Source organism: Sminthopsis crassicaudata, chromosome 1 (genome assembly GCF_048593235.1).
Source record: "Sminthopsis crassicaudata isolate SCR6 chromosome 1, ASM4859323v1, whole genome shotgun sequence".
Taxonomy (NCBI): Eukaryota; Metazoa; Chordata; class Mammalia; order Dasyuromorphia; family Dasyuridae; genus Sminthopsis; species Sminthopsis crassicaudata.
Window position 1 is genome coordinate 671,362,780 of NC_133617.1, and position 138,826 is coordinate 671,501,605.

The 138,826-nt window shown below is 47.7% G+C and overlaps 10 protein-coding genes across 19 annotated transcripts in view; 2 read left to right on the forward strand and 8 right to left on the reverse strand.

Annotated features, from left to right (window-relative positions):
* Positions 1–4,402: 4,402 nt before the first annotated feature.
* SEMA3B (semaphorin 3B) lies at positions 4,403–24,322 on the forward strand. Of its 2 annotated transcripts, none has more exons than XM_074283315.1 (18): positions 4,403–4,580; positions 10,665–10,879; positions 12,166–12,323; positions 13,262–13,324; positions 13,724–13,843; positions 14,004–14,097; positions 14,460–14,579; positions 16,134–16,279; positions 16,549–16,666; positions 16,834–16,903; positions 17,037–17,181; positions 17,576–17,795; positions 19,225–19,316; positions 19,399–19,440; positions 20,139–20,296; positions 20,581–20,636; positions 20,873–21,012; positions 22,858–24,322. In XM_074283315.1, the coding sequence occupies exons 2-18, from the start codon at positions 10,786–10,788 to the stop codon at positions 23,317–23,319; spliced, it is 2,298 nt and encodes a 765-aa protein (XP_074139416.1). In that variant the 5' UTR covers positions 4,403–4,580; positions 10,665–10,785; the 3' UTR covers positions 23,320–24,322. The 2 variants fall into 2 exon arrangements, with proteins under 2 accessions (XP_074139416.1, XP_074139417.1); XM_074283316.1 differs by having other exon boundaries at positions 4,404–4,580; positions 17,040–17,181.
* A 3,941-nt stretch (positions 24,323–28,263) lies between these two features.
* LSMEM2 (leucine rich single-pass membrane protein 2) lies at positions 28,264–31,013 on the forward strand. Its single transcript, XM_074283323.1, has 4 exons — positions 28,264–28,377; positions 29,895–30,005; positions 30,083–30,274; positions 30,696–31,013. The coding sequence occupies exons 1-4, from the start codon at positions 28,356–28,358 to the stop codon at positions 30,827–30,829; spliced, it is 459 nt and encodes a 152-aa protein (XP_074139424.1). The 5' UTR covers positions 28,264–28,355; the 3' UTR covers positions 30,830–31,013.
* Positions 31,014–32,134: 1,121 nt separating this feature from the next.
* On the reverse strand, positions 32,135–44,206 carry IFRD2 (interferon related developmental regulator 2). 2 transcript variants are annotated; one of them, XM_074283317.1, is made up of 12 exons: positions 43,488–44,206; positions 36,985–37,101; positions 36,741–36,825; positions 36,305–36,429; positions 36,001–36,158; positions 35,335–35,385; positions 34,982–35,151; positions 34,364–34,469; positions 34,076–34,213; positions 33,357–33,485; positions 33,167–33,262; positions 32,135–32,926 (listed from the first exon to the last, which is right to left on the reverse strand). In XM_074283317.1, the coding sequence occupies exons 1-12, from the start codon at positions 43,543–43,545 to the stop codon at positions 32,846–32,848; spliced, it is 1,314 nt and encodes a 437-aa protein (XP_074139418.1). In that variant the 5' UTR covers positions 43,546–44,206; the 3' UTR covers positions 32,135–32,845. The 2 variants fall into 2 exon arrangements, with proteins under 2 accessions (XP_074139418.1, XP_074139419.1); XM_074283318.1 differs by having other exon boundaries at positions 43,494–43,726.
* A 5-nt stretch (positions 44,207–44,211) lies between these two features.
* HYAL3 (hyaluronidase 3) lies at positions 44,212–57,751 on the reverse strand. Of its 2 annotated transcripts, none has more exons than XM_074283321.1 (4): positions 57,433–57,751; positions 51,880–52,787; positions 51,646–51,735; positions 44,212–45,237 (listed from the first exon to the last, which is right to left on the reverse strand). In XM_074283321.1, exons 2-4 carry the CDS (start codon positions 52,762–52,764, stop codon positions 44,962–44,964), a joined length of 1,251 nt encoding a protein of 416 aa, XP_074139422.1. In that variant the 5' UTR covers positions 52,765–52,787; positions 57,433–57,751; the 3' UTR covers positions 44,212–44,961. The 2 variants fall into 2 exon arrangements, with proteins under 2 accessions (XP_074139422.1, XP_074139421.1); XM_074283320.1 differs by lacking the exon at positions 57,433–57,751 and adding an exon at positions 56,707–56,816.
* On the reverse strand, positions 53,111–64,325 carry NAA80 (N-alpha-acetyltransferase 80, NatH catalytic subunit). Its single transcript, XM_074283322.1, is given in 3 exon segments — positions 53,111–54,472; positions 54,474–54,599; positions 64,189–64,325. Coding segments are annotated over 2 exon segments (759 nt in total). The 5' UTR covers positions 54,534–54,599; positions 64,189–64,325; the 3' UTR covers positions 53,111–53,773.
* LOC141551567 (hyaluronidase-1-like) lies at positions 59,196–64,321 on the reverse strand. Its single transcript, XM_074283319.1, has 4 exons — positions 64,189–64,321; positions 61,417–62,351; positions 60,681–60,770; positions 59,196–59,992 (listed from the first exon to the last, which is right to left on the reverse strand). The coding sequence occupies exons 2-4, from the start codon at positions 62,320–62,322 to the stop codon at positions 59,675–59,677; spliced, it is 1,314 nt and encodes a 437-aa protein (XP_074139420.1). The 5' UTR covers positions 62,323–62,351; positions 64,189–64,321; the 3' UTR covers positions 59,196–59,674.
* Positions 64,326–65,594: 1,269 nt separating the features above from the next.
* On the reverse strand, positions 65,595–68,424 carry LOC141555693 (hyaluronidase-1-like). The gene is made up of 3 exons (XM_074288780.1): positions 67,454–68,424; positions 67,077–67,166; positions 65,595–66,355 (listed from the first exon to the last, which is right to left on the reverse strand). Exons 1-3 carry the CDS (start codon positions 68,366–68,368, stop codon positions 66,029–66,031), a joined length of 1,332 nt encoding a protein of 443 aa, XP_074144881.1. The 5' UTR covers positions 68,369–68,424; the 3' UTR covers positions 65,595–66,028.
* Positions 68,425–90,434: 22,010 nt separating this feature from the next.
* HYAL2 (hyaluronidase 2) lies at positions 90,435–97,633 on the reverse strand. Of its 5 annotated transcripts, none has more exons than XM_074283330.1 (4): positions 97,353–97,633; positions 93,985–94,959; positions 93,262–93,351; positions 90,435–91,265 (listed from the first exon to the last, which is right to left on the reverse strand). In XM_074283330.1, the coding sequence occupies exons 2-4, from the start codon at positions 94,915–94,917 to the stop codon at positions 90,861–90,863; spliced, it is 1,428 nt and encodes a 475-aa protein (XP_074139431.1). In that variant the 5' UTR covers positions 94,918–94,959; positions 97,353–97,633; the 3' UTR covers positions 90,435–90,860. The 5 variants fall into 5 exon arrangements, with proteins under 5 accessions (XP_074139431.1, XP_074139432.1, XP_074139433.1 ...); XM_074283331.1 differs by having other exon boundaries at positions 93,985–94,962; positions 97,353–97,609; XM_074283332.1 differs by lacking the exon at positions 97,353–97,633 and adding an exon at positions 96,107–96,541 and having other exon boundaries at positions 93,985–94,962.
* Positions 97,634–100,959: 3,326 nt separating this feature from the next.
* On the reverse strand, positions 100,960–109,316 carry TUSC2 (tumor suppressor 2, mitochondrial calcium regulator). Its single transcript, XM_074283340.1, has 3 exons — positions 108,976–109,316; positions 103,408–103,528; positions 100,960–102,699 (listed from the first exon to the last, which is right to left on the reverse strand). Exons 1-3 carry the CDS (start codon positions 109,143–109,145, stop codon positions 102,634–102,636), a joined length of 357 nt encoding a protein of 118 aa, XP_074139441.1. The 5' UTR covers positions 109,146–109,316; the 3' UTR covers positions 100,960–102,633.
* Positions 109,317–112,303: 2,987 nt separating this feature from the next.
* RASSF1 (Ras association domain family member 1) overlaps positions 112,304–138,826 on the reverse strand; it is a 38,298-nt gene continuing 11,775 nt past the window's right edge. The window contains exons 1-5 of one of the 3 annotated variants that reach the window (XM_074283324.1): positions 120,873–121,318; positions 115,007–115,111; positions 114,382–114,679; positions 114,071–114,186; positions 112,304–113,529 (exon numbers count right to left, since the gene is read on the reverse strand). In XM_074283324.1, coding sequence (XP_074139425.1) covers positions 113,383–113,529; positions 114,071–114,186; positions 114,382–114,679; positions 115,007–115,111; positions 120,873–121,025 — 819 coding nt within the window. In that variant the 5' untranslated portion in view covers positions 121,026–121,318 and the 3' untranslated portion in view covers positions 112,304–113,382. Of the gene's footprint in view, positions 113,530–114,070; positions 114,187–114,381; positions 114,680–115,006; positions 115,112–120,260; positions 120,556–120,872; positions 121,319–138,826 lie in introns of those variants that run through there. The other 2 variants (XM_074283326.1, XM_074283325.1) reach the window with 2 other exon arrangements.

The window sequence follows — 138,826 nt, forward strand, 5'->3', positions numbered from 1 at the left end:
AAAGGAGGCTAAGAGCCCAACGTATGGCACTATAGACACCCTCCCATAACACATTGCACATGCAGTGCTAGCTTGGCCCACATTTGGGGTCCTAGAAACTGGGGCTTCACTCATTTCCATGTGTCGGTTGAGGTCATCGTCTGTTCCTCTGGCTCAGCACCAATGCCTGGTCCCCTGGAAAATCCACTTATTTTATTACCCTCCTCCCCATTCTATTCTTCTAACTCTTCTTCCCAGGAACAGGGAATATCCCTCCTCCCGTGTCCTGGGGAATCACAAGGGAGGCATTCCTCTTCCCAGGCCCAGCTATTCATCTCCAAGAGGCCAGACTTTGCCTTTTTCCTCCCCTATAAGAAAAATCCCCTAGCAACAGTTTTCCCCACTTCCCAGCACCCCCTCCCAACCCAGGCTTTCCTTCTTCCCTCCAGACCCTATTGGACAGGAAGTGAAAGGATCATTGAGTTCAAGAGGGAAGGTTGTGGTTAGATGGTGTCTGGCCACTGTGTATGTACGGACATATACTGATGGATACAACCATGTACATATGCCCTCCTTCTCCAGGAAGCCTTCCCCGATTTCTCCACCCCAGTGATTTCTCTGGGACAAGAGCTTTGTACTAATGCTGGCACGTCACATAAATTGTTTAAATTGTTTTGTATTGTACTGTTCTGAGAATTCAGGTTTTACTTTTGTTTCCCCAACAATGGCCAGTTCTGCTGCTGCTGCTGCTCCTCCTTCTGCTGTTACTGCTGCTGCTGCTACTATTACTATTACTTCTGCTGCTGCTTACTGTTAATATTACTATCATTACTAACACTACTGCTGCTGCTATTATTACTACTGCTACTGTTACTACTAATATAACTACTGCTACTACCATTGCTACTATTAATATCATTGCTATTACTGCTACTGTTGCTACTACTACTATTAGTAAAATTACTACTATCATTACTGCTGTGCTACTACTAGCTACTACTATTACTACTAACAACTACTATTGCTGTTACTATTACAACTACTACCATTGCTATTACCACTGCTGTTCCTACTTACTACTACTTTACAATTATTGCTATCACTTTACTATTATTACTACTGCTGCAGTTGCTACTACTTTACTGTTACTTTATTACTATTATTATTACTGCTATAGCTACTACTGATTGATGATGATGATGATGATATCACCAGAGGCTAAACACCAAACAATGATTTTTTTCTTCTGGCCACATGAAAGTCGTGAAGAATTATCTCTCACTGGTGTAGAAGATTTGAAATCTGAATTGATTAAGGAATACCAACATTGATGCAACTAAAGAACCTTAAATTATTTTAGTAATAATAATACCAAGAAGGGAAACAGAATGGGGCAGTGGAAAGGGTACTGAATTCACTATCACAGGATCTGAGTTCAAATTCCAGCTCTGATATTTACTACCAATGTGAACTTGGATCAGATAGCATGAAGAATAGACCACCAGGACAAGAGTCAGAAAGATCTTACTAGCTGGGTGATCTGGAGCAAGTTGCTTTACCTATTTGCCTCAGTTTCCTCATCTGTAAAATAGGGATAATAATAGGACCAACCTCTCAAGGTTATTTTGAGGATCAAATAAGATAATTATAAAATGCTTGTGTCTGGCACAGGCTAAGTGCTATAATTTTGTTGTTCAGTTATTCTATTTGTGTCCAATTCTTCAATGACTCCTTTTGGGGTTTTCTTGACAAAGATAATGGAGTGGTTTGCCATTTCCTTTTCCAGCTCATTTTCCAGATGAGGAAACTGAGATAAACAGGCATACTTGCCCAGGATCACACAGTCAGTGTCTGAGGTAGGATTTGCACTCAGAAAGATGAGTCTTCCTGATTCTAGCCACTGCACACCCAGCCACCCAAGTGCTATTATCATCTCACCTCTATGGACCTCAGTTTCCTCCTCTGTAACATATGCGTGTTGGCACCAGACAGTCCTTAGAGTTTCTTTCAGCAATAGTAATTTCTTTTCATCCTGTCTATGACCTTAACATTCCAGTTCAATTGTCTCCAATAACTAGCCCTGACAGGCTACCATTGTTGGAGGGAGTCCTCACAACAATCCAGGGACTCTACTTTATAGATGAGGAAACTGAGTCTCAGAGAGAAGTGGTGATTTTTCCATGGCTTAATTGATGTCGAAAGCATGACAACATAGCCACACACAGGCATGAACCTGCATAAATATTACCCACAAATTTACAGACAAACACATTCAGATTGACCACCTCCAACAGGCACCACGGAAGTCACAAGGAAATATCTCATCTCCTCCTTCGTCACCCAGTGCCCAGGGTGGGGCTGGAGTTCTGGGGGAGGGAGGGATGGCCGAGATAGTGGGTGGCCTAGGGGAGTTGGGTGAGGTCAGAATCCTGATGTGAGTTCTGGGTACGTGTGTGTATATTAGGGGCAGGGAGGAGTTGATGGGAAACCTTGATCCTGACTTCCTCATGGTGGGATCTAGGGCCTTCATTACCCAAACTCTGAATGATGCTGTCAGCACTCACCTCACCTCTCCTGAGGCACAAAGATACCTGCCCAGACCTGTGTGTGCACGAGCATGTGGCCAGTGCCACAGGCCTATCTGCCCTCTTCCAGTACCAGCTTGCTCCCCTTCTCTGTCCACAAGCTTCCTCTCCTTCCCAGGGAAGAGCCCAGGAGTTTGCTAAGAACACAGACCAATTCCCCCTGGGGAGCTGGTCACCTGGAGAGTCACTGAAAGAGTTGGTCTGAAAGGGAACCCAGCCACGCCAGGCTGTGGAGATTGTCTACCCATGTACAAGTGGCTTAGCACATCTCTCCAGGACTTTAGGCTAGACTACAGGGACTAAGCTGCAAAGGTCAGTCATTGGGAGGAGGTGGTAACCTCTTGGTTTGCTTTCCAGCAGCAAAAATGTGCTGGAGCCAGCTTTGACCAGCTCTGAAGGTCACTGTTAAGTTTTCAGGGTGAGCATTTATACTTGAGAAATCAGCAAGCTCTACAAATCAAGGTTTAATTTATTGTTTTGCATATTTAATATGTATGGGAATGCCTGCCAGCTAGGGGAGGGGGTGGAGGGAAGGAGGGGAAAATTCGAACAGAAGGGAGTACAAGGGATAATGTTGTAAAAAATTGCCCATACATATGGACTGTCAAAAAAAAGTTATAATTATAAAATTAATTTAAAAAATGAAAAAAATAATTTATTGTTTTGTTGAATTCTAGTGTTACAGTGATGAGAAAATCTTAATCAAACAGATCAAACAATTAAGACACAAAGCTGTATGAACTCCGGGAAGTCACTTAACCCTGTTTGCCTCAGTTGCCTCATCTGTAAAATGAACTGGTGAAGGAAATGGCAAACCATTCCAGTATCTTTTGCCAAGAAAACTCCAAATGGGGTCACAAAAAGTTGGACACGACCAAAAGGACTGAACAACAACAAAAACTTAAAAGGGTTTCATGTTACAGTCAGGGCTCTCTCCCAAAGAGCCAGTTGTTTAAAAAAAAAAAAAATTACTATTGTAGCCCTGGAGAGAGAGGGCTCCTCCAGGGAAGGGACCTCCCTCTCCACCTCTACCCAGCTCTCCGCCCACAGGCCCCAAATCTCCCCTGGGGAAGGTTCGATGTCTGTGGGCACGTTAGAGATAAGGAATCAGGGCTTCCAATGATGGGCATACAGTGGGCACACACACTGAGCCTGCATAGTCACAGTTGTTCTCCCTCTGTATTTCTGGGTGACTGCAGATTGTGCTGGGACATTTACTATAGAGTTGAGCACAGGTGCGAGTTTTGTGAAGTTTTGCCGAAGTCATGGCCTATAGTTGTGTGTAGTTGGAGTTGTGTGTTTGTGTGTGTGCGTGCCTTCTTACGGATACCTGTAATTCCATGCATGAATAGTTCTTTGAGATCTAGGACTGGTAGGGACCTGAGAGACTGCAGGTAGGGGCGTGTCCGGAGAGGAGGGGGAAGGGAATTCTGGGAATCACCCAGCACGCCATCGGTCGGTCAGTAGCCGACTTGGGGTTCCAGCCTTCCTCCCCACCGCCCACTTGTGTGCGCGGCTCTAAATGTGTATCCGCGTGGAACTCGTCTGTCCCGCCCTGCTTGGGTCCAAAGATTCAGGGCGATTTAAGTGTCGGCCTGTGCCTGTGTAGCTGTCTGCATACGTGTGCGTGTGCGTGTTCGTGTGTGTGTGCGTGTCCTCTCCACGGCCGCCTTCCCCCGGCACGGGCCGCCTTCCCGGTCCCCTGGCCTCGTGGCTCTGGCCCCGGCCGGAGTTCGCTGGGAGCACCCCCCACACTCCCCCGCCCTAGAGTCGGGCTCGAGGTCCCGCCCTCCCCCCTCCTCCTCTCCCCTCCCTGCTCCCCGCCTCCGGCCGCCTCCTCTGGGCTGCCCTGTCACCGCCACGGACCGACCTACCTCCCGAGGCGCGCACAGGCGCTGGAGCTGGACCGGACCGGAGTGCCAGCCGGAGCCCGAGCAGGGCACTAGCCCGGCTAGGGCCGGGGCTAGAGCTGCGGACCCCGCCCCTCCCCATCGGAGCTTCGGGAAAGGGGGGCAGGTGAGGAGGAACGGGAGCCGGGGGAGCAGGGGTTCTCGAGACCCCTTACTGCCAAGTGGAACCCGGAGCCCCGAGACTGGCAGTGCCCGTAGCCTGAATACCCCGAGTCCGAGCCTCTCCCGCTCGGTCCCGGGACGGGAGGGGGGAGGGGGGCGTCAGGTGGCCGGCCCGCTACTCAGCCTCCGGGGTCCTCCAGGAGAGAGCAGGGCCAACTCGGCTGAGCAGAGGGGAGGGGAGCCACAGGGATCGGAGAAGCCAGGAGAGAGCCGTGGAGTGGGGTGGGGTGGGGGCGCACAAGAGGCTTGTTTACGTCTGCAGGGCTCAGTGACCCGGAGCTCTGAGCACATAGCCTTGCCCCCTCATCTCCACCCCACAGCCACCCTCCTGGAACATCCTTACCTCAGCACGGAGTTTGGGGAAGGAGGGCGGAGAGAGGAGATGAGATGGTAAAGGGTAATGGGGTTGTAAAGGCTGTGACCTGGGGGAAAGGTCATATACGGAGAGAGGAGGGGGTTAAGATGAAGGAAGAAGCCTTTAAGAGGGCTGGATGGAGGAGGGGTTTGTGGGTAGGTGAAGGTTGTGAGCGGAGAGTAGGCTAAGTGCCGGGGAGAGCTATGGGGAGGACCACATTGGGGGATTCTATCGGAGAGAGGGGTGGAGGATATGAAGCAATTATGGGAGAGGGCACCACAGGAAGGGGAGCTACCAAAGGGGCTTGTGAAAGGTTCGGGAAGGAGAGGAGGGAGCCAAGGGAGAAGGAGGCTAGAGGGAAAAAAAAAGAGAAAAAGAATGAGTTAAAAAGGGACTAAAGAAAAGAAAGCTGTGAAATATTCTGAGAGCTAAGGGAGAAAGCAGTGGGGTCTGTGGCTCCTCAGATTATGGGCAGAAGAGGCCTGGAGGGTGCATAGTGGATCACAGGAGCATAGATTTAAAGTTGGAGGGGACCCTGAAAGTTAGTTTAACTCCATTTTAAAAAGAAAAAAAAAAAAAAAGAAAAAGAAACTGAGGCTGGGCAGATACCGGGGTATAGATTTGAACTCAAGCCCTCTGACTCCAGATCATTGGCTGTTTTCACTCCATAATTGGGAGGCTGGCTCAGGGAGGATTGGTGTGAGATGAAAACAGAGCTGCTGCCAGCTTTGAGGGGAGGAGGTTGAGAGGGGTTAGGCCAGAGAGCTGTCACTTTGGGCTTCTGCCTCCCTGGAGTCAAGCCCCAGGCAGAGCTGCCCTGCCCTATCCTGGGTGCCCTGCACCCATGCCATGTTCCAGAGAAGTGCCCAGGCCACAGCCCCACCCGTCTCCAGGGTGACTGTCGGCTGACCCAGCTTTCCTCCCAAGCTCAGGACCGCCCTCCCCAGTCAGCTCCCAGCAGCCTGCCTGTCACCCGATCCAGCCACCCAGGAAACTGCACTTGGTAACTTGGATGCCTGAGCAGCCCTGGCTCCCCAGGCTCACCCTGGCTAATCTTTCCAGCCCCCCCCCCCCACTCAGGAGGCACTGAGGACTGGAGGAGGCAGGCTTGGCCTGGGGCCATCCATATTCCTTCAATCCCCTCCATGCTCCCCACTGCCAAGGAGCCCTCCTGCTCTTTTTGGGGGGATGGGGGAAGGATTGGCCTCAGATTGGGAGAGGGGCCCCAACCTTGGAGGAAGTCACAGCACAGAAAAGTAACCTTAGGAAAGAGCTTAAAATGTCCTGATCTCTGAGGAAACCTGGAACCTTGAGGGGGCTTGGGGGAGGGGGATAGACTGGAAGCTAAGAGCACTAAAAAGCCAAATCCTAGATTTAAGAATTAGCACAGTCCCAAGGGCCCTACTTCAGCTTAGTTAATCCACTTGTACCCTTGACCCAGCTACTGCAAAAAGGCTGAAAGAAACCTGAGTTCTGGTCTCCAACACCATTTTTGTATTTTTAGCCACAGGCCTTGCCTAGTGAAGACCCTTAATAGGGGTTTGTTAAATTGAGTTGAATTGTTAGCTGTGTGACCATGGGCAATTGCCCTCTCTGACCTGTGTGCTTAGCCATTTTTCAGTCATGTCTATTTGTGACCCCATCTGGAATTTCCTTGACAAAAATAATGAAGTTGTTTGCTGTTTCCTTCTCCAGCTCATTTTGCTGATAAGGACACTGAGGCAAACAGGATTGACTTGCCCAGGTTCATGCAGCTAGTCTGAGGCTAGATTTGCTCCTTGACTCCAGGTCCAGCACTCTATCCTCTGTGCCAGGGGTGAGAAATGCCAGGGAGAACCTGGAAAGAATTCTAGACTTGGAGTCAAAACTTTCCATAGGGACGTATTTGAACCCAGACTCTTACTTCTTAGCTGTATGACCAAGTGACTTCTCTGGGCTTCAGTTTCTTTATCTGTAAAGTGGGAGGGAGTTGAGCTAGACCACCTGGCAGGTGCTTTCTAGTGCTTACATTGTTATTCCCAGATGGAATTCTTTCCTGGGTAGACAGAGGGAGCTAGAGAAAAGTGGGCAGATCCTTGGGGCCGGGAGCACATCACTGCACCTGCCTCCAAGAGCTAAGTGAAGATCAGATGAGATAACATCTGTAACGAAGTGCCTGACACATAGTAGGTGCTGCAGAGATGCTTGTTCCCTTCCTCTTCTTCTCCCCCTCCATCTCCTGCCCCCCAGCCCTTTCCAACACTAGGCAGGCAGAGAGGGAAGCCTGGGTCCTAGCAAGAGGCACTCGCTGAGTCAGCCTATTCCGTTCCCAAAAAGCGTCCAGTGTTCTGGATTTCAGACTAGGCCGGGCTGCTCCATCCCTCCCCTCCAAATCCCGACCAAGAGAGCACCTAAGGCCAGGCACAGCCCCTGGCCCAGGGAGGGGAGCCTCTCTGGGGGGTCACACTCATTAGCCCAATGGGTGGAGATTGAATCCAAAAAACATCTACTAAACAACTTCAGGGATAGGACCCCGTCCTGCTCTCAAGGAGCTTACAGTCCAATGAAGGAGGGAAAGAAGGGAGAGAAACAAACACAAAAACTGAGCAAGATGAGAGGGAGCCAGTTGTTGTTTGGCAAAGCATTATGAGACTGAGCAGCGGAGGTTGAGAAAGGCCAGCTGTACGGAGCGAGCGAGAGTCCTTCCTTGAAGGAAGAAAAGGGTTTTCGTTCTCACTGATGTCAGAGTGAGGGTGTGGTGCAAAAGGTGCTGACCTGGGAGTCACAGGTACCTTTATTATCTGTTTACTTGGGCCAATTATTTCACTTCTACCAGCCTCAATTTCCTCATCCACAAAATGGGGAGAGTAGACGGAATGACTTCTGAATTTCCATTTCTAGGTCTTGTGTTATTATGAACGTTCCAAGCATGAGGGATGAGGTTAGAGCAGGACAAGATTGGGGAATGACTGGGGAATGACTAGTGATAAAGGGGAGGGGAGGGGGTAACGTGAGCCAAAGCTGGAAAGGGGGGGCCTTGAACGCTAGGGTAAGGACTTCTGCTTTTCTTTGGCAATGGGGAGCTACTTCACGCGTCACTGTCATGAGCTATTTAGTTTGAGAACAGAGAGAACTAACTCCAAGCAGAGAGTGTTTGCAAAAGTAAAAATGGCAGCTCCTGTGACTGATGATTGACTCTAAGGCGTGAGGGAGCTGGAAGCATCCAAGATGGTGCCAGGGCTTCCAGCCTGAGTTACCGGGTAAATGGTGGAGCCATCCCTAAACACAGGGCAGTTGGGGGATGGAAGTTACCTAGAGCTTTCCTCTGTGTGCCCAGGAAGGACCAGCACCCTGCCCAGAGTGCTTCTCGCTTGGCATTTGCTCTCCACTTTGGCGCTTGCTGCCAAGCAAGGCAGGCCACGGCCAGGGCTACAAAGGAGGAGGCCTCGGCATCTGTGGGCACTGCCCAGCAGTCTCCCCTCCCTGTTAGGCCAAGAAGCTGAGGTACACAGTGGTGCTGTGACGGCCCCAGGCGAATACGAGGAGGGAAATTTGGGGGAGAAACTGCACCTACAGGTGGGAGTCACGCCCCACTTGTCCATAATAAGGGAATAAAATGTGGGGGTGCCCAGTTAGTGAAAGAAGGTGTGGATCTCGATAATGGCCATCTAAAATGGGAAGGAAGGAGCTGAGCCACAAGTCCTTCTGGCTATAGATGCTGTGATGCGGAAAAAAGCAAAGCCTCAAGGTTCACACTCAACAAGTGGCAAAGCCAGGATTGGGACCCAGATCTCTGGACTCCCAGTCCTGGGTTCTTTCTCCCCCACTCTGCTGTCTGGGAAGGATGGCTTGGCAGGGCGGAGGGGGGCAGTTCTTGACTCAAAGGAACAGTTGATAATGTTTCCGGTTTCCCATGTCTCACTGTGGGGTATCACAGAGGGCAGCCCAGGCATCCGGGATGGGGATAGGAGAAGGGATGAAGGACTCCGTGTGGGCGTGGGGGGGTGAAGGTCTCGGTGAAGGGAATAAGGCTCGGGGAAGGCAAGGGCACTCAGTAGGAGGCAAGGGTTCAGCGGGCAGTGAGAGCTCATTGAAGGAAGGATGACTCAATGAGCCCAACACTCAGTAACTCCCTCTCCACACTGTGGATAGGAGAATCTAGTGCTGGGTCTAGAGAGGACACAGAAAGGGCGCACACACACACACACACACACACAAATTACTGCCATCCTATTTCACTTTAATGTCCTAACCCATTATGAGCCTGCTTGGTGACATAAGAGAGTTGCTATTTGGATCCAAGCACTGACCTCCCCCTGTCCTCCTGTCCCTTTTAAAAGGGAGAACAGGCAGGGAGACTCATGGAGGGTCATTGACTCTGGGGGGGAGCATTAGGAGAGTTGGGGCCAACTGAAAGGGAGGTGACGAATACCCCTGCCCGACACTGACATTCTGTTCCAGTTGCTGGCAGGTGCTTGTCTTTTCTTTCTGGAAAATGGGTTTGGTAAAAGTCTTATACATCCCAAGTTCCCCACCTCCCTTTGATGGGGACGTTTGGGCCCAGGATAGCGATGGGCTCCTCAGAAATTCTGGGTGGATCCGGCTTTTCAGACACTCACGGCCACACAGGGCTTACCTTAACACACACGCACACACACTTTACGAGTGTATAGCCATACCCTTAAAGGTACCAGAAGCACAGAATTTTTGACTGAGGAGGTGTCTCAGTGACCTTCTCAATCCCCCAACACGTGGCCCTCCAGCATCCTCTGGAAAACCTCTGGCGTTTGCTTCCCCCCGGAGCCACGGGTCTCCCCTTTGTTCAGTCCTAACAGCTGGGAGATGCTTCCTGACATCATGCCCGAATTTGCCTGGGTTTCCGCCTCCCATCACCGTTGCCCCCGGGGGGTTAAACAGAGCAGATCTAATCCCTCTTCAAATATTTGAAGACAGCTACTATGTCCTTCTGCACTGAGCCTTCTTTTGTCCAAATGGACACCCTCAGTTCCTCTACTAGTCTTTATGTGACAATCAAGGGGAGTCCAGGCCTGTCACCTGGCTGTCACTACCCTCCCCCCGCTCATACGTGATGAACATATGTGGCTCATACAGGGAAAGACGCACATTCTCTCCTCTCCTTGGAGCTAAGTACCATTTGTGGCGGAAGGGCAGGGAAGCCCCTCCAAACTCGGAGGAGCCCTGTAGAGGATGCTAAAGGGTGTCTGGGGGTTAGTCCCAGGATCTCCTCTCCCCCGCCCCACTAACCTGGATGTATGGATGGACTCAGATGCCCGCATCTCTGGGAACGCACAAACATCTACTTACCGGCATTTGTACATGGGAAGATGTTGGTTGTGTGCCCTTTCTGTGTCAGTGTGTGTGTGTGTGTGTGTGTGCGTGTGTGTGTGTGTGTGTGTGCGTGTGTGTGTGTGTGTGTGTGTGCGTGTGTGTGTGTGTGTGTGTGTCCCTCAGAAGAAGGGGCTAAGCCAACAGGAATGTGGCTGTATTTGCCCCAGCGCCCAAACCGGCTGTAATCTGATCCCCTGGGACTCACATGCTCACGCTCTCTTCCTCTCTTCCCTCTTTATTCTCCTTCTCCCTCTCACCCGGTCTTCTCTCTCCTTTGGTTCCTTCCTTTTTCCTTCCCTTCCCTCCCTCCCTCCCTCCCTCCTTGACTCTTTCCTTCTCTTCTAGATCCAGAGGTCAGAGTCCACAGGCCGACTCAGAGAGCTTCTCCTTCCTCCCCACTGTGTTGGTTGCCATCTCTGCTCCCCTGGGACCCTGCCGGGCCAGGGCCTGCCTAACCTCCCTCACCATGCTCCCGGGCCTGGCCCTGTTCTGGGCTCTGGTACTGGGGGTGGATGGGGGTCCGGCCAACAGCCCCCCTCGCCTGCGACTCTCCTTCCAAGGTAGGGAGCACCTGACAGGGATTGAAAGACTGGGCCAGGATATGTGTGTGTGTGTGTGTGTGTGTGTGTGTGTGTGTGTGTGTGTGTGTGTGTGTGTAGCTGCTTAAATGTGTGGCTGCGAGTGTGTATAATTGTGTTTCCAAATGTAAATACAACTGATTATTTCTCTTTGAGTGCAAATAGCACTTGGCATCCAGCTGTTCAGTGCGTGTATGACTGACTAGGAGTGTGAAACGGGGGTGCATGTGCAGGGGAACAACTGCGTGTGGAGCTCTCCGTGTGATACCTGCTACAATACACACAATACGTGTTTCACAGACTGTGTGTGCCCCCGCTGGTGCTTTGGTGGTCACATGCATGTATATGGAGGCTTGGCAGGGTGACTGGCTCCATGGGAAGGGGCAGAGGGTGCCAGCATTTGGGAGGTTTCCCAGTGCTATAGTGGGAGAGGAGGACGCAGGGTCCTCTGCCCAGGCTGGGGGTGTCCCTGGGGACTGAGAGTTCCCTTTGGGTTTATGCTAAAAGAGAACCCTCTTGGGCCCCTTTTTTTGTTGTAGGGCCTCAAATTAACTCTTGCTGGCCTCTGCCCTGCCTCTGAACCCCCTCCCCAGCTATTCCAGGGACAGAGATGGGAGCAGTCAGTCCATGTCTCTCAGATGACTGAAGGGGTGTTCCCTATTCTTCCCAAGATTTCCCACCCACTAGGGCCCTGAGAACTCAGGAGGCAGCCAGTCCTGAGGCAGGGGTCGGGCCACGGGTTGCTAGGCAGCAGGGTCTGGCGGCTAGATTCCCTGGAGGCCTCAGCCCCAGCCTAGGAGTTGTGCTGGGGATCTGTAGTGTCCCCCCCCCATCCCCACCATCACCACATACATACACCCTTGGGAAGAGGGAAGGTGTGGGGAAAACGCTCCTGGCCTTCTCCTTGGAAGAAGGATGGATTCGTGCTCCTCAGGCCAGTCCCTAGAGACTCAGCTCCTGCCCATCAAAGGCCTGGCAGCCAGTTCTGGGCTATTTGATCTTAGAAAGATATTGTGTCATACCCCTTCCCTCTAGGGGATCCAGTGATCCTGTACAGAAAGACCTGTGGGGGGAGAACTGAGGAGGCCATCCAAAAAGCACAGCACTCCCCCATCTAGTCTGGGATCAAAACCCAGCTTCTAGGGTCCAGAGCTATCAGGAAGAAGGAAACCTGACCCCAGGGTGCATCAGCTCCATAGGCCTAAACCCGTGCTCTGTGTATCCCCTACTTTCTTTATCCTCAAATCCTCCCTCATGTTCCCCGGCAGAGCTCAGGGCCCGGCACGGTCTTCGCACCTTCTCTCTGCCTCGCACCTGCTGCTATGAGGCTCTTCTGCTGGACGAGGAGCGTGGGAGGCTATTTGTGGGTGCCCAGAACCACGTGGCCTCCCTCAGCCTGGATAACATCAGCAAACAGGACAAGAAGGTACCCGGAGACATAGTTACGTTCCGAGGAAGTGTCCCCCTCTAGAGATGGGTGACTCCTCCTCTGCCCCTAGAATCAGGGATCCCCTAAGGACACATTCTGCCCAGAGAGATCCCGTCCTTCCTCCTGTTGGCTTCTCCCACCAAGAGATACAACCCCACTGCCGAGACATATCCCTGGAAGAGGGAGTAGGATCACTGGGTTGGATGTGGAAGCAGAGAGCATCTGTTCCAGCCCCTTTCCTTCCTCCCCAAGCGATACAGGACCTGCCCCCCCCCACCTGTTAGCAGGGAGCTTCCCTGTGTTAAGAAAAAAAAGATTTCCTAAAGTCATTTTTTTTTTTCAGAAACCAACCCTCTCTCCCAGAAATGTCCTTCAGGAGAAAGATATTCCTGCTTTCCTTCCATAGATATCCCAATGAAAAAGCACCCCCCTCAGATATACCTACAGGGAGAAAGAGTGTCTCTACCCATAAATATCCCCTCCAAAGATAACATTCGGAGAAACATTCTCACAGAGATGTCTCCCCATCTCCATATCCACTAAGATATAATTTCTTCAGAGATATCCCCCCCAAAAAAGGGGAGATAACTTACCCAGACATAGCACCTCTCCCATACTCCGATCCAGAGAAACACTCCCTCCCCTCCTAATTGACATTCTCTCAGAGGAAACATTCTCTGCAAACATAATAATCCCCCTCTGGGAAACATTTGCCCTGGAGACCCCACCCCCCCAAAAAAAGACTGTCATATCCTGGAATATGCATTCGCTTCCTTCAGCAATACCATCATTCCATTCCATAGTTAGATGCTCTTTCTCTCTCTCAGGTTCTCCCCCGGCCCAGCCCCCAATCCCCAAGTTCTAGCTCTGAGACAAAGGGCACCCTCTGATGACCCTCTCTATTTCTCTTCTTTCCCTCCCCCATCCCTGCTCAGCTGGCCTGGCCGGCGCCTGTGGAGTGGCGAGAAGAATGCAACTGGGCTGGCAAGGATATCAGTGTGAGTGACCAGTTGGCTCGGGCCCTTGGGGGATGAGGAGGGAGAGGAGGAGAAGGGTCTCAATGTCTCCTGGTGTGTCCAAAGAAGGAGACTGAGCTATCAGAAGGAGAGGGCTCTGGTCTGTCTACCTTGGGAGAAGTTTGGGACTCAGCCCCCCTCATCCCTTGGAGTTTAATAGAGTAACAAGTCAGACATGGGCTCAGGGGTGGGCGAGCCCAACGCACTTAGAAGATTTCAAGTCACCTACTCTTTATATGAAGTTTCTCTCTCTGGGTCTCAGTTTCTTCATCTATGAAATTTGAAGAGGCTGAGCTCAGACTTGTCCACTTTGGGGCTTGAGGCTGGAGGAGAGGAAGACCTTGTGCTCAGTATCCTGTCTCTGTCTTGCCTCCTGCCCAGGCTGAGTGCGTGAATTTTGTGAAACTGCTTCATCCTTATAACCGAACTCATCTGTACATCTGTGGGACGGGGGCTTTTCACCCGGTCTGTGGCTTCCTGGAGGTTGGGTACCGGATGGAGGTGAGGATCAGGCGTGGAAAAAGGGAAGGGGGCAAAGGGGTGGAGAACACACTCTGGCCTAGGGGGCAGCTGCTTCCCTTCATCCCGCAATTTGGATGAGGTCCCAAAGTGGGGATAGGGCAGGAGACGCTTCTGAACCGGCTCCCCCCATTCACTCCAGGAGCCAATGCTGAAACTGGATCTGAACAGCCTAGAAGACGGAAAAGGGAAGAGCCCCTATGATCCCAAACACCGGGCAGCCTCGGTGCTTGTGGGTAAGGCTTGAGCTTCTGAGATATCCCAGTATCCCCCTGGAGTACTCCCACTCACTGTGGCTCACACTGGCTAAGGAGGGAAAGAGGAAAAGGGGAAACACTTGGGGCGGGGGGACAAAGCTGGGTTAGGATCCCCTGGATTGTCCGAGGTTAATCCATACATACACTCTGGGCCTCTTGGCAACTTTCATCCCTCCTCATTCCCTGTAGCCTCCCAGAGACCTTCCCTGGGTTTTCTTGTCCCTTGGGAACCCCTCCCCAAACTTCTACAGATGCCCTAGATTGCTCCCATACCTGCCAAGCTTTCCACAAACAATGGTATCCCTTCCTCTGTCTTCCCCTGCCCGCTCTCCCACACTCAGGGCAAGAACTTTACTCTGGAGTGGCCACAGACCTCATGGGCCGAGACTTTACCATCTTCCGGAGCCTTGGCCGGCGCCCCAACCTCCGAACAGAGCAACATGATTCTCGATGGCTCAATGGTGAGATTTTTTTTTAATAAAAATAATATTTTTCTCCAATCACATAACGAGAATTTTCAACATTCAATTTTTTTAAAATGTTGATTTCCAAAATTTTTCCCTCCCTCTTCAAGAAGGCAAACAATTTGATACAGGTTATAGATGTGCAAACATGTAAGACAGGTTATGAAAGAAGAAACGGGACAAAAGTAGAAAAAATCAGTGGGGAGGGTCTTGAGTGATCAGCATGAGAGGGCTCTACAAAGCCGAGTGGATGAAAGGGCCCTAAGGGGCCAAGAGTAAGGAGGTCCAAGTTCAAATCATGGCCCTTCTCCTAGGCCTTAGTTTGCTCATCTGAGAAACGGAGACACTCCCAGTACCTGCCTTTCAGAGTGACTTCGAGGGAGGGCGATGGAGATGAAGGCTGTTGTCATTATTGTGGCACAGTCTGGGGAGTGATCCCTGTCAGTTACCCCGGTGGACTGTTCCCTCCCATCCCCACCTATTCCAAGCCTCCAGCCTCTGTTTTTCTGTTTCTACCCTCCCTATGGCCCGGCTCAGGCCCCGGAGCCCAAGTTCCTCCGTCCCTGTTCTACCTCCAGCCTTCCCCGGGGCCCCAAAACACTCATTTCTCATTGGAAAGAACCCTGGCCTGGGGGGGGGGTAGGAAGCCTGGGATCCAGAGCCAATCTGGCCCTTTTTAAAATAGTTGCTGCCTTCCTTTCCCTGGTCCCTCATCTATAAGATGGGAACAATGATCCCTGCTGTACCTCCCTTAGGACTCTGGGAGGGACCTGGCAAATAGCAAAGTGTTTGAGAAGGGAGGGAGGGCTGGAGGGCACAGAACGTAAGACGCAGGACCGCTGAGTTGGGATAGACTGTAGGACGCAGAGCAGAAGGTGGGGAGATCTTAGATATACCTACAGGGAGAAAGAGTGTCTCTACCCATAAATATCCCCTCCAAAGATAACATTCGGAGAAACATTCTCACAGAGATGTCTCCCCATCTCCATATCCACTAAGTTAGATATAATTTCTTCAGAGATATCCCCCCCAAAAAAGGGGAGATAACTTACTTACCCAGACATAGCACCTCTCCCATACTCCGATCCAGAGAAACACTCCCTCCCCTCCTAATTGACATTCTCTCAGAGGAAACATTCTACCTCCCTGAGATACTGTAATTAACTCTGCTTAAACTGTAAAGAGCTAACTCTAGGTGAGCACCCGTGTTAATGGACGTGCATCTATATTGAGCTCTGTGCTCCCAATCCACAAGCACCCCCCTCAAGATCCCTGGGTCCCTGTTCAGGAAGGGGGAAGAGATCGGGTTGGCAGGGAGGGGGGTAGTTAATGCCAAAATGGAGAGATTAGATCAGCCACGGGCCGAGCCTTGGGCTGCTGCTGCCTCCTAGTGTCCAGCCCTTGCTTTGCAGCCTCCTCTGTTGCAAGGAGAGAAAGGATGGAGTGGGGGGCCGAGATTGCTGGGATGGGGGTAGAGGGGTGGGGATCTCCTGGGAAGAAGAGAGGGCGGAGTCTCCAGGCTGCTTACCGGACCCCTCCCTCGGGGCCCAGAGCCCAAATTTGTGAAGGTTTTCTGGATCCCGGAGAGTGAGAATCCCGACGATGACAAAATCTACTTCTTCTTTCGGGAGGTGGCCGTGGAGGGGAACCCAGGCTTGGGCAGGGTGTCGGTGTCCCGCATTGGCCAGATCTGCAGAGTGAGTGCCTTTTTGCACATGCACACACGTCGCTGCACCCCATTCCTTCACATAAACAAACATACCATACTCGTGCTCACACACAGACATCTAGCCGCCCTCCCCGTGCCCACGGGACTGGGGACAGCCGTCACCCACATTCACAGAGCCGCAGACCATGGACAGGCCTGTTTGGCCGGCCATCTCGCGATGAAGGAGCAAGACTTTGGGTCACGTGGGCCGAGGAGGTTGGGGTACCCGAGACCCGAATTCCCTTTCTGCCCCTGCAGAATGACGTCGGAGGACAACGGAGTTTGGTGAACAAGTGGACTACGTTCCTGAAGGCCCGGCTGGTCTGTTCTGTGCCTGGGATGGATGGGGCGAGCGACACAGTCTTCGATGAGCTTCGTGAGTGCTTGGGCCTGGGGCCAGAGCCGGGCCCAGGGACAGAGCAGATCTAGCTCTAGCTCTGGAACTGGGCTGAGGAGGGGGCTGGTTCTGGCCAGGAGAGGGGCCTGCTGCTCCGGTCCTGGAGTCTGGGGCTCAAGGAGCTCACTGACTCGTGTCTTGAACAGGTGATGTGTTCCTGCTCCCCACAAAGGATCGAAGGAGCCCCCTTCTCTATGCTGTTTTCTCTACCTCCAGGTCAGAGCCTTGGCTGGGCACATGAGAGGGGGAGGAAGCAGGACTAAGTTTGAGGGGCAGCTTGGGTAAGATGGGAGTGTCTCTCTCACACACACACGTACCTAACCTGGATCCTCCGTTGTTCCCCCAACAGCAGTGTGTTCCAAGGCTCGGCCGTCTGTGTGTACAGCATGAATGATGTTCGGCGAGCCTTCTTGGGTCCTTTTGCCCACAAAGAGGGACCCAACTATCAGTGGGTGTCCTACCAGGGCCGCGTACCCTATCCCCGGCCAGGAATGGTATGTCTCACCTCTAGAGGGGCAGACGAAGGGGGAGAGGAGGACAAAGCAAGACAGACCAGATGCTCATCTCCTACCCGCCCCAGCTTTGCATAGCTCTGTTTCCTCTGCTCCCTCCGGCCCTGCTCAGAATGTACCTTCTCCTGGAAACCTGAAGTCTGTCCCTTGGGCAGGGTTTGTTTCTCCCCTCAAATTAAGAGACTCCAGTGGGCAAAGCTGTCTTTTCCCTTGGACCAGGGGCTCCCAAAGGCAGGAGCAGGTCATGCCGTCCCCTTCTGAGCAGGGTCTTCCTGAGATCGGGCTCTTGTTTCCCCTTAGACCAGAGGCTCCCAAAGTGGGGGCGGTTGGTTGCCACAATGCTTCCCTCACCCACACGGCCTTTTTGCCTCCTCAGTGTCCCAGCAAGACCTTCGGCACCTTCGGCTCCACCAAGGATTTCCCAGACGATGTCATCCAGTTCGCCCGAAACCACCCCCTCATGTACAACCCCATCCTGCCTGTGGGTGGGCGCCCCATCTTCCTCAGGACTGGCACCGACTACACCTTCACGCAGATCGTCGCTGACCGCGTGGCTGCGACCGATGGCCATTACGACGTCCTGTTCATTGGCACAGGTCAGAGTTCCTCCCGAATACCGTGCTTCTTGTAGGACCATTGATGCTATAGATCAAAAAAAAAAAAAAAATCTTTGGAATCAAATCCAATTCCTCTACTAAAAAGAGGGGAAAACGAGGGAAAGGGACTGACTGAAGATCTCACAGAGAGGGATTGCTAAATCTGGGATGGAAACTTTGGTGTCTTAGTTCCTGAGGCAGAACTTGTGTCCATTAGAGCAGCTTTAGAATTCTATTCCAGGTATTCAAAGCCTCCCTCTTGTGGTCACACCTGCTCTCTGCAGACTTCTGGCCACCCACATGCCCTTGCCTTTCAGCCAGTGTGGTCCATGCCAGGCTTCTGTCCATCTCCACCCCCAGCCTCCCCTCCCCCGTGCTGCCCTTCCTGACTCCTCCAGGCCACGCTGAAGTGGCACGGGAATAAACATTTCTTAAGCTCCTACTATGTGCCGGCCACTGGGTTAAACACTTTACAAATCGCATCTCAATTTAATCCAAACAACAACTCTGGGAGGGAGGTGCTGTCCTCATACCTATTTTATAGTGGAGAAAACTGAGGCAAACAGGTTATAGTGACGTGCTCAGTCACACAGCTAGTAAGTGGCTGAAGCTGAATTTGAATTCAGATCTTCATGACTACAATGTCAGTACTTAGAGGAGGATGTAACCTGGCACCTTCTTGATATCTCCGTGTGAATGTGTGTGTGTGTCTGTCTGTCTGTCTGTCTGTCTCTCTTCTCTCTGTCTTTCTGCCTCTCTCTTCTCTCTGTATGTGTCTCTGTATCTCTCTTTCTCTCTCTTCTCTGTCTCTCTCAGTCTGTTTCTTTGTGTCTCTTTTTGTCTCTCTTTCCCTTTTCTCTGTCTCTATTTCTGTGTGTCTCTGTCTCTCTCTCACACACACACACACAAATACACACACTGAGAGCTAAAAGTAACTTTAAAATACAAAATTTAAGTGTCAAAGGACTTTGGAGAAAACTTTCTTTTACTGAGCTTCAGTTTCTCACTGTAAATTTGGGGCATAGTAAGGGGAAATTGGGTTTGACAGTCTCATCTCCTGATTCCAAAGATTTGACACAACTGAGACTCAGCTGGATCCACGGGGAGCCCCTTCCCCTCCCCCATTCAACTCAATCCAATCCAGTCCAACTCATCTCCTTTCCATCCAATCACTTTGATTCAGCAATAACTTAGTAAGCAATATGTGAGAGTCAGTCTGGCATAATGGCCAAAGAGGCAGCCTCCATGATCTGGATTCAAGGTCTACCTCTGATACCTATAGTCTGTGTAGCCCTGATCAGCTGCTGCACCCAAGGATGATACGTTGAAGAGAAGCTTGCACTTGTGGAGAGAGAGTTCAGTAGACAAAGATGATGGGATGGGGGCTATCTCTTTCCCCACTTCCAGATTTCCCACCTCTCTCCCACAGACATTGGCACAGTCCTCAAGGTGATCTCAGTACCCAAGGACAGCTGGCAGAGCACCGAGGGACTTCTGCTCGAGGAGCTACAGGTGTTTGAGGTGAGAACACGGTGCCTACCCAACAAAGCCTTGCTTAGCTAGGCCCCCACTCAGCCCTGACCTTAGTATCTTTCCCTTCCAGAATGCTGCGGCCATCACCAACATGCAGATCTCTTCCAAGAGGGTGAGTGTCCGGGGCAGGGAAGAGGCTCCCCCAGAGCTTCCCAGAGGCTGGCCCTTCAGGGCCAGCCTTATTGCTACCATCAGAGAGTCCATGTTTTCCTCTGGGTCTGTTATTGCTAGATTTCCTGGGGTGGTTATCAATAGTACAGAAGGAAGAGAAGGAGGAGGGGGAGTAATTGTGTACTTTAAATTTATTATTCAGTTATTTTTCGATTGTGTACAATTCTTCTTGGCCCCTTTGGGGCTTTCTTGATAAAGGAGCTTGCCATTTCCTTCTCCAGCTCATTTTACAGATGAGACAAACAGGTTAAATGCCTTGCCCCGGTCCCACAACTAAAAAGTGTCTGAGTCTATATTGGAATTCAGGCCTTCCCACCTCCTGGTCTGGTGCTCTAGCCACTGAACCACCAACATGCTCTGTTTTTTATTTCATTTGGAACCCACAAGAGCCTTGCAAAGTATGAAGAGCCAGTATCATCCCCAATTCATAGAAGGGCAAACCAGGGCTTACCAAAATGAAAGGACTTGCTCACGGTGATAGAATCCAGGTCTCCTGACTCCATCCTTCCACTAACTTGCCATGGGAGCTCGGGTCAGCCTCTTCCTCTCCCTGGGCCCGTTTCCCATACAGTTGGGATGGGCTTATGTTGGCGCCGATAATGACGTTCTGTCCCTCTCGTTCCCTTTTCTGAATCCCAGCACCAGCTTTATGTGGCCTCCCAGAGCTCTATCTCCCAGCTGCCCCTGCATCGTTGTGCCGCCTATGGCCGTGCCTGTGCCGAGTGCTGCCTGGCCCGGGATCCCTACTGTGCCTGGGACGGGGCTTCCTGTACCCGCTACCTGCCCAATACCAAGAGGTGTGAGGTCCAGAGGGAAGGGCTGGGAGCTGGGGAGGAGATGAGATGTGAGGGATCGGGGAGATTTGGGCTGGAGGGCTAAGGAGATGGAAATCAAGGGGCTGGTGACCAGAGAACCAGAGACTCTTGACCGCCGGTACCAAGTTGGCGAGGGAGCTGAGGGTGTGGGGAGATAGAAACCAAGGGGCCAGGGGTGTGGGTCCCACTTACCTTCAGTTCTGTAGCAATGGAGGAAGGGGCTTGGAGACAAGTAGAGTCTTATCCAACTTCTGCTTTCACCTTAGGAGGTATCGTCGCCAGGATGTTCGGAATGGGGACCCCAACATACTCTGTTCTGGAGGTGAGTGACCTTTAGGTCAAATTTTCTCCTTCCCCAGTTCCTCAGACCCTAAAGAGAAAAGTCCTTAAGGCCTTCACCATGAATGAGGAAGCTTCTGATAGCGTAGGCCTTGTACTGGACAACTTATCCCCATAGTCAACCTCCCCCCGCCCCCCGCCATGGCCATCCCAATCCAGAACCTCACCAAATTCCCCCGATCCAAGCTGTGGCTGAACCCCTTGTATGCCCTTCGCTAGATCCCCCACGCCAAACATTGGTGGAGAAGAAGCTGTTTGGGGTTGAAGGCAGCAGCATCTTCCTTGAATGTCAGCCCAAGTCCCTGCAGGCTCAGGTTCTCTGGACCTACCAGCGGACAAGTGATAGCCTCCGAAGCCAGGTAAGCATTCCCCCATATTGGCTCTGGTATTATTCTCTTGTGTGATACCCCATCCCTGTCCTGACACACATGAATTTGGACAATTCTCTTTCCCTTTGGGGGCCTGTTTCTCTCTCTTTAAAACTGGGGAGTTGGGCCAGGTGATTTCTAAGGGCCCATTTGATGTAGTCTACAGTGCTAGAAATGTGAGTTGGTATTCTTTACTATCCATATCCTACCCCTACCTGCAGGTGTGCGACAAGATTTTGTTCTGGATCTTCTTCTGTCTCTGCTTTGTTACCTCTCACTGTCTCTGTCTCTGTTCTCATCAGCTTCTCTGAGCTTAATTATCATCTCTATACAGATGATTCAAATCTAGACATCCAGCCCCAGTCGTTCCCCCTGAACTTCAGTCTTCCATCACTGATTGCCTCTTGGACGTATCAAACTGGATGTCTCAAAATCAACATGTCCAAAACAGAACTCACTATAATCTTCCCCTAGAACTCCCCCTTCTTTCAGACTTACCTATTTCTGTAGAATGTACCTTTGTATTTTTATTCTCCAAGCTCATAGCTTTGACATTCTTTTTTCCTCTCTATTAACTCACAAATCTAATCATTTGATAAATTTCTATTGTTTCTAGCTGTACAACAGTTCTGCATCCAACCCTCCTCATAACCACGATCTAGTTTGGGCCCTCCTCACCACTTGCCTAGAAATCTTAATTGCTCCCCTGGCTCTGGTCTCTACAGGTTTTCTCTCTTTCCTTCACACACAAAACTTTTCTTGTTTGGTTACCTTTTTGCTATCTCCCAAATCTGGAACGCTCTCCCCTCTTACTTCTGCTTCCTAGACTCAATCGATGCACAGATAATTATCAAGCACCTACTATGTGTCTTGCTGGGTATATAATTATGAAGAATGAAACAGTCCCTGCTCCCAAGAAACGTACTCTTTCTTCCCCTGGGTGGCTAGGTTGCACAGTGAATAGAGTGCTGGGACTGTAATCAGAGTTCAAACCCAGCCTCAAATACTTAATAACTGTGTGACCCTGAGCAAGTCACTTAACCCCAGTTTCCTAAAATGTGAAATGAGAATAATGCCTCTCAAGGTTGTTGTCAGGATCAAATGAGACAATTATTGCAAAGCATTTAACAAGTTCCTGCCTTGTTCCCATCAAGATAAGAGTACCAACTTCTATATAAAGCCCTTCCTGATTCCCCTTAAACATTAGTGCCTTCCCTTCCTCTCCTGGATTTGTTTTGTACTTATTCTGGATATATTAATAGATGTCCTTGTCTCTCCTGAAGAGAGAGAAGAGATTGCTTCATTTTTTCTATTTCTATCTCCGGCACCTAGCTTAAGAGATATTCCTTGGGGATGATGCAGTAGATTGAAAACTGGCCCTAAGTCAAGAGGACCTGAGTTCAAATGTGACCTCAGACATTTAGCTAGCTGTGGGACCCTAGACAAGTCACTTAACCCAGTTACCACACCAAAATATTTATTTTTTTCATTGATTGACAAAGGACCCTTCCAGGTCTGATATTTTATGTTTTAAGGATTTTTTATCTTCAAGAACCTTTACATTTAGAAACAGTGTGATACAGGAAAATCTCTTAGCCTCTCTGAGCCTCAAGTTCCATATCTGTAAAATGGGGACATACTTCACAGAGTTGTTATGAGGTTCAAATAACCCTATGTAAATCCTAAGAGACCATGTGAATGTTAGCTGTAATCATTACAATGCTGATTGTGACAGTTCCTGGTAAAGATTCTAACATTCCCTCTTGTTTATTTGAAGGGCCTTTCTCTCTCTCTCTCTCTCATTCTACATTCTAAGTTATAACCTCTGATCCCCAGGTGCACTTGGATGACCGGGTGATCCAGACAGACCGAGGCCTGCTCCTCCTCAGCCTAAGCCTACAGGACACCGGACTCTACCATTGCCACGCTACTGAGCATGGCTTCACACAGCCCCTCCGGCGGCTCCTCCTGAGTGTAGTGGCTGCCCACCAAGCCGAGCAGCTGACAAGGGTCGAGCAGGCCCAGGGAATGGGGGCAGGGTCCCCTGCTAGCCAGAAGCTCTGGTACCGAGACTTCCTGCAGTTGGTGGAGGCACCTGGGAGGAGTGGCAGTGGTCCCATGTGCCCCCCATCTTGGAGTAACGCCAAGGAGCCCCATTTGCCTTCAGCCCTGGGGTCTCGGTCAAAGGGACACAAGTGGAAACATCTTGAAGAGAAGAGGAAAGGAAGGAATCGCCGGACCCATCCCCCAGACCCCCCTCGGGCCGATCGGGGACCTCGAAGTGCAGCTCGATGGTGACCCCGCCACCTTTTCCCCAGACATCAGTGGGGATTGAGGGGCCAAGGGACCAAGCTGGATGTCCTGCTTCTTGCCTAATTGGGGTCCTTTTCAACCCCTTGATGTGGAGAAGGGGCCCCAGGAAAGATAGACTGGCCTTTTAATGGGGCAGGGGGTCCCCTTTCAATCTCCCTGCCTTGGGGGCCCAGAGCCGGGGATACAACCACTGATATATTTATTAACAGACCGTAACCAATGAATGTAACCCCAAGAGGGGCCAGGGATGGGATAGGGAGGCCTGCTGGTGGTCTGAGGTTATATGCATCCCCTCCCTTAGTGCCTCTTTTCCTGCTTGTTAAGTCTGGGTCCAGCAGACAGAGCTAGCAGTGCCTGGGGCTTGGGAAGGCTCACTGGCTAATCACCCCAGTGTCCCAGGACTAGACAATCAGTTCCAGGTCATTGGGGGAGGGGGAGTTTGAAAGAATGGGAGATGCACTCCCCAGCCTAGAGAGAGCAAAAACTACCATCTCTTAAGGATTAAGTAAAACATATGGCAAAGTGAGAATTTTCTCCCTGAGTCTAGAGGTCCCCTAGAAAGACAAGAGGAGAGAACAGGCAATTTGGAGCAAATATGGGGCAGGAATGGGGAATGGAGAGAATGCACAAAGTTAATACAACAGGTGATTAGGCAGGAGGGAGTGCTGCCTCTCTGTGCCAGGGACCACAAAGAATTATGGGGATCACACTGTGACTGTGTGTATATGTTTGTGCATCTCTGTGTGTGTACGTATGTACGTGAGAAGGCAGTGGGCTGTAGGGGAGAGAGCCTTGTTCAAAGTTCCAATTCTGCTGCAAATTCACCATGTGATCTGGGGGTTAGTCCCTGTTTCTGTGCCTCAATTTCCTTTCGTGTAAAAATGGACATAATTTCTGCCCTGCCTACCTCACAGGGCTGTTGTGAGGATCGAGGGAACTAACAGATGTGAAAGTACTTTGGAAAGTATAAAGAGCTGTATAAATGCAATATATTATTATTATTATTATATAAGCGTGCATGTGTGTGTGTGTGTGTATAGATAATAGATAATACAGGAAGGGTTCTCATAAATCCAAACACCTGCTCGAGGTGTGAACACACACTACCCCTGGCTTTGGAGATTCGTTGGGGACCTATTCTCAATAGGCTACAAGTCTAATAAGTTGGCCAAATACACTGCGGTTTGTTCTCTCTTTTTCAGAAAAGTAATCAGTAGGTGGTGGTGGTGTTTTGTTCAGCCTTCATTTTTGGAGGCTCGGGGGGCATCTTGAGTATGAATGGATATGAGTGAGACAGAACTATGGAAAGGTCAGTGCCATCACCCAACTGAATCGTCACATATTGTTACGGCTCCTGTATGTGTATGGACGGGGGGTGGATGTATGGCATCTATATGTGTACGGACAAGAGACAGCAGTATGTATGTGGGACTGAAGACCCCAGATCCAGGTGGGAGCTGTGGTTCAGACTTTGCAGCGCCACTCACTTCTGGGAGTGATGAAGGAGACAGCCTGTTAGCCCTAACTCTCACAACTCCATCCTTGGGGTGTGAGAGGGCGTGGGGAATTGGACAAAAGTTGTTGGGGTCTAGTCTAGTCTGATCTTTGGTAGCGGGGCTGGGGTGGAGAGAAAGGGAAGAATTAGGTCCCCCCTCACTTTCAGAGTGGTGAAATCCATTGCCTCGTGTACCTCCAGAGACCCTCCCAAAGCTATCAAGTTGGTCTCTGTCCTGGGAGGGAGGGTGTGTGTTAAAGCAGGTCTTAGGCCTTCCCCTTTTTCCTCCCCCATCGAGGGTGGTCCTGACTTTGGGTAAAGTTATATGTTTGCATGTGCCCACTTCATACATGCTTATGGAAAGCACTTTGCAAACCTTAAAGGACACAGATTAAGCCTGTTATTCTATTAATGTAGAGACGAGTAAACTTACTCTATTAATACAAGTTAGCGCCTTCTCTGCAACTGTATCTCAGAGTCACCTAACCCGTTACTGTTGTCCCGGGTCACATAGCTACTATGTGTCAGAGCCTTCCTGGCGGTAGCACCAGCTCTCTGTCCCCCTTGGGCAGTACTGCCTCTGTGCCCCTTTAAGAGCTTCATGTACTAGTTATTATCATACGACTAGGGGTTCACCTGCACAGGGGTTTGTGGAAGGGGTATTCATCGGCCCCTTCTCTTGTGACATACATGCATGGGTGCAACATACATAGCAAGGTCCTAGGTGTGTCTACATGTGTGTGAGTTCCCATCTGTTTACTCCAGGCCCCCGATTGGTGAGAGTGATATATTCCCCTGAAGCAGTTCTGTTAACTTGTGTTGTCACCACCTGTTTCACTGAGCTGAAGTAAATTACTAGACATAATTATAATATATATTGTACTAATATATATTATAGTGTGTAATAATGTATAGAATAAAAATTTTATATAATATATAATTACATATCATGCATATATTATGTATGTAGATATATTAAATTATATATATATATTATATCTTAAATTATATATCATATATGACATAATATGCAATGCAATCATATATTATTTATATAATAATTTCTTCAAAATTATGGCTTCAAATAGCACACATTCAAATGCCTACCACTTCAGGGGATTCTTTATTTGCATTCATTGGGATTTAGCTGTGATTATGTGGATATGGAAATGTGTTTGTATATATTATGTAAGTCTCTTTATATATAAGACCTAATCCTCCCCAGTGTTTAGGGGACCCAGCCTTTCCCAAAGCTGATGAGGTGGGAATGGGGAGGGGGGGGATACCTCAGAGTAGAAGTTAGGAGACCTGAACTTTGACTGCAGATCTGCCCTTGCCGTCCGTAGGACTAGAAACAATTCCCTTTGGCTCTCTGGGCCCATTTCCCATTCGGCATAACGAAGGTCTTGGGCAAGATTAAGTTGCCTCCAAGCTGCGACATTGCAGGATTTTATGAGAAAAAGCTGTGCAATAATATGTACAAGTGTGGACACATGAATCGACGGCTTTAGTTCTTGGTATGATGTCCCTTTTGCAACCTTGTAAGGCCTTTAAGAAATATTAGCACTGGTTGGCCCAGGTAAATGCACAGCTGTAGTTGTATCTGTGTGAAAAGTGCAGAATGTACACAGTGGCTTGAATGTATGTATGGGTGTGCAAGATTATTGCAATACATCCAACGCTGACGTTTCTACAGGTGTGTGTGCGTGTGTGTGAGCGTGCTGTTCACCTGCATTTGGTATCTCTTCCTTGTCACTAGCTTCTAATGCTCTGCTAATGCTATGATTTATGTCTCTTCCCATAAACCCCTGGTTGGTTCCCAGTTGTGACTCATGGGGGAGCAGGTTATCCAGATAGACATCCAGAGGATGCTGAGCAAGCTCCCCTGGCCTGACTGGGTAGAGGGAGAGGGGAGCGGGAGGACACTGTAGGAATGGGCACAGAAGCTGAAGAGCACATCTCTGGCCATTTAACCTCTCCAGGGCTTCTAGCATATGCTAAATGGAATGGAGAAACTGAGAAAAGGGGCACCCAGTAAGTCTGTGGATGGATTACAGGAGGCCTGTTATTTGAGTGGGAAAAAAATTGATGCCTTCATTTTCACACTAATCTTTGATTTCTTTTCTAGTACAATGTATTTTATTTTATCCATTTAAAAATATTCTAAGAAAGTCCTGTCTCAGATATTTAACACTTAGCTGTGTGACCCTGCCTAAGTCATTTAACCCCAATTGTCTTACTCTCCCAAACTTAATCCCAATTGTTTTATCTTCCCCCCAAAAATTCATTCTGATAAGTTTTAGCAGACAAAGGAGTCTTTAACATAAAAATGGGTTCCGAACTTTGTGTTAAAGACAGAGCAGTCAGGAGGCCCTTACAATCGCTGGATCTATAGAACCAGGAGCCCTCAGTTCAGATTCTGACTCTGCTGCGTGAACAAGTCATAATCTCTTCCAACCTCAGTTTCTGCATTTGTAAAAAATCAGGGGGGTTGGACTAGGCGATTGCTAAAATCTCTTTGAGTTCCATGATTCTATGTATTGAGGCAAGCTACAATCAGTAGTGCAATTGGTAGAGCCCAGATTTAGGATTGAGAAAACCTGGATTCTAATCTTGCCTCAAACACTCTGGATAATGTTCTAACCATTCTCGATTTCAGTTTCCTTGTGTCTAAAATGGGACTAATACTACCTACTTTCCAGGGTTGTCCTGAGAATCAAACGAAACGATAGGTATCTAAGTGCTTTGTAGAAGGATATATAAGTGTTAGCCGTGTGTGGGTACACGAGAATATGTGAATGATGGTGAGGAGCTCGCTCATGGTGAGCTTGGAGGAAGTGCGGCACGGTGGTTCCTGCGAGCTCCCTCTGAGTCGGGTCAGCTGGGAGGCTGGGGGCCAGCTCCTCTTAGAACATTTCTGGGATATCCCAGGACCCTCTGGCTGGGCAAAGAGCAGATCCCCATCCGCCGCCCTTAGCTTGAACTGCACCAAAAATAAACAGGGACATTCAGAAACAATCCCCCCCACCACCACCATCTTGAGCAGGAGCAGAGAAGTAATATGGTGTAACACAGGAATGGGCTTGGACCGAGGCCTGAGTGTGGATCCCAGCTCTGCCACTTCCTAACTAGCTGTGTTAGTTTGGACAAGTGCCTCCCTCCTCTGCTCGTGTGTCCTAGGATGTAAGATGAGGGGCCTATTAGACGACCTCCTGATTCCTTTCCAGCTCTCAATTGGACCATACCAGTCCACACTCCCACGCCAGAATGCTTGGGCCCCATTGCCTTTCCCGGGACTTCTGATTGCTCTCACCCCCTCTACTCCTACCCTACTTAGTCCCGCCTCCTCTAAATATAACCCCCTCTAGGCTGAGCTCAGGACTATTTCTAGACTGGGGAAACGTGCTTTGGGAAGCCAGTGGCCTGGACGGGAGTTGTGAGAGGTGCTGGCTGCTGCCTCTACTCCTCCCCCTTGCCCAGGGCACTACCCATCTGGCTCCAACCCCACTGACCACCACACCTGACCATGCCCGGGGAGGCCCGAGAAGGTAAGATAGGTGGGTGGTGTGTGGGGAGCTGGGCAGGCAGAACTGGACAGGGCAAGACTTGGATCCCAGAGCCTTAGGAGTGGAAGGTACTGGGCTGGGGAGGCTTCCCATGCCCAAATTGAACTGGGAAGTATTCTAATGGATTCTCCTGGCTGAGATCTAAGAAGTGAAGATGGGCTATGAAGATCGGCTGTTTTAGATGGGCCATTTGCTTGGCTCCAGGAACTGGGGGAGAAAGCATAGAGTAGGAGCCCCCCTTTCTTTGTCACTGAGCCCAAGATGACCTTGGCTCTTCCACCAAGCATGGGGCATCCTATCTACCACTGATTTCCCCCAGCCCAACCTTTCTGAAGAGACAGGGACAGCTTTTCCCCAAGACCTCCAGCTTTCTCACCATAATTCCCAATCTGGCCCATCACTCTGGAGAGAAGATAGTCTGGGACATGGCATCTGTGCCCTGCTGTACCTATGTTCTTTCTGCAAAGGGACGATGATTGGGAGACGGGTCATCTGCCTGCCAAGACAGGGCTAGGGTGGGAGGGTTTAAGAATGTAGGCAGCAACCTGGGCAGCTGTATGCTTCTGGGATAGCCATGGGTTCCGGTCCCAGTGGGAGGAAGCTAAGGCTGCAGGATGTGGGCAGAGGCACAAGTCTAGGACAGTAACATAGCTGTGGCTTTGGCTCTCTCTTAAGCTGCTCCAGGTAGGTCAGATCCACGGGGCACAAGGAACCCTGTTGCATCCCCTATGTGGACCCTAACATCTTCATCTGTGTCCTGGGAGCTCCTCATTCCTTCCCATCACTCCTCACTTCCCGGCCTCCCCAGTGACTGTGTCCTTGTGTCTGAGACACAAGGCCTTTAAGACTCCAGAAGCTGCTGTCCAGTCTGAATGATTAGTTTCCTGACTCCTCAAGGGCTGATGCTGAGACTTCCTTTTACAGCACAACCAAGTGCCCCGTCACCTCCAGAGGCCCTTCATGATTAGCTGTCCCTGTCAGTTCCCTCTTCTATGGGGGAGAAGCTGCTCCAAGCCCCAGGAGGGTCTGGTTTCCCTCAGATTGGGAGATGGCAGAGGAAGAGGTCCAGTAGGAACTCCCTGAGTTCAGGAGGGGCTCCCCACACACAAGGAAGTGTCTTCCTTCTTTCCTCAAAATCTCCCATCCGTATACAGGCTGCATAAATGTGACACTCAGTGGTTCTGTCCTAGCCTGACTGGGGATCAGAGTGGGTGCAGGTTGGGGATGAGGGGGGAGGGAGGAAACCAAAACTAATCCTGTGGATTTAAGGGCAGGGCAAGGGGAGGGGGACTGGATCTAGGCGCTGGCTCCAAGAATACGTGTGAAATTCTCTTGGACGCCAATGACCTGGCACTGGTGGATGGAGAGAAGACTGGGCACTGACGGGATGTACACTGACCCAAGGCCTGTGCTGAGGGAAAGAACAATGTCCCCAGGTGGGAGGAGTAGGGGAGTCCTCCTACTTCAGCTGCTCAGCCCAGCACCTCTTCCCCTCACAGATGTCATCCTGCCCATTACGGTGAGCCCGAGCACTGGGACCATTCCACCCAGCCACCTCACTGAGGTCAGCCTACACCCTGTGGAGTCCATCAGTGACCTTCACAATGGAGGTACGAACCACGATTTCTCTCCAAAATGTGGGCAGAGAAAGGGAGTAAAGGTAACGTCACGCCTCTGTCTCCTCCAGCGTCCCTGCATCCCTACCTGTCCGATGACCGGACCTCTCAGCAATGGGAAGAACTCATGGGCATACTGCCCCCATCCCTCTGTGTCCAGGCTGGCTGCAACCCAGCCCAAGGGCGTGGGGCCTTCTTGTTGCTGCTGGCGCTGCTCATCCTCACCTGCCTTGCCCTTGCCATCCTGGCTGTCTACCTGAGCGGTACCAGGGTTAGGGAGCAATGGGGGGAAGGGAGGGTTAAATAGGGTCATTGCTGACACTCCCCTCTCTGTTAACCTACTTGAGAAAAGAGTGCAACGGCAAAGAATCCCAAAGTTCATAAATCTTTTTGGGGGGAGGGGGAGAGAGGAAACTCTTCTGCTCTGCTCAGAGGGCCCCGAGTCCCCCAGCTAGTAAAAATGACAGATGGTTTGAAGCCGAGGTCTCCTGACAGTGAGGCTCTGTTCTTTTGTCAATCCCCGGGCTTCGAGGTTCTACACACCAGCTGGGTGGTTTCAGGAAACCGGATGAGGCTGGGATAATCCAGTTACTCACATGGATGATCCACAGGCCAGGGCAGGGGGGAGAGGGTGACCCTGGAGAAACCCCAGGAGTGTGGGCTTCTCTCTTCCACCTGTCCCAGTGCTGCAGAGCGAGTCCCTGCGGGTCCTGACCCACACACTCCAGGTCCAGGAGGAGACGCTGCTCAAGCTCCGGCTGGCCAGCCTCAACCAGTGGCGACGGCTCAACAGCAGCGAAGCCCGAGGCCTCAGCTGAGCAGGGAGCTGACCTTTGAGGCCTCCCCTGCTCCCAAGCTCTGGCTGGGAACCTCGGCCAGTGCTTGAGGACAGCAGGCGGACGATCCCTGCGGCCTGTAATTATATGCCCCAACCGCAACCTCCCCGTTTATATGTTTCTTTCTACAGTACATTTTTTATATCAATAAATGGTTCAGTCTTCAGCCTGTCCTCACATACCTATGAGCGATCCCAGAGTCCCTCAAACCAACACAGCCAAGAGAGTAAGGCCGGAGGGCTCCCAGCCCCTAGCAGGATTCTCAAGTTGCCTTACAACACAATGATCATGCAAATATTATCATCCGCCTTGGGGAAACTGAGGCACGGTTTGGCTTACCTTTTATTAGTCACTGATCTTGAGGGCTAAGATTTAAAGTCAGTTATGAGGAAATCTCCAACAGGGTAAAACATGAAAGGAAAGGGAGAACTAGAGTGTCTCCTGACTCCCTAGTCCAGGACTTCGGGCGTCACACTAGGCCACTAAGGCTTTGCCCTGTCTAGAAAAGGTGGGGAAGCTGGGGATCAGGGGTCGCTGGGCCCTAGGTAAAGCTCCTCTTAAAGGCCCAAGTAATAGGGACAGCATGTTTCTGGAGTCAATGAAGCATCTGAAAAGGGATCGAGGAGTCAGCCTCCCTGCCCCCCTCACAGCCTCTCTTCCTGTCAACACCTCCTGGCCAGGCCGCCTTCACCACTCCCACTGTCTGCATCCCACAGATAGCGGGAGCTCGTCTCTGTCTGAGGCCATCCCAAAATAGCTGCTCTGCCCTCCCTCCATGGACCAGCCAAGCACTCCGAGTCACCCTATAGAGGCTCAGTCTTGGGGCAGATGGATCCAACCCATTCCCCAGCTCTCCCCCAAGGAGCTGAGGGCTCCTGGAGCGGACCTACTACCTCAGGCCAACCGGCTCTATTACAGCAGGAGACCTGGGAGCTGATGGGGTAAAGACTGAGAAGCAGCCTCATAGGGATACTAGGGCAAGGGAAACCCATACAAATATGGCTCAGGTTTGTGGAGGGGAAAGGGAGATGTTGGAGGTCTGGGGGAGAGAGTATCCCCAGCCCTAAACTTGGGCTGGCCACATCATTCTGAGGTCACCCTGAAAGCACTTTCCCCTGGTAGCCAGGGGCTCATGGGGGAAAAGCAACAATCTGCTCTGCGACCTTCTCCCCTTACACAGTCAGGAACGAAGGCTGGGGAACCACCTCCACTTCTTCCCTCCTGCCCAGGTGGGTACAAAGGGCCAGCTGGGGGTAGGTGCAGAAGAGTACAATTAAGGCAAAAGACTGAAGCCAAGGTATGCTCTCATTTAATTATCTCTAATATTAATCTTCTTATAAAATCAACACATACATACATTCCAGAAAGCCCCCTTCCCTGCTTCCCTCCCCGCTCCAGCATAGCCAAGGTGTGGGAGGGTGGAGGCCATACTGAGTATGTGTTATGGACTAGAGGAGGAAGAGGAGGCCCAGCCTGAGGAGGGCCGCTCCAGGTGACAGGACCCCTCTGGTTACATCATCCAGCTCTCTCCTAGGGAGACGGACTGGTTGTTCAATCCAGGGGGAAGCAGCCAGGAGAGGGAGAGAGGATTTCCCCTCCGTTCCCTCCTCAGTCTGGGGAATCTTCTACACTCTCCTTCCTTGACATCATTGTGACATCAATACCTCATCCCCGAGAACAGTCAGGCACAGAAGGTAATCCATCTTCCCATGGCCCAAATCAAACCCTGGCCCAGCAGGAGAGATGGGAATGAAGGAAGAAGGCTGGAGGAAAGGGGAGCTGAGGGCAGGGGATCGAGGGGAGACCAGGGCAGCCCTGCCCCTGGCAGCCCTCCCACCCTGACACCTTTATTTGGTTTTGTCATTAAAAAAATAAAAGTGGAGGCCCTCAGGGAGCCAGGCCACAAGATGTAAAGTGTTGTGACTTTGTTTTTCTGTATAAAAACAGGGCTGAGAGCAGCCTCCTCACCCAGCCCCAGGACCAGGGGAGGCCTGGCACTCAGAGCACATCAGCGCGCTTATCCCGTACACGACTCCGCGCTTTCGTCCGGGCTTTGAAGGCAGCTGAATTGTAGAGGTGCTGGAAAACAGAGGAAAGGCCTCTTAGGGGCAAGCTGGGGGCACTTTCCATATGAGCCCAAACTTGGCCCAAGAGGGATGAGCATGGCATGTCTCCTGAGAGGGGGAAGTTCTAAGAGGTCCTGCCCCTCCTCCCAACCCACTGGCCCTCTGGTCAACCAGGCCAAACAAAAAGATGGCACAGGTGGGGTGGGAGGTGGAATGAAAATGAGTCAATGGGGAGGTCAGGGCTGCCACAAACCTTCTCAAAGCGGGAAATCTTGCTGGCTTTCATGGCCGCAGCGTCCAGCACTAACACCGGCCCCAAATCAAAGATGTCTCGAAGGAGTTCATTGTTCTGGGAGAACCAAGGGGGCAATGTGAATAATGAAGCGCCAAGCCTTTGGGAGATGGGGGAGGGAGGATGGGGCAGGGAGGGCCCAGGACAGTACCTGAAGATGGTGGAGGACCCCAGAGCCCAAGGTTTCCTTAAATGCTGTATACGTCCGGCGCCGGACCCAGCTGTCCACATACATACATTCCAGTCCAAACTTGATTGTCTCTTCCTGACACTCTCCAGTCTGGAGAACACGACCGAGGGAAAGTCTGTTAATCCCCAGGAAGCAATTCTCAGCCCTTTCTCCATGCTGGTGAAGGAGAGGGGCTGAGGTTGTCCCCACTGAGATCATGGAATAATGGTCTGGTTTATGCTTTCCTCCTCTACTAGGCCGGGAGGCAGAAACCAAGGCTTCCCCAGGCCTTCTCGCTTATAAGAGACAAGCCCAGTGCACCCAGAGGTGCTTAATCCACAGTAACATCCCTCCATGCCAACAGTGAGGGGGGCTGGACACACAAGATGGCCTGAGGAGCCTCCTTGCAGGGGCAGAGAGCACAGAGACCTTGGAGGGCCCACAAGACCCTTGGTATCTCAGGGCAGCAGAACATATGGTGGCAGGGTGATCCAGAGGGAGGAGATAGCGTCGGTGCTTAGTCAACACTGGCTGCTGGTGGACTCAATGATTCAAACCTGGGCAGGTGGAGCTGAATCCAGGCCCCCACGCCAGCCCCTGGTTCTAAAAACCAGAGGGAGGAGGAGAAACGTGGTGTGATGACCATCACCCCTGGCTCCATGCGGGCTCTGTGTGTGCACATGTGTCCTAGGGCTCCCCACCTCAATGAAGTGCAGCACATCCCGGAAGATGGAGCGCTGCTTCCGGCGATCGGCCTTAGCCCGGTACTTGTTGCTGTCTGTGGCCAGGGCTCGGAGGGCACTGCACAGGCTATCGGTGTCCTCATATAGGAAGTCCTCCTGAGGAAGAGTTGGACAGGGAGGCTTGGGCCAGTTCTGCTACCCACCCCATCCCACCTCACACCACAAAGTGGGCCCCATACTCCTCAAATGATCCCAGCCCCCAACCACAGGCCCCAAACTTCCCCTCCCACCCAATGCTCCTGGTACCTCCAGGTCTCGGCCCAACTCAAAGAGCAAGGCGATCGTCTCCCCTGCTGCGATGCGAAGATGAACGCTGTCACTGGAGAGGAGCTGGGGCAGCAGGGGCAGCTGGCTGTGCAAGGGCAGGGGGCACCAGGTGAGTAAACACTAACAGCTTCCCTCACCCCTGGGACAGGCAAAAGCTTCTTCCTTGTTACAGGAACTCAGGGGAAGAGGCAAATGGATGGGTTCTCCTTAACCTCATGGCTCCTCACTACCAGTATCTGGAAATCTCCATCCCTTCTGAGATCCCCCCTTCTCTTTCTGCTAAGCAACTAAAGAAAATGGGAGCTATACCTTGTTCTATTTCCCTGCAGGAGAGCGAATCTAGGCAATATATTTTAATGGAAATAGCACTGTATGTGGCATCAGAAAACCTAGTTTCAAATCTAAAGTTTTCCACTTAAAGCACTACCACCTTTGGCAACTCATTCTATTTACAGTAGAAATTCAGTACTGGGGCAGTACTACCTGTAGACCCAGGCCCAGGAGTATGAGAAGATGAAAGGGATACCATCAAGGACAGGGAGGAGGACAAGAGGGCCTTTCCCCCTTGCTCTCCCTCCTTCCCACTGCCCCACATACCTGTCCAGAACTCTGCTGATGTGGGTGCCAGGGCAGATTGTAAGGAGTAAGGCCCAGGACTGGAGGGCACAGCAATGCAGGGCTTGGAGGGATGCCAGGGCTGAGGAGGACTCCTCCCTACAAGCCCCACTGAAGATGCCCTCAAGGCAAGCTAGACAGGAGATGAGGTCCTGGGGGAAGAGAGAAGGTGGCCAGGTGTCAGGGAGGTGCCTCTGTGGGAAGCCAGCTCCATCACACCTGTCTGAGCCAAAGGTCGGCCAGCCAGTCACACCTGCTGGGGGCACCAAGGAACTAGCCAGGACTGCCCAGATGAGAAGATGCTCTGGGCCCTTGAAGAGGCAGGGCGCACTCACCTCCACGTCGGCAGCAGCGATGTAACAGCACATCCCGAGAGCTGAGGCACACTGCGGGGGAGAGCAGGGCAGGGGTCAGACTCTCTCAATAACCCAGGCCTCAGACCCCTGGCCACAGAGAAGTCACTTCAGCTCTCAGCCTCAGTTTCCTCATCTGTAAAATGAGGGGGTTGTACTCATGGACTCTCTAAAGACTCATGACCCTAGGGATACCAGGGCCCCGTCTGGGCCAATTCTTAACTGCAGCCCCGGGGCCTCAGGGCTTCCTGGGCATCCCCCTTCTGTCCCTATAGATCAGTCAGTGCCTTCCAGGGTGGGCCAGAGGAAAACCAACAGGAATGGCTGAATACATGCTCAGAAGTTCAGAGCATCACTAATCCTCTTTTTCTGTTTTGTGGCTAAGTCCATGAACATTGGGCAGCTCCATCATAATAAAGAGGAATTTTTAAAACGAGCCAGTGGCAAGGGAGGCTGCAGGGCAATCAAGAACCCTGGGCTTCTCTTCCTCTCTGCCGTGCCCTGCTCCCCTAGCCAAGCCCTGGGAGCCTAAGTTTGCTCCCCTAGAAAAGATGGGATTTGGTTAGCTGTCACATAAAGATGACGGTCCCTAAGCTGCACAGGCCCAGAGGAAGGAGGGGAGCCCTGGGGCGAATAGGAGATGCTCACACTGTGCCGTGCTCCAAGGTTGGCAGAGGTATCAGTGAGGATGCTGATGAGCAGGGGCCGCAGGCTCCGGAAGAGCTCCTCTCCTTCCGGCCCCGAACCCATCTGAAGGCACAGGAGGGTTAGCACAGTTGCAGCAAGAGACTGTTCCTCTCCTTTCCCTGCAAAGGAGGTTGTTAACCACCTGAGCGAGAGCCCATGGGCCTCAGGAGAAGGCTTCCCCCCTCACCCCTGGGCTGGCTTTACTCAGAGGCAAGAGAAGCTGAGACAGGGTTGGGATGGGAGGGGCCAGAAGACCAAGTCAAACCTTTCTTAAGGCACTTTTCAAGGGAGTCGGTAAGGGTGAGGCGCCGCTCCAGCAGAAAGTCCAGGAGCACCCGGGAGGAGAATGCCAGGCGCAGGCTCTCCAAAGCACCCTGTCTGATCTTGGCACTGGAGGAGAATGAGACTGAAGGTCGGACACAGGTGCATCACCCTCGAGGCTCTGGGGACCACCCAGACTGAAGGACACAGAGCCACCCAGAAGCCTGAGTCGGGCCCCAAGGGTGTCGCTGGGGATGTACAAAGACTGGGGCGCTGAACACAAGTATGGAAGCCAACCTCCAACCAAGAGAGCACCGGGGCATCCAGCCACTAAGGCTGAGACCCTCCTGTGGAGATGATGGGGCCACCATCTCGGCTCCCAAACTGAAAAGGGGCAGGAGAGGGAGTGCCATCGTCCTCCTCTCCACACAGACAAGTACCTCTTGTCAGCCACATCATCGATGCGCTCCTTGAGCTTCTCCTCCAGCTCCTCTTGCTGGGCCTGTTCATCGACTACTTCGTTGCCTGCAGACCCCACCCCAGGAACCTATCAGTTCCCCTCATGGCCCCAGGCCCTCAGAAAGGCTGGGGAGAGGGGGAAACATTGCATCTCTCCCACCCTGTGTTGAGAGACCTCTGGACCACCCAAAAAGCACCCACGGCCCTCCTCCATCAGCCCCTTACCTAGGCTCTCCTCAGCAATGCTAGCCCCCTCACTTGTACTGCTGTAATGACTCAACACTTCACTCGTCGCTTCATCATCACTGGAGGGAGAGTCGGCCTGGGTGCTGCTCCGAGCTCCTGGGAAGAGGCAAAATGGGGGAGATCAGCCCGGGGCTCTCGGATTGAGAGCTGTAAGAAGACCCATGTGGTTCAAACCCCTCATTTTACAGATGAGCAAACTGAGGCCCAGAGAGGGGAATCCCATGCCCCAAACTGCACACAAGCTCCTCTACCAACTGCACTTCAGATCTGCCTGTTTCCACAACCAGTTCATTCAGGATCTAGGATGCTGTGATAGGAAAGGCTCTTGTGGGGCTCTGAATTTTACCCTTCCTAACATCCTCCAATCAATGGGGTGATGCCCAAAGAGAACTCTCCAGCTTCATTGGGACAGAGGAAAGCCAGTGGAACAAAAGCTGTTTCGAGTCTCAAACACAACCAGAGTCGCAGCGGCTAAGCAGGAGGGAACCCAATGCTATTCAATGTCACTATGGGTCCTTCCAAAAAACCAGAGAGACCCCCAAAAACCATGGCTCAGGGATGGATATCTCATGAAGAGCATTTCTGGAATCTGAGGCCATTAATGGCTGAGAACTGGTGGCAAGTGGGAGAAATCAAGTCCTGTTCAAAGGAACACCTCAGCCCTTAGTCTTGGTTAGAATACCTACATTTTTAAAATTTGGCAAAGTCCTACTCTAATGCAGCTCATGGTGAAATTTATGAAACTTGTTACTCCAAGAGAAGGTACAAGGTCAACATATAAATGGGAAAAAGAGGAAGTGATATCGATTTAATGAAACAGATCCACAGTAGACTAGTGGGGGAATTCCGACGTTGGGGAGAGGGCTCTAACTGACATCATGGAAGGATGCCTTGTGGCCTGTCTTAGGGAAGTATATCCTTATTTTCTTAAAAGAGTCCCAATATACTGTTCACTATTATTTCTCCTTCTATGTGAACTCTCAGTGCCCAGTGCCTGTCCCACCAGAGTGTCATGGAGGTAGATGCTTCCTTCTCTGGGACAAGCACCAAAAGCTCATACATCAAAAGGTAGGGATTCCTCCTGATCACTGTCTTTGAAGCCGGCCTTCTCTAATACCTAGCTTCTTAAAACTGTGGTTCATGACCCCATATGGGATTGTGTAACTGAATGGGAGGGTCATGAAATTATAACTTATTATCAATAAATGTCTGATTTGCATGCCTGTTTTAAATACTTATATACTGAGAGTCATGTAAACATTTCACAGATGAAAAAGGATCTCAAATGGAAAAAATTTAAGAAGCCCTGCTAAGGGACAACCATTCACTTGGTATTTAAGAGTGATGGGAGAAAAGGGGCAGGTTGTCTACAATGTCTCAAAACGGTCACCGTGCTAAGGGCCACAAAAGTACTATGCTCCACTCCTGATCTCCATAGCATAGATCTGCCTTCTGCTCAATATGCAACTTTCACCTTCAGTCCCTTTCCTTGTCACCTGAAAAAGGAAACTGAAGCTCTGAGCAGAAACAGAAAGGGCAGAGTAGCAATGGGAGGGCCCTTGGAACATATGAGATAATTGTGTGTAAAATGCTTTGAAAACCTCCCAGTGTCATATGAATGTCAGCTAAGGGCTTCAATGGACTAACCATTCTTTGTTGGAAGTGACAGAAGCCCACATCCAGGATGAAGGGTTCAGCTAGCCCTAACTGCCCCAAGGCCCCAGTCTGGGCTCCAGAACCTAATGTGGTCACACCCATTTCCTTCCCTAGGAGGGGGAGCAAAGCCCGGCAAAGATCCAGGGAGGAGGAACGCCCCAGCATGGGTGGAAGGCCAGCCTCGCCAGCTCAGAGGAGGAAGCGAGGCCTGTTTGCCAGCCCCCCTTGCCTGCGTGATTCTGGAGAACTGTGGTCATTGGGGCATGTTCAGGCCCAGCCCGGCCAGGGTAATGACTCCTTCGTTCTGCCACCCTTTCTCTGCAGCAGCTCCTGAGTCCCAGTCCCCTCTGCCCACCTTTCAGACACCCCCCCACAGGTTTAGTTTTCAGGTGTTCTCAGAGCCCTGATGCCTCTGGGGGTATGCTCTGAAGCTGGGGTAGGGGCAGGCTGACATAGTGAACAATCACACCGGATCCCCAGAGTCGGCCACCTGACATTCCCACCTAGACACATCCGTTGGATGTGGAGCTGGGTGGTACTTGCTGCCATCTTCCAGTATACCACAGCTTCCTTAAAGCCCCATGGGGCCAATGGACCTGTCCTGTACATAGTGGGTGTGACCTACAAGTTCAGGGCTGAGCAAACATTCTCTGATGTCAGTCAACAGAATGAACAAGGCCTGGAAGACCTCCCTGAGTCCCAGAGAGCCCAGCATATCCACTCCTGCCCAGAGGATGCTCCAGCCCAAGGGGCCTCTCCTGAGGGGTGTTCAGGCCCCCCCACCTCCAGGACAGCTCCAGGAGACAATCCTCTTAGAGTTCTCTCTGGGAGCTCTGCTGGCCAGCTGCCATTCGGTCTCCCCACGGCGCTCACCAGTGGAAGGTGAGAAGACTCCCAGCTCTGTCTGTGTAAGCTGAGAGGAGTCTTAGAAAGGAGGAGGCCAGCCTCACCCCAAAGTGACACCCTGAACGACAATTGCATCTCCCCTTCCTTGAGAAGTTTGAATCCCGGCTCTGGGGATTTGGGGAGTCAACAGGAGGAGATGATCAGGCCATGAATCAAAGCAAAGAAAAGCCCCGTGCCAAGGACGAGGGACTCCAGAACCAGCACCTTCCTCCTAGTATGGAGATATTTCCAGAGTCCTGTGACTCCCTGTGTGGCCCTCCCCGTCCAGAGCCTGTTTCCCCGCGAGAGGTTAGCCGCTTTATGATGCAGTCCCCAGGGTCTGGACCTCACCTCAGGGAAGTGAAGTGCTGGGCGGTACCTGGACTGCCAAGAGCTCTAATTATCACATTTCACAGGCTTTCCAGCAAACACGATAAGGTGGGCCGGCGCCTCGCTGGCTCTAACATAGCCTAGGAGTAAAGAAGCAAAGCTTCCAGGACCTGCTCCCAGACACCTGCCACCAAAGCTCCCACTTTCCTCTTCTATCAACCAGGGATCTGCTTCCTGGGCCCCACCCTGAAAGGATTAGGGATCCTTGAAGGCCAGGGAGCCAACACTGTACTCCAGAGGCAGACCTGGTCTAGCAAGTTTCCCGGCAAGCAGGAAGGGGCTTGAATAAGAAAGAAAACTCAATTCAAAAGATCAGAGTTCAAGACTACTTTTTGCCATTTGCCAGCTGTGTAATCATAACGAAAGGAGGCTCCAGCACTCACTAGCTGCCATGTGACTTCCTCTCTCTAAACCTCAGTTTCCTCATTTGTAGAATGGGAATAACCCCTCACTCCCCATGGCTGCACTGAACCTTTGTAAACCTTTTAAGGTTTTGTTATGAAAAGGTCAAGTGCTGAGGGCAAAAGTGACCTGGGTAGGAATGACTGAAAAAAAAAAAGGCAGGGGCTGTTAGAGGAGAGTCTGGCCTCCAAGGCCAGTTCGGACATCTCCTGAGACACTCCCTGCAAGGCCCTTCCTTCACAGAGATGCCCAATGGGGAGGAAAAAGTAGGTAGACAAAGCTAATGCTACCACCTGGGCGTCCTGCCTCCCAGGCCACGTGCCTCCTCTGCACCGGGCCCAGGAAAAAGGCTGAAGTTCGGCATCCACGTGGCTCCGTTTTCCATGGGCATGTGCCCAGAAACCCAGAACTGAGAAGCTACACGATACCTCTGGAGAGGAGGAGGGGCGGACAGAAAAGGAGAGAGCGGGGGGAGGGCTACGTCCTCCCCTGCCCCTTCCCAGAAGTCCTCTGACCAGTGACTCCAAGGAAGATTCGGGGTCCCGGGTGGCCTCCCTCAGTTCTCATTCCTGGGCAGTCCTGGCTAATTCCTCTCTATTCCTCCCAAGAGCCCGAGCCTCCAACCCCTTCTGAGATCCTCCCTCCTCTCACACACCCGTACCACCAGGCAGTCACCCACCTTTACTCAGCCTCTCATGCTTGCCCAGAGGACCCCAAGACCTCAATGACCCCTCCCTCGGACTCTCCCCAACTCCCTCCCCCAGATTCCGCACGCTGCACAGCCCTCCGCTCCTTCAAACCCCATTTCTTCAGCTGTGAGTGGGGACCCCATATGGGAGCTTATAACTGAAAGTGGGGGTGTGAAATCATGTTTATTATCAGCAAATGTTTGATTTGTAAATCTACTTTACATGCTTATATACCCCGGGGTCCCGTAAACATTTTTTAGGTGAAAAAGAGTCAACATTTTTTAGGTGAAAAAGAGTAGTTCGTTAAGAAGCTCTGGTCCAGACACTCCCTCCCCCAAGCCCTCTTACATCACCTCTGAACATGCAGAGATCTGGACCCCAAACAGAGCACCCCGGCCCTGCCCTTCCCATACTGTGCCCTGTCCTCCAGAGCCCCCAACCCCCCCCCGTCCCTGTCCTCCAGAGCCCCCAAAACCCTCCCCCCCCACCCTGCCCTCGCCATACTGCGCCCTGTCCTCCAGAGCCCCCAAACCCTCCCCCTGGCCCTGTCCTCCAGAGCCCCCAACCCCCCCCCCGGCCCTGTCCTCCAGAGCCCCCAAAACCCCCCCCGGCCCTGCCCTCGCCATACTGTACCCCTGTCCTCCAGAGCCCCCGAAACCCCCCCCTGTCCCTGTCCTCCAGAGCCCCCAAACACCCCCCCGGCCCTGCCCTCGCCATACTGCACCCCTGTCCTCCAGAGCCCCCGAACCCCCCCCGTCCCTGTCCTCCAGAGCCCCCAAAACCCTCCCCCCCGCCCTGCCCTCGCCATACTGCGCCCTGTCCTCCAGAGCCCCCAAAACCCTCCCCCCCGGCCCTGCCCTCACCATACTGCGCCCTGTCCTCCAGAGCCCCCGAACCCCCCCCCGTCCCTGTCCTCCAGAGCCCCCAAAACCCTCCCCCCCCGCCCTGCCCTCGCCATACTGCGCCCTGTCCTCCAGAGCCCCCAAAACCCTCCCCCCCGGCCCTGCCCTCGCCATACTGCGCCCTGTCCTCCAGAGCCCCCAAACCCTCCCCCCGGCCCTGTCCTCCAGAGCCCCCAACCCCCCCCCCGGCCCTGTCCTCCAGAGCCCCCAACCCCCCCCCCGGCCCTGTCCTCCAGAGCCCCCAAAACCCCCCCCGGCCCTGCCCTCGCCATACTGTACCCCTGTCCTCCAGAGCCCCCGAAACCCCCCCTGTCCCTGTCCTCCAGAGCCCCCAAAACCCCCCCCCGGCCCTGCCCTCGCCATACTGTGGCCCTGTCCTCCAGAGCCCCCAAAACCCCCCCTGTCCCTGTCCTCCAGAGCCCCCAACCCCCCCCCCGGCCCTGTCCTCCAGAGCCCCCAAACCCCCCCCCCGGCCCTGCCCTCGCCATACTGTACCCCTGTCCTCCAGAGCCCCCGAAACCCCCCCTGTCCCTGTCCTCCAGAGCCCCCAACCCCCCCCCCGGCCCTGTCCTCCAGAGCCCCCAAAACCCCCCCCCGGCCCTGCCCTCGCCATACTGTACCCCTGTCCTCCAGAGCCCCCGAAACCCCCCCTGTCCCTGTCCTCCAGAGCCCCCAACCCCCCCCCCCCGGCCCTGTCCTCCAGAGCCCCCAAAACCCTCCCCCCCCGCCCTGCCCTCGCCATACTGCGCCCTGTCCTCCAGAGCCCCCAAAACCCTCCCCCCCGGCCCTGCCCTCGCCATACTGCGCCCTGTCCTCCAGAGCCCCCAACCCCCCCCCCCCCGGCCCTGTCCTCCAGAGCCCCCGAAACCCCCCCTGTCCCTGTCCTCCAGAGCCCCCAACCCCCCCCCCCGGCCCTGCCCTCGCCATACTGCGCCCTGTCCTCCAGAGCCCCCAAAACCCCCCCTGTCCCTGTCCTCCAGAGCCCCCAACCCCCCCCCCGGCCCTGTCCTCCAGAGCCCCCAAACCCCCCCCCCGGCCCTGCCCTCGCCATACTGTACCCCTGTCCTCCAGAGCCCCCGAAACCCCCCCTGTCCCTGTCCTCCAGAGCCCCCAACCCCCCCCCCGGCCCTGTCCTCCAGAGCCCCCAAACCTCCCCCCCCCCCCCGGCCCTGCTCTCACCATACTGTGGCCCTGTCCTCCAGAGCCCCCAACCCCCCCCCCCCGGCCCTGCCCTACAGAGCCCCCAAAACCTTCCCCCCGCCCCTGTCCTCCAGAGCCCTCCAAACCCTCCTCCCGGCCCTGTCCTCCAGAGCTCCCCAAACTCCCGAAGTCCTCACCATATTGTGCCCCTCCTCAGCCCTTCGGAGCCCCCCAGTGCCTCATCCCCTCACCCCGCTCAAGCCCCCGAATTCCTCAGCCCACTCCTCATTCAGTTCCCTGCTCCTTTCGTTAAATTATGCACCCTGAGACCCCTCCCCCGCGACCCTTCCCCAAGCCCCGCCCATCATCAGCCCCGCCCCCCAGATCCCAGGCTCCGCCCCCGGACCCTCGCACTCACCCCCACCTCGGCGCTGTCCTCCCCTCCGGAGCGCGTGTCCCTTGCGGGCGCGGGGCATGCCGGGCCGGGGAAGCGGCGCGCGGGAGCGCGGGGGCGCGGGGTCAGAGCCGGCGGGGACTCGCGTCGGAATTGGCGCTCCTGGGCGCCAGCGCCAGCGCGCGCCGCGAAAAGACAAGCAGAGGCCGGGGGCAGCACGCCACGCGCGCCACCATCTTCGCTCGACTCCCCCGGCTGGTCCCACCCCTTTCGCCGTCCCGCCCGAACCGCTAGGGCCGCTGGGACAGCGAGTCCCCCAGGATCCCCGCCCCGGAGATTCCTACAGGCCTCCGGGGAGCCCCGAACCACAAGCTCCACAGGCGTCCGCGCGAGGCTCCGCCTGTCCCGCGCAGCGGCGGGGCATGTCGGGAAGTGGAGTCCCGCCCCGGGAGAGAGGGGAGGCCTCCGGCGGCCCGCACACTAAAGGGACCACAATGCCCCGGTCCCAGCGCTGTTAACTCTTTCACTGCTGGATGACGGGAGCGCACGTGTCTAAGTTGGCTAATCCTCAGTAATAACTCTGTCCGCAGCGCCTTAAAGTTTGTAAAGTGGTTTCCATGACAATCCTATGAATTAGATTCATATTCTTTTGAGAAAGGAGACAGAGAGACACAAACACTGACTAGTAGAACGTCAGAGCTAGAAAATGACGCTTGGGCAGGGGACAAAATCGGCCAGCACACGTGCAGAGCGGAGAAAGAAAACGGTTTATGGGCCGTGAAACGGAAGTCACCGGGACAGAACCGCCTCCCGAATCCCAGGGACCACTTCCCAGGTCGCGGGCCTTGAACCCAGGGGGCAAAGTTCAAGGACTCAAGGTCACAGGAAGCTCTCTAGGATGCAGCCGCCCTGGGAGAGAAGCCAGTGGACAGGCCCATTTTAAACCCTGACCCAAACAATACACTGTTTTTTAGGATTTAAAAACTGGAAGGAAGGGGGCAGCTAGGTGGCGCAGTGGATAGAGCACCAGCCCTGAATTCAGGAGGACCCGAGTTCAAATTTGACCTCAGACACTTAACACTTCCTAGCTGTGTGACCCTGGGTAAGTCACTAAACCCCAGCCTCAGGGGGGGAAAAAAAAACTGGAAGGAACCTTGTGGTCCTTTGGTTCCATCCTCTCATTTTGCAGCCCAGCAGGGGGGGGGGGGAGAAATTCGATTGGAATCGGAGGGCCTGGGTTCAAATATCGCTGAAAACCGGATGTGACTAAGCTCTGTCCCCCTCTGAGCCTCGGTCTCCTCATCTGTACAACTAGGATCTTTATTTCTGAGGTCTGCACCAGTTCTAACTTCCTTCTCTTAAAAAAGACCAGGAACAGGAGGGGGGGGCAGGCAGGAGAAGGCCACCTCAACAATGGGGCGGGGGAGGGGCCGGGAACAACTTAGAGGCGCTCCGAAGGCGAAGACCGATACTGGAGGAGTCCCTCCGGGACAGGGCTTCACTTTGCGCCAGCTCCGGGACGTTTGCAGGCAGAGCCTTTCCAGCCGGGGTAACAGAGACACCGGAAGTGGTTCCATTTGGCGGCGGCCTCCCCGACGGCTCCCAGCGTCGGCTCCCAGTGTAAGAAGACGTCATCGTTGCTGGGGTCCCGTCGCGCACAGCGCCCGCGGCCGTGACATAACTGCTGGCTGCAGACCTCGGCAGCCCTAGTCACGTTGCTTAAGTAGGGGCCCAAGATGGAGGACAGATAGCGCTGGAGAAGCCCGCACTGCTCCTGAGGATGGGAGACAAAGAAAAACCCTTCATCCCTCGGAGAAAAGGGAAGGAAGGGGACATGGGAACAGGAAGGGATAACGATAAGCTTCGGAGAGGATGTGGGAATACCGGGGCACTGATGCATTGTTAGTGGAGTTGTGAACTGATCCAGCCCTTCTGGGGAGTGATCTGGAGCCGCGCCCGCGCATACCCTCGGATCTGGCAGTCTCTGCGGGGTCTGCTTCCCGAGGGGGGAAAGGTGCAGAAGTGTTTGTGGCGGCCAGGAACTGGAGAGGAGTGGGTGCCCCCTGTTGGGGAGTGGCTGAGTACATTGTGGTATAGGCATGTTATGGAGTAGTACTGTTCTACAAGAAGCTATGGGGGGTCTGCACACATATATTGTGGCTGAGATAGACTTTAACATGTATGGGAGTGCCTGCCATCTAGGGGAGGGAGGGAGGGGGGAGGGGAAAAGTCGGAACAGAAGGGAGTGCAAGGGACGATAATGTGAAAAATTACCCATGCATATGTACTGTCAAAAAAGTTATAATAAAAAAATTAAATTAAATTAAAGGCTGGATAAGAACTGAGGCAAAAAGAATTGATGGCCTTGTTTGATGAGATCAAGAATAAAGCCATTCCTTCCATGAACTGAGGCTAAGTGAAGTGAGCAGAAACAAGATGTTGTGATGATCAACTATGATGTAGCTGGCTCTTTTTGCCAATGTGTGACTCAAGACGATTCTATAGACTTGTGGTAGAAAGCGCCAGAGAGAAAACGATAGAGGTGGAAGGTGAATCAAATCATAGTATTCTTTTTACCTTTTGTTGATGTTTATTTGCTTGTGTGTTTTTTTTTCTTTTTCATCTTTTTTTTCCCCATTTTCATCTGATTTTTCTTGCACAACATGACAAATGTAAAAACATATTTAGAAGAATTGCACATATTTAACCTAAGTGAGATTGCTTGTTATCTTGGGGAGTGGGGAAGGAAAGAAGAGAAGAAAAATTTGGAGCACAAGAATTTGCAAAGATGAATGTTGAAAACTATCTTTGCATATATTTGGAAAAATAAAATGCTATTTAAAAAAAAAAAAAAGCAATGGGGGCAGCGAGGTGGCGCAGTGGATAGAGCACCAGCCCCTAAATCAGGAGGACCTGAGTTCAAATCTGGTCTCAGACACAACACTTCCTAGCTGTGTGACCCTGGGCAAGTCACTTAATCCCAACTGCCTCAACAACAACAACAAAAAAGAAATGATCAGCAGGATGATTTCAGAAAGGCCTGGAAAGACTTACATGAACTGATTTTAAGTGAAGTGAACAGAACCAAGAATGAACTACATACAGCAACAACAAGATTATGATCAATTGTGATAGACTTGGCTCTTTCAACAGTAAGGTGATTCAGGCCAGTTCCAATAGTCTTGTGATGGAGAGAGCCATCTGCACCAGAGAGAGAGATTATGGGTACCAAATGTGAATCACAACGTAGTATTTTCACTTGTTTCTTTGCTTGTTTTTTTCTTCTCATTTTTTCCCCTTTTGATCTGATTTTTCTTATGCAGCAAGATAAATATGGAAATATGTTTAGAAGTTTAAATATGTTTGCACATGTTTAAACTATATTGGATGATTTGCTGCCTAGGGAAGGGGGTGGGGAGAGGAAGGGAGAAAACATTTGGAACACAAGGTTTTGCAAGAGTGAATGTTGAAAACTATCTTAGCATATATTTTGAAAAAAAAAAAAAAAGAAGAAAAGGGAGACATCATCCCAAACAGAATTGAGTCTCTGGATGCTTGGTCCTAGGACCAACTTGGCCTTCTTCTTTTAAACCCTTCATTCATGATCAGATAATACTCCTTCCTAGTCTTACAATGGGAGGAAACAATAAAACATCAATTATTGGAATGAATCTTAAAGTGATCACCTAATTCAATTGTTGTGTTAATATAGAACAGGAGAAAATCAGGGATTATAAAGGGAAGTGCATTAGCCAGTGTTACCCAGTTATTAGTAGGAGACCTAGATTTCCTCAGGAGTATGGTACAGAAAAAAGAGAATGGGCTTTGGAATTAAAGACCAAGTTAAAATTCCAGTTCTCCCACTCAGAACCTCAGTAACATTCAGCAGTCACCACTTTCAGACTTTCACTTCCTTAGCTATAAATTGAAGGAATTAACCTAGAGGGCTTCAAACAAAAATTGCTTCCAGCTCTAAATCTAAGCTTCCACTGATACTGCGAGAAAGAAGCCGAACCAAGAGCACATTGTACACGGTAACTGCAACAGAACATGGTACACAGTAACAGAACATGGTACATGGTAACTGCAACAGAACATGGTACACAGTAACAGAACATGGTACACGGTAACTGCAACAGAACATGGTACACAGGAACAGAACATGGTACACGGTAACTGCAACAGAACATGGTACACAGTAATAGTAACAGAACATGGTACACAGTAACAGTAACAGAACATGGTACACAGTAACAGTAACAGAACATGGTACACAGTAATAGTAACAGAACATGGTACACAGTAACAGAACATGGTACATGGTAACAGTAACAGAACATGGTACACAGTAACAGAACATGATACACGGTAACAGGAACAGAACATGGTACACAGTAACTGCAACAGAACATGGTACACAGTAACAGAACATGGTACACGGTAACAGAGCATGGTACATGGTAACTGCAACAGAACATGGTACACAGTAACAGGAACAGAACATGGTACACAGTAACAGAACATGGTACACGGTAACTGCAACAGAACATGGTACACAGTAATAGTAACAGAACATGGTATACGGTAACAGTAACAGAACATGGTACACAGTAATAGTAACAGAACATGGTACACGGTAACAGTAACAGAACATGGTACACAGTAACAGAACATGATACACGGTAACTGCAACAGAACATGGTACACGGTAACAGAACATGGTACATGGTAACTGCAACAGAACATGGTACACAGTAACAGGAACAGAACATGGTACACAGTAACAGAACATGGTACACAGTAACAGTAACAGAACATGGTACACGGTAACTGCAACAGAACATGGTACACAGTAATAGTAACAGAACATGGTACACAGTAACAGAACATGGTACACAGTAACAGTAACAGAACATGGTACACGGTAACAGTAACAGAACATGGTACACAGTAATAGTAACAGAACATGGTACACGGTAACAGTAACAGAACATGATACACGGTAACTGCAACAGAACATGGTACACGGTAACTGCAACAGAATATGGTACACGGTAACTGCAACAGAACATGGTACACAGTAACAGAACATGGTACACAGTAACAGGAACAGAACATGGTACGCAGTAACAGAACATGGTACACAGTAACAACATGGTACACAGTAACAGAACATGGTACACAGTAACAGAACATGGTACATGGTAACTGCAACAGAACATGGTACACAGTAACAGAACATGGTACACGGTAACTGCAACAGAACATGGTACACAGGAACAGAACATGGTACACGGTAACTGCAACAGAACATGGTACACAGTAACAGTAACAGAACATGGTACACAGTAATAGTAACAGAACATGGTACACAGTAACAGAACATGGTACATGGTAACAGTAACAGAACATGGTACACAGTAACAGAACATGATACACGGTAACAGGAACAGAACATGGTACACAGTAACTGCAACAGAACATGGTACACAGTAACAGAACATGGTACACGGTAACAGAGCATGGTACATGGTAACTGCAACAGAACATGGTACACAGTAACAGGAACAGAACATGGTACACAGTAACAGAACATGGTACACGGTAACTGCAACAGAACATGGTACACAGTAATAGTAACAGAACATGGTATACGGTAACAGTAACAGAACATGGTACACAGTAATAGTAACAGAACATGGTACACGGTAACAGTAACAGAACATGGTACACAGTAATAGAACATGATACACGGTAACAGGAACAGAACATGGTACACAGTAACTACAACAGAACATGGTACACGGTAACTGCAACAGAACATGGTACACGGTAACAGAACATGGTACATGGTAACTGCAACAGAACATGGTACACAGTAACAGGAACAGAACATGGTACACAGTAACAGAACATGGTACACAGTAACAGTAACAGAACATGGTACACGGTAACTGCAACAGAACATGGTACACAGTAATAGTAACAGAACATGGTATACGGTAACAGTAACAGAACATGGTACACGGTAACAGTAACAGAACATGGTACACAGTAATAGTAACAGAACATGGTACACGGTAACAGTAACAGAACATGATACACGGTAACTGCAACAGAACATGGTACACGGTAACTGCAACAGAATATGGTACACGGTAACTGCAACAGAACATGGTACACAGTAACAGAACATGGTACACAGTAACAGGAACAGAACATGGTACGCAGTAACAGAACATGGTACACAGTAACAACATGGTACACAGTAACAGAACATGGTACACGGTAACTGCAACAGAACGTGGTACACAGTAACAGGAACAGAACATGGCACACAGTAACAGAACATGGTACACAGTAACAGTAACAGAACATGGTACACAGTAACAGAACATGGTACACAGTAACAGAACACGGTACACAGTAACAGAACATGGTACACAGTAACAGGAACAGAACATGGCACACAGTAACAGAACATGGTACACAGTAACAGAACATGGTACACAGTAACAGGAACAGAACATGGTACACAGGAACAGAACATGGTATACAGTAACAGTAACAGAACATGGTACACAGTAACAGGAACAGAACATGGTACACAGGAACAGTAACAGAACATGGTACACAGGAACAGTAACAGAACATGGTACACGGCAACTGCAACAGAACATGGTACACAGTAACAATAACAGAACATGGTACACAGTAACAGAACATGGTACACGGTAACTGCAACAGAACATGGTACACAGTAACAGGAACAGAACATGGTACACAGTAACAGTAACAGAACATGGTACACAGGAACAGAACATGGTACACAGGAACAGTAACAGAACATGGTACACGGTAACTGCAACAGAACATGGTACACAGTAACAATAACAGAACATGGTACACAGTAACAGAACATGGTACACGGTAACTGCAACAGAACGTGGTACACAGTAACAGGAACAGAACATGGCACACAGTAACAGAACATGGTACACAGTAACAGTAACAGAACATGGTACACAGTAACAGAACATGGTACACAGTAACAGAACACGGTACACAGTAACAGAACATGGTACACAGTAACAGGAACAGAACATGGCACACAGTAACAGAACATGGTACACAGTAACAGAACATGGTACACAGTAACAGGAACAGAACATGGTACACAGGAACAGAACATGGTATACAGTAACAGTAACAGAACATGGTACACAGTAACAGGAACAGAACATGGTACACAGGAACAGTAACAGAACATGGTACACAGGAACAGTAACAGAACATGGTACACGGCAACTGCAACAGAACATGGTACACAGTAACAATAACAGAACATGGTACACAGTAACAGAACATGGTACACGGTAACTGCAACAGAACATGGTACACAGTAACAGGAACAGAACATGGTACACAGTAACAGTAACAGAACATGGTACACAGGAACAGAACATGGTACACAGGAACAGTAACAGAACATGGTACACGGTAACTGCAACAGAACATGGTACACAGTAACAATAACAGAACATGGTACACAGTAACAGAACATGGTACACGGTAACTGCAACAGAACATGGTACACAGTAACAGAACATGGTACACAGTAACAGGAACAGAACATGGTACACAGTAACTACAACAGAACATGGTACACAGTAACAGGAACAGAACATGGTACACAGGAACAGAACATGGTACACAGTAACAGGAACAGAACATGGTACACAGTAACACTGTATGGTGATCAACTATGATAGACTTAGTTCTTCTCAGCAATAGTAACAGTAACAGCATGTGATGATCAACTATGGTAGACTCAGCATACTATTTGCAGTTTAAAATTTTTTTTTTCCTTCATATATTTTTTCCCCTTTGTTCCAATTCTTCTTTCACAACATGACTAATGTGGAAATGTTTAATACGATTATACATGTATAGGCTAAATCGGATTGCTTATTTTCCTGGGGAAGGGGGAAAGAAGGAAGAAAAATGTGATCTCAAAATCTTATTTTAAAAAATGAGTACTGAAAACTACCTTTATATGTGATTGGAAAAAAATATATATTATTTAAATGAATACATCTAGAGTCCTAGATCTGGCCTTTGAGACGAGGGCACTAAGAATAGAAATGGAAATTCTGAGAGGATACAGAGAAGAAGCACTTACCCCAGAACTGGAAAAAGAGAGGTTACCCCAGAGGACGATGCCTTCTGCCCCCAGGGCTACACTTACTCCAATGGTCTGAACCAGGTCATTCTGGGAAGGGAGAGATGTTACTTAGCCACCCTTATCTCTTGGTCAAACCCCTTGCTCCCCCTCTCCCACTTCCTCCTCAGACCAGGGGCTCCAAAAGCTCCCTGAAGATTGGGACTATGTCCTCCCCTCAGATCAAAAGCTCACCTGGGACAGAAACCGCCCAGAACCAAGGTGAGTGAGTCGGGTATAGGCCAGCACTGGCAGAGCACGTGGATGTGCAAACCGGGCCACTCGGAAAGCCTCTTCCAGCCGATATCTTGCATAGGCCTTTCGATAGACTACAGGCAAGTCTGGTGGGAGGTAGATGCTGGGGAAGAGAGCACTAGAGGCTTCCCAAAGCCAGCGCAGCTGGTCATTGTAGGTCTTGTCTGCCTTCTGGCACTTCCCGGTGTAATTGTGCCTGCTGGGCCATGGGCTTCGGCAGAGAGGGAATCGATAGAAGCCCCACAGCCCCCCGGGACGAAGTGCCTGCCCCAGTCTCAGGGTATCCTCCATCAGTGCCCGAGCAGCCCCCTCAAAAGCAGCCCGAGCTTCTAGACGCTGCTGCTTAGGAGACAGATCCGGCCACTGCTGCTGGGCCCAGGCCCGAGATGCCTTTCGATAGATCCTGCGACGCCCCCAGTTCCAGTTCCAGAGTGGGTGCCACTCTTCCCAGTCAAGCACAGCTAAGCCTCTGAAGCCCTTATGCATGAGGCCTGAAATCTGGCTGGCAACCAGGGTGAGGTGCTTCTTCAGGGGAACAGCCTGGGGGACACCTCCATGGTGGATGACCCCTGTTGGCCCTAAGTAGGGGTAAAGGCCAAACTGGTTCTTGTAGAAGATGGTAACGTTCTGGCCCCGGAAATGCTGGCCCTGGTTGTACACGATGCCAAAGGCCTCCAAGGGCAGGGGCTGGCCAAAGCGGGTTTGGCATCGGGCTGTGGGCACGTTCCACACTGCAGTGAAGGGGCGGCCCAGCTGCCACGAGGTGGCCCACCCCCCCACTAGGCATAAGGTGGCCCAAGCCACCAGAGAGCAGCCCCCATTCATAGTTGGGCCCAGCAAGGAGAAACCTGTAGGGGAAAGAGGATACTGGAGTGAGGGGCAGAAGCACAAGAGTTCTGGGTGTGAGGAAGGATCATAGTCTCTCTCTATCTCACACACACACACACACACACACACACACACACACACACACACACACACACACACACACACCTTCCTAACTCCCATCATCACTGATCTTCCCTTCCATCCCTCTCATTGAACTGTGGGTGGACCAGAAGAGGCTGATGGTTAAACTAAGCCTCCTGGGAAGGGCAGAAAGAATGCTGGAGGACTGAAGCCAAATGAAGAGTTGAATAAGGAGAAATAAATACAAAGGAGAGCCATGTGGTCCCCATGATGAGGCTGCTTTATTTGCTGCTGCTCACACACAGTCATGCTGCTGAACAATGTAATAATGAACACTTATTGAGCACCTACTACTGCGTACAGAGACTTCTGTCCACAGTTCAGATATAACACAGTCACTGAGCTTAGAATCTGCAAGACAACTCTGAGGTATTGCAGAGAGCTTGGATTGGGAAAGAGAAGCTTGGGATGGAATCCCAGTTTTGCCACTCTAGGACTCAGTTTCCCCCTTAAGCGATGGGGACAATAATACAGATGTGCAGACCCTCCCTCACAGGAGCATTGTGGGGCGGTGTTTTGTAAACCTTAAAGTGCTACAGACCTCTGGTGGTCTCTCAGCCTTCACTTTCTCTGCTGGGTGGGTTTTTGGCAGTCTGAGATAGGCACCCCCTAGCTCTTCCCCTTACCCAAAAAAGAAATGCCAAAGAAAATTGGGCTGGGGCTGGCTGATATCCCATCTTCTGCCTTCACTGGGGGAGCAGCACTGACAGCTATGTTGTCAGTACCCCCAAGAAAGCAGGCTTCAGGCACTGTGGAGATTTCAGGAAAGACTTCTCAGGGATCTCCCCAGATTATTCTTTACAATCCTCCCCTGCACTCTGGCCTTCCTTCTGTCCTCAGCAGAAAGGCCATGAAGTCAACCCCATCAGATCTCCTTTGTCATCCAAAATATGGGGCGGCCACGGATGTCCCTGTATGGGGTCTCCACAAGGCTCTGCTCTGGGGAGGCTATGGGGGAGAGAACTGGAGAGCTGAGAAGGGGAGCAGGTAAAGGAGGAGGGGGTGGTGGTGGTACAGGGGGTAGATGGGGTCTAGCATGGGAGTCAGAAGTAGAGGGGGTCCCCATAGTCTCCCTGCAGGGGCTGGGGGCTTTAGCTTCTGGGAGGTTGGCAGGCTGGGCGAAGGTCTGGAGGATAGCAGCAGACAGTGAGCTACGGAAGGTGATGCCTTGCACTGGCTCCCCAAGCTCATAGCCCAGGTGGGCATAGAAATGCTGCTTATCGTGGGTGGTCAGGTGTAGCCGACGAAAGCCCCGGGCCTTGGCAAAGGCCTCAGTGGCCTCCATGAGGCGTCTGCCAAACCCTTGACCACGAAGGGCCCGGGCCACAACCACAGTTTCAACCAATAGGCTGTGATCGTGGGCAACGACTTTGGAGAGGCGGGAATGGCCCAGGACCGTGGGCAAGGCCCCAGGGGCAGGCGGTGGCCCCAGCAGGGCCAGGCATAGGGGAAAGGCATCCGAGGACTGTCCCAGAGAGTGCAGGCGTGAGGCTCGACTCCGGGGCCACTCCTGGTTGATGAGGTCAGCACAGGCATCCAGGAGCTCTGGACGCAGGTGGGCGGGGCTCCAGGGTCAGTTCTTCGAGGCCAGGGCTTGTAGCCAACGGGGCCAAAGAGGCCATCATCCAGCTGCTGGTCGGGAGCTACTTCTGCTTTCCCTCGAGGTCTACGATCAATACTCCATTCTCCTCCTGTGGAGCATCCAGAGCTGACTTCACAGATCCCAGTGGGTCAGGACTTGATGGTATCTCAAGAATCATCTATTATAAACCCACCCTCAACAAAAATGCCCTCTACAGCATCCCAGACAGAGTCTTTCACTAACTAGGAGAGTTTTGGTGATGATGGAGAGCTCACTATCTCCTGGACAGCTATCACAGCTAGGAAGTTTGGTCTTTATTAAATTATACCTAAATCTGCAACTTCCCAACCCTCCCAGGGGCTTTTAATTCTGCCCTCACGGGATCGAGAAGTTAATCTTTTTTCTGTTGGCCAACCCTTCAGATAGTTGAAGATAGAGATCTTACCACGGCTTCTTCCAGGATTCCCCAGTTCTCTAGTCCATGGAAAATACCCACCCCCTCCTTCCTTCAACCAATCCTTTTATGGTCTGGTCTCTGCTGGGTCTCTAATGTAGCTTTTTTTTTTTTTTTTCCCCAGTATGAACTCCATTCAGGGAAGGAAAACTGACACTAGTCTCCTATAAGCTCCCCAAAAGATCAAAATCAAAGTTATTTTTGGATTCTCTGTGGGTTTGGGATTATTTATGTTGTTTCACTGGTTTTGTTAGAGAAGAGGAAACCCTTCTCCTGGACCAGCTGTTACCAACAATGGGGACAGATTCCCCAAGCCCTAAATAGAAATCCTCAAATCCTCCTTCCCCAGCCCTGCTTCAGCTCATGGGAGGAAGGAAGGAGAAAATGGACACTGGATACAAGAATCTCAGGCCTTTGTTAATCAAAAGGGAAACCAGGCCTCTCAGAAAAGTGGAGGTCCAAAGTGAACGGGAGACAGGTTAGGTAGGTCAGAGCCCCTTAGGCTGATTGTGGGGAGAGATTGGGGGAGGAAGAGGTTAAGGGGGGAAGCTGGAACAGAAGCCAAGCCTCTTCCCTTCTGAGGGGCAAAGCATGGTTCATCTTCGGGCTGACTTCTGCTTTTCTCCAGGGGATTGCAGAGCTACACAGATAAGGACTCCTGCTTCCTCCCCCACAGACTGGGTCCCAACGGCTGGCTCTCCTCCACCAGGGCCTCCCATATCATGAACTCCCTTGTTCTCAAGGTCTGGGAGTAGGAGAAAAAGCAAATCTAGTCTAAAAATCTAAAACTGAGGAGAAAGATGGTTAATGTGAGAACTCCCACAGAAAGGTCTGTTCACCCTCCTTATCAAACCAACTGATGAAGTCTTCAATGTGGTTAGCAGAAGAATTGACAAAAATTACTTCTTAAGCAAGCAGGAAGAAGGCTCTGATCATGGAGATCGGTTTAGTTCCTTGGTCTCACCCTCTAAAGGTAATGCAGTTAGAAATCCAAGTTAAGTTAAGACCCAGGGGCTAAATTTTTCCTATAAAATAATTTATGGCCCGTGACTTTGCTCTCTTCCTTTGGCTCAGTCCACTACATCAGGCTGTCTCTGTTTCATGGTGTCTTTCCCTTATCCCATCCACCCCATGCCCTGTCATATTTCCCCTAACTCCACTACGCTTCTCAACCCCATTTCTCCTCTTTACAGCTAACTTTTAGGGTGCTAACTGCCAGTTGAGGGCATGCCCCAGGCTCCAGGGGTGTTCCCTTTCTACGGAGTAATTGTGAGTTACTAAGGAACTTGCCTTTCATGCGCCGTCCCACTCCATTTCATATTTAACATTCCTGGTGTCTATTGTATCCCTTCATTTTGTCCGTAACCCCTTCTTTAAACAAATCTATCTTTTATCAAGGAGAATGGCCATTGTGAATTCTTCACAAGACCGAACCCCAACTTATGATACCTGCCATCATTTGGTGACAGACGCCACGCCATAGATCACATCACAACAATGATCCTAGCTTCAGAATTTCTAAGTTCAAAGAACCACTGAACATCAGAGATAGAACAGATTCTAGAAATTGGCCTTTTCAACACTCCCATTTTACAGATTGGAAAACTGAGGCCCAGGGGGATGATTTAAACCAGTTCACAATATGAAGGGTTAGTTCTGGAACCTTAAGCCAAGCCTCCAGACTCCTAGCTCGGACCTCTTTCCACAATATACCACCATTGTCCCCTCCTCTGCCCCCCCATCATCCTTCTTAAATACCTACCCTCTTTACAGAAAAGAAGTCAAACCAAGGGAGGGACGGGATCCAGAGGAAGAAAAGGGGCTGCCTTGCCGGCTGCCTCCAGGGACCAGTGCCTGCTCCTCACTCAGTTTGAACCCTTTCTTGAAGAAGGAAGCTTCATCTGCTTCCTGTCCCCACAGGGATGGGGGTAACCAGGCCCGCTTAACCCCTGCGGTTGGGGGAGTGGAAGTGGGGGTGTTAAGAAACAATTATCCCTGTCCTGCTTCTGACTAGTCTCCCCCTTCTTCCCCCCTCCCTTACAAGTTCCTGCCAAAACCTGGATAAGACTTGGGGCTGAGGGAGCAGGGGGAGCCCAGCACCACTTCTAACCCTACGGTGCCTCAGTTCCCCCCTTTACAAAACGGGGAGTCTGGGCTGGGACCTCCTGGAAGGAAAGAAGCTCTATTGTAGGGAGGCTCTCGGGGTGCCTTCTCACAGTGAGGGACCCCAAGACAAGGCCCTGCTGACGGACAGCGCCCCGCCGGACACGGGGGACGGCGGGCTGACGGAGACACGGAGAAGAGGGGGTGCAGCAGGACACACGGACAGAAAGGGAGGGAGGGTGCGCACCCCGAGTGGAGGGGACGGCGGAAGGACGGACAGGAGGGGAGGGGGTGCAGCCGGACACACAGACACGACCAGCATGCAAGCGGTGAAGTCAGACTTGGGGGGAAGCAAGAGGGGAGCGGGGCGGGGCGTGATACTGACATGTTGCTCCCCAGCTTCTGGCTCTTCCCCAGCTGCCGAAGCTTCCCCCGCCGGGATCCGTGCTCCGCTCCTGCCGGCCCCGCGCTCCCCACCCAGTGGTGAGGAGGACACACAGCAGCCGCTGCCCGCCACCGCCCTTACGAGGGAGCCGGGGCCCGATTGGGCAGCGGGCCGCGGGGGGTGGAGCCCGCTTCACGAAGCTGTGCCCGGTCTGGTGGGTGCGCACGTGTGTGAGCACGTACCCTGCATTAGTGCGCGTGCACCCGCACCAGTACGTGCATGTGCACGCGCATGCGTGCAGTGACTGTCCCAGGCTCACATGTCACCCGAAGGAGGGTTCCCCATCCCCAGGCGGCTCTCAGGCATTGCTCGCCCTTCTGTATAAATCCATACACTAATTAGAACAATCCTGCTCGGTCCTGAAGGGGTTAATAAACCACAAACTACCTCGCAGAAGGGGCAATAGGGGGCAGAACGCAGCCCTCGCTATCAGAACGGGCTCGTGTGTTCGCTAGTTTTGCTGAATGATTTTCCCCCTTTTTTTATTCCTTCCTTTAAAAGATGGCTCCTTGAAATATTTAAAAAAAAAAAAAAAAGAGGCTCCTTGGGGGAAATATTCAGATGTGAAAGGAACTCCGTAAGCCCAGGGTTACTGGAGCACACACATGAAAGCCTACACCGGGGGCCACACGATCACGAGCTTTAGAGTCACACGGATCGGCGGTTGGCACTTAATTGGCTGACCTTCCTCCGATGAGTTTATGCCCTACTGTGTGCCCATAATGACTGGCAATAGAGCAGTCATTTGGCGGACTGGAGTCACAAGATCTGGGTTCCAATTTCACCAACATTTTGTTAGTTCTGTGAATTTAGGCGCATCGCTTATTTTCTTCCTCCTACAAAATAAAACGAACATCTTCAAGTTTCGGGAACATCCGCTATTATCAGGACCGCGTAAAGCACGGACACACGGACAGAAGCGGGGGAGGAGTCCCAGCCAGACCCTCGGGGACCGAGCGGCCGGACACGCAGACACGCAGACCAGCATGCCCTCCGTGGCGGGGGAGTCACTGTTTGCTGACTGGCTGCCCTCTCTGCAGCTGGAGAGAAAGGGTCACCCTCAGCGCCCCTGAAGCTCTGGGCTCCAGCACAAAGAAACTCACCTGCAAGGAAAAGGGAACTCAGATTCTAAAGATCAATAGCTTTCTTCCCTGATCATCTCTCTCATGTTCATGAGCTGGCTGATTCCAAACATCCTGAAAGATTTACATGAACTGATGCTAAGTGAGCAGAGCCAAGGGGACATTGTACACAGCAGCAAGATTAAGTGATGAACAACCGTAATCGACTTGGTCCTTTTCAACAATGAAGTGATTCAAATCAGTTTCAATAGACTTGTGATGGAAAGAGCCCTGTGCATTCAGAGGACTATGGAGACTGAATGTGGATCAGAACGCAAGTATTTTCACCTTTTTGTTGTTTGCATGTGTTTTGTTTTTTTCCTCCGCAGGACAAATATGGAAATCTTTAAAAGATTTATAGTCGTTTAACCTATATCAGATTGCTTGCTGTCTTGTGAAGGGTAGAAGAGGAGAGGGAGAAAAATTTGTAACACAAGGTTTTGCAGAAGTGAATGTTGTAAACTATCTTTGCACATATTTGGAAAAATAAAATCATTAAAGAAAAAAAAAAAAAAAGAAAAATCATTCTCATTTTGTTCAGTGGAATTCAGCTAGAAATGAATGGTCCTGGGAGAAACTGCTATCCTGAAATTGTTCATTTCTTTTAATATTCAGCAAAGAATTGCATAGGTGGATAAAATTATCGGTTTTGTCACTGAATAGAATATTTGGATATAAGTGCGTGTAGAGGGTCACAGACAGAGGGGGAACTCTGGGTGAGCCCAGAGGGAACCTGCTGACAATGTCTGGTTCAGCTCCCCCCAACATACTTTATAACAGTGTTCCGTGGAATAACATTGTTCCCCTTTTTATAGTGATTTATAAAGCATTTTCCTCCAAAAACCGCACTAAAGTCCTGTTAGCTCCCTCTGATGGAGAACCCAGATTCAGAAAGGTGGAATAAGTTATTCATGATCACACAGCAGAGTGATAATCACTGAAGGCTGGGAGGCAGTGACAGAACAGTTGTAGAGGGGAAGCTATCTCCCACCGGGTTTAGACCAGGACTGCAAAGGAGCATCAAGAGGCCCTTTCAGCATGGCAATGTTTCTTTAGAGGAGTCAGGAGCTGCCCTGCTTCTCACAGTGCTCCCCAACCCAGCCTGGATAGCAGCGACACTTAAATTCTGATTTTATCTTGGTCAAGGCTTCCTCTGCCAAGAAGCCTTGTAGGCTCAAGTGCCCAGTGTCTGGCTGTCGATGAATAGAGAAGCTGTCTGGGCTGAGGAAAAGGAAGGCCTGCGGGTGATATTGGCGGCGGGCACATCTACCGTGCCCTGAGCATAGCTCCTCACTGCAGAGGTGGGCACTGCTGGTTACATTCAGAATGAAGGGTCCAAGGGTGGTATCCACGTAATCCTTAATGGCCTGGCAGGATTCCTGGGGGTAGAAAGCAGACAGCCTTAGTATCACTCACCCAAGAACCTCCAGGAACATTTTCTACGCTAGTTTTGCATGGGTACAACGAGAGACACCAGGGAGGTTCAAGGCCAATCTCATCTGGACACCCTAGGAACAGAGCCCTCAGTAAGGCTCAGCCTCAGCCTCATCTGGACATCTCCAGAGGCATCAGAAAGGCTCAGAGCCAGAAGGAACAGAGTCCCTGATAGCTTTGCTTGGCATCAGAAAGGCTCAGGGCCAGCTTCATCTGGGCACCCCTAGGAATAGAGCCCACATTAGCTTTTCCTGGCATCAGGAAATAGTTTTTTATTTCTTCATAGGTTATGAATTTATCTTTTCATTTTTGATACTGGTAACTTGGTTTTGTACTTTTAAAAATTAAAATTAGTTAATAGTTTATTTTATTGTATATATTTTTAAAAGCAGGCAGTTTTATTTATTAATTCAATAGATTCTTTTGCTTTCAATTTTGTTCATCTCTTCCTTGATTTTTAGGATTTCTATTTTGATATTTAATTGGGATTTTTTAATTTGCTGGTTTTCAAAATTTTTTCATTGCATACCCAATTGGGTAATGTCTCTTCTTCTCTTTTATAATGTGCATTTCTGAAAGAATATTGTCCACATGTGACCCTGCATCCTCTGGCCTCTCCCAGGTCCCACTCACCTTGGTGTGCTCGTGTTCTCCACTCAGCCATACCACAATGCCATCTGTCCCCTGGGCCAAACTCTCCCCAATGGTATTCTCCAACTCCTCCTGGGGAAGGGGGAGGGGGAGAGGAATGGAAAATGCCTTTGTGAGAGTATTAACATCTTATCCCTCCCCCAATCCATGAAGGCACAAAGGGACATGCCATCCGCCTCAAACCTGAAGGGACTACTCCTAACAGTAGAGGAAGAGTTCACCATAATTGTTTGCATTTCCTCTAGTGTAAGGTTTACAAAGTACTTTCTTCCCAACAGCTCTCCCCTGTAAACACTATCTATCATGCTTATTTAGCAGGAGAATAAACTATTAAGTGTTCTGTCCAAGGTCACTCAGCTAGCAATTATCAGAGGCAGGATTCAAACCCAGGGCTTCTGACTGTGCATCAAACACTTTCAGCTATACCACAATGCTTCCGTGGGGCAGGCAGCTGCCCACCAATGGGTATGTCAGGAGTCGGGAGAGTGATCTCCTATAAATGGGGAAAGAGAAGCCCAATTCCTTGAAGTCTAATCTGACACCAAGAAAGAAAACCATCCCCAGAAGACTCAAGGTAGGAATGGGCAACTTTGGGGAGGGCCCTGCGTCTAACTTGGCACTCAGAATATGGGCAAAGGCTTTGAGCTACACCTGATCTGATTCTAGTCAACAGAGAATGGAAGCTTAGGAGGAGAGGGGACTAGAGGGAGGTGCTCACCAAAGGCAGAAAATGATCTGTCTTCTCATAAAAAATCTGCACATAGGGCAAGATGGGCCGGCCAGGATTTGAAGTCTTCTCTTCTACTCGGAAGGCCTCCCGTAGCCTCCCACGGACAAATGGCAGTGATTTCCCTGTGTTGGCCAGCTTCGGGGGAAGGTAGATGCTAGGGTAGAGGGTTCGGCTCTGCTCCCACATCCAAGATAATTGATCATTTAAGACTTGGATCTTTTCATAGCATTCCCCTGTGTAGTTGGGCTGCTGGAAGTTGTAATTATAGCAATCTGGGAAACCATAGTAGCCCCAAAGTCCCCTGGGTCGAAGGAACTTCCCCAGCTGTAAGGTGCTAAGCATCCATTGTCTGGCAGCCTCCTCAAATTGTTTCTTAGCCACCTCCTCTACCTGGCGTGGGCACCAGTCTGGGTGCTCTTCTCTTACCAAATCTAGAGAATGCTTCTGGTATATTTTCTTTGAGTCCCAATTCGTGGTCCAAATAGGGCGCCATTCTTCCCAATCAATGACTACAACCCCCTGGAAGTCAGGTTCAGGCAAAGTGGTCAGGATGTCATTATAGGACTTGGCCAGGTGGGCACCAAAACTGGCATTCTGGGGCAAGCCCCCATTGATGGGCTGCCCAGTGGGCGTATACCGTGGGTAAATACCCAGCTCATTGCTATAGAAGATGGTCATGTTTGGTCCCCTGAAGACTTGGTTTGGGTTGGCTATCACATGGAATGTGTCCAGGCTAATGTTCACCTGAAATTTCTGTTGGCACAAATAGGTGTTGGCATTCCAGATGGCAACAAAGGGGACATTGGGCAGCACAGGGCCCCCTGAGGCCTGAGTTAGGTCTGGATAGATCAGCAAAAGGGCACAGATGAAAAACATGGAGCCTCCTGGAGCCATGGTGCATAGTGGAATCAGTAGCTCAGATTCTGTTGTGACAGGACAGTGGCTGGTGAGTTGGTTTTAACTTCTGCTTTCAGAACCAAGAAGGGAGCTCACACCCATAAGCACACACACACACACAAAACCAGACTCTCAGGTTAAACATTCACTATTTCAGAAATTGAATGTCCTGGGATCAGATAACATGGCAAGGTCAACAAGTGACTCAAGAGAGCTCCCAGATTAAACAGTCACTAGAGCACAGTTTGTGAGGGAAACTCTGAGATTAGGCAGTAACTAGAATGGGCAACCCATTAATACCATATCTGTCTAATCAAACCACTGGGGAGATGTTCCTAAACTTGGAAAAGGAGAAAGGCCAAAATACCACAAAGTCAAGGCATTTGGGGGGTGAAGATTGGAATCTGCCCTCTCCTTGGCTCTGCCCTTGCCTTGGCTGGTAAAAGGTAATAGAGAGAGATGGGGAAGACAGGGTAGAGAGTCAGGGAAACAGATCAGTGGGATCAAGATTGCAGGGACTAGGAAACAGGAAGATAGGAGAATAGGGTCAAAAAACAAGAAAATACAAGACACGAATAAAGAAATAAAGACGGGACGATGAAAGACAGGAGATTGAATTGGGGAAAGGAGGGTTGGATCATCAGTAGAATGAGAGGATAGGAATTTGGGGGGCCATAGAACAGAGGTACCAGCCAATAAAAAGAGAACCGGTGAAGAGGAAGGCTGGGGAATGGTCAATAAATGTAGAGGGCCAGGACTTTGGAGAAGTATACTTGAAGCAAGGTGTTAACTCAATGGAATTGATGAGATGATGATCCTCTAGTTCACATATATACATAGTATGGTGATGTAATGGTACCATGTACTAGGTGATACAATGTGCCAACTCTGGGGTCAGAAAGACTTGAATTCAAATTCAGCTTCAGATACTTATTACTAGCTACGTGACCCCAGGCAAATCACTTAATCCTATTTACCTCAATGTCCTCATCTGGAAAATAAGCTGGAGAAGGACATGACAAATTATTCCAGTGTCTCTTCCAAGAAAACTCCAAATGAGATTCCCCAAGAGTCAGACATGACTGAACAACGATTAAAAAAACAACAACAAAAAACCCCTACTATGCGCCAGGCATTGTGCTAAGAGCTTAGGACACAAAGAAAGACAAAAACTAGATCATTACCCTCGAATGGGTAATGTCCTCTAATGGGGGACACAGCATACCGGGGAACCAAGAACAACTTACAGCAATCTGGATATACGCAGAATAGTGGATGGAAGACAATGATGGAAGGCATTATTAACAAGTGGGAAATGGGGGGGAAAGCAATAAGGATCTGAAGGAATTTGAGGGAAGCCAGGAGAAGGGTGAGAAGAGACAGCAAACCTCAAAGCGTGGAGATGGGAGATGGACTATGAGGAATAGTAAGCGACTGCAGAATTCACGGAGTAGTAAATAACATGTAAGAAGCCTGGAATGACAGAAAGGGGCTGTTATTAAGGGCAAAGAACTGAATATTTAATCCTGGAATAGGAAGTCATAATAAAGAGTTACTGGATTTCATTGAGTCGAAGTGGACGTGACATGGTTAGAGCTGTGCTTTAGGGAAAAGAATGGGGTTCAGAGAATACGAAAGTGAGGTCAGGCGACCAGAGGACAAGGAGGGAAGCGGAGCAGAAAGAGAAAGGAGAATCCAGGAGGAGGCTGGGACAGGGGAGTGAGGTGGCAGGCTTAAATGATGGGAGTGGAAGAATAGGGAATGCGGGAGACTTTTGGGATGGGGAAATGCGAGAATAAGGCTGCGGAGACGAGGTAGGACAGGAGAATGAGCTGCGGCCGACGCGGAGGTCCGAAAACTTACCGCCGCTGTGCAGGTCCCCCTCTCGTAATCTTGTACTGGGGCAGCCGCCCCGGGAGGAAAGAGAAGCGGCTGATTCCCGTGGAAACCCTTGCAGAAACCCTCGGGCGAGGGGTCCCGGGAGGGAGCTGTTCCTTCCGAGGCCCAGACTTTAAAGCTTTCCGCCTCTCCCTCCTTTCCCTGAGTGCCCTCCACCCCCCCAAAGGCCAGCTCTCTGTCCCGAGGCGGAACTGGAAGCCGGGACCCGAGCGGCCGCGGCCGGGAGAAGCGAAGACCTCGGAGTGACTGGTCCTTTCCCCCACCGCGCGGAGGAGGAAGTCCAGAACTGGCCTCCCCACCCCTGGGGAGGCCAGCACAAACCTGCGTTCCCAATAGCGGGTGGAGGGGTCCGGGCTCCTCCCCCCAGGAGGCAAGCACACACCTGCCTCCAATGGGGAAAGGCGAGGGGCCCTGTGCCCCCTCCCCCCAGTCACACAGCACACCGCTCCCTGGGGGGGCTGGGGGTGCAGGGATAGCCTCTCGGTGTCCGAGAGGGAGAGGAGAGGCAGGTTGGGTTAGCCAGAACTCAAATCTAATCTCTCATCTGTCCCACATTGTTCGCTGGGGTTTGGGGTCACAGCTACCGCTCCGAGGCAAAGAACGGACTAGTCCTTCGGCATCATTAGTTTTATTGTGGCCGGAAGCACGAAGGGGCCGAAAGTGCCCGGAGAAAGATGGGTGGGGGACAAGGGAGAGGGGGAGGCCCTTCCCCCATTCCCAGGATGGATCTGTGAGCATGACTGTGCCGTGCTATTGACTAAGTGGGTGACTGTGCTTGCGGGACTTCTGGGTGGGGGTGGGGTGCGGCAGGATTTTCCATGGAAAACATTTCCGTACCGAGAGTCTGAAGCCTGGTAAGCAGCTCTCCCTGAGTCCACTGTATGACCTCCAAAACGTCCCTTTCCTCTGCCGGGACCAGACACCGCTAAGGATCACTCCGCTCCCCATTCTTAGCCTCCTCCTGTGCCACATGTGTATCTGTGAGCGTTAGAAGTGATGCATTGCTGCGTGCTTTTGGACAGCAGTGACCAGATGTAAATTTGGTTAGCACTGGTAATTTTACATGTGGATTCATTCATTCATTCATTTAGAAAGTGCAGCATTTACTGAGTTTCTCTTTGTGCCCAGTTTTGAAATAGAAACTATATGGGAAAAGGCTTGGAAGGCTTAAACTTTTGGAATATCTCCGTCTGTTTCCAGCTCTGGGAGGGCAGGGATTCTTGCTTTTCCTTTATTTCTAGAATGCCCCGCATGCCATACAAATCTTGATTATTAGTGTTTGCATCTATAAGTGGGATCACGTGTATCTATGATTGTAATTCCATATGTCACTGACTTCATACCCTAACATCGATGGGGGGGAGGGGGGGGCAGGCCAATGTCGCAGGTTTTACAAATTCACAGTCCCGGTCTCCAAGCAAGGTTTGGAAAAAATAGGTTTACTTTCATTGAGCAGCAATCTCAATGGGCCCCTTCCTGATTAGGAAGATAGCAAAGTTTGGGGTACAGAGTTTTGATTTTATGTAGCTTTCTATGGCTTAGGCTTACAGAGCGATTTGAGTGACTAATTTCCAAATCAATAAAGGGTAGCTATTGTTTTCCAGGCCAAACTGATTCCCAGATTCGAGGTGGGATATTCCCATGAGAACCTGGTAAAAGGGTGGGGATCATTTTAGGAATTTTCCCAGAGGCCAGGAGGAGTTGAGATTCTGGGTTTTTCTAACCCAGGCCCACCCCACCCCCAAAGATCAGGGGCACAGCATCCTATTACAGCAATCTCACCCTGCTGATGTTAGTTTCTACATTAAGGAGAGGGAGAGTCATCCTGAAGCTCACATCGTTCTCCATTCCAGCCTGTGTAGCATCGGCATTCAAACTCAGTGGTCATCCTGACTCTGGCTTCGTTTGTCAAGATGCCCTCTACTCCCAGACGCCCACTGGTTGGCTGGTGCCGGAGAGAGAAGCTGGATGGGTTGAGGAAGAGGAAGGCTTGGGGGTGATCTGGACGGCGGGTACAGCGTCCATGCCCTGAGCACAGAGCCTGGCTGCAAAGGCGGGCACTGCTAGTCACATTCAGGAGGAAGGGGCCCAAGGTGGTGTCCATGTAATCCTTGATAGCCTGGCACGATTTCTGTGAACAAAGAGAGGGTGGCCTCAGTGCCAATCTTATCTGAGTAGATTTAGTTAGAGATGATGAAATGGACCTTCTAGGAGAATGATGCAATTTCTGAGAAACTCTAAGGTTACCCAGCCTCGAGAGTGTCACAAACAAATGGCTATCAGAGGACCATCTATTGATCAGCCATAGAATTCAATCCTGGGAGCTGCTCCACCTCTATTCAGTACTCTTCAAGAAGCCATAGAATTCAATGATGGGAGCTACTCCAGCTCTCAATGATGGGACCTCTCCACCTCTATTCAATGCTCTTCAATCCCCCCCCAACACCAGTCTTCAATTGTACCTTTTAAGTCATAAAACTACTGAATCTGATCTTTGTTTCTCTTTCCAATAAAATTATCTTCTTGCTTCTAGTTCTTGGCCAAATTCCTTTCAAAATTAGCTGCCCCACAGCATCGAAATAAATCTTTGGCCCTTAACTTGGAACTCTAACAGAGGAATATCAGACCTCTGTGACTGGCTGATCCAGGTCCAGTATTGAGGGAACACACACACACACACACACACACACACTCCTTCCTTGGATGCCTAGTACCCATAAACGATCCAATGATTTGGGGCAGAGTTGAAAATGCCTTCTTGTTTCCACTGATCCTCCCCCTAGATATCAGTCCCCAGGCCTTGTTTAACCCCCCCCAAGAGATCCTCCTCCCAAGCCCCAGGCTCTCCTCACCTTGCTGTTATAGTTCCACCAGCTGATCCACAGCACTATTCCATCTGTTCCCTGGGCTGCACTCTCTCCAATGCTCTTCTCCAAGTCCTCCTGCAGAGAACAAACCCAGAGCTAGGGGATTACAGGGTCAATAGGGATGGGGGAGCAGAGCTGCCATGAAGTCCTGGGTCTGGGTGAAATTAGCAGATCACGCCAACATTACTTCCTGGGCTTCATGGGAGTGAGAAGGTAATAAAAGCGAGCATTCCCAGGCATCTCAGCCCAAGGCTGGGGTACCTGTCAGTGACGATGGGGCTCTGATGTCTCCATACTGGACCCCATATTCTAACCTTAGAGGGATGGATTGGTTGGCTGGGGGAAGTTGTAAAGGCACTTACCAAAGACAGAAAGCGATCCGTGTTCTCATAAAATATCTGAGTGTAAGGCAGGATGGGTCGGTGAGAATTGCTGGTTCTAGCTGCTACCCGGAAGGCCTCTCGCACTCTCGAACGGACATAAAGCAGGCTATGTCCATTGCCGGCCAGCTTTGGGGACAGGTAGATGCTGGGATAGAGGGCACGGCTTTCCTCCCACATCCACTGAAGGCGGTCATTCTGGTCCTCAATTCCAGGTAAACATTGGCCTGTGTAGTTGGGGCTCTGGAAGTTGTAATTGTAGCAGTCTGGGAAATCATAATAGCCCCAGAGCCCCTCGGGCCTCAAGGACACTCCCAACTTCAAGGTGTCCAGCATGAAGGCTTTGGCAGCCCTCTCATACTGCTCTATGGCTTTCCTCTCCACCCACCAAGAATACCAGTCTGGGTGCTGCGCCCTGATCATTTCCCGAGAGCGTTCCCGGTAAATGTTCTTGGATCCCCCATTGCGAACCCACAGCGGGCGCCAGGACTCCCAGTCAATGACTGCTAGGCCCCGGAAATCTAGTGTGGGCATAGAGACCAAGATATCCTGGTGAGCCCTGGCCAGGTGAGCATCGAGGCTGGCATTCTGTGGCAGGCCTCCATTAACAGGCTGCCCGTCAGATGTGTATGAAGGGTAAAGGCCCAGCTGATTGCTGTAGAAGATGGTCATGTTTGGCCCCTTGAAGGCCTGGCCTGGGTTGGCCACGATACCAAAGGTTTCCAGATCAATGTTGATTTGAAATTTTTTCTGGCAGAAATTAGTGCCAACATTCCAGATGGCAGCAAAGGGGACATTGGGGACCACAGGATCCATGATGCTCTGGCCTGGGGTGGGCAGACACAGCAGGAGAGCATATAGATATGGTAGCCCCACGGGGAAGGTATTCAGAATCATGATGTGCCAATTTCCCCCAGAATCACTAAGAGGGCAAGTTAAGCGGGCACTCACCTTGTTTCTTCAGCCTTCTGCCTTTGCTTTCAACTGGCAACAGACTTTATGCAGAGCCTTCAAGGGCCTGCCCATTCTCAGGCACAAATCCCTCCCACTCTTCATCCCATCAAAGCAAGCACTGCCCATTCCAATCACTGTTCTAGTGTGCTCTGAACCTTTCACTCTTCAAGTGAGTTGTCACCTGGCCTGATGTCTTCTCCAGCGTGAGTCCTCACTTCCTCCTTTGCTAACTCCAAAAACCAGAAAAAGAGAACAGCTGGTACAGAGTGGGCTCTATGGGCACAGGGAAGCCCTGAAGCCACAGCTGGCCTTTCAACTATCAGATCATGAGATTTACAACAGGAAGAGAAAGGGACCATAAAAACCATTTATCCAAATCCATTTTTGTTTAATGTATCCCCCTGGACAGTGTCTGATGAGGTACTTCTCAGAATATAAAGTACCAGGGATTACAAAGGAAACCAGAGTGGTTCAGCTGTGTAGTTCAGTGGCTAGAGGCCTAGCCCAGGAGTCAGGAGGATCTGAATTCAAATGTGACCTTAAGTGCTTACTAGCTGTATGACTCTGGACAAGTCATTTAACCCCACTGCTTCCAACAAAATAAACAAAAAAAAGGAAACTAGAAGTTAATAAAAAGTATGACAAAATGTATTTCTCATCCAAATTCAGAGACATCTTTTTCCTCCCCACTAGAATTCTATTTTTGGATCCCTGGATTTTCTTGGGTATGGGGTCATTAAAAAACCCCCAATTTATTTTACAAATGAGGAAACAGATGTCTAAGGAGGAAAAGAGGAACTTGTATAATATGTGAAAGCTTATTGAAAACCTCTTTAATTTAAATGAAAGTATTAAGAAACACCTTTCTAGTTGATTTAAACTGTATCCCCCTGATCTGGGGGGGTGGACCTGGGTTAAAGAAACCTCAACCCCTCCTGGCCTCTGGGAGGGTCCTCACCTTCCAGTTCCTAGGGGAAACTCCCTTGGAGATCTCCCTACAATTCAATTGCAGATCTTGGCCTGGGGCATAATCACCTTTATTGAATTGAAAATTAGTCCCTCAGATTCATCTGGAGATTGCTGCCTAGCTCTGGGCCACAAAAACCCAATATAATCAAAGGCTGAATCCCAAATCTTTGCTAAAAATCTTAACAGGATTTAGTCCACTGAGAAGTTGTTTCTTCTCAGTGTAAAGCCATCTTTGCTAAAAACCTACCTTTGCTAAAATTCTTTTTGGAAGAGCCCTCCAAGAAGTTGTTTTCTCAGTGTATAAACCCATTTTTTTGCCACAAATCTTGCCTGCATTCAGGACTGTGCCTGGGGATCTCTCACCCTTATTGCTCAACATTGTCAACCATCCTTTCTAGATTTTTCCCTTTATGAAAGTGGGAAAAGAGTCAAGACCATAAGCTAAAGACCAGGAACATGAACTTAAGGTGCTAACCAAGCTTTAAATACAAAATGCCTCTTTTCCAGTGTTGAAGATGTCACCATTGGTTGGGAGAGCTGCCTCCAATATATTGCATGGCCATTTTTGGCAGCTCAAAGGGAACCAGAATAAGCATCTCTAGACTCATTTTCCATGACCCTTCTTCAAGGGAAATTTTAATTCTTGTAAGAGGAGAAATAAGAAGTTGAGGCTGGAAACCACTCTGCTCTCCTCAGAGAGAATGGGTATTTGGGCTAGAATGATATCTATCTGCTCCCTTAAGTATTGTTTGAAATGTTCATCGTAGACTACTGTCTACAATGGAAGGCTTTACATCCAAGGCTTAAACCCTTTCCCATCAAATACCAGTTCTACAATGAACACATATAGTCAGTAGCAAAGAAACCCGTTTATCCAAATCAGTAGCAAAACAGAAATTGGAGAAGATATAGACTGAAGAATATGTACCAGATGAATTCAATTCTTCCTGTGCAACAAGAGAACTATTCAGTTCTGCACACATATATTGTATCTAGGATATACTATAACATATTTAACATGCATGGGGCTGCCTGCCATCTAGGGGAGAGGGTGGAGGGAAGGAAGGGAAAAGTTGGAACAGAAGTGAGTGCAAGGGATAATGTTGTAAAAAATTACCCATGCATATGTACTGTCAATAAAAAGTTATAATTTAAAAAAAAAAAGAATATATACCAGAAATACAAAGTGAATGAACTCTCTCACTGGAAATAAGATAAATCAGCTCAACCAAGATAGGGAGTCCTGGACCTCACCCAAAGGGAAACTCCCCCAAACTTCCCAGAGTACCAGTAACTGAAGACAGGGACATAATGGAGACTGCCAACTTCTCTCATGTTGGCTTCTTCCCCACTTTTTCCTTCAGGAAATGGAAATGTGGCTAACCTTGTCTATCTTTCCTCTTAAAGCTAGAAGCCCAAAGTCCATAGCAGTTATTGAGAACGAGAGTCCCAAATCAATGGATTTGGCAACTTAAGTTAGACCTGTTAGGATCCATTGCTCCTCACCCCCAAAATGAAGCTCTATAACCCATTAAGGGAAGAAGTCTCTTTTCCACTCAGAAGAGATTAAGACCTTGATCATGGAGAGGAGCTCTTTGGGCAGTATCTGTTGAAAAATATCAACCCCTTCTCAGAAGAATGTTTTTATAGGTATAAAATAAAAGACATTGAACTTCAAAGGATATTAATTATGTTCAAATATAGATGTCAAAATATTTTTTAAATCATCCAAAAAAATAAATACAAATAAAAAACAACCATGGAGTCCACATTAAGAACTCCTGCTATAAATGTTACCTCAAATTGTCTTGCAGTAGAAAGACATCTAAGAGCATGTTACATGAGGCAGGGAGATTAGTGTCAGTTTGGACATTTCTCTGAACTAAAGATGTTTGAATTCAGGGTAATGTTAAATTAACAGAATTGTTTCTGGCAGGGTTATACCTAAAACAGAGCACAGAATAAGCTTTTTTTTTCTGTCAGTGAAAGCACCCACACTACTAATCATTCTCATAATGATGACCCCATGATAACCCACATGTCAGGTATTTCACAAATATTATATCTGATCTTCCCAAAAATCCTGGGAAGTAGGCTCTATTATTATCCTCATTTTCCAAATGAAGAACTTGAAGCAAAACAGGTTAAGTGACTACTCAAGGTCACATTGCTAGTCAGTGTCTGATTAAATTTTGGTCTTCCTGATTCCAAGTCCACAGCTCTAATCACTTCCTTCCTTCTCTTCTTTCCAAAGTGAGGAAGTCTTGGGCATGTGGGGGCAGTGGAAGAAAGGAACACTTTCTTAATGGAAGATTGATTTTCAGGAATCTCTGTCCCCCACACGTCTGGGAATCGATCACTCTGTCTGTCTGTCTCTCTCCTCTTTCTCTTTCTGTCTCTGCCTTTCTGTTTCTGTCTGTCTGTCTCTCCCCCCTTTCTCCTTTTCTCCTTTCCCTCTGTCTTGGTCTGTCTCTTCCCTCCTTCCTTTTTTTCTTCCTCTGTTTGTCTCTCTGTCTCTCTCTGTCTCTGTCTCTGTCTCTGTCTCGCTTTCTTTCTCTCAACAAAAGGGTGCAACAAGGATAGTGAAAATCATTTCAGCTCACAGGGCTTGATCAGGAGGCAGCTGTAGGGTCAGAAAAAGAATGCAGAGATAAGGAGGCAGGAGACACACAGTTGTACTATCTGAAAGATAGGGAAGAAGAAATAGTTTGGCAAAACTAATGGGACTTTCCCAGGTCAGCTGGCCAATCCTCCCCTCCCCCATTTGGTTGAGGGGGGAAGGACAGAAATATATGAAGTCAAATTCTGTTTCTCCTGCTAAGTGACTACTTATGAAGCTTTGGGCAGACCTGTGAGATCTCCTAGCCTCAGTTTCCCCATATATTAATTGAAGGAGTTATATTATTAGTCCAGATGGTCTTAAAGGCCTATTCCTATCCTAAAGTCTTTGATTCTAGATATCACATGGTAAGTTAGTGGCAAAGACTTGGGATGGAGGAACATTGACTAATAAGAGTAATAGTTTTATATATCTTTGGCACTTTTTGAGATTTACAAAGTGCTTTAGAAATCATGACCTCCATATCGGGGGCTAGTCCAAGGCATATTCTTCATTCTCTTCCTCCTCCTACCCCAACCCCACCTCAGACTTAAAGTGCAAGGTTTTTTCCATTAAACCATCCCGCATCTCTTACTGAATTTCTGCTAGTAGATGATTTTAGAAAAATCTGGAAAGATGTATACAAAGAATCAGAATAACATTATACACAGGAACAGCAACATTGTAACTAACAACCAGGAATGACTTAGCTATCCTCAGCAATACAATGATTCAAGATCTGAGAAACAGATAAAATGGTGGGATCAAGGGAGGGACTTGTTTGAGCTCTCTTCCAAATTCCTTCAAGTATCTTTAAACAAATTACAAAGCATCAGAATCCACAAAAAAAAAAAAAAAAAAATGGAGTGAAATAATTTTCCAGCCCAGCACTACTTAGAAGTTTGGCAAGAAAGATCTGTTTTACTAGGGTGAGAGTGGAACGCAGTCCAGCACAATCCCAGCCCCAGCAAAACCAGAGTGGGCCTTAGGAGCCATTGAATCAACAGCAGCAGCATTGGCTTTTGGAGTTCTCAGATCAAAGATGGTAAGAGGGTAAAAAAACAGTCAGAAAAAAAAACCAACCCTTGCCATATGGAGATTATAAGGATCTCTTTGCTAACACTGAGACAGGGCTCTATTGCTTTGTCCTTATTTGAAGACAGGTCATAGTCCTGGGTGGCAGTCTTGAAGGCAAAGAGTGCTGGGGCCCTTCTTAGTTCCACTGGAAAAAAGAGTGCTTGTGGTCACTTACAGACCAGAGCACAGGCCTGGAGAGTAGCAAATACTCTCCTTAGATGATTCAGCCTTGTAAGTTGAAAACATACAAATTCCTAAATTATCTCTGAAAACAGCTGTCCAAAAACTCTGAAACTTGAGGCATTGTTCCCTTCACCCTGGAAGCAGAGTCCCACTTTTAAAAAGAGTTAAAAGTCAAGAAGTAGACTGGAAAAATGAGCAAACAACAGAAAAAGGTTCTGAACATAGAAAGTTACTAGGTGACAAGTAAGATCAAAGCATTCACTCAAAAGATTAGTCAAATCTCCTACACTGAAAGTCTTAAGAAAAATATTAATTGGCCTCAGGCTGTTGGGATTACTAGGTGAGAACTCGGGTTGTCTGGATGGTTACAGGGTGAGAATTCAGGTTGGACAATTACAAGGTGAGAACTCAGGTTGACTTGATGGAAGGAGCAGGCTCATTGGCTGAGGTGGTTCTTCCCAGAAGCCCTTGCATTATCCCACGCCCATTCTCTGGGAGAATAAAAGAGAGGACTCCCAGAGATAGAAGAAGACTCTGCATTGCATCAGGCTTGACTGGGCTCCCTGCAGGAAGGGAAGTCACTTCTCTGGACAAGAGTTAACAGCAACTGCCTGGAGACAACGGTTCGTTACAGGAAGAAGAATCTGTCAGAGAGATTTGAGTAGAAGACACAGCAGATCTCTTGTCCAGAGAATCAATCTTGTCCTGGCAAGGAATTTCTAGAGAAACTCGGTGATGTTTTCAATGTGGAAAAATTGGACATCTAAGAGCTCAGTGTAGGTATGGAGATACAGTGAGAAGACAGGGTGAGAGAAGACCTAAAACCCCATGTCCAAAATGCAACAGAGGACTCCATTGGGCATCAGAGTGTAGAATAATTCAGGGAAATGGGATGAGGGGCCCAGGTCCAGGGCCCCAGGCAAAAAAGACTTGGGGCATGATGGCAGCTGATGTTACACCCAAAGAACTTTAAAACCAGCATCAGGCCATTCAATAATTTTTTTCCCCTGAGGCTAGGCTTAAGTGACTTGCCCAGGGTGACACAGCTAGGAAGTGTTAAGTGTCTGAGACCAGATTTGAACTCGGGTCCTCCTGAATTCAGGGCTGGTGCTCTATCCACCTAGCTGCCCCTATGCAAGAATTTTAAGAGGATTTTGAAAATCAAGGAAAAGAGATAGAAGAAAAATTGGGAAGATAAATGAGAGTGAAATAAGAATATTGTGAAAAAATAAGTCAACAGTTTGGTAAAGGAAATGCAAAAAAAAAAAAAATACTGAAGAAAATAACACTTTAAAAAACAGACCAACCAGGTCAAATGTTAAAGAAAAAACAAAAAGTCAATGAGGAGATGAATGCCTTTAAAAGCAGAATTAGTCAAATTGGGGAGAAGGGGAGAAATCCACTAAAGAAAACAACCCTTTTAAAAATAGAATTGATCACATGGAAAAAGAGATACAAGAGCCCCCTGAAGGCAATAATTCCTTAAAAATTAGAATTGAGCAAATGGAAGGTAATGAGTTTATGAGAAACAATAAACTTAAAAAACAATAAAAAAATTAATAAAAAAAAACAAAGAAACAATACAACAAACAATACAATAAAGACAATTTTAAAAGTACATAAAAACTAGAAGACAGTATGAAATATTTCATTGGAAAAACAACTGACCTGGGAAATAGATCCAGGAGAGATAATTAAAAAGTTATTGAACTACCTGAAAGCCATGTTCAATAAATAAATAAATAAAGAGTCTAGACATCATCTTTCAAGAAATTATCATGGAAAATTACCCTGATATTCTGGAACCAGAAGATAAAATAGAAATGGAAAGAAATGAAAGAGATCTCAAAATGAAACTCCTAGGTATATTATAACCGAATTCCAGAACTCCTGAGTCAAGGAGAAAATATTGCAAGCAGTCAGAAAGAAACAATTTAAGCATTGTGGAATTAGAGTCAAAATACCACAGGATTCAGTAGTTTCTACATTAAAGAATTGGACGGTTTAAAATATTCTGAAAGGCAGAAGATTTAGGATTACAAATAAGAATCTCTACCTAGCAAAAGTACTTATAATCCTTCAAGGGGAAAAATATATATTCAATGAAATAAAGGATTTTTAAACATTATGATGAAAAGACCAGAGTTAAATAGGAAATTTGATATTCAAATATCAGACTCTGGAGAAGCATAAAAAGGTAAAGAGAAAAGGGAAATCATAAGACTATGTATTAGGTTAGCTAATAGGACAAAAAAGGAGAATGACAAATGTTGGAGAAAATGTAGGAAAAGTGAAACATTTAATGTACTGTTAGCACAGTTGTGAACTGATTCAACCATTCTATAGAGCAATTTGGAACTATGCCTAAAGGGTTTTAAAACCATAGTAGTAATACTGCTACTAGGCCTATATCCTAAAAGAGATTAAAAAAAAAAAAAAAAAAAAAGGAAAAGGAAAAGGACATTTATAACACAAAAAAATGTCTATAATAACTCTATTCTAGGGGTCTAGGGGCAAGGAATTGGAAACTAAGAATATGATTATCAATTGAGGAATGGCTGAATGAATCGTTGTATGTAATTATGATGGAATACATTGATTGTGTCATAGGAAATGATGATAAGTATGTTCTCAGAAAAACCTGGAAAGACTTCTATAAACTGATGCAAAGTGAAATATACTGTGAACAAAGTAGCAGCAATATTGTGAGATGGTAAGTTATGAATGATATAACCATTCTCAGAAATACAATGATCCTCCATGGTACAGTGGATAAAGCACCAGCCCTGAAGTCAGGAGGACCTGAGTTCAAATCTGGTCTCAGACACTTACCGTCCTAGCTGTGTGACCCTGGGCAAGTCACTTAACCCCGATTGCCTCAGCAAAAAAAAAAAAAAATACAATGTCCAAGACAACTCTGAAGGTCTTAGGATTAAAAATACTATACATACTCAGAGAAGGAAGTGATGATGTTTATTTTTCTTAAGGTTTTTTTTTTTGTTTTTGTTTTTTTGTCTGTGGTATCTTTCAAATGACTGTAATGCAAATGTTTTGCATGACCCCCCCATGTATAATCTATATTGAATAGCTGTATTCTCTCTTTTTTTTTTCCTCCCCTGAGGTTGGGGTTAAGTGACTTGCCCAGGGTCACATTGCTAGGAAGTGTTAAGTGTCAGAGACCAGATTTGAACTCTGGTCCTCTTGAACTCAAGTCTGTGCCACCTAGCTGCCCCGAATAGCTGTATTCTCAATAAAGAGGGGGCAGGTAAGAGGCATGAAGGGAAAGAATCTGGAACTTAAAGTTTTAAATGAATGTTAAAAATTATTTTTATATGTAACTTGGAAAAATAAAATGCTAAATAAATTCTTTTAAAAATAAGGGGAAAAAAAAAAAGGTTGGGAGGAGGAAGAATGCCTAGGCATTTTGAGACTTGGCTGATTAGTTAGTTTTGTTTGGCTGAAGTTTTTTTTCTCCTCATCACTTCTTTATGCTTTGTTACAAAGGATAGGGTGGAATTTTTTAAAAAGTGTTGTAAAAACAACAAAAATAAATAAACAAGCAATAAAAAACCACAATGATCCAAGATAATTCCAAAGAATTCATGCTGAAAAATGCTATCCATCTTCTGAGAAAGAACTGATGAAATGTGAATACAGATTGAAGCATACTTTTTAAAAACTTTATTTTTTTTTGGGGGGGTGGAATCTGTGTTTTCTTTCACAACATAGCTAATATGGAAATGTTCTGCTTGACTGCTTCTATATCAAATTGTTTGCCTTCTCAAGGAAGGGGGAAAAGTATAAGGGAAAGAAAGAAATTGGAACTCAAAAGTTAAAAAAAAAATGAATGTTAAAAATTGGCTTTACATGTAATCAGAAAAAAAAAATGTATAGAATTCTTGCTGCCTGGGAGTTTACAATTCAGTTAGAGATTTAACAATATGTGTAGAAAAACAAAACGATTCCAGATCAAATAAATGACAAGTTTTACCTTGAAAGTTTAAAGAAAGGATCACAAGATCATGGGACCCCAAAGCCTATCTAGGTTAATCCCCTTATTTTAAAAATTGGGAAACTGAGACCCTGCAAAATTAAGTGGCTCTAATCCAGTCCAAGCTGGGAATTTTCTTCATTTCTTTGTTTCCAGGCCCCTCAGAGTCTTTCTTGATCAAAATCTTTCTGTCTTTTTCTACGGATTCCTCAGCTCATTCCCAACCTAACTGGCCCTGGATGTTTCCATTCTATTTAGTAGTTCATCAAACCACAGAGATGATCCAAACTCATAAAAGTAATAAGTGGCAGAGACAGTATTTAAAGCCAGACTTCAAATACTGTACTCATTCCTGTAAGCTGAAATGGTCAAAAAGAACTGACTAGAAAAGGTGGGTTTGGACCCAGGTTTTGAAGAATGGAAAGATAAAAGTTTGGGACTCAGAGGGTAATAGTAAAAAGTTACTATAAGAAAGCCTGCTGAGATAGTGGACAAGGACTTAGTATTCTTCTGGGGGCAGGTTCTTAATAATAGTTAACAAGCAAAAAATGGGTAGTTTGGAATATGAAATGAGGGTCTGTGTGTGAGGGCTGACAAGGAACTTGCTTCTTCCAAAGGCTACCATGAGGTGACCACAGAGATAGCTCAGCCAGGGCAAGTGTGTGTATATGTGAGTCCTGAGGATGAGATCGACTTTGGATCCATATGATGTCCTTGTTCCAGGGACACAAGCATGTGTGTCGGCCAGGAAGGGAAAGAACCAGAAAAGGGCAGCATTGTCTTTGGTCATTCTGGGAAAACAGAGGACCAGGATCAGGATTGAGTGACTAACACACCTTTCTGTCACTCTCTCCCAGTCAGACCTTATCTTAATTTCCTGTTCAAATCTTTCCTTGGCTCACTAGAGCCTCCTGCATTTAGTATTCCAAGCTCTTCTGTCTAGCATTTGAAGCTTCTGTAATTTGGACCCTATGAGAAAACAGACCCCTAGGACTCTAGCCTTTTCCAGCTGATGAATTTTCTTCCTCTTTTGGTTTTTATACCTCAGATCCCTTCCATTCTTCTCTACTGTTGCCCCAGCTTATTCCCAGCTCATCTGGCCCTACGTATTTCTGCTCTTCTTAGTAGCTCATCAGACCACAGAATCACAGAGATGGCCCAAGCTCATACAAGTAGTAAATGGCAGAGACAAAATTTGAAGCCAGGTCCCATGGCTTCAAATACTGGACTCATTCCTAATGGCTGAACTGGTCAAGAAGGACTTACTGAAAAAGATGGGTTTGAACCCAGGCTTGAAGGATGGAAAGATAGGGGTTTGGGATTCAACGGGGATCAGTAACAAGTAATTAAAATGAAGGACAATTGAGGCATAGGTAAGGACTTAGTATTCTTCTTTTTTTAATTTGTAATTCTTTTGAACATACTTCCATATTTGTTATGTTGTGCAAGCCCAAAAGGGAAAAAATCATGAGAAAGAAAAAAAGCAAACAAACAAACAAAAAAGGTAGAAATACTATGCTCTGTTCTGCATTCAGTCTCTATATGTAGAGGGCCGGAACTCTGTAGAAGTATCCTTGAAACAAGGTTAACTCGGTGTGATTGATGAGGTGATGATTCTCTAGTTCACATATATACTTAGTACTTAATATGGTGATGTAATGGTTTTCTAGTTCACACATATTCAGTATGCTGTAATGATGAAATTACAATAAGGTATATAAGGGCTAAGAAGGACTGGAAGATAGACATTCCATTTTTGACTAGCCTCATGGTGGCTGTCCAGCCTTCATCACTTCTCCACTAAAATTAAGGACTCAGGCTGATCCCGAGGTCCTCCAGAAAGCTAGCTCAAACATTACATCCATAGTTCCCTCTCTGGATGTCGATGGCACTTTCTATCACAAATCTCTTAGAATTGTCGTAAATCACCACATTGTTGAGAAGAGCCAACTCCATCACAGTTGATCATCACATAATCTCGTTACTGTGCACAATGTTCTCTGAGTTCTACTTGCTTTACTTAGCTTCAGTTCATGTAAGTCTTTCCAGGTTTTTCTGAAGTCAGCCTGTTCATCATTTCTTATAAAACAATGTTTCATTATATTCACATACCATAACATATAAAGCCATTCCCCAACTGATGGGCACCCACTCAGTTTCCAGTACCTTGTCATTACAAAAAGAGCTGCTATAAATATTTTTGCACTTGTGGATCCTTTTCTCTCTTTTATGATGTCTTTTGGATACAGACCCAGTATTGATATTGCTAAATCAAAGGATATGCACAATTTTATAGCCCTTTGGGTATAATTCCAAATTGCTCTTCAGAATGGTTGGATCATTTCACAACTCCACTAACAATGCATTAGTATCCTAGTTTTTTCACATCCCCTCCACTTAGTATTCTTCTGAGGGAAGATTCCCAACAATAGTTAGCCAAGAAAAGGGAAAAGGTAGTTTGAAATGTAAATAAGGTCTATATGTAGGGGCTAACAAGGCACTTGCTTCTTCCAAGAGATACCATGATGGGGGTGAAACTGAAACTGTCCAAATTCTCCTCTGAAAAAGGCCCACTCTTCGGGGCAGTTAAGTGGTCTCATTCAATTGAAGACTGTGGCCAGGAACTTGGTCTCACCCTCTATTGAGTTGCAGATAGTCCGGAACCACTCCCAGTGGCTACAATTCCCAAGATAAGTAATCTCTTTTCCATTTAAGATCAGGGGTATTGATAACATTGAGTGAATCTCATTCAATTTTGAATTGAAGGTGAAGCCTCAGCTAATAAAAGACAACTCTGAACCCTGAATTTTTGCAGCAGTCCTAAACAGGATTATGCTTGCCAAGGAAGCTGTCTTAGCAAGCTGTCCTGCAGGGACTTTTGCCCATTGGTGAAGATATTCTCTTCTCAGTGCCAATAAATCCCTTTCTGCAACACAGATTTCAGGTTTGTGAATTCTTTCACATAGGACCTGCACCTCCGAGCAGAGGGGATCTCCCACCCCAATTCTACTGCTGACCTCATCAGAAGGAAAGCAGAAAGTTTTGAAACAATCTTTACATCATGTGTCTCTAATAAAGGCCTCATTTTTCAAATATATGGAGAACAGACTTTATAAGAATACAAACCATTTCCCAATTGATAAATGGTCAAAGGATATGAACAGGCAGTTTTCAGATAGAGAAATTAAAGCTAATTATAGATGTATGAAAAAGTGCTCTAAATCACTTTTGATTAGAGAAATGCAAATTAAAACAACTCTCAAACAATCAAATTGAATAATACAACAAACAAGAAAAAAAATATTAGAGAGGGTATGGGAACATTGGGACCCTAATACACTATTGGTGGAGTTACAAAGTGGCTCAACTATTCTGGAGAGCAATTTGGAACTATGCCCAAAGGGCAACCAACCTATGTATGCCCTTTGATTCAGCTGTATCTCTTCTGGGTCTGTATCCCAAAGAGATCATAAAAAAGGGAAATAACCCACATGTACAAAAATATTAATAGCAGCCAATATTGTGATAGCAAAATTTTAGAAACAGAGGGGATGTTCATCAATTGGAGAATGGTTGAACAAACTGCGGTTTATGAATATAACAGAATATTATTGTGCAAAAAGAAATGATAAACAGGTAGATTTCAGAAAAACTTGGGAAAGACTTGTATGAACTAAGGCAAGTGAAATGAGCAGAACCAGAAAAACGGTGAACACAGTATCAGCAACATTGGGTGATGAGCAACTATGAATGACCCAGCTCTTCTCAGGACACAATGATCAAGACAATGCTTTGTACTTGTACGAAGAAAAATGCTAACCTCATCCAGATAAAAGATGATGGACTCTGAATGTAGATAAAAACATGCTTTTGCACTTACTTTATTCTTTTTTCTGTTTTTTTCTTTTGATTGGTTTCTTATTTCACAACTGTGACTAATACAGAAATTTTTTTCTATGTGATAGCACATGTCTAACCTATATCAAAATGGCTACTATTTTAGAAAAGGGAGAGGAAGGAGGAAGGGAAGGAGAAAATTTTGTAAAAGTAAGTGTTAAACATGACAAATGTGAAAGTGTTTAGAAGAATAGCACATATTTAATCTACATTGGATTACTTACTGTTTAGGGAAGGGGACTGAGGAGGAAGGGGGGAGAAAAATTTGGAACACAAGGATGACTGTTGAAAACTATCTTTGCATTTATTTTGAAAATAAAAGGCTATTATTTTAAAAAATTAGATTAATGATAAAAATCATCTTGACCTATAATTGGAGGATTATTATTAAAAACAACAGAAAGAAAAAAACAAATCCAACATAAGGAATAACGTGAGGGGATCACAGAGATGACCCAACCAGAACAGTGCAGGAAGAGCTCTGGAATGGGTGACAGGTGATGAGAACAGCACCGGATCCAAGTGATGTCCTAGTTCCAGGGACACAGGCACGTATGTCTGCCAGGAAAGGAAGGAACCAGAAAAGGGCATCATTGTCTGTGGCCATTCTGGGAAAACTGAGGGCCGGGATCAGGATTGAGTGACTAACAGGCAGCACCAGGAAGCTAATGTTCTTCTCTGTCACTTTCTCCCTGTCAGACCCTAACCTTAATTTCCTGTTCAAAAACTTTTTTTTGGCTCTCTAGAGCCTCCTGCATTTAGTATGACAAGCTCCTCTGTCTAACATTGGAAGGCTCTGTAATTTGGACCTCCGGCTCTAGCCTTCTCCAACTAGAGAATTTTCTTCCTCTCTTCCTCTTCTGTACCTCAGAGCTCTTCTGTTATTCTCTGCCACTTCCCCAGCTTCCATCCTTCTTAGTAGCTCAATAGGAGATAGAGATCAAATTACTCAAAAGGAGTCAGATGAAAGAAAGAAGGGTCAAGCTGAGTGAATCATGGGATGCTAACATCTCAGAGGGCGTCCTGTCCAATCCACCACGGGACCATACAAGTAATTTTTCAATCTCTATGTGAAGACCCCTAGGATTGGGGTTCCTTGTTCCCCTCCCAGCCGGGCTTTGGACTCTTAGTACTGCAAGCATGACTGAGCTGCCTTCCTGGAATATCGCTCAGTGTCCCGGACATTTATTATTTTGGAAAATCCCTCCATTAAGCTGGGCCTCTTCTCCCAGTGGTGAAATCCTTCCAGGGCCTTCATTTTGGGGCGAGGCCCAAGCTGGCCATGTTTCATTCCCCTCCCAGCTGAGCTATTAACTCCTTGGACTTCTCTGTACACTTCACAAGTTAAATTCCCTTTTTAAAATGGAAGCTCCTTGAGGGCAGGGATTATCTTTCTTGTTGCCTGCATTTATAACCCCAGCATTTAGCACAGTCTCTATGAACATTTGGGGCATATTCGCTAACTTTTTGAGCTTCTGAAGTACTTCAATTCTGCTTTGCTCATAGAGTACATCACCTTCTCTGATGAAGGTGTGCCATGTTGGGCAGTCGTGTACCAATGTCTCCCCTGCCTCACAAGTGGTTCTAAAGTTCTTAAGGCCTTTCGAGTGTCCTTATGTCCCTTTTTCTGATCACCTTGTGAGCACTTATCTTATGTGAGTTTTCCAAAGATAGTCCTTTTGGCAAGTGTACATTTGGCTTTCGAACAATGTGGCCAGCGGCCCACTGGAGTTGTGTTCTCTGCAGTAGAGTTGGAATGCTTGGCAGTTTGATTCAAGAAAGGATCCAGGTGATCTTCGGAATCTTCTTAAGACAATTCAAATGGATTTTTCTTGTGCAGCAAGATAATTGTATAAATATGTATGCATAAAAAAGAAGGATGGGGGGGCAGCTAGGTGGTGCAGTGGATAGAGCACCAGCCCTGAAATCAGGAGGATCTGAGTTCAAATGTGGTCTCAGACACTTAACACTTCCTGGCTGTGTGACCCTGGGCAAGTCACTTAACCCCAGCCTCAGGGGGGGGGAAAAAAGAGTAGTGGGTTTGGGGAGAAAATGAATGTAATGAGATCTGTATTATTAACATTTTCCCATTATTTTCTTTTGTCTAGACAATCAACAAAATAGTAAATGTAGCTCTATTTTGTTAAAAAAAAAAAAAAAAAAAAAAAAGACAATTCAAATGGAAGCATTTCAGCTGGGTGTTGATATACTGTCCAGGTTTCACAGGCATGTGACAATGAGGTCAGCACAACAGCTCTGCAGACCTTTAGTTCCGTAGTTAGTCTAATATCCGTCCTCTCCCATAATTTCCTTCAGAGCTTCCCAAACACCGAGTTAGCTCTGGTGATACATCTGTCAACTTCATCATTAATGTGGACATCCCTGGAAAGTATAGTGCCATGGTAAAGAACTTATTCATTACATTCAAACCTTCCTCCTTTGCTGTAACCAACGGTTCCACATATGGATGATGTGGTGCTGGTTGATGGAGTCCCTGTGTTTTTAGCAGAGAATCTTTATTGCATTTCAGAGGCTGCATTGAGTGCATAACCATCTGCAAACAACAATCAGAAGAGATGCAGGATGTGCAGTTAGAGAATCTGCCCCAAATCTTCATGGGGACTATTTGTGTCCAACCTGAGGCAGAGCATTCCGAGCTCATATAGGCCTGATTGGCTATTTGACTCTGTCACAGCGATGTCATTTTGGTCCTCTTAGAGAAAGGAGACCAACCAACTCAGCATCGTGCTGGGCATATAGGAAGATCTTAATAAATGCTGGTTCCCCACATTGTTGCCTTCTGGCTAGGCTCCAGAGAGCAGAACTAAGAGTAATGGATGAAAGTTAAAGAGGGACAGACTTTGTTGTAACTCCTTGGTTCTGAGGGCTGCTGTGGAGACGAGACTGAAGCAGATGCTGTCTCCTAAATTCACTAGCACCTTCCTTTTCCCCTCCTTCCTCTCTTCCTTCTTAAAAAAATAAACCATCAGCCATCAGTCTGCACTGTATCATCCATATGTGGAACCATTGGTTACAGCAAAGGATGAAGGTTTGAATGTTGTGAATAAGTTCTTTTACGTTGGCACCCTACTTTCCAGGGATGTCCACATTGATGATGAAGTTGACAGATACATCACCAGAGCTACCTCAGTGTTTGGGAGGCTCTGAAAGTGTGGGACAAGATGGATATTTGACTAACCACCAAACTTCCTTCCCTCTCTTTCTCCCTCCCTTTCTTTTCTTCTTTCTTCTCTCTCTCTCACTCTCTTCCTTCCCTACCTTTCTCCCTTCCTTTCCCCCTCCCTCTTTCTGTTCATGCTTTCCTTCCTTCCTTTCTTCCTTCCTTCCTTCCTTCCTTCCTTCCTTCCTTCCTTCCTTCCTTCCTTCCTTCCTTCCTTCCTTCCTTCCTTCCTTCCTTCCTTCCTTCCTTCCTTCCTTCCTTCCTTCCTTCCTTCCTTCCTTCTTTCCTTTTCCTCTCCCTTTTTCTTTCCTTCTTTCTTTTTTTGCTGCATTATTTTCTCTTTCTACTTCCTAATCCTTCTTAAAAAACAAAACAAAACATTTTAAACAAACATGCATAGTGAAGCAAAACAAATTTGCTCATTAATGATGTCCAAAAATATATGCTAGACATTTCCTTTTTTCCATTTCTATTTCCAGAGAGCAAACTGCGTTCTTCTCTGATACCCCCCCCCAGCTCCCTTAAATGCTCAAACTCATGAGTTCCATCTCTTTGCTTTCATGGGGGATGGGGGGGGGAGGAGAGGAGTTAAAAAGAGTTTATTGTTGAAGGAATGCAGAAATTTTAAGAGACAGAAAACAGTAAGAGAGTCCAGGAATGTGGAATAGCTGGTACCCAGATAAGGAGAGAAAGAGATAGGAGATGGAATGTCAATTCATGGAACAGACAATTGGCCAGTTTAGTTGAAAAAAAAAAAATAGAGTTCATGAAGTCAGATTATGTAAAACAAGTTTGGAAATCTAGGTTGGAGCTGGATTGTGGGGTGGGGAAGAAATGAGGAGAATAAGTGATAGGTTGTGAAGTTTTCTTTTTATTCTAGAGGTAATGGGAATAATTGAGGATCCCTGAGTGGGAGAGTGACATGGTCAGACCCGAGTTTTAGGAATATGTGTAGCCATTGATTAGAGAAATGTAAATTAAAACATCTCTGAGGCAACACTCCATGCCTATTGGATTGGCTAATATGATAGATTAGAAAGATTAAGAGGAATGTGGAAAAAATTGAGGCACTAATGCACTGTTGGTCGAGTTTGAACTGATTCAAAAATTGTTTAAAATAGTATTTTGTTTTTCCAATGACTTGTAAAAAGTTTTCAACATTCATTTTTGTAAGATTTGTGTTCCAATTTTTTTTCTCTCTCCTTCTCTTAGCTCCCTCCTCCCCAAGATAACAAGCAGTTGTATATAGGTTATAAATGTACAATCATATTCCATACTAATCATGTTGTGAAAGAAAAATCAGAACAAAAAGAAAAAAACATAAGAAATAAAAACAAAAACAAACAACAAAAAAAGAGGAGAAAATACTTTGCTTCGATACACATTTAGTCTCTATAGTTCTCCCTCCAAATGCAAATAGCATTTTCCATCTCAAGTCTATTGAAATTGTCTTGTGATCCAACCATTTTGGAGAGCAAGTTGGAACAACGCCCAAAGAGCTATAAATCTGTGCATACCCTTTGACCCAGCAATATATCACTAGGTCTGTATCTCAAAGGAAAAATAACTATAATATAAAAAATACTTATAGCAGCTCTTATTGTGGTATCAAACAATTGGAAAGATAGGATATCCATCAATTGGAGAATGGCTGAACTGGTTGTGGTATATGACTACAGTGGAATAATATTGTGATGTAAAAAATGAGCAGGATGGATTCAGAAAAACCTGGGAAGACTTATGTGAACTCATGCAAAGTGAAGTGAGCAGAACCAGGAAAACATCATACACGGTAACAGCAACATTGTATCTTGAATCAACTGTGAATGACAGCTATTCTTAGCAAGACAGTTAAATCCAAATGAGGAAAAATGCTATCCACTTTCAGAGAAAAAAGTGATAGAGTCTGAATTGCAGAGCTAAGCATACTTTTTTAAACTTCATTTTTTCTTGTTTTGGGGAGAGGGGTGTCTTGTCTTTTCTTTTAGAACATGGCTAACATCCACATATGTTTTACATGGCTACACATCTATAATCTGTATCAGATTGCTTGCACTTTCAAGGGGGAAGTGAGAGGGAGAGAGAGAATTTGGAACTCAAAAAATATGTTTAAAATTATTTTCATATACAATGGAAAAATACATATAAATTTAAGACAAAACAAAATTTAAAAGGAATATGTGTGTGGTAGCTGTGTGGAGGATAGTTTAGAGAGGGAAGAAAGTGAGGAAGATAAATTAGGAGGCTAGTGGAAGAACAGAGCAGGAAAGAGGTGTTGAGGGACTAAGGACAGCAGCTGTGCTATGTGGGTCACTGGTAGGATGAGTTGGGCCCGAAACAGGGAAATGTAGGAAGGGTGGCTTTGGAAGGCAGATATAATGAGTTCTATTTTGGACATCTTGTTGAGGTTGGGATAGCATTTCCAAATGTGCAGGAGGCAGTTGATCTTGCAGTGTAGGAGTCTGGGTGAGAGATTAGGGCCAGAAATATATGGAACCTAGGGCCTCTTCCATGATAACTTTCCTCTGAAAGCCACCCTGAGGTTGAATGCATGATGGTGGGTCAGAATCCATTCTAAAGCACAGTTCACAAACTCCCACCAATACTTTTACTATATCAAGCAGAGACACATTAATTCAAAGCCCCAAGCACATGTCTACACTCTCCCACTAGAGGGATAGGGGAAAGTCTAGAAATATGTGGCCAGGGCGCACGAGAAGTCAATTAACTCATGTTTCTCCTGAAACGCTCCTCTCCCGGTGCTCCCTGCCGGCACTGCTCTGTCTTGGATGCTCTCTTGTATCAGGTACTAGAGATGTCATCTTCTTGCTTGATGGTGTTATTGGGCTCCATGCCGCTTTCTCTTTTTCAGCATTTTGGTGCAGTTCTTCCTAGTCTAATATTTCCACTTCATTGTCTGGGATGAGCTGCTGTCTGCTGAACTACATCTATTTGGTCCCCACCCCACCCCCCTCAATTAGCCCGGAGCTGGGCACATTGTGAGCATTTACTAGGTGGGGTTCCACTGATTTGTGACTGAGAGGGAGGCCTGGTGGAGATTGCCCTTAGAAAAGAGTAATCTTTTTCTCCGTGCCTGAAAGGGAGAAGAGTGGATTACAGAAAGTAATGCTTTTTGGTGGGGCTGAGGAAAAGAAAAGCTTCTAGTCAATGGTCTTTGTTTTCTGAATAATGTGGGAGGCCAAGTCCTCTGCTAAGAGGGAGGAGGGAAGAGTTCCTAAAGAACCTAATCATTAAATCTTCAGTGTAAGCATTGTACTTCTCGGTAACTGGCAAATGCTACAAATCAGGGCTCGACTTTTATTGTTCTGTTCATTGTCAAAATTTAAAAGTGGTGGAGAAAATAGTAAATTGTAGATTGAACTGAAAAATGGAGCGGGCGTGTTCAGAAAGCTGGTTGTTAAAACATTTACTAGCATATCCCTGGTTCGGGAGGGAGGTATTGCAGGCATTTTGGGAGAGCCAGTTGTTAAACACCGATCGCTCACCGGGTTGGGGGAAGAGGCATTTCGGAATGTCATTGTTAAATATTGATCAGCAGTCTCTGGTATGAGCGGAAGGGGCACTTTCAGAGAGTCAGTTGTTAAATATTTACCAGTACACTCTTGGTGTGAGTGGGGGGTATTGCAGGGAATCTGAAGGGAGAAGTTTGGAGAGGATTTGCCCAAGATTACAAAGGTTGTGACAGTTCTGAACCTCAAATCTTAGTTTTCTGATTCAAGGTTCACCATCCTCTTCCCTCCATGGTCAAGAGTTTTGCCATCCAAGAAGCCTGAAGAATTAGTAGAAGAGCTAGGTTACAGGGGCAGCTAGAGCACTGGGTTCAAATCTAACATCAGATACTTCCTAGCTGTGTGATCTTGAACAAGTCACTTAACCCTGTCATTAAAAAAAAAAAAAAAAAAAAAAAAAAGAGGTAGGCTGCTTGCCATCTAGGGGAGGGGGTGGGGGAGAGGAAGAGAAAATCTGAAACACAAGACTCTCCTTATACTATAGAATAGGGGTCATAACAGCCCCCTCATCTGCGGGGAGGATCGGATATTTGTAAAAGTCTCAGCAGCCGGTAATACAAGCGCTCGTTCCCAGCAGGGACCCCTGGTTCAGAGGGAAGCCCCTGCCCCCCCATCTGCGGGCGCGGGTCTCCAGGAGACGCGTCCTGTTACCCAGACTTCGTGGCCAGGCCGCACACGCCGGCTGCGCCTGGTTCCTAGAGGGGAGCGGTGCTTTTCCCACCTGACCTGTACTCCCCATGTCTGGAGATCTCCCCATCCGAGGCCCCGGAAGTCAGAGCTGACAGCTCCCCTCCCCAGGTACAGATGAGAACCAGAGGCGTAACATCACCCTCGGAGGCTTAGAAAGTACTTTCCTCAGCTGGAGAAAGAGCCTAGGGCGTTTGTACTGTGGATGTCAGAGGCAGGTTCAATCTTTGACCCTCACCTCCAGGCCTTCCTACCCCACCCTCCCCTGGGATAAGGGAGCAGTCCTCGTGCCTTGGCCAGGCCCAGAAGCTCTGCAGCCTCTTCCGGCCAAATCTGGGGGAGAATGGGGGACAGCCCCTCCCGCACGCTCCCTTGCCCTTTGCAGACACGGGAACCTTTCTGGGCCTGGCTTGACTGTCACTGGGGAGGTGGGTGAGGAAGAAGTCTAGGGGCGCCCGTCTTGTGGGCCAGGAGCTAGGGCAGAGCCGCTGGAGGGCAGGGAAGCTTGTCCCGAACATGTGTCTGACCTCGGGAACTCTCACAGCCGACCTACAGGAATGGTGGATTTTGGATGGGTTCAGATCACAGCTCTCCCACTTCCTCCCTCAGTGTTCCAGATTCCGTCCCTGTCCTCCTGGGGCCAGTTTTTTTAAATTAAATGGGTGGAAATAACCACAGTCTGATGATTCCACGATTCCACTTTGTGGGGGCAGAGGGGAGACCTGAAGGGGAAGCTCAGCTCCCATAGTTGGACACTTAGTGGTTCCTGGGTCCCCTGGGAGGCTTCTTTGAGCCCTAGAACTCTTCCCACCCCCAGACGCGGAGCTCCTGGCAGGGAGGCTGCGGGGTCCCCAGGGAGACAGGGGGGCTCCCAGCAAAGGCTGGAGCAGGAGCAGGAAGCGCTCTGGGCCAGCCGCAGGCAGTGGGCCGCCAGCTTTGAATCTGTCTCTGTGCAAGTTTGCAAGTCCGGCACCAAGGCTGTTCCTCCCTGGCAAAAAAGGGGGGAAATGGGAGAGGTTTGGAAAGTTGGGGGGCGTCTCAGAAACCTCCAAAGGGCAACCATGGGATTTCCCGTGGATTCTAGCCTTTTGGTATATGCAGCTTTAGAAATTAAAACACCTTGATATGATTGAATGGGAAATGCTGGAATAGGTGAGCTCTGGCTTTGGAAAACCCATCCCAAGCTCCAGGGGGAGCCAACTGCCCACTAGAGGGCTCGGGATGGAGGCTCCTGGGACACACGACTGGAGACCGGGGCCCTTCTCCCTCCCCTGGCAGGTGCAGAGTTGGGGAGCACCCCAGTGAAGGATGTAAGCAGAGGGTCGATAGACATAGAGCTGGGCAACGTGCCCATGGGAAAACCAGCACCGAGGAAGGCTGGCCCCAAGCCCAGAGCCATGCTGAGCCCCCTCCCCCCCCACTGTCACATTCTATTTCCTCCAGCCCCAGCCCACCAACCCTGCCCACACTCCACAAGCCCTCTTTGGTCAGGGGTGGGAGCTGAGTCCTTACTGGGCAGCAGTCTATCGAGGAAGGCGAGGAAGCACTAAGTGCTGGAAGAAGCAGTGCATTAAAAGGTGGAGAGAGGGGAAGTACCATCTCTGTTCTGGATGGTGTCTATCCCTGGAGCAGGGAGTGGGAGCAGCTTTAAGCAGAGAGTGATTCAGGGTTTTCTGGCCATCTCATTCGGCTGAGCCCATGCTGTTTGGGGGCTGCCATCTTGCTTCCCCATCCTCCATCCCACCAAACGTGGAGTCCCAGATGTCAGGCCTTCCCTTCTGGTGGGAAGAGCTCAATTAGCCCCAAGATTGGCTCCCGGCCCAGAGAGCACCGAGGGCTCACTCACTAACCCTGCCCACTCCTCCCCAGTGCACTCCATTCACATTTCTACGGAATTGTTTGTTTTTCTGTTTAATTTACAAAATATCCCAATAATAATAATAATAATAATAATAAAATATAGAGAGGAGAGGGGCAGGGGGCTCTCTACGGCCCTGCCGTGCCCCCCATCCCTATTCTCCACTAACAGCCCCTCCCCTAGGACGGGAAGACACCCAGCAGCAATTCATACAAACTCAACATCCCCCCCTTAAAACAGGGGAAAACATAGGCAAAGGGTTGAAGACCACTCCCCCTCCCCACCCCACTCTGCTCCTAGCCCTCTGAGGGCTATGTAAAGCATGGCTGGGGATGAGTCTGTTGCCACATGGGGGCTATTCCACTCCCCTAAGCCCAACTACATCAGCTACAGGCTCCTGGGCAGGGACCCTACACCAATCTAAAATCACTGGCTCCTTCCTGGAAGCCCCGGCCATAGCTATCTACAGCAGTCGGGGGAGGACCGAGTGGCCCAGGGCCAGCAGGGCTATCAGGCCCGATGGGCCACTGGCAGAGCCTCTGTTTGGGGCTCTGCGGCTGTGCTGGCAGCTCTCCCCGTGCCAGCCCTGGTAGCACTGGCAATGGAAGTTGTCCTGGAGCTGGGCCAGGTCTGCCTGGCTGAACTCGCCCTCGGCCCGGAAGAGGGGCTCTTTGGGGCTCTGAGCGGGACGAAGGCGAAAGCTCCAGGGGTTCAGGTGCAGGAAGGCATTGGAGTTGGGCAGCCGTCGCTGGCAGCGCCCGTGCCCATGGCACAGGTCCTCACTGCAACGGAAAGCAGCCTCCGAGACATTCACAATGTAAGGGGCCAGGCGGCTTTCCAGGTACTCCTTGATTTTCTGGCAGGTTTCCTGAAGGGAAGGTAGAATAGGTCAGGGTAAGGCATTAATTTCCCATAGTCACCACACACTTGAGAGAAGGAAATGACTGGATCGGGCCATCCAGCTAAGTATGGACTTGTCAGGATTTGAATTCTGGTCCCAGAACTGTCCTCCTTCCCATCAGACACTGTGGCCTTTCTCCATGGGGAGTGTCTCTCTCTGAGCATCGAGCCATCTTCCACCTCCTGATCTGTACCTTTGCTAAGTGTGGTTCTTAAGTCCTGGAATGAACACCCCGTACTCCATGCTGAAGCCCCTCCCTCCGAGCCCCAACTTGGACCCCACCACTTCCTCTTTCCTGGGACAGTCCTCTAGGACCTGGGAAAGCAGAACTTTCCCTCCCAAAGTATCCCATCTATTTCAGTCTCTCTTGGATCTTCCTGCTTTCTGCATGAGACAAAGCTCCTTAGGGGCAAGGGTCTCCAGAGCCCCAAAGGAGGCTCTGACCAATGGGAGCCTGACAGGTTGAACGTGGGGTTTGGGCCTCTGCTGCTCTCTGTAGGATCCTTGTATGAGGTCTTAGAGAAAATACCAAGTAGGGCAGGGAATTGGGCATGGATGGGTGCGTGTAAGAGGTTACAGCCAAATCCCCCACCCTCCACTGAAAAGTGGGGAAAGAAACCCATTTGTCTCAGAGCTGGCTGGAGGACCGGGAGTAGGCAGCGAGGAAATCGCCTCTGCTAGGACCCCTTTCCTTGGACTCTTTGTTTGTAGGCAGCTCTCTAAGAGTCTGCCCTGTGCTCTGTTGTATATGTACTCAATCGCCACAGAAAGAGGGACAATGGTGAGGGGGGTAGGGATTCTGAGGCCGGATCCTATTCCTCCAGGCTGCCGTCCCCACCCCTTTCCTGGCTGGGGAGGCACTCAAGACAGGCGGAGGGGTGGGGAGAGACTCTAGGAGCAGCTGCTGGAACAAAGACATATTTCCCCTTTCCTTAAATGCAAGTTCAGGGAAAAATAGGGGAGAACAGGGAGCAAAGGGCAACAAAAAAGGGTATGTTTGTGGGGAGATCATGGAGCTAACTACTAAGCCAGGGATGGGACAAGGAACTTAATATGAACTTCTCAGCCTTTGATTGCCCTCTGTAAAATGAATAGTTTGGATTTTAGGGCTCCAGCGAATCCTGCTCCTAATTCTAAAGTCCTTCCCAGCCCTGACAGTCTGTGTTCTAAGAGCCTTCCCAGCAATAACATTCTTCCTTTACATTCTAAGGGGCCCCCTGGCTCTGATCTACCTTCTGCACTCTAAGAGCCCCTTTGCCTTTGATATTTTATCTTTAACACTTATAGGGCTCTGATTCATTTGATTTGGTTCTAGAAAACGAGTCAAATTTAGATTGGATGTTAGAAAACAACTACCATCCCCACCTGTCCCTTAGTGGAATGAGATATCTTGGGAAGGAGTGGGTGACATCCCTGGAGAGCTCTGAGGGGCCAGGGCCTCATTTTCTGGGCATGGTCTCTGCTGGTTGGACCTTTCTGTCCCTTCCACCTTCAAAACCCGGTGAATCTATGCCCCTCCCAGCACTGACATTCTCTGAGCATTTCAACACCCCAACGATGACGGGAACAAAGTTCCTGCCCTTCTTCCTATTTTCTGGTAACTTAGGGCTGCAACTGAACTTCTGAGAAGCCTTTCTTGACTGTGTGGGCAATTACACTGCCCTTGCATCCCGGCCAAGGCTTGTTTGTCTATGGGATGTGGTTTTTATTTTATTTGGTTTGGGTTTTTTTGGGTATATGGCTTTTCTTTTTCAGACTACGGAAAGAGCTTTAGATTAAGAATCAGAAACCTAGATTTGAATCTTAGGTTTGCCATTTCGTCACTGGGTTAACTTGGGCAAGCCCTTTCCCCTTGTTGAATCTCAGTTTTTCCATATATTAAATACCCTCCCCCTTTCTTGGGGGAAGGTAGGGCTTTTGGTGAGGCCATACCTAGACCCTTATGGCCCATGGCTCCACTTACCGGGCTCTTGGTATAATCTGCATCTCCCCAGAAGATGATTCCAGCTGCCCCTAGAGCTGCACTCTCCCCAATAGTGGAGATGAGGTCCATCTAGGAGAAGAAAGAGAACAGGTCAGAACTGCAGGCGAAGGAGGGGGGCAACAAACAGAGGGGCTGCTCCCTTTCTTTCTTCTACCTCCTGGAACTTCTGCCTGTCTCCTCAGGCTTGTCTGGGCAGGGTTTCAAGCTTCAGATCAGAGACAGAGAGAATAGCCCATGTCAGACAAGTCCAGGCCGGCTCTCTATCCCCTCCAGATGCTTTGGGGTATATGAGGAAGGGAGAAAAGAAAAATCTCTGCCAGGCTCCCCTCCTACAAGGGGTTTAGCAGGGACATTAGCAAGACTCTATCCAAACTCAGAAGTCCTCCTTCCGTGGGCAATGGGGCCTGAGGGCGGTGGAGGCGTCAGGAGCTCCTGTCCTGGGAGCCACTAAGTCCTAGGCTTAGTTTGGCTTCCTGGAGACAGACACCGGCTCCTCAAGGTCACGAATCCTCTCCCCTCTCACTTACGGTTGTAAAAGTATGGGAGCTGGCCACACGGTTTCTAAAGTCCTTTACAAGTCTCTATGATCCCTCCTCCCTTCAGGGCCTCAGTCTCCCCATCTGTAAAACGAGGCGTGTGGCCTTGCAGGTAAGCCCACTGCCACCCCTCCAGCCCTAGCTCTCCAGCCGGCAGCGGGGTTACCTCGCTGAGCCCTGTGAGGCTCTGGGTGTAGGTAGGGCGTGTATAGACGAAGACCGGCAGGGAGTAGTCGGCGTGGTGCTCCCGGGCCACCCTCAGGGCTTCCCCCACTCGGTAGCGCACAAACTTCCGACCATTGAAGGAGGAGTTTAGCATGGGGTCCAGGTAAATGGAGGGGTAGAGGGCACTGCTCTCTGCCCAGAGCCAGGCCAGCTGGTCATTTCTGGAGACCTCCACATCTGGGCAGCGGCCTGTGTAGCTGGACCAATTCTGCACGTAGTCGTGGTTGTAACAGTCAGGGAAGAGGTAGAAGCCCCAGAGCTGGCGCGGCCGAGTTTCCTTTGCCCATCGCAGGGTCTCCAGCATGAACTGCCGGGCAGCGAACTCAAACTCGTACTGGGCCTGCTTGCCCACCTGCTCCGGGGTCCAGGTGGGGTGTCGGGAACTGACGAGCTGGCGGGAGACCTTGCGGTACACATCCTTGCTCTGCCAGTTTCTGATCCAGACTGGGCGCCAGTCCTCCCAGTCAATGACGGCCAGACCTTCTCGGTCGGGTGACCTGATATAGTGTCGAACCCCTTCGGGCAAGCGCTCCAGGTGGTCGATCAGGCTACTATTCTGAGGCACTCCCCCGTGGACGGGCCGCAGGTGCGAGTCATGGTAAGGGTAGTAGCCTAGGCGATCTCGGTAGAAAATGGTGAGATCCTGATCCACGAAGCCCTCGTTGGGCGACGCCTTAACATCGAAGACGGAGAAGTCTAGCCCTACCTTGAATCTTGGCTTGCAGTCCTGGGTGGGGGCGTTCCAAGCCACCAGGAAGGGGCGCCGGGTGAAGATGGGTGGGGCGGTGGGCTTTGGCTCATTGATTCTGGGCCCCGCCGAGACCAGCGACACCAGCAGGGTCAGGGCCAGGGCCGCCTGGGCCGCTGCCCACATCCTGGGGGGCTCCTGTGGCGAGCTGCAGGGCTGGCTCAGGACCTGCTAGGGAGTGGGAGAGGGGGGTGAGTGGTCCCGGGGGAGCTCGGGAGCTTCCCAGGCAGTTTCCATCCCTCCCCACCCCAGTTAGTTACACGGGACTTTTAAAGCCCGTTCTAATTTCATCTGTTAAGAAGTCCCTCAACTCTCTGGTTCGGGCACCTCGATCACTTTCCTTCCGCGTGAGAGGGAGAGATCGGACGGGTCCTTGGCGACCCCAACTCTTCCTCCGCAAGCGGCTCAGCCTCAGCCACTCCAGGGAAGAACAAAGGCAGCTCCGAGACCGGCCGGCCGGAGCAATCCGGACCTCCCACGGCGGGGAGCGGCTGCCGGCTGGGCCGGGGCAGGGCAGGGCAGGGCAGGGCAGGGCTCCCTTCCAGCCAGCGCTCCCGGAATGCTGACTCGGCCACGGCCAAGGCCACGGCTCCGGCCGCCCCAGCTCCCCTCTCCGGCCCGTGCGCTCCGGCTCCCCCTTCCCCGCCCCGGGCCCCTCGCGGCAGAACAAGCCCCCTTTGTTGGCGGCTTGGTCCCTAGTCCCCCGCCCCCAGCCGCACGTGGGTCCCGCGCCCGCCTGGCCCCGGCTGGGAACCGGGAGCGGGCCAGGCTCCCGCGGCGGGCGCGAGGGGCGGCTGGCACCGGTGCCAAGGCTAGGGGCGCAGATCCCCCGGGAGAATCTGGGGGCTTAGAGCCGCCGGCACTTACTCACCTCGCACCGAGGGCCCGAGCCACCCCCATGGCCACCGGCACCCAAAGCCTCTAGCCCGGGACCCCGAGCCCGCACTCGGTAGTTCGCAACCGTTCCAACTTTCCCTCCCACGGCCCCACCCCCTCGGCCCGGAGCGGCCCCTTTAAAAGATCAGAGAGAGGGCGGGACCAGGGCAGTCTGCAGGGAGCCAGGTGGGGAAGGGCTTTGGGGGCTGCCAAGTTGGAAAAAGACCATTGTCGAGGAACGTCCCCGGTTTCCTGGAAGGAAGGCACTTCTTCTCACTTGGGAACGTGAAAATGCTTCGTGGGGCAAGGCGTCTTCCCATCGCCCCTCCGCGGAGTGGGGAGTCTTAACTCCGTCTCCCCCTCCTCCCTGAAGCAAATGGTATGGCCCGGCTCCTGCCGAGGCGCTTCTACCGCTTTAAAGAGACAGGCAGAAACTAACCACCGAAAAGAGTGCGAGGAGAGGCGAGGGCGGGGGTGGGAGCGCAGAGCTTAAGCCGCTCCATCCCGGACCCTGGGTGATCTCTCTCGTCCTCCCCTGAAGCACCGCCCTGCGGCTGATCTCCCCTTTTCCTTGAGCAGAGGGCAGCTTTCAGCTCCTGGGCACTGGCCTGGCCTCCCGGGGGCCCCAGGGCTACCGCTCCACCAACAATAACCCCGTCCCGGCAGCTGGCCGGCTCCCTCCTCCCCTAGCCCCGGTATTCCCCGGAGCGGGGAGCCAGGTGCGATCCTCGCCTCGATGCCCCCAGGCCCTCATCCCATCTTAAAGCACTGTGGGGGGTGGAGAGGAGGGAGGGTGGGTCACAGCTTGGTCCCTTCCTCCCAGAGGGCCCCACCGACTCCTCCTGGGGGCTGGGGCTTTGACTGAATGCCTTCGTTGCTAAGACAACAGGCCTCTGTCCAGGGAATGCCTGACTGGGTTGGGGGAGGAGGCTGGTGGCCACCTGGTCCCGGAGCTGGGGGAGGGTGGGATTAGCAAGGGAAGAGGGAGAGGAGCTGCTGGGGTAGAGGGTCTTATCCCCAATTCCTTGCTCAAAGGAGAAAACTCAGGTCCAGAGGACAGACCCCTCCCTCTCCCCCATTTCCTCTTAGGAACCTGTCCCCTCATGACCACTGTCGGGGTGGGGGGTTACCGACATGGCTGAACCTGCAGCTTGGGGATAGGGCCTCCAGGCTTCAAACAAAGGGGAGGCCCCCAAACAGACCTTGCTGAGCTCCTGAAATGGGGCAGGAAACCTGAGAGAAATCCCGCAGGAAGTTCCAGGCTTCCCAACCTCCGGCTGGCTTAACTGTTCAAAAACCTGCTTCACCAGCTCTAGGGCCCCAGAATCCCACTCCCCTTTCTAGTTCTTGTCTGTCAATCACACTCACTAACCCTTGCTAGAAACCTCCTCCCCCATTCTAACTATTCACCCATAGTCAGGGAGACTTCCCTTTCTGTTCAAGGCGTCCAAAGCTCAAATGTTGCTTTCCCCCTGGACAAAGGATCACAAAATAGGTTCTCCCCCATCAAATACAGTTCCCTCTGTGGTGTCCTCCCCAAATCTGGGAGGCTGAAGCCATCTGTCTGTGGGCAGAAAAGAGGACCCCAGTTCAGCCTGCCAGGTTGCCCCCACCACTTTTCAGCACTCCCTTCACCCCCGGTCATGCACACCCAAACCCTCAGCAACATAACTGGCTGGGCTCACCTGTATTGGGACCTGGTTCTCCGTTAATGCTTGTGGCTTGGATAAACTGGGACCAGGAAAAAGAAATGGATGTTTTCTTCTACCCGATCCTACTCCTGATCCCTTCACTGTTCTCAGGACCCCAGGAACAATTTCTTTCTGCTTTTCCACATCATTCAGAAGGCCAAAGCCCGTTACCGACCTTCTGTTCCCCTGCACTCCTCCGGATGCCTAGGATCACTGGCTCTAGCTGCCTCCTGCTCTCTAGTGCTTGGTCCCTAGTGCCTGGTGTTCCTGCTGAAGTCCCATCCCCTCCCTTTCCTCATTTCCTGCTGCCCCTCCAAGAGGAAAAGACCTATGACCAGAGGTGGGTGGGTGGACAGGAAGAGGCCAGAATCTCTCCCAACTTGCCTCCGGCATCCCCAGTCCATGCTTTTCCCTAGGGGCCCATCTTGGGTTGAACCTCCTCCTCCCTTTCCATAAATATCCTTGGCCTCTGGGAGTCCAAAAAGTCCCAAGTGGGATCAGGAAATTAGAGGGAGAGATCTGTGAAGGGAGAATCATCTGGGAGAAGGTATTGGGGTAGGAAGTGGACAGGAGAAGGTAGGGGAGAATCTACTTCAGACATCTCCATCTCCCCCATGGCCTTTTGACCATGAGACCCCAGTCAAAAGTGAAAATGAATAAAGAGAAGCCTGTTCAGGCATTCAGCTCAATATCTTAAGCCCATGCCAGGGGCAGTGCCAGGCTACTGGCTCAGGCCACTGAAGGAGTTGAAATGGGAGACGAGCTTGAGAGGGATTAGCCTGGGCACAGAGGAAGAAAGCTTTATCTGTTAGGGTATAGGGTGTGGAGGGAAGAGGCAGGAAGGTGGGGGGGGGGGAAGAGGTGGAGGGCAAGAGAAGGAACTTCCACGAGCTGAGTCAGGTTTTTTCCACTAACAGCAGAGAAATTCCACCCAAAGCCTTCAGAGCCAAGAATGTGTATATCCATATTTTCATATATGCATGTGTGCATAAATTTTAAAAAATTGATAGCTTTTTATTTTCAAAATACATGCAAAGGTATTTTAATATTCACTCTTGCAAAACCTTGTGTTCCAAATTTTCTCCTACCCTTCCACTTCCCTCCCCTAGACAGCAAGTAGTCCAATGCATATATTCCTTTGTATGTGTGTGTAGTGGCAAGACCACAATATCGGAAATCACTTTGGGATTGAATCCTGGCACTGCCACTTGTATGAATTTCAGCAAATCTCAACATCTTTGGCTCTCAAAAATCCTCATCTCTAAAAGAAGATGTCTGGTTATTTCTTTAGATTTCTTACAGCTCTCAATTCCTTGGAATCTGTGGATGTCTGTTCATCGGGTACTGGGGTAATGTACATATTTCTGTCACACCCCAGTGTGGAGTGGGGTGGGTAATAGAAATGGCCCTTTTTATCTAGCCCCATTTTAACCTCCACACTTCCTAACCACTCTTCCCCTTTTTACTCTTAGAGGGGGCACCGAGGCCAGCTGTTTGACTGGCTAGCTAGCTAAACTGCAAATGTTAGGGCACTGGGGAAAGGAGGCCTTTTGCCTTGCTTTGAGGCTATTCTTGAAGTTCATCCAGGAATGTGGTGTTTGTTGGTGGCTAATGATTAGTACTTGTTGATTTGACTAATGGATTTCTCCTCCCATACCAAATAATCCAGGGAGCTCATCCTCTTCCCCAGATTCTGGATACCTAGGGATACTTAATTCTTGGCTCCCTGGCCATTCTTCCAATAAAAGGAGGCTTGCAGGATTGGGACATGACAATCTCTAAGGTCATTTCCTCCTAAATCCTAAAATCCTGTGGGGATGTCCCTGAAATTCTTTCCCTGTGCTATGAGCAGGATTTGAGGGCTTGTATGCAGAGGGAGAGAACTAACCTAGACAATGAGATGAACCAGGAGGGTCTAGATTCCTCAATTACCTGATCAAAAAGAGCCCCCAAGGAATGGGAGGAGAAAGGGAAAAGCTGAGCCAAGCAGGGGGCCCCTGGTCAGGCTAGGGAGGCTCCCTCTGAGGGTTTGAAGGAGGAAGGAAGTGAGCTCAGGCTACTGGGAACGAGGGAAGTGTTGGCTTCGACCCTCATTGTTCCCAAAGCTGGGGATCTGATGAAGCAGCCCCATCCTAGGGCTGGGAGTTCCTGTTCAACCTTGGGGAGCGGTAGTGGCTGGCATGGATGACTGGCAGTAACCTGGGTCAGGAGTCAGCCCCCTCCCCCAACTCTTTTATAATTTCTTTTAAGCCCAGCAAGAGAACCACCCCCCTGGCATTCAGAGGATTCTCAGCTTGGAAGGAGGGTATCTGGATTCTTGAGAAGCCTGGGGGTACCACGGCTCCAATTAGGGACAGAGAAGCTATGGTGACCTTCTGACCCTCCACAACCAGAATCAGTCCCGGATTCCACCACACTTCCCTAACACAAGACTATGAACCCCTTCTCTGTGCCCTGCAAATTCACTGACATGACTTCCTTCCCACCCCCCATCCAAATCTACAGCAGAGCTGTCTGTGCTCTACACCGCCCCCAGACAGGTTGCAGGATAGCTTTCTTTGATTAAGGTAAAGAGCAATCCCAGCCTGGGCTGAAACTCCATGGGGTGAGAGTGGTAGGGAATGATAGTCAGGGTTGGGAAAGGACTAGGTTGCTAAGCAGAGTCCTGAAGAAACTTCCATTCCTAGCTGAAAAAATAAAAATTAGAGGATACTGATCTGTCCAAGCTCCTCTTTCTGCTCACCTCACCTCAGTTTCTTTCTGGGCCTGGGCATGTCTTAGAAAGAAGAGTTCTTGTGTTCTGCTCTGCCCAGTCTGGCACTCAGTTCTGTTTGGCCCACGGTCTCATACTTGTGGGATTCAGAGCACAAGACACCAGATGAGTCAATCACTGATAAAAATAAAATCCTGTTTTCATCCACAGATCGCCCAGGACCATTCAAGTTTTTAATTTTGAAAGTCCATTTCTGAAAGCGAGAAAAATCCAGAGCCTCCTTTTTATGAATTAGAAGATTCAAAGGTAGTCACTGTCTGCTAACTTTGGTCTGAGGCTCAGAGAAATAATGTGCCTAAGGCCACACAACTGATTTCTGAAGTAGGATGGGAATCCCCTTCAGTCAGCACTGTTTGATAGCTTAAGGCACATTAACAATCAGCTCTTTCCCCAAAGAATTTCATTTTATAGAATTGACAACTATTACACAAAAATATGGATTTCAGAGCACTATCTTCTGAAAGTGTCATCCTCAAACATGAGCAAAAGCTCCGGTCCCCCCCCCCCCAAACTCCTTCTCTTGGCCAAAAGGGAAGCTCTTCTGGCTATGGAGATACTGCCCTCTACTGCCAGAAAGCTGGGGAAGCAGCTGCCACAACTCCCCTACCAGAGAGGAACAGGGAGAGCCAATGAACCAGTGACGACACCCTCAATTTTTTAGGAGCCTTCTAGGGGCCCAGGCTCAAGTTCCACAGCACCAGGACACATAAAAGCTGGCTCCTCAGAGAGGGAGAAGAGAAGGCGGTTGATACAGGACGGAACATGTCCTCTTCCCCAGTGGACAGTCTCAAAGGTTCCCATTCCCAAGAAATGGCTCACTCATTGAGATCATCTACAAATAAATTTATTTAAACTGAACAAAAGGGCACACCAGCCTGGGCTGGGAGAAAGAGCAACCAGCCCTTCCCCCATTATTATTATTATCACCTCTGCCCCAGACTGTCTCTCTTCACATTCACACAAAAAAGCACATTTTACACAGAAAGGAATTTTAAAAAGTAACCCTAAAAAGTAAACAGACTGAATTTCTGCTTCAACAATATCATGGACATAGATAAGACTATTTACAAACCTTCACATTGTAAGTCTCCCTTCTGTGGTCTCCCTATCCCGCCCATGCCCACTAGCAGGAGGTGAGCAGCCTGGGGGAGAGATTGGACCAGCACAGTACCAGATAAGAGGGGCCAGGGCACTAAAGATATGGGTAAGTTTGCCAGGTGGGCAGAATTGCTTATTTTAAATTAACAGTGTGTGTGTGTGTAATGGGGATTGTAATTGTGCTCTCCTGAGCTGATGGGCACATGCCTAAAGGGGCACATCAAGTGTAGTGTGTGGAAAGTCTCCCCTTTCTCCTAAGGGTTGGTGTGAGAACCAAAGAGGCTTCTCTAGCAGCCCAGCAGGGCTCTCCCCCATATCCTTGGGGTTTATGCTTTTCTCCCAATTTTAGGGTTTCCAAGTAGATCTGCTGCCCTTTTCCAACTAGACCCTCAGGAACCAAGTGTGTGGGGGAAGGGGGAGGATCACAGTGTAGGAAGTGACACTCACCCCAGACAAGGGGTTTTCCAATCCCCTTCAGTTCCAGCAGACTGAACTAATTGAGAGCTGGGAGCAGGGCAGGGGATCAGGAGGGTGTTGTGAGATTTTTTGAGACCAGCTTCCCTCGGGGGTGGAAGGAATCGAGGTAGCAAACGGCTGAAATGCTCAGAAATGTGAGGGGAAAGAGAAAGGAGGGTCCTGCTTGTGCATAGCAAAGCTCCCTGTGGTCAGCCCCACAGCCCCTGGGGACACAAGGGGAAGGGCCAGGAAAAGAGGAGACCCTGCTCATAAAGTGCTGTGTCCCCTTGTCTCCCTGACAGTTATCAAGCCCCAGGCCTCTCCTGCCCCTTCTCCCAAGCTGGGCAGAGGGAGAGGTGCATGCTACAAGGAAACTGGAGGGGGAGAGTCTTGGGGGGGGGTTTGAGGTCAGAAGGAAGGGAATTGTACCCTGAAATTCCTGGCCTGAGCTTTCACCCAGCTTTTATTTTCTGACACTCCTCTGAATTTTGGAGGGTGGGATGGGCTTTGGGGTTTAGGAAGAGAAACTAACCTACCCCCTTCCTTTACCCAGGCACTCAGATCTTGGAGAAAATACCTACTGAAGTGAACCAAGCCAATCATCCTTTATCCCAAACCTCCCTCAAACTGACATTACCCAGTACTGTGGAAGAAACAGAATTGGGCACCCAGCATTCCCACCCTTGGCTTGCAGATGAAAAAATATGGCCCACGAGAGGGCCCTGTCAGGTGGAATTCATTCTGGGGCTGCTGTGTTAACCCAGGCACCTCTCATCAGAACCCACACTTTGAACTTGTGGATTCAGCAGCTTGGTGTGCCCTGCCAAGGAAGTGGGGAGTTTTTCACAGCCAAGGCCTCTTTCTGGCCCTGCTGCCCCTCCTCCTACCCTGATGTCCATACCCACCACCCCACAGACTTGGGGTGTGAGCAGGAAGGGGCTGCAGGGCTCACATCTCACAGATGATCACCGGGAAATCCACGTGGAGGCGAGGGTGATCTAACCTCACGATACCCTGAAAATAAAATTGATACTGTTAGGCCCTGCCCAAGAAGCCTTCCTATCTCAGGCCCTAAGGTTCTCTGCCAGCCCTTCCTCCCCACACTCCTGAAGCCATGTAACATGCTGCAAAGATGCTGCCCAGAGAGCCAGGAAGACCCAGGTTGAAAGATCAGCTTTAATATTTAGTGGCTGAGTCCCTTAATTTCTCACCCTGTTTTCCTCCTCTGTAAAAGGGGAATAAATGTCACAACCTTACAGGACTGCTGGAAAGCTCAAAGTTTGAGAATGTACATAAAGTACTTTGGTCATTCTTAAAAGTCCACAGAAACGGCAGTTATTGCCGATTTCTCTTTTATCTAATACCAAAGTGCTTTAAGCTCCTTTTAAATGCCTTTTTATATTTTAATTTGGGTTACATTTATTTAGATACTCCAATGATCTTACTAACCCCCAAGGTCTAGCACTGCCCATAGAAAGTTTTTCACAAATGTTTGTGGAAGGAATGACAGACCCAGCCATTTAAGTTTATCCCCTCCTTGGAGACACTGTCACAAGAAGCGCTGCACTTCCAGGTCAGCCTCATAGAAGTAATGATCAAAACAGAATTTGGTCCAGGAGAATGGAGTTCTGCTGAGCTTCAGTTTATTTGGGGGGCTATGAGGACCTAAGGGAATTAGAGCGGAGGCTGGAAAGGGGCCCTGTCTCTCTTGCTCTCCCTCACCTGAGGGATCAGGTTCTTCTGCACCCTCCTCAGCTTGGCACGCTTCCGCCCATTCTTGGTGACAATTGTTTCCTCATAGAACTCGTGGGCCAGGTCACCATCTTCATCATAATACATGGAACTGCAGGGGCAGAGGACAAAGTGCCATCAAGATCGTGACTCCCCTAACTGAATCAAGGCTCAGGGAGCATAGACTGCCCAACATCCCCCAAATATGTATAAGCCATGTACAGAACACTTCATTAGATTGGGAGCTCAAGGGCAGGATGACAGGACAGTATTTTGCCTTTTTAAAAAAAATTTCCAGCCCTCAGCCCAGGGCCTGCACAAAGCAGGAGTTAAACACATTTACTGTCTGACCCAAAGTCACAGAGATAAGAAGTTCTCATGACCAAAAGCATAGCCTCTAGTAGAGCATGAGGCAGGAGGGTAGCCAGTGGGTGGAAGCTCCAGGGCCCCAATTAGGAAGAGGAGATGCCTGCTGAATTGCCTGAGGCTCCCACCCTGAGCTCTCAGATCTACAAGAGGACCCAGGTTCTGTGCCCAAGCCTGGGGGGCTGCAAGCAGCCACTGCCAGCAGTCCAGGTTTGCTGCGCTTTGCCTCAGAAGGAACAGCTGATATAGTCAGTTCTTGAAGTCTGCTCTAAGATGGCAGAGAGCCTGTACTTCTGCCAAAAGAATTGGTTGGCAGGCACCGAGAGGCCTCAGGACCATGGCATTTCCTATCCTATCCCCTAAACAAGATACTAATGAAAATGACTTCAGTCTTGGGCCCCAATGCGCTAGTCTCTACCCACAAAAACTTTCCAGGTCAGGCCTAAATGGCATCCAGAAAGACCCATATCTAACATTATTGCTCAACCTCAAAATATCTTGCTAAAAAGGACCCAAATCATAGCTTTTCATTAGTTCCAGAGTCACAGTAACAATCCTGAGTGACTACTCACATGGAGAAAAAAGGGATCGATCCTACTTACCACACGTGGAGTCACATGACACCCCCAAATTCCTAACTAGCCTCCTCTGAAGGACTTAAGCATGTTATCTTCAGAAAACTGGGCTCTGGGGAGGTGAGAGATAGGTATCTTCATAATTTCCCCAATTTATCCACAGCCCTAATAGCTCTGAGGGGAACTGAAGTCTGGTGGGGGAGGCAGCCCTGTGCCACAGTAGATAGTGCCAAGACTGAACTCAGGAAGATTTATCTTCTTGGGTTCAAATCTGATCTCCGACACTTACTAGCTATGTGACTCTGGGCAAGTCATACCTGTTTGCCTCAGTTCTTCATCAGTAAGATGGGTAAGGGGGAAATGGCAAACCACTTCTGTGTCTTTGCCAAGAAAACCCCAAGTGAAGAGTTAGACAGGACTGAAATGACTAAACAGCAACAAATATTATCCCCCATTCTCATCTCCTGACTAAGGCCAAATCTTTACTTTCCACCCTCTTCCCAGTCTCCAAAAGGAGTTAGCTTCTAGAATCATTCCTTATCTTCAATCTCTTCTCTTTTGTCCCATTCCCATGATTTTCTTTTTTCTAAAAAAAAAAAAAAAAAAAAAAAAAAAAAAAAAAATCACATCTGATTCTGCTCCCTCTAGCTACTTGTTCTAAATATTGGATTATTTTTTAACTTTCTTCACCTATTCAGGAGGCTTTTCAGTTCTCCCAACTGCAAAAGCCTTTTTTGTTCTTGTCTGTTTCTTTCCTATGTTAACACTCAACTGAAACTTTCTCTAAGGTTATCAACTAACCCAACTGCCAAATCCTATGGCCCTTTCTCAGTATTCACTGTCCTTAACTTTTGCTGACCACCTCTTCCTGAATACTCTCCTTTTGGCTATTATAACTCTCTGTTCGGATCCTCCTATCTGCCTGGTTCTTCTCAGTTTCCTTTGCTGGATCATTATCCAACTACTGGCTAAAAAGTATGGGTGCCGTCTAAAGCTCTGATCTGAGCTCTTCTGTCTATCTCTCACACGCATACAAACACATTATCTCTTTCAATATATAAAAGTACATTTCATCTCAATTCAACAAACATTTACTAGCTAAGTACCTACTATGCTGAATATGCAGTGTCAGGAACTAGAGCTATAAAGTCAAAAGAGTTGCAATCTTAGGAGACTAAAAGGAGAGAAAAGGGCAAGAGGGGGGAGACAAGACACAACCACAAAAACAAGGGTACAAAGTCAATACAAAATAATGTAAAAGGAGGGAGCACAAGCAACTTTGGAAGCTAAGAAATCAGTAAAGGCCTCTTGCAGGAAGTAGCACCTGAGCTGTGTCTTGTAGAAATTAGGAATCCCAAGAGGTAAAAGTAATGGGGACAAGCACAGCAGACAAACAGAAACCACTTGGACAAAAGCATGGAGGCTGGAGATGGAAATGCTGAGGAAGGGGGAAAATTAGCAGGCCAGTTTGGCTGGAATGTAGAGGAAATTAAGGGGAATTATATAACATAAAAGTGGTGAAGTAGAAGGTCAGACTATGGAAGACCTTAAAAGCCAGGGTGAGGAATCTGGATTTTATCATAGAGGCAACAGAAAACCACTGAAGATTTTTTTGGGGGATGGGGAGGGCAGAGGAGGGATGACATAAACAAATCATACTTGTGTCTTCAGGAAGAGTATTTTACCAACAGTATGGAATATAAATTGGAAAGAGACAGAAGCAGGAAAGATCAGGAGGTTTTTGCAGTACTCTTAAGATGAAAGGTGAAGAGGGCCTCAACTGAAGTAGTGGCTTTGTGATTGTAGAAATAGGGATGGATGTAATACAGGTTGATGAGGTAGAATACTGAAGACTTGACATTTGAGGGTAGAAGGGAGAAGGAAAAAAGAATGAAAGATGACTAAAGTTGTGGATCACAGGGATGGGAAGGATGGTGTTGTTTTTAAGAAAAAAGAATACTCAAAGGGGTGGGGGTGGGGGGAGAAGGATGGGAGAGAAGAATCTCCAGTCCTATAAAAAAGCGAACTGTTCCAAATTTATCTCTACTTTAATGCCCACCTTCTTAATCCCATCTTACCCCCTACAAACTTCCCTCTTTCTGCAGAGGACACTACCATCTTCCAAGTCACTCGGGTTTACATTGTCATCTTTTGCTTTCTTCTGCCTTACTCTACCTATGCAATTATTTGTAAAGCTCTTTCTATTTTACTCCTGCAACACCTTTTCACCATTCCATTCTTTCCATCCAAAGGATTATTACTTTCATCTTGGCCTTGCTCAGGTCTCCAAAGTCGAAGGTGGCACCAGGAGGATACTTTATACAACAACACTATTGATGCATATACCTTTGAAAGACTTAAGAACTCTGATCAATGCAATGACCAATCCTATTTCCTGGACTGCTAAAGAATGGTGCTCACTTCCCGATTGAAAAGTGAGACTCATCTGCTCTCAGACACTGAGCACTTCTTGGCTGTGTGACCCTGGGCAAGTCATTTAACCCCAACTGCTTCAGGAAAAAAAAAAAAAAGAGAGAAAAGAAAAGGAAAAGTGAGACAAGATGCAGAAGAAAAAAATTTTTTTTTTTTTTTGCACAAGACAAATCTAGTTTTTGCACTGCTTTCACTATTTGTTATGAGTTTGTTTTTCCTTTAGTTTCTTCCCAAGGGGAGGGGAGGAAGAGAAAAAAATGATGCTAATTAAAATAGCAAGTAAACAAGCAAAAAACAAAGGAGGATGCCCAAACCACGAAGATGTTTCAGCAGTTCCCTAATATTTTCCCTTTCCTGCTATAGTAAATCATGGGACTTTGAATTACACCTTTATTTCTATCCATAGAGATCTAACATTTCTCTGCCCTGCCCCTCTGTGGGCTGACCCCTGGTTTTCCAAAACTACACAAGCTTCCAATTGTTTTCCTTCTACGAGGGAGAACTCTTAAAGGGGATCATTTATCATGACGTAGACCCCAGCACTTTCAAAGATACTCTGCTCTTTAGAATAATTCGCCTCCCGCGTTCCCCTGGTTCGGTTCCCTTCTCTAGATCTCTGGCGGTTGGGAAGAGGCCATTATGTTATTCCCTTTCCTCTGTCAAATTTCCCTATTTTTGTTCAAGGCAGTGATGTCAGACTCAAAACAGGCAGGGATCACTCACTGTAGGCCCAAAGCGCTCCGTTGTAGTTGTATCTCTCAATTACATCGGTTTGCACTTGGAGCTGATCGGAGGGAATGACAACAGTGCTCTGAGCTACCAGCATCTTTCAATCTCCCAGATTCTCTTCAATGCGCTGAAACTGTTCTCTTCAAAGTTATCAAAGACTTCATAGCCAGCAAGTCTAAGGGCTTCTCTCCATCTTTACCCTTCCTCTCTCGCGGTCCTCAGACTTTCTAAATGGGGGCCAGTTCCCTGTCCCTCAGACTGCGGGAGGGCAGGACTACAGTAAAAACAAAAGCTCACACTGTCTCCGCCCCTCAGCCCAAGGGCCAGAACCGGCATATTTCGGACTAGGCTTCTGGGACAGCAGTGAGATCTTTCTGGTTCTTTGCCGCTCTAACTGCTCCTGGGCCTGCCCTCGGAGGATAACCCCGGTCCCTTCTCCCTCTACGCTCCCGTGGTGATACCCAGGCCTGATGGCCTTCCAGAACCGCCTGCTCAGGTGGACCCCTGGAGTCCAAACAGGCCTCATCTTTCTCCTCCAACCCTCTCTCCAAACTTCTCTCTTCTGCCGTTTTCTTAGTCCCCCAGCTGCTCACTGCTATTCACACAGTCTAAAACGGATCTTGGGATCTCTGCCCCCGCGCCTCACTGCCCCTCTCGCTTGTAGCCACCGCTAGTCCCCGCTTTCATCACCCCCGCCTGGTCGGCTAACAGGTCCCCATTCACATCAAGTCTACGGCCGCCGAGATGCGAGTCAGACCCTGCGTCCTCCTCGGCTTTGTCCAGGTTTTGTAGTGTACAATTAGACCGGCAGCGCACGGACACGGTGAAAATGTTACACGTGGGGGGGGGGAGAGGGGGGCGTCTCAGAGTTACCAGGAGGAATGCACACTTTGCGGACTGCTGGAACATTCGCTCAGGGCTCCCCCCGCTCCAGCGCAGCGCTGCCAAATTAACATTCCTGCCATGGCCTGACTGTCTCCCTCGCTCCGTGGCTGCCAGGTAGGTTGTAACGCAGCCCCGCTCCTGACCGCCGGGGAGGAAGCGACCTCCAAGGTCACACACGTGGCGGTAACCGAACCACGGCTCGCGAGACCTTTCCCGGGGAAGCCCCGGGAAGCCTCGCAGCCGGCTCGGGGGAGCGGCGGCCACGCTACTTTCCTCCGGGGCTCCGTTCTCCAAAGAAACCGTTACCAGAGCCAAGGTTCGATTTCCCCGCCCCCTTCTTCCCCCAGACACGCCACGGAGACCAGAGCCCGAGACCGGGCTCGGCAGCCGGAGTCTTTTCCGACAGTCGGGCACCGAGGCCGCGGCTCTTCCCCTCTCCTCCCCGGGCCGCGACGTGAGAGCCAAGCCCGTGACCGAGGCCCGACGGCCGCCCCGGAGGGTGCACTGCCCACCGCCCCCTTCTCCCGCCCGCTGCAGCTGAGTCCGGAGGCCGCCTCCCCCACGCCCTTACCCTCGACGGGTGAACACGAAGGGCGGCGCGGTGCGGAAGCCCCGAGCCCGAGCCAGGGCGTGCTGGGCTCGGGCCGCGTCGGTGAGCTCGGGGCTGCCTCCCGGCCCCGTGGCCGCCGCTGGCGCCGAGAAGGGCCACAGCCCCCGGCCTTTGGAGCCGCTGGTGCCCATGTTAGGGCCCGCGGAACATCGCGGAGCCCCGCGCCTCGCAGCGCCCTCCAACAGTCGGCCCAGCTCCCGCTGACGGACCGATTCCGACTAGGACCGAACGGAAGTAGCTTCACTTCCTGCGCCGCCTCAAACGGCTATGCTCCGCCCTCGCTCGTCTATTGGCAACTACAGCTGTCAGCCCGAGAGCCGCGGCCAATGATGATCCTCGGATAGTAAGGATCCCGGCGTACCCTGCGACTGCAAAACTAAGTGCTTCCGAAAGACTTCACATCCCGGCATGCTACGCTCGCGTCGGAGGCAAGTGAACTTCAAGTCCCAGCAGGCCTAGCCCCGGCACTGATGGGACTTCCAGCGTGCCCGGGAGATAGTCACTTTCCTGCTTGCTGTCAGCAGGAGGACGGTTTGCATTTCGGGATGCACTACTATTCCAAAGAAACATCCCTCAAAACGGACGTTTTAGAGACATTCTAAATAGAGAAAGATTAAGTAAACAATATAATTATAAAAACAACATAATAATTTCTAGTGAACAATGCGATTAAATGTTTCCTTACTTTTGAAAATAGGGATTCAAAAAATTATTTTTAATGATCCATGTAAATTGCCATGGTAGCCATAGCGAAATAAGATGTATAAACTATCCATCACTGGCCACACTTAGCAAGTCCCGATGCTCGCCGATTGTGAAAGGTTTTTGTTGAAATTCGGCTAGGAAATCTCTGCCTCAAACTAAGTAGTTCTCGGAAATTAATCACAAAATGTTGCATTTTTATACTTTTAAAAAATACGTTCAAAACTCACTGAAACCGAAAAATCTTAGAATTTGGATTCTAATTTTTGGAAGATTTTTAAAGATTAGAAAATTATGTCTCCAGATTTAAGCATGCAAAAATGAGCATTTTTCTAGATAAATCACTTTTTGGTTGTAAAAGCTTACGTTTTAACTGTCTGGATAGCCATGACGACCTTTTTATTTTATCTACTTTAGGAGTAGAATTTTATGTTTTTTTCTTCTCAGACTTTGAAGCTCAGCGGTTAGGGTTGTTTTGGTTTTCATTAATAGAGTTTGTTTCACTCCTGAGTAGGACACATTTTGTTAGAATAATAGTCCATTTAGGCAAAAGGCCACAATTCTGCTGCACCCTGAACAAGCTTACAAAGTGGATCAGATACCTAGGGCAGGCTGGGATGAGGGAAATATTTCCATTTGTTTAGACAAAAACGCATTGTTATTCACAACCCCCTACTGTGCCCCCAGGGGACCACTTCCCTCCCACTCGGGGCTGCTCCTCCCGGAGCTGTAACTTCCCCCACATACAGGGAGTGCTCTGCACAGCAGCAGGGAATTTTGACCGAGGAGCCCCCCTTCCCATCAGTAGTGCATCAATAGATAAGATTGGCTTAAAGTAACAACATTTACCAAAAAATGTTTAGTAAGAATAGAAGCCCCATAAACCTGGGGCACATTTTCCCATAAATACAGAGTTTACCCGTGAGAAGAATGGGCCCAAACTAAAGGGACAGTGGTATTAAGGAACACATACAGGGGCCACATTTGGTCCAAACGACTCACTTCTCTGGTTATTGATTTCATCTCTCCTTTGGGGTCCCCATAAAGCATCTCCCAAGGGACAGCATCTCTGCTGGAGGGGTGGCTCGGCTGGGCTCCCCCGGGTACCACCCTCCTCAGCTCAGCCGTCTTACTGCCAGAGCAGCTCTCCACTCCATCATAGGCAGTTGTCTTTGCTGCTAGAGGTCTGCGTCCTGGAAGCTGTTTGAAGTACCTGCATCTGGTTGTATCAATCCGCTCCCTCCTGGATCTTGGACATTCCGGCTACAATAATGAGGATTCCCCTACTCTTGTCCCACACTGCACTTTTTAGATGAGTTCAACTTATGGCAACAGGAAAAAAAAAAGATCAGTTTTTCTGCCTGGGATAGAGCCTTCAATTCAGCTGTTGGCGGATCACCTTCTCCCTGGAGTTCCAGAGTTCCCTTTTATTTACTTCCCTTCTCTCGTTTGATGATCTGATCAATTCCTACGGGCTTAATTATCGTTACTATTTATATGATTCCCAAATTAATGTATCTAATCCTAGTCCGGCTCTGCATCACCCACTGCACACGGAACACTTCAGACTAGCAGTCTCCTGGGCGTCACAAACTCACTAAGCCCAAGAGGGACTCATTATCTTTCCATTCAAAGCCATCCTTCTTCCAAACGTCCCCTATTACTGTGGACAGAATGGTGCCTTCTTTGACTTCTCATTCATACTTATCTAACATAGCCAGTTGTTGTATCCCCATTTTTATTTGAATGAATTTTAACATTTTTATTAAGGACTTTATGTGCCAGGTACTGGGCAGTGTCAAAGATCTTCCAAGCAGTAGGTTATTGTAGCCAAGCTGGTGGTTGGTTTAGCAAATGATTTTGTGGGCCAGAAGTTCTGCACCCCTGATTAAATCTTTCAATCCAAACCTGATGTTCTACCTTCCTGCTGTGCGACTCTCTCCTCCATCACCATCATTAGAAGGGTCGGATAAATTGACAGCCCTACTGTTCCATTCCCCAGGATGCTCTACTTCCTGGACCCTAGCTATCTCCCTGCTCTGGCTACCACCACCCTAAACTCATGGTCTTCCTCATTTGAACATAAACTTCTTGAGGGTAGACTATGGCTTGATTTTGAATGTATATTCCCAGTGTTTGGCACATGGTCCTTAAATGCCTAACATTTGTTCAGTCATTTCTTATAGAATTACAGCATAATACTGTAATACATTTACGTAACCAGATAATGTCAATTATTTGTATTTATGGCAACCCTAAAGTGTCAGTTCCATGAAGAAAGGCACCATATTTTATCTGAGCTCTGTATCTGGGACACCCACTCAACTGCTTTCAGTTAGTCAATCTTAGAAGAGGCAATGGACTATAGCTGTGGAATTATCATACATTTTCCAACATGGCCCAAAAATGGGTTGGTTTTGCTAGATTGTACTAATTTTATTACAAAGGAAATTGGGAGGAGGTCAGTGGGAATGGGATGGTGATGGGGAAGCATCAATAAAACATTTAAAGAACCAGCACTACTAATACTCGTACACACTGTAAGTGCTGCATAAATATTTGCGGAATGAATACCAGTACAGGGAGATTGGGAAGGCAGAATGATTGGCCCAAGCTTTATTATTACAGAATTCCTCTTGGGCCCCAGGCCCTTTTTTTGTGACACACCCAGCAGTCATCCACAGGTCCCACACATTCTATCTCCACCTGGGAGTCACTCAGCTGAGATCAAGCAACATACAAATCATGACAAATACTTGTGAGGGAAATGCCCTCACTTTGCTTAGCACCTGGGGTGAATGGCCACTCCCTCAGAGCCTAGCAGCAATAATGAAGCCCTTTTTTTGCCATCTAGGATCCTCTTGAACCCTCCCATTCACCATGACTGCACCTCCAGCTGGCAGTCTTGTCCTCCTAATCAAGGTGCTTGCTGGATTCGATCTCCAAAGGTTAGCACTGAAATCACATCCATTTTACTCCCTATATACCTAAGGATCCCTATACATCTTGAGCTCCTAATTGTTCCATTTCAGTGGGGCTGGTCCCACAGAGTCATAAAAACTAATGGACCTCAGAGAGCCACTGTGTTTGGCTGAAGCTATTTTATCCCTAATGAGACCGTGTCTCGGCTGTGTTCAGCGTGGGCCAGCACACCGTCTCTGAAACAAGCCAACAGGACATAGGGCAATGCTTGAGCTCAGCCTTGAGCTACACAGATGTTGGCTGCCTGGGAGCTCTCCTCGAGAGCTGCCGCCTTGGTATTCTCACGGCTAAGGGGACTTTCTGGGGGTGGTGGGCAGAGGGAACAGAGAATGCCCAATCCAAGATTGTCCTCTCTGAGCCCTGTCCCAGCCCCCCTCCCAGATGTGTCACAAGGAGCCCCAGGGACTCTTCTGTTCTAGCTCTATTTTACAAGAGGGCTTTTCAGCCTGTCATTCCAGAGTAGCACCCTCGATGCTACATCAAGGACATCCCATGTCCCCACACACCTAGCTGGCTCCCCCTCAGTTGGGAAGCCTCCACACACACTCACTCCTCAGGCCCGACACATTCATATGACATCCATTCGGTGCTGCCCCCCGCCACCCCCCCTCCATTCGGCCTGGTGACCTCTCGAAGCCTTTAAGCAACCCGACCCTCGGGTCAGGAAGGAGACGGGGATGGGGGTCATCCCAAAGGGCGGGCTCCTAGTGCTTCCTGCATCTTCTGGCGGCAACGAGAATACTTCTGGAGGATTTGCCGCACGTGTTCCTCTTCTTCCCGTTGAAGGATCCGAAGGAAATTATGTAACTCGGGCATGCTGAAGGCGTCCCACTGAGAGTAAAGATAGATACAGAGTGAGTCCATATGATGGAAGCCCCGTTAACACTTCTCCCTAGGCCCAACTGTTCCCAATTCATGCAGCCTTTAGAAAGTTTCACATCAAAGACTAGAGAAGCTCTATCCTTTATTCTATGAGTTCCAGAAAGCCAGGTCCATCCCAAAGTAAACTTTAATATGTTTGTGTGTATAAGTGCATATGTATGAATAAATATACCTATGTGTATATGTATATACACACATATACACACATTTTTTAATGGTTGCCTTCACACACAGATAGGTGCAGAGCCCCTTTTTGCCCAGCTTTTGCTGTAGCTTACTTTGTCCCACTTTATGGCGTTCCCCCTGCTATCCTTCCTCCTCCCTCCCTCCGCCCAGCCAAATCGCATTTAGGCTACAACCCAAAGGAATGTGATGATCATGGACCTTGGGATCCCGGATGTGTGGCAATGGTCTGGGTTCCATCACGACAGACCACAGCATGGAGCCTAAGATACCCCTAGGCCTGTGACTGAGCAGACTCCATACTCACGTTGACATCCCCAGTCTCATTTTCCTTTAGGACAAAACTCAAAGCTTTTTCACTGGGTCCTGCGAGCAGCCGTAAGCGCAAGGGCTGCTCGTCATCCGACAGCTTTCGCAGGTACACTGTAGGGCACAATCACAGAAGGGTCTAAAGATCACCAAGGATCGAACCCCATCAACCCAGCCCACTCCCTCATGCATTTGTGCAGTGAGGAAGAGCCCACTACTGTAAACGAGCCACTTTTCTGAGAAGGGATATTTAAGAAATACAGTAAAGGAATCAGGGGAAGAGAAAGGGGAGCTGGGCCGGTTGTCTACCTTGGTCATGGCGTTCTGCCCGCTCAAATAAGGCAAATTTCCGGGGGTTATCCACCACCAGGAACTTTCGGAGCAGCGCCTCAATGACCTCTCGGGCCCGTGTTCGTGACAACACATGCAGGTGTTTGACTGTGTCTTTGGGGAGGTAAAAGGAGGTACGGCGCTTCACGGCTGGATTCTTGCCAGTGTTTCGCTTGGCATCCTGCAGGGTAGGTGGCTTCTTGGTGGCGGGCACAGACACTGGACGTACAAGTTTCAATTGTACCTTGATGAAACCAGTATAGGAGCCATCCTTGTTCTGGGGAAAGAGAGATAAGATGGTAGGACATATTGCAGCATGCATAGAGGAGAGTTCAAGCTAAATACTAAGTAAATACTTGTTTACTAAGAAATAAAATGGGATAGATGATGCAATAGACAGAACACCTGCCAGGAGTCAGAAAACCTGAATTCAAATCCATCTTCAGATACTTATTAGCTGTGTGACCCTGGGCAAATCACTTAAGCATGAATGCCTTTAATAAAAAAAAAAAGGACAGAAAAACAAAATGGGGTCTTGTGACGTCAGGCTGGAAGAAGAGACCTCTCTGCCCTCATCTAAATTCCTCCCCACTCCAGGGCTTACCAGGCTCATGAAGAGGTTACTGTTGATCTGGCTATTATACTCCTTGATCTTCTGCTCAATCTCAGTTTGAGACAGGACTGGTTTCTCCCACTCGAGTGGCTCATCCTAGGGAAGAATATTTTGTCATATACATGATATTAAGTAACAAGAGCTGGTTTGAATCCTATCTCTGGGGCTCACTATTTGACCTTAAATTTCAGGGAGTTGACAGGGTTGGAGTACCTCTAACTCTCTAACTTTAGGCCTACTAAAAAGGTAACAGCAAATCTTGAAAATGAGGATTGAAACTTGTACTTTCGGTATTGTGGCCAGATTTCTCAATTCCCCTGTTCTGTGTATACTACCCCAGGATCCAGCACTATGTTATACACAAAGCAGGCTAGTATTTGATAACTCTGTTCAGGTTTTATGGCCTTCCTGAAGTATATAGCAATACTTCATGGCGACCATCCTCACCCTTCATATCTGAGCCTCAAAGGAAACTGTCTCTGCATAGTGCATTTTCCCAAGATATTTCCTACCCCTCGTTGGCTCTCCCTTTTGGCCAAACAGAGGGTAAGTAGGTATGTGAATGAGAGGCAGAAGTACACAGCTGTGTAACTAAGATTACATAGTGAATCCGGCAGGAACAGTAACTGCTGAATCGAGAGCTGTAATGGCTGGACCAAATTCAAATTCAAATTGTGAAGATAATCTAGGGCATAAGGCCAAGGAGTTAGGGTCAATGGTCTGAAATAAAATCATTTCTTACTTCCCTACATCCTAGTGTCCTAACCTCCCTACCCTCCACGCCCTCCTACGTTCAGTCCCGAGCTTCCCAGACTCTGTGGTGAGCGTCTAGGCAAGATCCGGGGAGTGATGGGGCAGGGTGTGTCCCAAGAGATCACAGTTGAGTTCAGAGCCCACTCTGCATCTTTTCCTGGGAAAAGAACCTTGCAGTAGGGTGGGGGCCCTGACTCATTAGGAGATTTAGAGGTGGCAGGTTGTTACTACCCTATCATTAACCTTGGAAACCCTCAAGGTCGTCTCTAACAGAGTTGGTACAAAATGAAAGGTTTACCAACTGTGGTGAGGAGGAAAAGGGCAACTCCCACACCCCAAAGCCTCAAGTTCTCGGAGATGGTGGGCTCCAGTCCAGCCGCTGAATTTGTCATAAGGGTCAGGAGCACCACCCAACCCCAGAAAAGAAAAGTGTTTTACTCTCATATACCAAACCCAAATCCATGAAGTGACAACGAATGCCCCAAGATGCAAACACCAAATTCTATTCACCTTAAGATAAAACTTCACAAATAGCTCATGCTCTAAGAATAAGACAAATCCTTGAATTCAGGACACATAAAGGAAGTTTTCAGGCTGGCCTGGTTTGATGACATAACCACCTTCCCATGAGCTAACTTTGGAGATTGGCCTGGGCACCTACCATCTCAGCCTGTCCCTTCCCCCATGCCCTACAGTCAATGCTGGACACTTTCTTTGCCAAACTCCCACTCCATGGTGAGGGAAAAGGAGGGAAGGGTGGAGCCTGCAGGGCAGGAAGGGTGGGATCTGGGCTGGAGCATGTGCACTGACTTGGTCTTGCATTCAATTGCATCAGTCTTATTTCCTGTTGACATCAGACACTGGCGAGAATAGTGAGGGGGGCTGGTGTGTGTGTGTGTGGGGGGGTCATGGATGAAAGCTGAGATCACCACTGCCCAGTGCTATATCCTGGGAGAATTTTAAAAGCCATTTCCTTTCCCATCTCGTGATCAGCCCTAAAAGTCAAACTGAACCATTCTGTCAGATAACTCCAGCTCTACTACACTGCAACAATCCTAGCTCAGTACCAGCTGGAATCTTTCTGGGACGGGAGTTGGATGGAAGAGAGAAGGGGTCCTTTGAACTTAGTGGGTAAGCAGCTTATACCCGTTCTTATTTTTCCCCAAAGCTCAGCACAGCTTGGGGATGATGAAAATTAGAATGCTTATCAGGGCTTCAAAACTGCTAAAAGGACAAAGCTGGGACCCCCACTGAGAAATTTTGCCTTTTTCGTGAAGCTGGGGTTTTACCATAAACAAAGCTTGCTACTTTTCATCTTTGAGAGATCCCCTTCTGTGCACAGCTAAATGGTGATCCAGGTTGGGGACTGCACAGAATGAAAAGTGAAGGGACTCTGGGCAAGTCACCATCCCCCTTTCTCCTCCATCCTAAATAAAAAAAAGGTAAAGAGGGGGAAGCAAAGAAACTGTTCATATATGCAATCTCTCCAAAGAGTTATGTTGGCAGAAAGTTGCAACACCAAGGATCAAGAGCTGACTCAATGCTCTTGGACCTGGGAAAAGTTTAGAATTCAACTCAATAAATATTTATTAAACACTTACTATGTACAGGGCATTGTGCTAAGTTCTAGAGAAACATGTGCTTGGAGTCTTCAAAAGTTAAGGCAAGATGGGCAGGGCAGTTCTTATGCCCAGGGGAGAGACACATGATCCAAGATCCCAATTGGGAGAGTGGAATCAACGGAAGTGGGGACAGGAAGCAGGATGGGCAGGACACAATAGAAGAATGCCAAACTTTCCTAGAGCACAGGACCACAGGGCAATGGACAGCAGCATCCTGTTTATAGAACAAAGGGAACTTTCTCCAGAATTCCCTTAGACAGAAAGATCAGTCAGGACATGTTGGGAAAAGACTAATTTATCTTTCTTCAGAGAGTCAGCAGAAACCTTCCTGCCATACTCTTCAGGCCATTCCTGCCCTACTTAGCTAACCCCTGGGAATAGGAAACCCTGCCTTTTCTTTAGTCATAATCTTAAATGAGTTCTGAAAGGTAAAGATTTCCAATAGCCTTTTTTTTTTTCCCCAAACCATTATACAAAATTAACTTAAGGGTGGGGAGGTCTCAGGAGAGACCCATATCCAGTCTTCAGTATTGCCCTTCACTAGGACCAACCACTTCCCCAACTCTCTGCTCTGGTCTGGAATGTTCCACAGCCACAACAAACACCCTCCAGATGGACTTCATTTTATTCTGGTTTGACTCTGTGGATCCACTGCCGTTTCACAACAAAAAAGGGGCCATGGCTTAGTCATTTTCCCTCCAGGAAACATGAATGCTGCTGGATAACTTTAAGTTTAGCTATCCAGAAAGGAAACCAGGTAAGACTCCCTTAGTAAGATACTTTATGATCTTTGGAACATAGGATAGGAATAAGCATGTATTTATCCTACTATATGCTAGGCACTTTGCTTTTATGAATACATTAATTTACTCTCTCACAGTAGCCTCAGGAGTTATTGTGAGGTACTATAGTTATCAACTTTATAGTATAGGAAACTGAGGGAAACAGAGGTTCACACTGCTAGTAAGGCTCTGAGGCCAGATGTCACCTTCCTGACTCTGGGCCAGCATTCTATCCACAGAGCTGCCAGTTAATACAGTCTCTAGTGCTGAATTTCACCTCTATGCTCCTCACTTGTGACTCACAAATTCCCTCCCACGTTCCCTAGATAGTGAAATGTTGGATACCAATCTATCCAGATGTGATTAGAGGAGAAAGGACTACCAGAAGAAGCCCAGATCAGTTTGGGTAAGAGACTCAGTTTACAAAAGTCCATAAGCAATCCACCAGATCAGTTTTGAGTAAGACACTTAGTTGTCAAAGTTCACAACTCACTAAGGTCAGTAGTATCATCTCTGCCTCCCATGGACACATTGCAGGGAGGCACGTTTCCCCTGGTATCGTTTGATTTTCTTGACCACCGAGTGGGGTTTTGACTCTTCCCAAATAGCTATCAAAAGGAGAGCTCTTCATGAGATGTCAAGAAACTCCACACTGGATCAAAACAATGACCTGATCCAAGACAACCATTTATAAAAGCCATTTTTGGAGAAGTGAACTCTAGGATATCAAAAACGTGTCAGAAAACCTAGGTTCAAATCCTAACTTAGCTACTTACTTTCTGGGCCTGTTTCCACATCTGTAAAATTAGGAGGTTGAACTCCAAGACCCTTATGGTTCCTTTCAGCTCTAAATCTTTAGATGATTAAAGATATGTTATCCCTCAGTTATCTGCTATTAGCCTTTGCTATTTCTCTGTTGACTCTTACTGCTTGCTGATATGGAAAGTAAAGTTCTTCTTGATTGGTTTTCAAACAACTCTTCTCAGACTACAGAAGGCATTCAAGTTCTTGTGTTTCAGGAGTGGTAAACACCCCAGCTCTCCCCCAGGTTATGGGGCTGCTTTTCTATTTGTTCCTGCCTAGAATTGTGGATCCTGATCTCTGGTTGATCTCTTAAGTTTTAGTGGTTTTTTTTTTAAAGTTTTTTAAAGTTAAGATTCTCTTCAGAATCTCTTCAGCATGCCTTCCTTTTGTTTCAGTTTTCTTATGTCTTCTTCCTCCCTTCTCTCTCATGGCTCCTTGCCCCTACATCTCATCTTCTCCCTTTTCTGAAGATAAAAATGCCATTGCTGTCAGCCTTAATCATGGAGGAACTTCCTTTAGTCTCTAAGGATGGTTTCCGCTACTTCCACATATATCTCTTTAATGGACACTTCCCTTCATATATCTGTGAAAGGCTCAAAGATTTAAAGCTGAAAGATACCTGGGGATCACGGAGTTCAACCTCTGAATTTTACTGATGAGAAAACTGAGGGCCAGAGAGTAAGAGGTTAAGTTAGGGTCTGGACCGGGTTTCCTGACACCCCTCCCTTCAGGCAGGAGAGGGCTGGGCAGCTGCTCCCAAACATCACCCACGCTAGCTAACCCCACAAAACTCAGGTTTTCTCCCGGAGAACAACGCAAGACCTGGTTATCCTCCGGCGCGCCTCAGTCACCTCCCTCTCCAGGAGCGGACCCGATCCTCCCACTTCCTCGGGAGCTAACCTGAGTCACTCCCCAAGTCATCCACAAGCCGATTACCTTAAACCCTACTCTTAACGTGCTAAGGACTCCGGCACAATAAACCGGGAACAGAAGAAAGGCGTTTGTAACAGATAACAGCGGGATAAACAAATCCCTTAAACAAAACATACAAATGGGTGAGAAATCCCAGAAAAGCAGGGGGATTGTGGCTAAGAATATTTTATCCGCTGGATCGAGGAAGTTCCAGATTTGGGGGAAGGAAGTGGCCAGGTATGCATAAATTAGACTCCGGTTGTTTATCCCCCAGGAAGGCAGGGACTATGTCCGGCACTGGCAGGCTTTACAAACTGCATCCTCAGTGTTCTCCGCCCACCGGAGGCTCCCAGCCAACCACGAAGAACCTACCTGTCACACTCTGGAAGAGGAGTTTTCTAGCAGTCGGAACAGTTTAGAGAAAAGGTAACACTAGCCAAGTATCACAACGCCTGCCTTCTGCCCGTCCTTGCTACAGGGCGTTAAAGAAGGTGCCCCGAGACCCCGAGCAGGGCAGGGGACGCGGCAGACCGGCGGGGGGAGCCGCGTGGACTCGGAGGCCCCACCACGGCCCTCTGGGAGGCAGGGGGTCCATCGGCGCTCCGCCTGGCTCCAGAGCCCGGCTGGGCCGGGAGGGTGTGGGGGGATTTCCTCAGCGGGAGTAATCCCGGGCTGCCGCCGCTCCCGCCAGCCGGCCTGCGTGGCACTTCCCCTGACTGCCCGCCCGCCCCCACTGCGTCCCACCCCATAGGGCCCGGAGAAGGGTCAGAGTCTCTTCCCAGCCAGGGCCTAAGTGGGGGTGACAGGGGACGCCCCCCTCCCGAGGGCGGAATATCCGGGAATCGGGAAGGGGTGGGCAGGATGGGGGAGGGGAAGAAGAGTAGCAGCAGGAATTTCCCTTGAGCCGCACAGGCCTTAACCCTTCAGCCGCCGGCCCCCCTTCTCCCCCCTCCCCTCCCGGTCTGCCTCGGCCGCCGTCTGCACCTGGTCCCGGCGGGGCTTGCGGACCAGCGAGGTGCGCGCCGTGAAATACTGCTCAAGCTCCGAGTCCGAGTCTTCCTGGCTGCAGTAGCCGCTGCTGGTGGTGCTGCTCCAGGTCATCTCGAAGGCTGGGGTCCCGGCGTCCGCGTCGCTCATCCCGCGCCTCCCACTCCCCCCTCCCAAGCCAGAGGGAGCGGGCGCTGCTCTGGGGGTGCCGGGCCGGCAGGAGCTGCGCCGGGTGTGGAGGGCCGACCGAGGGAGGGAGCGGGCGGCGACCTTCGGGGTCGGGACCCGAGGGGCAACGGGGCGAGCCGGCTGCCTTGGGGCTAGGCTGTGAGTGCGCACCGGCGGGAGCGAGCCGCGGCGGCCGTTAGGATCGAAACGTCGGCGAAATGCCCGGCCAGAGCCGAGCCGATTGGGGGACACGTCTGGGCTCCGCCCCGTCCCCCCTCCGGGCGGGCTCCGCCCCCTCCCTCCCCCTTCCGGCGGCTGCCGACCGGTCCCCCCACTCCCGCTGACTTCATCGCCCAGGCAGCTCGGCTCAGCTCCCCTGTCGGGGCGGAGCGCGGCGCGCTCCGTCCGAGGGCCTGGCATGCCTCCCACAGGCCCGCCGCCCGGGACTGGGGCCGAGCTCCGGCTTGCTCCCGCGCGAGGACTCCGAGTCACCCCGGGGGCGCTCCAGGCAACGGCTCTCCGCCTCGGCCCCCCGTGCTGGGGAGCCCCAGCCGCTCCTTGCCCGGGCCCGACCGGGAACTGGCTCTGAATCGCAGTCGGGCAGAATCGGAAGCCGGGCCTCCCCCGGCTCACGGGGCCCTGCAGAGTGGGGACACGCCCAGGGCCAACAGCCCATCTAGTCTTAACGACCTCAGCACCAACGCTAGTTGCCATTTCTATAAAACTTTAAAATTTCATCTCCTTTGTAGGGAACTGAGACGCAGGTTCACAAAGCAGATAGTCCCCCAGCATTAAAAACCCTTTCCTGCCTCGCAGGGTGATGGCTCTTTCCCTCCACCTCCATCGAGGGAAGCTTCGTCTCTGCCTTCACACACTCTCTCCTCTTAGTCCTAAATTTTCAATGACCGCTCTCTGCCAGTGCCCAGCACCATCCTCTGCGAATTCCTTGTGGGGAGCGCCGGGCTCTGGATCAGAAAGCTGACCTCGGTCCGGAAGACCTGCTCAGACACACCTGGGCTGGCCAAATCTATCTCAGGGCCTCCGGGCCGCCTCTAAGACTGTAAGGGGAGAGAAAGGGCCTTCTTGCTGGCCTGCTCATTCCGGGAGGCTTTTTGTTTGTTTGTTTGTTTTTGCGGAGGCAGCTGGGGTTAACTGAATCGCCCAGTTAGTAAGTGTTAAGTGTCTGAGGTTAGATTTGAACTCAGGTCTTCCCGACTTTAGGGCTGGTGCCCTAACCTGGGCACCAACTAGCTGCCCGCTGGGAGTTCTTTATTGAACTCATAGGTCCGTTTCCTAACTCTTGGATCGAACTTCTAGGTATATGTCGCTGCCTCCAACCAGCTGCATGCTCTGGCTCTTTGTGACCCTATTTGGGGTTTTCTTGCCAAAGATCCTGGAGTGATTTATCCCTTTTCAGCTTATTTTTACAGATGAGGAAATGAAAAGACTTAAATGACTCGCTCAGAATCACACAGCTAAGAAGTTTCTGAGGTCATATTTGAACTCAGATTTTCCTGATCTCAAACCAGTGCTCTATACCCTGTGTTACTTAGTTACCACCCAAGGACAGGGATCAAAGCCTTATTTCTCTTTATATTTCCTCTTGTGTACCCAATACACTCTGTACACAAGTACTTAATGTTTGTTAAGAGAATGAAGAATTTTCTCCTGTGACTTCCACTCATACTAACCTGGATTGGTCTGGAAATGCCCACATTATACATAGATTTAGGACTAGAAAGAACCTCAGAAACCAACTAGTCCGATTCTTCCTTTCCCCATTATACATATGAATAAACTGAGACTCAGAAGTCATGAGAGTAGTGTCAGGAAGGAATAGAACTTAGCTTTTGACTCTGAATCTTCTTCCTATGAATCACCAGAGGGGAGGCAGCTGTATACCACCTAAATTGTCTTCCTGGTCTGATCATCTCTTAATTCCAGGCTTGCATTTTCAGTTGCATTTTCATAGTTTAAATTCATTTCAATGCCTTGCTGGCATTTCAAATCCAACATGGTCAGAAATGAACTCCTTACCTTCCTCATAAAATCTCATTCCATTTACTACCATTGGGACCAAAGCCAGGAAGGCATTTTCTTTTAATGGGCCTTAATTTCCTCATCTGTAAATGGAAGGGCATAGAATCAATGATCTTTAAGATCTTTTCCAGCTCTAAAAGTATTATCCTGACTCAGGGGTGGTTTCTGTTAATGACATTGTGGCATTCTCTCAATTACCAACATTTCTGATGTCATCTTTTTCTGCCATTCTTTCCACCACCAACTAGTAGCTGAGGCTTGTGAATTTTACTTCCATAAGCATCTTGAAACTGCACTTTTTTCTTTGAGAAAATTCCAGTTGCTTCTCTTTCTCTCCTACTACATGCAGTTCCTTAAAACACACAAAGTCACCGAGTTTAAGATCCATTTCTTAATTGATTGCTCCCTCCCTGCCTGAAGATATGTTAGAGGCTAATATTATCCAACACCCTCATCTTTTATATGTTCCTAAGGGCATACAGAACCCAGGCCTCTACTTCTAATTTAGGATTCTTCCCACTTAACCATATCTCTAGACTATGATCTGCCCTACTTTCCTCCTCCTTTTCTATGTACATAAGAAAAATAAAAAGTTTATTTACATAGTGCCTAAAGATTTCAAGATGCTTTCCTCTCTACAATCCCATTTTTATTAGTGTTAATTGAATTTTACTGACAAAAAAACAGCTTTAATAGAGAAATGACATGCCATGGGTCTCATTAGTAGAAAGAAACTGAATCAAGATGAAGGAAAAGAGAGGCTGAATGGCTTGTTCAAAGGGACCACTCAATCTAGATGGCAGATGATCCAGGCTAGTGTAGCTAATGGGTCTCTTTTCAGAATCAGATTTTTAAATGAATAAAATAAAAAACAGAAATACAAAGGAAACCCATTATAGTGAAATATGGTTATCAGAAAAGTTTTTTTTTTTTTTTTTTAAAGCAAAGTTATTCAGATTCTTAATTTCTGACCTAGATGATCCCTAAGATTCTTTGCAGATGCTATGATCCATTGGTCTTAAGCATCCAAGTACAGCCCTGGCTGTTTTAATCCCCGTCTAAAATAACTTCCTGCTTTATTCTACAACTGTTCTCCTGCCTGTTTTTTCTGAATTTTTGGTGCCAAGGAGTCTCAGAAGGCCTCCTGATGGGGGTAGAAGGGAGCTGCCATAAAGGGCAGCTGTCAAGAGATTTTTGCCTGTCAACTTGGATGCTGAAACACTGAAAAGGCTGATGGAATTGTTGATGGTTCAACTGAATGGCTTAGTGGCTGACTCTCTTGAAATCTCAGGGTATGTCTGTGAAATCATTCCAGGAGTCCAGTAAGTGCTTTATAAATATTCAGACTCCCTCACATGGAGAAAGCAACTGGCCCACTTAGGCAGCTGAGAAAGTGGAGGGTATCAAGAATGCAGGTTCTATTTGGCTGGCCAACCTCCGGTTAGTGATCATCACTGGCCACCCAAAAGAAAGTGTGTAAACCTGATGAAGTAAATCTGATTTCTCTTTGTACTCAGAAATTAAAAATTTGTTCCTTTAGGGACAAGATAGAAGAGTTTCTGGAGGGAAAAGAAAAAATGTGGACTCTCCCAGAGGTGGCAAGCCTTTTATTGGCAAGCAATTACTTCAGATGTTAATATCATTACTTATTTTCCTTTATTTCCTGTTAATAAATTCCATTGTCTGTGTGACAAGTGAGTGAATTCTTTGGAGATTATGCTGAGACAGGAAGAAGCCTGGGGATTCCAAGTTGAGGAAGGGTACAGGATTCAAGGTTATCTGGGGGGGGAGGGGGGAAGTCTCTAAGACTATATTTTTGTCTTTAGTTATTAAAAATAAATTTCATTCTTGCCTTTCATCTTTGCATGTCATCTCAGTGCCCCCTTTGGACTGAATTCTCATTTGTGATGACGAAAAACAATAAAACAAAAAGATCTGAAACAATGACTAAATCTGTGAATGTGTGAAAATATACGTTATTCTTTCCTAGTCAGTCTCTTGCTTGTCAAGAGGGAGGGAGCTTTGTTTTATTATCTATTCTCCAAGATTACTGAGTTCAGCTTCCTTTTAGTGATCTTTTCATTTTCCTTGTTGTAGTTGTATATTTTATCCTACTATGTATCAATCAGTCCATAGAAATCTTCCCATATTTCTCTGAATCTCTCATAGTTAGTACGTATTTCACAGTTTTTTCAGCTATTGTACAATTAATGAACACTCAATTTCTTTCTGGTCCTTTGAATAAAGAATGATGCTATGAATATTTGGACATATATATTGGCCTTTTATGTTCTTGGAGTATATGAGCAGTAGGACTCCTGAGTATGGACAATTTAATCTTCATCAATTCCAAATAATTATTCAGAATGGTTGGGCTACTTCATAATTTCATAGGACACAAGTTATACCTGTCTTCCCATGGCCCCTTCAAGAAAACTCTTGTCATTTTTTATTGTTTTTGTCAGATTGCATGGAATTGTTTACAGTTACATTTTCCTTACTCTTAAGTTATTTGGAGCATGTTTTCATGAGGTCATTATTATAGTATGCAATTCTTTTGAGAACTATTTATATCCTTTAACAATGAACCAATTAGTAATTCTCTAGACTTTAAAATGTGGAAATTATGCATGCTGATGAAGGCTGGGAAAACTAGGTACATTTGTGTTTGAAGTTCAAATTTCAAGTACCATCAGGTGCCTCAAAGAAAGCAGCCTCATACAACTTGTTCCAAATCTATTCATTAGTACTTAATTATATTAATTATACTACTACAGACCCTGGGCACTTGTAAAAGCTCACTCTGATACAGAATTACCAGAAAATGACTTGAAGCCTTGGTTAACTGCTGTCACAGCTCTAAGTCAACTCTCTCAATGGGAAGGTGACCAATCAGAAAAAGGGAAATGTATCCTAGAAAGACCTGAGCCCCATGGGGGCAACATTTTCCCTTAATATTGTGATTGTCCACACATGTAGTCAAATATCAGCTCCAAGCATGAAGCTTCATCTAGGTATGTCTTATTCTCTGACATTTTGGGTGAAGCTATAGTGCCAACCTCAAGTTCATTATGGATATGGGACAGGAACAACAGACACTCTACTAGATGGGTCTGCTGGCTGTCCTCTCTTCCTCCTTGTGTTGGAAAGAGAACAAATTCAGGCTAATTTTATATCATCATAAGACTGTGGGTTGGGGGGACAGTATAAGTCTCAGCCAACTTGTATTCATCCTCTCCTATGGCTAATATATACTCCCATGTTTTCCTTCCCTGATTCCTAATAATTCATCAATCAAGGTGAAAACCCCTTCCTTTGTTATCCTTTCTGAAATTTCCATTCCAATTTGTACTCTACCTTAAGCTTTATTTTGCTCAGGCCTACCCTTTTAATATGGTTTGCAAGACCTCATTCTATTGATAATAAATTTTCTGTCATCCTAACTGACCAACTGCAAACTGACCTAGCTGAAGCAGCAAGACGTTCTGGGGGAAGAGAGAAGAGGCAGTCAGTCTAGCTCAGGTGAGATAAACTATAAACACTATCTTGACTGCTACCTTCCCCAGACCATGATGGAGATAACCCAGGGCCTGGAACCTGAGAACCCTAACCACTGGCTCCTGAGTCCCTTAAAGGGAGCAATCCCTATAAAAATGAAGCCAGTCACATTTGCCATCAGTAATACCAAATCACTGTCCAAATACTACTGATAGCTAGGTAATCTCAACAGTCCTGGGAAAAGACAAGCCTCCTAATCCTCTGGTTCCAGTCTCATAGCCACCATCAATGGAAGCAGCCCTTGTGGAGATGTGACTTGGCAACTTTCTCTGCAGATGCTTTAGAACTTTAGATGTGTCAGAACCTTGAAAAGAAAGTTTTCACTACTAAAGTCCTTGGCACTATCAAATGGCTCAACATCAAAAATGGTATTATTTTATCATTAGAAATATCATTAAGAAGATGGATTATCAATCATCTATTATGCTGTTGCATTCTAGGAATTCTGGGGACCGTCTAGCTGCCTTATAGCTGAAACCTCATTTCTGTCCTCCCCCATTAGTACATAAACTCCTGGATAATGGGAAATATCTTGCTTCAATAAGATACATACTTAATAAATAAATACATTTTCATTCATTCATCTTAAACCTTTTCTTTCATGTTTTTGTATTCAATAAAACCTGGCCTCCTCTATATAATACATGTCCTTTGCTTTATTTTTAGTACTGGATGCTTCTTCTCAGGTACCAACACACAGGAGCAGAAGCAGGACCAACATACTTCTTGTTCCCCTCTTTTTCTGTCATCATTCAGCAATTCTCTCTTTTAAGTGTATTATGATTAGATGCTTTTTGGATTCATCTATAACTCCACAGGTCATTTCCTTTCTCTCCTCTTTAAGTTTGGTGCCTGTCATACTCTTGTGCCTTCCATGCCTCAAAACTCTTTCTATGTCATCCCCTTTCTCTCCTTTTTTGTCATAGGCTTCAAGAAGGAGGTGGGCTCTTTTCCATGCCATGGCAACTCTACTTGTGCCTTCTATCCTGTAACTTCTTTCCTCCAGCAACTTGTATCTTCAATAAACCTCCTTTCTCTCCTCTTTGATATCTTTTGGTTCCAGTTCTCTATAAATATGGCCTGGAATTCTCTATCCTTGAAAAATGTTCTCTTGATCTTTAGTCCTTTCAAGCTATGGTTTTCCAACTCTTCTTCCTTTCATAGCTAACTATTTAGGAAAAAAATCATCAACACATGGACGAAAGAACAACAGCTATTAGGAGGGTGGAGAAGAATTCTTTTAAACAATAACTGCTAGGAAAGGCAGAAAGCAGTTTGGTAGAAAAGAAGTTTAGATCAGAATCTTATATATTATAATAACCTCCAGATGAATAGAACCTGACTTTAAAGGTCATATCATGAAAAATTAGAGAAGATATAGATCCTTTAAGCTCTGTGGGAGGTGATAATCAAAATAAGGGGAGGTGATAATCAAAAAAGGGATAAAAAGTATTACAAAAGATATAAAGATTATTAATGTTACAGAACTCTTCATGTTGCCATCTTAACTGGAAGAGCCTACTTAGAAAAAATTAAAAAGCCTTTGTATAAACAAAATCAATTTAATCAGAACTATCATGCGGGAAAACATTTGTGCATTAAATACTGTTAAAAATACAATGCCCTATATTTTAACATATTTAACATGTATTGGATTACCTGCCATCTAGGGGAGGGGATGGGAAGAAGGAGGTGAAAATCTGAAACACAAGATTTTGCAAGGGTCAATGTTGAAAAATTACCCATGTATATGTTTTGTAAATAAAAAATTATATATATATATATAATGCCCAAGATGGATAGGCAATTGTAGAGGGCTAGAATGCTGGAGAAGTATCCTTGAAACAAGATGTTAACTCAGTGTGATTGATGAGGTGATGATTCTCTAGTTCACATATATACTTAGTACTTAGTATGGTGATGTAATGGTTTTCTAATTCACACATATTCAGTATGCTGTAATGATGTAATTGTACTAAGATATATAAGGGCTAAGAAGGACTAAAAATGAGACATTCTATCTTTGTCCAGCCTCGTGGTGGCTCTCCTGCCTTTATCACTAAGACCAAGGACTCGGGCTGATCTTGAGGACCTTCAGAAAGCTAGCCCAAACATTATAGGCGATTGACAAAAATAATTAACAGAAATAGCTGAGATTCTGAATGAAGGCGGAGGGAAACAGTTCCCTTTACTGAAGCTGTGTTCCCTTTAAAATTAATTGTGTCCCTTTTTTAATCTGAGAGATCAGGATCTCCCACGCTCCAAAGAGTCTAAAGACAGGGCCCATCTTCCCTGGATGAGCAGGATGAGGGAAGCACTATTCAGAGGCAAATCAACTCCCACTGATCTTTTTGAAATTCTAAATTCTCATTCAACTGAGAAATCCTGGTCTGATCAGCTCAGGCTGTCCCAACTCCCACCAAGATACTCATCTAACAGGTTTTCTTAAACTCACTCCTTGCAGAGGGCCAAGCAATTTGCTAGGACCCTGCCCAATGAGCCTTCTCAGCTTAAGATTCCATTTCCCTAAAAGGGCTCTGCCACTATAGAAGCAAGCTGGTTTCTATCCAACAACAAACTTTCATTTTGCAATTAATAATTTGGGAATAAGTGAATTCTTTCACTTTAAACTTGTGGCTGATTAAAAGGGGATTTTTAACAACTCTTTTATTACCACTAACCTCATCACCACTGGGAATTGAGGGGATACAAAACCTCATCATGAACATTTTTTTTAATGGGCCCCTTTGGTGAAACCTATGAATTCCTTCTCAGAATAATGTTTTTAAAGGCACAAAAGAAAGCATACAAGATTATGATGGAAACCAATCATAGAATTATCAAGATAATTCTTTTTAAAAGTTCATGGAAGTTAGCCCATCATTCACTCCACCCAATGTCTAAACACTTTGACATGTGTACCCTTAGTTGATCTGATACCATGGCCTCCCCCACCTCCCCTTTCTGGGTTAAAAATCTAGGCTCCACCTTCAATGATGGTCAACATGGGCTGGAGATTCAGCATCCACTGGACACTGCACAGACCAGCTTCTGGGTCCTCAACTTATCACTTCAAGTGAGACCCTTAAGACAATAAAGATTCTATTCCCAATTTCAGCAGGAAGTAATTTCAGAAGAAAGAGACCTCCATCTAACATCCCAAAAGATTTTGGGTCCCATTTGTTTGAGGAGGGAAATGAGGATAGAGAAAAAGACCCCCAGATCCTCAGTTTGAGCAAGTTTTGAAAGCTATTGCCTGAAGCAAACATTATCTCTGGGCCTTGAGTGAATTTTTGGTTCTTTGTGGAATATTTTGCATTGACAAAATCAACAAAATCTTACAGTCACTGTATCTGATCAGAAAGTTAAGTTGTGATGTCAACCCTGAGGTTATAGTTCCCCCATAAAAGACCCACTCTACTGTAATTCCATGAATAATTTCTCTTGCAATTTACTGCTATTCAATGGAGTAATTCCACACTTGCCTTACTTTGATGGTATCTTCCCCTAATGGCGTTTTCCTACTTAATGACATCTTAGGCGCCTTGTTAATTGTTAAAATCCCTTTCCTTGCCAAAATTCCTTATGGATTCAGCCTGTCCTTTACACCATAATAAAATCTTTGCCCCTTGATTTGGATGGAAAAAAAAAAAGTTCATGGAATAGAAGCAGAGTCAAGATGGCAGGAGCAGAGGAAGGGCCATACCTGATCTCTCTCTCAAACCTTTCCAAAAATCTTTAAATAACGACTCTAAAATTCTAGAGTGACAAGCCTACAAAAAACCAAAGTGAAACAATTCTCCAGCCCTAGACAATTTAGAAGGTTGGCAGGAAAGGTCTGTTGTATTTTGGTGAGAAAGGAATGCAGATCAGGACCCAGGAGACCAGGAACAGGTTTTAGGGCGACGGAGTCAGTGGCAGCAGTGCTGGTTTCCAAACCTCTTGGGCTACCGACAGGAAAGAGATCAGGCAAAAGGTCAGAAGGAGATTTACAAAGGTCCCTTTGCTGGCACTACAGGTAGGCTTCTGTGATATTGTTTATACTTGGATCTGGGTTGCGGTTCTGTGTTAGCTTAATCCCAATTCAAAGAGGAGCATTAGCACAGCAGAGCTTGTTGGATGCAAAGAAATGAAAACCCTGGTCACAGTTCAAGTTGAAAAGAGTATTTGTGGGGGCAGCTAGGTGGCACAGTGGATAGAGCACCAGCCATGAAGTCAGGAGGATCTGAGTTCAAAGCTAATCTCAGACACTTAACACTTTCCAGCTGTGTGACTCTGGACAAGTTATTTAACCTCAATTGTCTCGGAAAATAATAATTAAAATAAAAAGCTTTAATTAAAAAAAAAAAAAACATGCAGAAAAAGAGGCAAAAGAAGAGTACTTGTGGTCTCTCATAAACCAGTGCGCAGTACATTAGAGTAGCAAATATGCTTCTCCCTAGGTCATATCAACTTGGAAGAGCCAAAAATGGACAGACCCTCCCCCAGAATCACCTTTGAAAACAGTTGTACAAAAAGCCTTAAGCTTAAGATAGTGCTCTTTCCACTTGGGAAGCAGAGTCCTATGCTAACATAGAGCTAATAGTCAAGTTGTAAAAACATGGAAAGACTTACTGCAAAGTGAAATGAGTAGCAGAAGAAATGAGTAGAAGCACTGTACACAGTGACAGCAATACTGTGTAGTGATCTACATTTTCAGCAATATAACCCAAGCCAATTCTATAGGATGAAAGGTGTTCTCCATCTCCAGAGAAAGAACTGGTAGAGCCTGAATACAGATCAAAAATATTTTTTCTTTATTTTTCTTGTTTTTTTTTTTTTTTTTTGGGGGGGGTCTGTTTTCTTTCACAGAATGTCTTACATGGAAATGTGTTTTGTATGATTACACATGTATAATTTATGTCAAATTGCTCGTCTTCTCAATGGGGGAGAAGAGGATAGAAAGAATTTGAAACTCAGAATCTGAAGAAAAAAAGCATGTTAAAATTATTTTTGCATGTCATTGGGGAAAATAAAATATTGAACATGATTAAAAAAGAAAAAGAAAAAAAAAGTTCATGGAACCTAAGTTAAGGACCTTCTCCAATGAAGAAACTAGAATTTTCAAAACAATTACAAATTATAAATAAGCTAATGAAAACACATTCTAAATCATAAATATTAAGAGGGATCCATATCAAAACAACTCAGAGATTTCATTTCCCAGCTTGCAAATTAGCAAAAATGACAAAAGATGGGATAGGTCCCACTGGAGTGAATACTAGTGTTCTGTGAATAGAGATGTGAAGTTCTCTGACCATTTTTTTAAAAGTTTACTTATTTATATTTGGTGAGGCTATTGGGGTGAAGCAATCTGCTTAGGATCATCCAGCTAATAAATGTTAAGTATCTGAGGCCACATTTGAATTCAGGTCCTTCTGACTCAAAGGCCAGAGCTCTATCCACTGTATCTAGCTGCTCCTCTGATCATTTTGGATATCAAGTCTGAATAATGCAATAAAAGCAAAGCTACTTCCAATCCCCCAATTTAATTCTAGTAATACTACTAATGGAATAAGATGAGAGGGGAAATATAGGCATTAACATAGGGAAAAAGGAGATTAAAAACCATCCTTATTTGATAATGATACAGTGGTTTTACCTAGATAACCCCAGAGAATCAGTAAGTTTTTACTGTTATTCTTGGTTTTTTAAATGCAGCCTTCAGGGCTCCAAATGGTTCAAATGGAGGGATTAATTTGTGGATAATGATAAGGCACAGGCAGCCATCTGGGTGACTTAAGGACAACATAATCTCAAACTTGGGATTTAAGGACATTGAACTGGAGGCTTCTGAGCTATCCTTTGTTTCATTGCTCTCTAAGGTCCTTGCTGTTACTATTGCTGTTCTTGGCAATAAGTCCTTATTCCTTTTTCTGATGACAGCACTCCCCCATGTGGATGACTTTGAGATTCATCTTGTTCTCCATGAAGTTAACACTATTCCTTTGCCTTTCATCTCTAGATGCTTTCTCAGCTTTTCTGCCATTTAGGTCAGATTCCACTTTGTAGGATATATATTGTCATTGTTTTCATAGTGTGTGGGCTCTGCTTCACTGCTCTGGAGGGCAGCATTTACACATGTAAAGTTGTAGTTACTTTTTATGATGCTCAGATATATTATACATTGAAGCTTTTAATCATGCATGGCCCTCAAGGCCCAATCCATAAACTCCTATAGACAAAGCAAGCAGTGATAACATGTTGCAGTCAGGGACATGATGTATTTCTGGTAGCTATCATCTTTCTCCATCTTTGTTAGGACAAAGCCTATGAGTGGATTCCCATTCTCATCCTCAGAAACATAAAAGAAAGGAGCCCATGATAAGTCATGGTAGAAATAGTCTTCCATCTGATAGTTTTCTGGAAGATACAGATGGTGAGTGTTGCATGTTCATCAGATCCACTGGATGGGAAGAGAGTGGAGTAAAGAAAGAGAGACCAAGTATCAGCCCTTGGACTGTGGTTTCTCTTTGGAAAAGCCAAGAGGTCAACAGCTTACTATATGTGTGAGTTAGTGGGAGGAATACAAGAGATGATCTGGGCTGGGGACAGGAATAGAAAAGGCCATGCGGGTGATTCTTACTCTCACTGAAGATTCACTTAAGAGACATGACTAAAAAACACAGACCCATATACTTTGTGAGTCCATAACTGGGAACAATCAGATTCTTTCTGGCTTAGACTCTCTCTCACAACAAATAAACTGAGACAATCACAGGATACAAAATAAAGTGGAAATTATTAGCATTTGTATATAGCAATAACAAAATCTAGAAGGACATAATAAAAGGGAAGTCTTGTTTAAAACAACTACAAAATACACAAGATATCTAGGAGTCAATCTAACAAGGCACAATTAAAAGTTGTATAGATAACAATTACAAAACCCTCCCCAAATAAAAAACAACTTAAATAAATAATTGGAGAATTATTTAGTGCTAATGACTAGACCATGCCAACATAATAAAAATGACACTAAATGAATTAATTTACAGAGTTAAGACTGTATCAGTCAGATATCCAAGGGGATACTTTATAGAACTAAAAATATACAAAATAACATATAATGTTAAAAAGAGAACAAAATTTATCTAGATGAATAAAAGATCTAGAATCTTAAGGAAGTAATAAAATGCAGGAACCGAGGAACAATAGAGCTTCTATTGTATTATGAAATAATAATCATTGAAATTATTTGGTACTGGATAAAAATATAAAAGTAAAACAGTAAAATTAACTAAATAAAGAATTAGAAACAATTTAACACAGTGCTTAAGAACATAAATTATTTGGGAGAAGAACTCTATACTTGAATAAGAAAACTAGAAAGCTCTGACTGAAATTAGGTTTAGACTGGTAACTTACATTGTATCCCACAATAAACTAAAAATGAACATGCAATCTGAATAGTAAAAGTCATACCAAACACACACACACACACAAAGAAAAAAAGAAAGAAAAGAACAATCAAATACATCTAGAAAGTTAATATGGAATTATGCTAATAAAGTGACTAAAAGATCCACATCCTTTGACCAAATATCCTGTTGCTAAGCATATGTCCCAAAGATAAAACAAGTCCTAATATATGCCAAAATACTCACAGCAGCAATTTTTTATAGTAACAAAGAACTGCAAGCAAAGCAGATGCTCACCAATTTTAAAACAAATTCTTACACATGAATGTAATAGAATATTACTGTGCTATCTAACATAATGAATATGAAGAATATAGAAGTATGGAATGATTTATAAGAACTGATAGGACAAAACCAGGAGGACAATAACCACAACCAGAATAATGTAAATTGTAAAAAATCAAATCAAACCAAACCAAAAACACTCCGCTTCTGCAAGCTATTCAATTATACTGACAAAGGTTGGGTTCAAAGAAGAGATGTAAAAACATATCTTCCTCCCTTCTTTGCAGAGGTGGGAGAGTTTAAGTGTGTATGCAGAATATTGTTAAATAAGACTTGGTTGATATGTTGGTTAGTTTTGGTTGGTTGCTTTTATCCCTCTATTTGATGGTTCTTTAGGTAGGGGAAGGAGGATGGAAATATTTGTAAGTAAAAATGGCTAAAAGCCAAAAAATTATCTGTAAAGTTTTTTAAAAGTGTTTTTTAAATTATGCAAGAATGGATTAAATTGTCCATAACCTTTGATTTAGCAATCCCATTAATAAGTCTATGCCCAAGAAAGTTGATGATGAATATAGAAGTTAAACATACATATGTGTATTTATATGTATCTATATCTACATGTCTCCAAATATTTCAAGCAGCACTTTTTGTGTCCATCAAATGGGGAATGATTGAAAAAGTTGTGGTATATGAATATAATGGAATGTTAATGTGCAGAAAGAAATGAAGAGAAGCAGTGGAAGATTTGTATGAACTGATATATAGGTACTGTACTAGGAATAAGGAATACAAAGTGAAACAAAGAGGGGAGTGGAGCAAGGGGAGGGCCAGGGGAGACAACTAGGTGATAAATCACTGGGCTTTGGGTCAGGAAAACCTGAAGGGGATGATGATGATGATGATGATACAAAGAGACTGAGAAGCAGTTGGGTTGTCTGACCTCCCTCCTCTTCCCCTTTGCCTCCAATTTATTTCATTCCCAATTCACAAGAAACATCTACAGCTCCTTTAAGTGTTAAGATTCACAGCTGTGGAGGCTCTCAGAGAATTGACCTGTCCCTTCACTTAGGCATGGTCCTTAACAGTCTATTGAGTTAAATCCATCTTCTCAACAGAGAAATGGTAGCTTATGGGTGTGAATCATTACCCATGCAATCAGATGCAGTTGTGATAATAATATAAGTATTATTTAACTTTGTGGCTCTTAAAAGTGAGGCTTGGGGGAGGTTTGCTATTGGGAAGTGACAATGGTACATACATACATGCATGTATACATATACAATTCATTTTGAACTTAAATATTTAAAGACAAAAAAAGTGAACATTTCTATGTATATAGCACAACATAAAAAGAAGATTCACTAAAAATCATGAATTTACTATTCACAGTTCATTTTAAAAAACTATATAAATACTACACATCATTTTTGAAACTACTTTCATTGTCATCTAAAATTTTCTTTCATCTTCTGCTTTGCACTTATAATATTTCCCCCTCCTTTCCCACCCTGCCCCTAAAGATAGCTACCATTATCCATCATATGTATGTATATATGTATGATGTATATTGTATATGGCTATGTATCTGCATGTGTGTATACACATGAATAGGTATACATACATAAATATATACACATATATGTATATTGAGTTTATTTATAATACTCAGAATGACTGAGTTGCTCAAAGTTCTTCTTAAACAATATTGCTGTTACTGTGTTTAACTTTTTTTTTTTGTCCTGCTCATTTCACTCGTCTTTCCATGTATTTCTAAAACAATGAGTTCATCATTTCTTATAGCATTATAGTATAGCAACATGATCATATACTACAATTTGTTTAGCCATTCCCCCACTGATGGGCAACCCCACAATTTCCAGTTCTTTGCCACCACTGGCATATATGTAAAGCATCAATAAAACAAAGCCATCTACTTCTACCAAATTCCTATAACTGGGAATTCTAGTACTTTGGGCAAATTTAGTTGACGGTGGGTTTGGGAGGTAGAAAAGAATACACATAGAATACCTTGAACCCTTTGGTCCCCTGTGCTGGAGAGGTCCAGACTATTCAAGATTAGGATGGTCTGCCCCAAACAATTGCTCTAATGCCATTGGGGAAAGTTGGCTTGGAGAGGTACTGGATGATACAACCCTCAGAAGGGAGTCTCAGGCCAGGGGTGCTGACATTGAAACAGGGTATATCTCCCTAAAGAGATCCTTGGCACCTTTTATTTATTTATTTTTTTTTCTGAGGCAATTGGGATTAAGTGACTTGCCCAGGGTCATACAACCAGGCAGTGTTAAGTGTCTGAGATCAGATTTGAACTCAGATCATCCTTACTTCAGGGTTGATGCTGTAACTACTTCGCCACCTAGCTGCCCCTGATCCTTAACACCTTTTAACCTTCTGTTGGCCCAGTGCCCTTGAATCTGAAAAAGAAAGAAATTCAGTGTTTACCACCCACTTCAGGGCCAATAGATTAAAGCACAGATTACCTTCCAACTGATGTTTTTGCCCTAAACCTGAATTCCCATGACTCTGCTAATTATAGCTCCGGTCATTTATATTTCTTGACAACTCCTTAACTCCTTTTACAAAGTGATTCTCATCCTTTCTACTCTAATGAACAGTTTTCTCCAAAGTCATCAGTAATTTCAATTGCTTCATCAGACGGTCTTTTCTCAGTCTTTATCCTCCTCATCCATTCTGATAGCTTCTGATAGTGTTGACCACTTCACTGTGAAATGGCTGTATTCTATTTTTTTTTCCTGTGTGACCATCCTCTAGTTCATTGGCTCGTTGTCCAGCACCCTTGCAATAAGCATGTGTTTTCTTCTCTTCTTTCTTTAATTTTTTTCTCTGTTGACCTCATCTGCCTTGATGTGGTCAAGATCCAGTTCTAAACAAATAAATCCCAAATCTGAATGTCCAGCTGAAATCTCTCTCTAAGCCTGTGTTACAAACTCTCTCCTGGATCTCCATCTAGATGACTCATAATCAACTCACATTAAACATGGCACAACAACAAATCTTATTGTCTGCTCCTCCTTATTCTAAAACTTTCTATTTCTATTGAAGAACCACTATACTTCCAGCGATTCAGGTTTGTAACATTGGAGATAGTCTTAAACTCATCCCTTTCCTTATATCCAATCATCTGCTGATTCTAATCCCACAATATCTCACAACTATCCCCTTTTCTCTAGACACATGCTAGTACTATAAATCAGGCCCACATCACTTCTCTGTGGAGTATTGCAACAGCCCCTATTGTGTCTTCCTGCTTTTGGTCTCTCCTCACCCTAAGCATTCCTCATCCTAATCATTCCTAGTTGCCAAGGTAATTTCCCTAAAGGTGCAGGTCTCAAACTGCAAGTCACTCCCTATTTCAAAAATTTTCAGTGGATAAGTAGGTAAGCTGGCTATTGGGAAACAACATTAACAATAATAAATGTAAATATGTATTTACAGATGAAAGAATGATCAAAAGCTATTCTCCAATAAATAAGTGTCAAAGGATATGAACAAACAATTCTAAAAAGAACTGCAAATTTTTAACAACTGTATGGAAGAATTCTCTAAACAATTAATAATAAGAGAGCCAATAATAATTAGAAAACTACAAATCAAAACAGCCCTGAGGTTTTAGCTCATTGGTTGCAAACTGGCAAAGAGGAGAATACATGGCTGAGGGGTCTTGGGAAGGTAAGGCACACTAGTGTCCTGTTAATAGAGCTGTGGATCAATATGACCATTTTGGAAAGAAACTTGTAATCACCAACTGAAGTGCCTAACATGTTCATATCCTCTGATTCAAAGATTCCATTACTAAACTTATACAGCAAGGAGGAAGGAGAAAAGAAAACAAGCACTTATTAAGCATCTACTATGTGCCAGAAACTGTACTAAGTGTTTCACAGGGAGGCCATCAAAAAGAAGAAAATCTCCAATATATACAAAAAGATTTATAGCAGTGCTTTTGGTGATAGCAAAATAGATGTCTATTGATTGGGGAATGGTTAAACAAATTGTGATATATGAATGTACTGAGATGTTACTGAAGGAAATTATAAATATGAGGAATACAAAATGATTCTCATCCCCTCCACTCCAATGAACAGTTTTCTCCAAAGTCATCAGTAATTTCAACTGCTTCATCAGATAGTCTTTTCTCAGTCTTTATTCTCCTTATTCATTCTGGTAGATTCTGATAGTGTTGACCACCCCACTGTGAAATGCTGTTTTCTGTTTTTGCTTTTTCCTGTGTGACCACTCTCTGGTTCATTGGTTCATTGTCCAATTACCGATATTACTGAAAGAAATTATGAATTGAGGAATATAGAGAAGCATATACTGCTACAGATTGAGGTAAGTTGAGTCAAAAAAACCACCACAATGATTTCATCAATGACAATGGAAAATAACAACTATAAAACAATGAAAAGGGAGAATTACAAACAGCAAGGATGACTCCAAAGAAGAGATATGAGAGGATGT

Excerpts from the sequence above, each read along its gene's own strand:
- SEMA3B (XM_074283315.1), top strand. The coding sequence starts at position 10,786 with ATGCTCCCGGGCCTGGCCCTGTTCTGGGCTCTGGTACTGGGGGTGGAT. Across the intron at positions 20,297-20,580 it reads TACCTGCCCAATACCAAGAG|GAGGTATCGTCGCCAGGATG; the intron begins GTGTGAGGTCCA and ends CTTTCACCTTAG. Across the intron at positions 20,637-20,872 it reads CAACATACTCTGTTCTGGAG|ATCCCCCACGCCAAACATTG; the intron begins GTGAGTGACCTT and ends GCCCTTCGCTAG.
- LSMEM2 (XM_074283323.1), top strand. The coding sequence starts at position 28,356 with ATGCCCGGGGAGGCCCGAGAAG. Across the intron at positions 28,378-29,894 it reads GCCCGGGGAGGCCCGAGAAG|ATGTCATCCTGCCCATTACG; the intron begins GTAAGATAGGTG and ends TTCCCCTCACAG. Across the intron at positions 30,275-30,695 it reads CCTGGCTGTCTACCTGAGCG|TGCTGCAGAGCGAGTCCCTG; the intron begins GTACCAGGGTTA and ends CACCTGTCCCAG.
- IFRD2 (XM_074283317.1), bottom strand. The coding sequence starts at position 43,545 with ATGCCCCGCGCCCGCAAGGGACACGCGCTCCGGAGGGGAGGACAGCGC. Across the intron at positions 35,386-36,000 it reads ACCTTGGAGCACGGCACAGT|TGTGCCTCAGCTCTCGGGAT; the intron begins GTGAGCATCTCC and ends TCTCCCCCGCAG. Across the intron at positions 32,927-33,166 it reads AGATTTCCCGCTTTGAGAAG|CACCTCTACAATTCAGCTGC; the intron begins GTTTGTGGCAGC and ends TCTGTTTTCCAG.
- HYAL3 (XM_074283321.1), bottom strand. The coding sequence starts at position 52,764 with ATGAATGGGGGCTGCTCTCTGGTGGCTTGGGCCACCTTATGCCTAGTG. Across the intron at positions 51,736-51,879 it reads CTGGGCGGTTTCTGTCCCAG|AATGACCTGGTTCAGACCAT; the intron begins GTGAGCTTTTGA and ends CTCCCTTCCCAG. Across the intron at positions 45,238-51,645 it reads TCTCTTTTTCCAGTTCTGGG|GAGCAGTGCGGGCTTCTCCA; the intron begins GTAAGTGCTTCT and ends TCCCATCCTCAG.
- LOC141551567 (XM_074283319.1), bottom strand. The coding sequence starts at position 62,322 with ATGGCTCCAGGAGGCTCCATGTTTTTCATCTGTGCCCTTTTGCTGATC. Across the intron at positions 60,771-61,416 it reads CAGATCATTTTCTGCCTTTG|GAGGAGTTGGAGAATACCAT; the intron begins GTGAGCACCTCC and ends CCCCTTCCCCAG. Across the intron at positions 59,993-60,680 it reads GAGAACACGAGCACACCAAG|GAATCCTGCCAGGCCATTAA; the intron begins GTGAGTGGGACC and ends TTCTACCCCCAG.
- LOC141555693 (XM_074288780.1), bottom strand. The coding sequence starts at position 68,368 with ATGATTCTGAATACCTTCCCCGTGGGGCTACCATATCTATATGCTCTC. Across the intron at positions 67,167-67,453 it reads CGGATCGCTTTCTGTCTTTG|GAGGACTTGGAGAAGAGCAT; the intron begins GTAAGTGCCTTT and ends TGTTCTCTGCAG. Across the intron at positions 66,356-67,076 it reads GGTGGAACTATAACAGCAAG|AAATCGTGCCAGGCTATCAA; the intron begins GTGAGGAGAGCC and ends CTTTGTTCACAG.
- HYAL2 (XM_074283330.1), bottom strand. The coding sequence starts at position 94,917 with ATGTGGGCAGCGGCCCAGGCGGCCCTGGCCCTGACCCTGCTGGTGTCG. Across the intron at positions 93,352-93,984 it reads GCCTCACAGGGCTCAGCGAG|ATGGACCTCATCTCCACTAT; the intron begins GTAACCCCGCTG and ends TTCTTCTCCTAG. Across the intron at positions 91,266-93,261 it reads CAGATTATACCAAGAGCCCG|GAAACCTGCCAGAAAATCAA; the intron begins GTAAGTGGAGCC and ends CCTTCCCTTCAG.
- TUSC2 (XM_074283340.1), bottom strand. The coding sequence starts at position 109,145 with ATGGGCACCAGCGGCTCCAAAGGCCGGGGGCTGTGGCCCTTCTCGGCG. Across the intron at positions 103,529-108,975 it reads TTCGTGTTCACCCGTCGAGG|TTCCATGTATTATGATGAAG; the intron begins GTAAGGGCGTGG and ends CTGCCCCTGCAG. Across the intron at positions 102,700-103,407 it reads AGAAGAACCTGATCCCTCAG|GGTATCGTGAGGTTAGATCA; the intron begins GTGAGGGAGAGC and ends TTTTATTTTCAG.